Below are 131,737 nucleotides of genomic sequence, written 5' to 3' on the forward strand. Positions count from 1 at the left end.
AAATATCATTGTGGTCCATTGTCAGGTGACCAATGGATTTTTAGCTCAGGTCTACCTCACAATGGGTCCAGTAGGTTTCTGATGCTGGACTATACCCCAGGAGGCCAAGGGAGACCTCAACCCAATCCATGTTCTTGTCACAGAACAAAAAGGAATATGAGAGCTTAACAGAAAGATTTAGCAATGCACAGTAAATTTATTAAAGTAACTAGAGGTCCAGTGCACGAAATTCATGCACGGGGGGTGGAGAGGGTCCCTCAGCCCATCCTGTACCCAGGACCCCTCTGGGGATGTCCGACTGACAGTTTAGACCCAATCTGATCCCTGTGATCAGGCCTAAACTGACAGTCAGACATCCCTCTCACAATCTGGGACTGCTGGCTCCTAACAGCTCACCTGCTTGCCTGCCTGATTGCCCCTAACCACTCTGCCTGCCTGCCTGATCATCCTTAACCACTCTACCTGCCTGCCTGGTGCCCCTAACCACTCGCCTGCCTGCCTGTTTGTCCCTAACCCCTCTGCCTGCTTGCCTGATCGCCCCTAACCACCTCTGCCTCAGTCCCTGCTGCGGTGGCTTCATCCAGAAGGACGTCCGGAATGATGTCCAGAAAGTTGTTCAGCTGTTCGGTCTAATTAGCATATTATGCTTTTATTATTATAGATAGTATATACTCAAGAAGTGAGAGCAGGCAACCTCAGAACGAGATGCACCAATGGGATCTGGGTAGAAGGTTTTCATTAAACATGGGGGTGTGGGATAGGATGGTCCTCAGCTTCTGATGCTGGTGGGGTGACTATCGATGAGGCTTGTCCTTGTCCAGGACTCCTTTCCAGAGAGTCTTTCCTTCTCTCTCTTTATTTCTTTCTCTTTCTCTTTCTCTTTCTCTTTCTCTTTCTCTTTCTCTTTCTCTTTCTCTTTCTCTTTCTTTCTTTCTTTCTTTCTTCCTTCCTTTCTTCCTTCCTTCCTTCCTTCCTTCCTTCCTTCCTTCCTTCCTTCCTTCCTCCCTTTCTCTCTCTCTCTTTCTCTCTCTCTCTCTCTCTCTCTCTCTCTCTCTCTCTCTCTCTTTCTCTCTCTCTCTTTCTTTCTTTCTTTCTTATTCCTCTCAATTACAGGAAATGGGAGAGGAAAGGGAGGAAAGCAGGTGGTCAGGGAAGGTCACATTTCATTGATCCAGCCAAGAGAGAAAGGGGCAGGGGTAGAGCTTGAGGCCTTTGTTCCCTATTCTAACTTTCTTGCCTCATCTCAACTCATCTTGTGGTTATTTCCCAAGTTCCAGAATGCATAATTGGAATATACATACTCAGCAGCTGACAGAATCCCTACATTAGTTCCTCAACTTGTGGAGTTATTATAGTGGGAAAGGCCATATGAAAGCCACTAGGCTTGCTTCTAGTAAACCAGAAGAAATACCACATTGATCCTTGGCCTCAGCTGTACTCTGGCAAGTATTGAAGTATCGATGCCAAGCTCCCCCTCCCTAAGATTTCGATGCAGTTGGTCTGGGATAAAGCCCCAGCATAAATAACTTCACAAAATTACTCAAGTACCTCTTAATGTGCAGTCAGAATTGAGAACCCCTGGATCAGTTTATACTGCAGTCATTTGACTATGGCTAAAACATTAAAAAATCCTCCAGAATGTAGGCTCGAACTGCAGGAAGGCTTTTCGATCAATGATCAAATTCACAATGAGTTAATTAGTGGAAAACTTAAAGATATGGAACAAGGGATCAAATTGTTCCTGGGGGTTCTTCACTCTGATGCTCCGCTATCATTATACAAATAATTTCCATATATTTTCTTTGACTGCGGATTAATTGACTCTGTCTTGTGCTATTTTTAAGGCTGATTAGCTGGGCCTATCATTGTCCTGAAGGAGGAGCCCTAGTTAGTAGTTTCCACCCCAGGCCACTTCACAGGCCACTGATTAGCCATCCATGGTGCTCAGGGAGGGTGGTGAGATCATGTGTCACCAAGCATGCCTACAGAAGCCCTCTGAAGGAAGTTATGGGCACGTGGGGCCTTATAGTAGGCAAGAGTCTTGGGTGGCCTATTACCATGCAGGGTATCCCCATCAGCAGGAGCTCATTAAACAGCTGAAATATCAATATTCAACCTTTCTGGGTTGTTTGTGTAGCTACTACTCAAAGTCCCCACTAGAGGGCAGGAAACTTTAAGATGATAGATTTGTTTTACATAAATAAACCCATTAATTATAATCATATTTTGAATAATAAATTATTATAGATAACTTTTTTTCATTTTTAAATATATTTTTATTACAGATATCTCTCATTTCTCCCCCTCCTTCCCTCCCCTCCACCCAGCCCCCACCCCACCCCCAGGTCTTCACTTACCCTATTGCCTGTGTCCATGGGCTATGCATATGCCATACTAGAGGCCCAGTGCATGAATTCATGCACCTTGAAAGGAATTGTGGGCCGTGAGGCTGCAGTGGGCACAGGGACAGCTCTTCGCCCATCCTCTGTGCCCCCACCTGACCCCTCCCACCTCGGCCCCCAGTCCCTTGTCTGCCGGCAGCCCCACTCCCACCGCTGCTGCTCCCACGCACAGACAGCACTGGCCCCGCTCGCACCTGCTAGGCCAGCAGTTAGTTGGACATCCCTCAAGGGGTCCTGGACTGCAAGAGGGTGCAAGCTGGGCTGAGGACTGCCCCCCCCCAGTGCAGAAATTTTGTACACCGGGCCTCTAGTAAGTATATAAATTCTTTGGTTTATCTCTTCTTATCCCCCCAACCCCACATTGAGGTATGTCAGTTTGTTCCATGCCCCCCTGCTTCAGATCTTATTTTGTTGGTCAATTCATTTTGTTCATTAGATTCCACAAATAAATGAGATCATGGATATTTGTCTTTCTCAGTTTGGCTTATTTCACTTAGCATAATAAGGTGCATCCATGCTTCCCCAAAGGGTAAGAGATCCCTCTTTTTTACAGTTGCATAGTATTGCATAGTGTAAATGTCCCACAGCTTTTATATATATTCATGTACTGATGGGCACTTGGGCTGTTTCCAAATCTTAGCTATTGCAAATAGCACTGCTATGAACATAAGGGTGCATATATTCTTTCTGATTGATGTTTTGGAGTTTTTAGTATACATTCCCAGAAATGGGATCACTGGGTCAAATGGAAGCTCCATTTTTAAATTTTGAGGAAACTCCACACTATTTCCATAGTGGCTGCACCAATCTGCATTCCCACCAGCAGTGAATTAGGGTTCTCATTTCTCCATATCCTCGCCAGCACTGGTTGTTCGTTGAATTTTTATGATAGCCATTCTGACAGGTGTGAGATGGTTTAAATTTGTATTTCTCTGATGATTGTTTATTTTCTCTTTAGTTTGCCCTAGGAGATGTATCCATAAACGTATTGCTACATGATATTTTACTGCCTATGTTCTCCTCTAAGATTTTTATGGTTTCATGCCTTACATTTGAGTCTTTTATCCATCTTGAGTTTATTCTTGTATATGGTGTAAGTTGGTGGTCTGGTTTCATCTTTTTGCATGGACTGTCCAGTTTTCCCAGCACCATTGGTTGAAAAGTCTATCTTTACTCCATTGTATATTTTTGCCTCCTTTGTCAAATATTAATTGACTGTAATAGCATTGGTAAATTTCTAGGGTCTCTGTTATGATTAAATGGCCTATAATATAGACTCTATATGCCTGTTCTTGTGCCAGTACCAGACTGTTTGGGTTATAATGGCTTTGTAGTATAGTTTGATATCTGGTATTGTGATCCCTCCTACTTTGTTCTTCTTTCTCAAGATTGTTGCAGCTATTCAGGGTCTTATATGGTTCCATATAAGTTTTTGGAAATATTTGTTCTAGCTCTGTGAAGTTATGCTGTTGGTATTTTAATAGGGATTGCATTGAATCTGTAGATTGCTTTGGGTATTATAGACATTGTAATGATGTTAATTCTTCCAATCCATGAACGTGATATATGCTTCCATTTGTTTGTATCTTCCTCTTTTCATTTTTTCAATGTCCTATGGTTTTCCAAGTGCAGGTCTTTTACCTCCTTAGTTAAGTTTAACTAAAATAAGATAACTCAGGAGCATGGGGAGGTGGAGAAGCCCTCAGGGGGCATTGGGGCTGGCAGCCGCTGCTCACACCCGCTGACAGCATCAAGCGATCACGGCTGGAGCCAGGCACCAGCAGTGGGTGGGAACGCTAGGCTGGACCGCGGCACGCAGGAGCAAAGAATTTTCAGTAACCACCAGAGGCTTACCCCAATGACAGCGACTGGCGCCCCGCCTTGATCTGGCGCCCGCTCACCTGCTCCACCATCCCGCCATGGCTGATGCCCACCATGTTCCATGTGCGCCCCCTGGTGGTCAGTACACGTCATAGCAACCGGTTGTTTGGTTGTTCAGTTGTTCCACCATTCAGTCTATTTGCATATTAGCCTTTTATTATATCCTACCTAATAAAGAGGGAATATGCTAATTGACCCTCACACTGTCACAAAGATGGCAGCACCCACAGCCAATAAGGAGGGAATATGCTAATTGACAGTCCTGACCTCAAAGATGGTGGCACCCAGTCCCCTCAGCCCCGCTGGGGCGACAGGTGTGCAGCAAGGTTGGGCCCACCCTCAGGCAGGCCTGGCCGCTCTGCGCACCTGCTTCCAGAGTCCCCCAGTCCCCTCAACCCCCCAGCCACCCAGGGCTGGCCCGAGGCACAGGCAAGCCTCGGATGCCAGCTGCCCAGCCTCCCAGGGCCTCCGGAGGCTCAGGTAACCAGGGCCAGCCAAGGCTTGTGCTGCCGGCAGTGGCAGCAGCAGAGGTGTGATGGAGGCGTCGCCTTCCCCTGATCGCCAGGTCGCCTCCCGCCCCTGAGGGCTCTCGGACTGTGAGAGGGGGCAGGCCAGGCTGAGGGACCCCCGCCTCCAGTGCATGAGTTTTCATGCACCAGGCCTCTAGTAGGATAATAAAACCCTAATGTGCAAATCGACCAAACTGCGGAATGACTGGTTGCTATTCACACTTTACTGAGAGTTTTTATCGAAAAAGAGTGCTGGATTTTGTTGAATGCTTTTTCGGTATCTATTGATATGATCGTGTGATTTTTATCCTTCATTTTGTTTATCACATTTATTGATTTGTGAATACTGTACCATTCTTGCATCCCTGGAATACATCCCACATGGTCATGGCATATGAACTTTTTAATATATTGCTGGATCTGATTTGCTAATATTTTGTTGAGAATTTTAGCATCTGCGTTCATCAGAGATAATGGCCTGTAATTTTCTTTCTCTGTAGTGCCTTTATCTGGTTTTGGAATTAGGATAATGCTGGCTTCATAAAAAGAGCTTAGAAGGATCCTTTCTCTTGAATTTTTTGAAATAGTTTGAGGAGGTTTTAGTCCTTCTTTGAATGTTTGGTAAAGTTCACCTGTAAATCCATCCAGTCCAGGACTTCTGTTTGCTAGAAGTTTTTAAATTATGCTTCAGTTTCATGAGTTGTTATTGGCCTACTCAGGTTTTCTGATTCTTCCTGATTGAGTTCTGGAAGATTGTATGTTTTGAGGAATTTGTCCATTTCACCCAGGTTGTCCTGTTTGTTCATAGTGTTTGCTTAAAATCCTTTGTATTTCTGTGGTGTCCATTATTATATCACTTCTTTCATTTCTAATTTTATTTACTTGGGTCCGCTCTCTTTGTTTCTGATGAATCTGGCTAGGGGTTCACCAGTCTTGTTTATTTTTTCAAAGAATAGCTCTTGGAATTATTGATATTTTGTACTGGTTTGTTTTTTTGTTTTTTTTAGTCTCTATGTCATTTATTTCCACTCTGATCTTTATTATTTCCTTCCTTCTACTTTCTCTGGGCTTTTCTTACTGTTCTCTTTTTAATTCATTTAGTTATAGGGTTAGATAGTTTATTAGCCCTTTTTCTTGTGTCTTGAGGTAGGCCTGTAGTGCTATGAACTTCCCTCTCAGGGAAGCTTTCGCTGTGTCCCAGAGGTTTGGGGTGGTTGTGTGTTCATTTTCATTTGTTTCTAAGAAGTTTTTAACTTCTTGCTTGATCTCATTGGTAACCCATTCATTGTTTAATAACATGCTATCTAGCCTCCATGTATTTGAGTGTTTTTGAGGTTTTTTTTTTATTGTACTTGATTTCTAACTTCATGTCATTGTGATCTGAGAAGATGCTTGTTATTATATCAATCTTCTTTTTTAAAAAAAAACAACATTTTTTTTAATATATTTTATTGATTTTTTACAGAGAGGAAGAGAGAGGGATAGAGAGTTAGAAACATCGATGAGAGAGAAACATCGATCAGCTGCCTCTTGCACACCCCCTACTGGGGATGTGCCCGCAACTCAGGCACATGCCCTTGACCGGAATCGAACCTGGGACCCTTGAGTCCGCAGGCCAACGCTCTATCCACTGAGCCAAACCGGTTTCGGCTATATCAATCTTCTTGAATTTGTATAAACTTGTTTTGTGCCCTGACATGTGGTCTATCTTTGAGATTGTTCCATGTGAACTTGAGAATATAGATAACTTTTATTTAACATTTTCTAAAGGCCAGGAACTCCCCTAAATACTTTCTATTATTTAATTTATTAATTAATTCTCTTCACCTACTTCATATCACAAATTGTAATTATGCAATTGTTAGTTAATTTGTTTTTCATTTCTGTCCCATCATTGGACTGGAAGTTACATAAAGATAGCATCTGTTCAATTTATTATTCTATACTGAGTAGTGATTTTGGATCATTGTAGTAACTGAATAATGACTACAATGTTATTTTCAAATAATAAAGTTATTTTCAAGTAAATAAATATGAGTGAATTGAAACTTAATCTCAAAACCAAAATAGAGCTGTTAAAACACGTTATGTTTTGTTATTAGCATAATTGTTTTAAAATGTGTGATATCTGTTTTTAGGTATTTGAAATTAATTATTGAGTATTGTCTCAGAGTGTTTTTGAGTGTTTTCAATAGCTTCTATATGTTTTATTTTGGGGGAAAATATTCTTTTGTAGAGAGTAATGGGTATTGTCAAAGCTAAAATCGGTGAGATCTCCCTTTAGAAGAACTTGTACCAATAACTAATGTTGGTTAAAGTTATTGTAATTATTTTGGAGGAAAAGAAATACCACATTCCTGAAGGCATTGCAGAGGTAAGTGCCAACATCAAGAACATGAAAGCTCAAGACTCAATGGGGTCAAATATATGGTGACAGAAAATGATTTGACTTTGTTGGTGGGCACACAATGCAATATGAAGATCATATATCACAGAAATGTACACTTGAAACCTATATAATCTTATTAACCAATGTCACCTCAATAAATTTAATAAAAAGAAAGAAGGAACATGAAGAGTGGAGGGGTGAAGATTCCCTCCACATCCCTATTTAACTCTCCTATGTGGCCTGTGATGAAGTCAGGTGGGCCTTGAAGAATAACAGTGGATTATTGTGGGCTTATCCAGGTGGTGGCTCTGACTGCAGCCTCTATACCAGGTTTGTTGTCATTGCTTGAGCAAACTAACCCATCCCCTGGTACCTCATATGCAGCTACTGATAATGGCAAGTGCCATTTACTCCATCCCTGTCAATAAGACCCACCAGAAGCAGTTTGCTTTCAGCCGGCAAGCCCAGAATACACCTTCACTGTTCTAGCTCCAGCTTAAAGCCCTATATCATCATTTAATTTGGAGGGACCTTGATTACTTTTTCCTTCCACAAGATATCACACTGCTCCATCACATTGATGACGTTATGCTATTTGGAGCTAGGGAGCAAGAAGTAGCAACTACTCTACACTTATTGGTGAGATATTTGTGTGTCACTGAATGAAAAATAAATCTGACAAAAATTTAGGGACCTTCTACTTTCTAGAAGTTCAGTGATATGGGAAATATATATATTCCTAAAAAATGTATACACACACTTTGAATAGTTATAAAGGCAGTGTTTATTAAACTACATTTCCTTTTCAAAATTGAGCTATCAGTTGTTAAAGTATGTATACATTTTTGGAGGACACCCTGTATATATCCCTTCTATGTTGAGAATAAATTGTTGCATCTGTCCTTTCCTACAACCAAAAAAAAAAAAAAAAGATGTACAATGTATAGTGGGCCTGTGGCCCATTTACCAAGTGACCAGAAAAGTTGCTGGCTTTGAGTGAAGCCCAGAACAAGAGAAGGCTGTTCCACTACCTGGGCCAGTAGAGTAGATCCAAGAGTGCTTGAAGTGCCAGTTGCAGATAGAGATGCTGATTTTAAAGGAAATAAATACTTGAAATGATTCATCACTGAATAAAATATTTTCTGTAAGCTTTGATAGATAACTTTATCAGATTAAAGAAGATCCCTAGATTGAATGGACATTCAATGTCATCAAATGTTTTTCTGCATCCATTTAGATAATCATGTCTCTTCCTTTAATCTGTTAATGCAGTGAATTAAATTACATTCATAAATCTTCTAAGTCATTCGTCTGCTAAAGTGCATTTCTGGGACAAACCAGGCTTGATCATAATGTTTTTATGTAATTCATTTTGCAAATGTTTTACTATAATTTTTGGATCTATGCTTCTTAGTTTGGCTATAAATTTTATTTCTTATTCTAGGTATGTATTTAGCCTCATAAAATGCATTGCTAAATGTATTCTTTTTTCTATTCTGAAGTTTTTTTGTGAAAAAAAAAATTGTTCTGCTACAACACATACTTCTGTATTGTGGATTAATTCCATCTTATGTGGGAGATTTCATGGTTTTTGTAAGATTTTCACCACCACCTTAAAATTTTACACTCCATATAAAAGGGTCTTAAAGCAGATGAACCCAGACAGCTGAGAGCAGTACAACTGGAGAAAATAGGACATTCATGACACCCCTTCAACTCTCACAATATCTCTCTTAGCTCTTACACAGGACACTCCTGTGTGGTCTTCATAACTCAGTGGCATCAATCCTTCATCACAGTCTCTTTTTCCAAGGTACTTTCACCTTTATCAATAGGTGACGTTATCTCTCTCTCTCTCTTTCTTTCTCTTGGGTGTGTATTTATGTATCTAATGATTTACCACACCTTTTTAATTATGCCATTATTTTTTAATAGGAAGTGGTTTTTATTAGTGTTCTGGTACCAAACATGCTATGGTTTGAGTGGTCTGTTCAAATACTATTCTTCCCATAATGCTAGTTATTTTGTTGTTGTTGTTAATCCTCACCCAAGGACATTTCCATTGATTATTAGAAAGAGTAAAAGGAGGGGGAGAGACACACAGAGAGAAACATCAATGTGAGAGAGACTCATTGATTGGTTGCTTTCTGCACCGACGAGGGCTGGGCACCAAGCCTGTAACCAAGGTTTGTGCCCTTGACTGGAATTGAACCTGGGATCCTTCAGTCCTCCAGCCGATGCTTTAACCACTGAGCCAAAATGACTAGAGCTACCCCAGGTAATTTTTGTTGGCGTTTTTACTCAACACAAAAATTTTCAGGGATAAATATACAGTAGTCCAGCAGAAGCACCTGTATTCATTCATTGATTAATTTGTGCCACTTCTCTGTACATAAAGTCTTCAATTGCTGACCCCTCTGCCTGGTAAATATCAACATTACTTTATCACACTTTTCAGTCATGTCTCTGTCCAAATATCACCTACCACATAGGTCTTCTGTATATCCAACTGGTATCCATGTGCAAAAGTATGAATTTGGACCCCTCCACACATAATATACAAAAATTAACTTAACATGGATCAAAGACCTAAATGTGAAAGCTAAAACTTTTAGAATTTGACAATAAAACCTAGATATAAATGTTCATGATCTCAGATTTGGTAATAGATTCTTAGAAATGACACCAAAAATACAAGAAATAACAGGAAATACATAATTTTCATTTTATCAAAATTGAAAAACCTTTGTGCAACCATGGACATTTTTAAAAGAGTAAAAGACAATATACTAAATGATACAAAATATTTGCAAATTATATATATAATAAGAACATAGTATCCAGAATATGTAAAGAGCTCTTACAATTCAACCATAGACAAAAGCCCAATTTACAAAGTTTCAAAGTACTTGAATAGTCATTTCTTTAAAGAAGATATACAAATGGGAAAAAGCACTTGAAAAAAGATGCTCAACATCACTAGTTATTAGGGAAATTCAAATGAAAACCACACTAAGATACCACTTTACACACAATAGGAAGGAGATAATTTTTTTTTTAAATGGGAAGTAAGTGTTGGTGAGGATGTGGAGAAATTGGAACTCTTGTGCATTGCTGGTAGGAGTGTAAAATGGTTCAAATATTGTAGAAAAGTTTTACAGTTAAAAAGTTAAATATAGAATTATCATGTGATCTAACAAATCTACTCCTAGGTATAGACCCAAGAAAATGGAAAGCATATTGTATTAGTCAGGGTTCTCAGAAAAACAGAACCGAGAGAGAGAGAGGAAGAGAGAGAGAGAGAGAGAGAGAGAGAGAGAGAGAGAGAGAGAGAGAGGAAGGAGGAGGAGGAGGAAGAAGAGGAAGAGGAAGAAGAAGGAGGAGAAGAAGAAGAAACAGAGAGAGATTTTAATGAATTGGCTCATACAATTATGGAGACTGGCAAGTCTAAAATCTGCAAGGTGGGCCAGCAGGCTGGATATCCAAGGAGAGTAGATGTTGCAGTTTAAGTGTGAAGGTCGTTTGCTGACAGAATTCTCTCTTTCTCAGATAAGATGAGTCTTTTGTTCTATTCAGTTGAGTGAATAAGGCTCACCCACATTATGGAGGACAATTTGTTTTATTCAATTTGAATATTAATCTTATTCAAAAACACCTTCACAGTAACATCCAGAATAATGTTAAACAAATATCTGGCACCATGGTATAGACAAGTATCTTCATATGTACCTTCTTAAATCATACTTAATCTCCAAATAAAGAAAATAACAAGGTCATACGTCACCTAACACGATACAACTATCCTGCATACAATTTAAAATGTGTTTACCTCTTCGCCAGAAGAGGTAAAGTCCTTCTGTGACGTTGACCCTTCTCTTTGATTTCAACTTAAATACAATGATGTAAAGTAAAAATACTTAAATACTCTAAAGTCAATACATCTTCTATTGCATGATCAGGGTATAAAAGATAAAAGAAAATAACAATATAAACAAACATGCTCATAACAAAGAAATAAAATCATGATCATTTCAGTCCTCATTTCTGTAACTGGTCACATGGGCATAGCATAGCTGATATTTATAAACACCTCCTCCCACACCCATTCTGTATTCCCTCTGTCTTCAGCAAGCACCTCACCTGATCATGGTTCTTAACCTGGTGGTAGGACCCAAAACTTCATTCTTAAAGGGTCTGGGTTATGAGTAGTTCTTTCTGGGTTATGTTGATGTAGTTTCTCTTTGAATTTAGTAAGAAGGCATTCCTAGTGTTGGGAACCACCACCCCTGTATAGTTCCAAAATATTTTATTCATCCCAAAAGGAAACACTTTACCCATAAAGCAGTTATTTCCCATTACATTTCTTCCCAGCCCTCGGTAACTACAAATCTATTGTCTGTCTCTATGGATTTACCTGTTTTGGAAATTTCATATAATTAGAATTATACATATGTCACCTTTTATGTCTAGTTTTTTACTCAGAATAATGTTTTTGAAGTTTATCCAATACTAACATGTGTTAGTATTTCATCCCTTTTACAACTAAATAATATTCCACTGGATGTATATACCAAAATTTTTAATTCAGTTATTCATTAATGGATATATGTTTTTTTTTCTAACTTTTGTCTATTGTGAATAGTGCTGCTGTGAACATTTGTGTATAAGTATTTTGTTTGAGTGCCTGTTTTCTATATTCTTGGGTATATGTCTGTGAGTGGAAGTGCTGGATTATATGATAATTCTATATTTATTATAGTTTACAGTGTACAAGACTCTAACCTCCTTGGCTAAATTTATTTCTAGGTATTTTATTCTTTTGGATATCATTGTAAAAGGTGTGGTTTTTTTAATTGATTGATTTTAGAGATAGAAGAAGAGGGAGAGATAGTTGTTGTTCCATTTATTTATGCATTCATTGGTTGATTCTTGTATGTGCCCTGACCAGGGATTGAACCCACAACCGTGGCATATCTAGATAATGCTCTACCAACTGAGCTACCTGGCCAGGGCTACTCAGAATTGTTTTTTAATTCTTTTTTTAGATTGTTCATTGTTAGTGTTTAGAAACACAACTGGGTTTTTTTGTGTATTGATTTTTATCTTGAATATTTGATAAATTAACCTGTTAGCTCTACTAGCTTTTTTTGTACATTCTTTAAGATTTATTATGTAGGATCATGTCTTCTGTGAATAGAGATGGTTTTACTTTTTTCTTTCCAATTTGCATGTCTAGTTCTTTTTGTTGCCTAATTGCTCTGGCTAGAACTTCCAGTACAATTTCCAATAGCAGTTGTAAACACAGGCGTACATATATTACTTCTGATTTTATCGGGAGAAATTTCATTTTTCACCATTGAGTATGATATTAGGTGAAATTTTAGTTTCTTTGAGTAAATACCCAGAAGTGGGATTGCTGGGTCATAAGGTAGTTTTATTTATAATTTTTTGAGGAACCTCCATACTGTTTTCCATATTGGCTGCACCAGTTTGCAGTCCCACCAACAGTACACAGGGGTTTCCCTTTCTCCACATCTTCACCAGCATTGTTTGTTGACTTATTTATTTTGTTTGTTTGTTTTGGCTTTTTGTTTGTTTGTTTGTTGATTTATTAATAGCCATTCTGACAGGTGGCAGGTGATATTTCATTGTGGTTTTAATTTGCATTTCTCTGATTAGTGCTATTGAGCATCTTTTCATATATCTATTGGCCATTTACATGTCCTCATTAGAGAAACATCTAGTCAAGTCCTCTGCCCATTTTAATTAGATTGTTTATTTTTTTTTGGTGTGAAGTTGTAAGAGTTTCTTATGTATTTTGAATATTTATCCCTTGTCTGATGCATCATTGATGAATATCTTCTTCCATTGAGAAGATATCTTTTCATTTTGTTGATAGTTTTCTTTACTGTGCAAAACCTTCTTAGTTTGTTTATTTTTTGTTTCCCTTGCCCAAAGAGACAAGTCCAAAAAAATACTACTACAAACAATGTCAGAGAGTTTACTGTATATAGTTTTCCCTAGAGCTTTATGGTTTCAGGTTTTACATAAAGCTGGATTGTACAAAAACATGATGTATCAGATTAACTGATTTGCAGATATTGAACTAGACATGCAAATTGGAAAGAAAAAAGTAAAACTATCTCTATTCATAGAAGACATGATCCTATATAATAAATCTTAAAGAATGTACAAATTTAATCCATTTTGTGTTTACTCTTGTGTACAGTGTAAGAAAATAGTCCCTAAGTCGGAATTCTGATAAACAGGACAGGCAGCCTTCCACACCCTTCCTTTTTCTCAGAATATCCTCCTTACAACTTTCCAACCAAGTCTTTTGTGCTCCCCAACAAACTGTGTAATAAAAATCATGTGACTGTTAAATTGGGGGCTAGTCTAAAAATATATATTTAACATCCTGCTCTGGGATTAGAACTGTGGAAAGCAAACAGCAGGCACCAGCCCTGGGCTTCTAACTGAATTGAATCTTGGCCATTGAAATAGCTAGAGCTGAAATCATGGGCTCAGCAGTAAAGGTCATTGAGGGTTTGTTTGTTTTTACCTCAGGTTGTCTGAGCAGTCCCATGCCCCTGGTGCTGTGTGGCCTTGGAGGAGTGGCCACACCTCTCTGGCTCAGTTGTCTCATCTGCATGATCATTTGCTACTGCGTGAGGCTGAATCAATTGTGATAAATTTCCTCCCATCCTCAATCCTGTATTTTGGCCACTGTGCCACCCACTTTCCATCCTCCCTCCACCTCCTTGGCCACCCCTTCCAGCTGCCTCTCTTTGTTCAAACTCCTGGCTGAGACGATGGGATGCCTGGGGCTCCATCCTCACCCTCTGTCCACACCCTCTGTCCAGGTGAGCTTATTCATCCCAAGACTTTAAATCCCACACACTCACTGCTGCTAATTCCGCTTTCTCTCCCACTCTGGCCTCTTCCCTCAGTTCCAGACCCATAACTCCAACCACAGGCTTAACATAGCCCTTCAAATCTCAAATAGGATTCTAGGCTTCCCTGCGTCCACAATAAAACTCTTGGTGTCTGCTCTCCATGGTTCTGGTCCCTGTCCAGGTCCTGGTCCCCACCTTCTCAGGGATGCTGCCCCTTCTCCCAGGTGCTGAACTATGGTGCCTTCTTCTCCCTCACCTCATAGCTACTTCTTCTCATGCCGGGAGCCCACCTACTTCTCTTCCTTTCATCTCCAGCACACTGGTCAGACCCTCTCAACCTCTTCTTGCACCATTGTGAAGGATTCTGCCCCTGCTTGCTCCATCTTCACTCAGGAGCCCCAGGGATGCTCTGATCCTGTGAGTTGGGAACGTGCTTCGTGGCCCTGTCTGAAAAGTCCTGAGCAGGGAAGAGCTATAAAGGACTGTGCGAGCCCAGCTGCCGACCCATACACCTCAAACACCAGGCTTGTACAGTTAAATGCCCCATCCTTCCCAACTTTTAAAATATGTAAAGCCACACTTGATCTGGGCCTCCAGGGAGAGGTGCCAGGACAGCTCTGGAAACAGATACTGTATGTGTTGGGGGAAGAGAGAAGGGTGACATGGCTTTTGCTTGCTCCCACTGCCAGCTTTGACCAAATCCCTGTGGCCGCCCTAATCCACACTGTCTAATGGAGCCCGAGCCAGCTCAGGCCCCGCAGGACGAGCCTGCTAATCTCTGGGGCTGAGAGCTCACCACCTGTCTCCAGGATGCTTTGCCCTCTTGGCCTCAGAGAGCCAAATCTGAGACCCCAGACAGGGCTGATGGTATAAGTATCTTTTGACCAAGCCCCCTCACCTTTGGCCCTCAATGACGAGATGGGGAAACGCAAGTTCACATGGTGCGAGTCGCGGCTCCCAGAGCCAGGAAGGCTTTATACGTGACAGAACAACTCCCTACGGCTCCCTTATCAGCTGCAAAAGGTGGAGTGTGAGCGGCAGGGCAAGCTGGCCTGTCCCCTTCTTCCATCGGAGGCTTGCAGGCTGGTGGCTTCACACTAATCTGGGTGCAAATCCTGCTGCTGATTCACCTCAGCCGTGTGACCTTGCGCAGGTCACTTAATTTTTTCAGGTCTCTATTTTCTCATCTGCAAAATGGGGCTGATGGTAAAAGTCTCTTCTTTGCAAGGTTGTTGAGGCTATGTTAAGCCGAGTCCCTGCTAATATTAAAGGTTGGCTTGGACCCAGCCGGTGTGGCTCAGTGCTTGAGCGTCAACCCATGAACCAGATTCCAGGTCAGGGCACATGTCTGGGTTGTGGGCTCCACCCCTGGTAGGGGGTGTGCAGGTAGCAGCCACTCAGTGATTCTCTCTCATCATTGATGTTTCTATATCTCTCTCTCCCTCTCCCTTCCTCTCTGTGAAATCAATAAAAACATACTTTAAAAATATTAAAGGTTGGCTTGCTCATGGTTCCTTCCTTCCCAGCCCTGTTCTCCCTCTCTCTGTGCAGGTCCGCTCAGCTCACAGCCTGCGCTCCTTTCTTCTACTCCTGGATTTACTGCAGGGTTTTGCAAGGAGAAAGTTGGGGAGTACCTTAGGCAGCTGGAGTCAAAAGACTGGTGGCCAGGAAAGAAAGGGAGAAAGAGATAGAAAAAGGATAAGAGACAGAGAGAGACAAAGAAAGAGAGAAAGAAAAATTGGCACGGAGAGACAGGAAGGGAAAAGAGAAGGGGAGAGGCAGCAAGGTGGAGACAGAAATAGAGAAGCAAAGAGACCAAGAGACAGAGGACAGAGTGTGTGTGTCAGACACAGCCTGAGAGAAAGACAGCCAGAGAGAGTCAGGTACACAACACACATCCAAAGACAGGAAAGAAACAGGCCCAGGGAGTAGGAGAGGGAGGGAAAGAAGATGGGAGAGGTCCAGTTCTTCACGCATCCCTGCTCAGGACCAGTCTCAGCCCTCAGAGCAGCCTCTCATCCCTTCCCCACAATCCTTAAATCCTCTCTCTCTCTCTCTCTCTCTCTCTCTCTCTCTCTCTCTCTCTCTCTCTCTCTCTCTCTCTCTCTCTCTCCCCCTCCACATCTGTCACAGCTGCGTCCTGATCCGGCAGAGACTGGCACAGGTGAGTATGAGTGGCCCAGGACTATCGGGAAAGGGAAGGGTTTGCACGCTGGAGATAATGGTCCAGCAGGGGGCCCGTGTGATCAGGTTCAGAGGGTGTTGAGAGCAGCGGGGCCGGAGGGGGGTGGGGGTGGGAGAAGGAGGGGGGAGGCTGGGACAGTGCCGAGTTGATATCCCACCTCTTCTCTGATAGGCTCGGCCAAGTTTTATTGCGCACCTCCCTCTCCCTAGCTCCCGGGGCTCCCTTATCCCCAGTTGTCCCCGGCCAGGCAGGCACTCGGAGCATTCTTCGATTCTGTTCTCCCGGTCCGTCCGGGCTCCTCCCGCAGCCGGGGAGCCGATGGCCGGGCCCCGGAGCCTCCTGGAACCGCCGCTGCCGGCGCTGCTGCCGCCGATCCTGGCGCTGGCGCTGGCGCAGGCGGGCGCGGCGGCGGCGGCGGGCTCGGTGCGCCTGGCGGGCGGCCTCACGCTGGGCGGCCTGTTCCCGGTGCACGCGCGGGGTGCGGCGGGCAGGGCGTGCGGGCCGCTGAAGAAGGAGCAGGGCATTCACCGGCTGGAGGCCATGCTGTACGCGCTGGACCGCATCAACGCGGACCCGGAGCTGCTGCCGGGCGTGCGTCTGGGGGCGCGGCTGCTCGACACTTGCTCCCGGGACACGTACGCCCTGGAGCAGGCCCTGAGCTTCCTGCAGGCGCTGATCCGCGGCCGCGGCGACGGCGAGGAGGCGGCCGTGCGCTGCCCCGGCGGCGTCCCCCCGCTGCGCGCCGCGCCCCCCGAGCGCGTGGTGGCGGTCGTGGGAGCCTCGGCCAGCTCCGTCTCCATCATGGTCGCCAACGTGCTGCGTCTGTTTGCGGTGAGGGCCGCTGGCCGCGCTCGGCGTCCGGCCCCTCCGCCCAGTCCTCTCCCTTGGGGTGGCTGAGGTGTAGTCTCCTGGCAGGAGTCACTCCAACTCACCAGGACAAACAAGGGCTTCAAAGGAAGCCTCTGGGTCCAGCCGGACACCGCCTGAGCCAGGTCCCCGCCACTTCAGCCTCCCTTGTCTGCTCTGGCGCCCTCCAGCGGCCGCCGCCCGCACACAGCCCGCTGTGGGAATAAGGAAACCAGCCCCCTTAGCTGACAGCACGGTGCCCTGGACTTTATTTTTTTTTTTATTGTTATTTTTTTTAATATATTTTATTGATTTTTTACAGAGAGGAAGAGAGAGGGATAGAGAGTTAGAAACATCGATGAGAGAGAAACATCGATCAGCTGCCTCCTGCACACTCCCTACTGGGGATGTGCCCGCAACCAAGGTACATGCCCTTGACCGGAATCGAACCTGGGACCCTTGAGTCCGCAGGCCGACGCTCTATCCACTGAGCCAAACCGGTTTCGGCGCGCCCTGGACTTTAGACCCCACTTGGCCGCTTGTGTCCTAGTTTGGGGCACACGCTGCACACCCGTGCAAGGAGGTCCTGACCCTGGACCCCGGTGGAGACAAGGAGCAAGTTTTCCCCGGAATTAGGGCCCTCCTAACGGTGGGGCAAGCCGCACAAGTTCCTGGCTGCCCCGGGGGTGGGTAGGTCTGGAAGGACCTGTACCTCGATCCTCTTTTCTTTTTTCTTTTTTTTAATAATAGGCAAGGATTATATGTTTTGGGGAGAAATGTAAAGCCGTATTTTATTTTGTTTATTGAAATATATTTTATTGACTTTTTTACAGAGAGGAAGGGAGAGGGGTAGTTAGAAACATCGATGAGAGAGAAACATCGATCAGCTGCCTCCTGCACAGCCCCTACTGGGGATGTGCCCGCAACCAAGGTACATGCCCTTGACCGGAATCGAACCTGGAACCCTCCAGTCCACAGGCCGACGCTCTATCCACTGAGCCAACCCAGCCAGGGCTCGATCCTCTTTTCTGATCATCATTTAAATTCAATTTCAAAATGCCTGCCTCTAAAGGTCTCTTAAGGGGCCTCTGAAAGAAGCGCCAGAGGAGTCTCCTTTCGTCTGCAGTGCCCTGCCCTGCCCTCATCTCCTGCTAACTGCCTTCTGTGGAAGGCAGCACCTTCCTTGCAATCTGAGGGGCAGGGACTGGGGGAGCCATAGGGATCAGGGATTGGGGGGCCTTTGCATGAGAGTGGGTGATTTTCCGTACATTCACTTGGGTGGGGCTTCTGGGACAGTTTTACTGGGGTTCCATGAGGGGGTTATCTCTGACCTTTTGTCTTTCTGAGAAGGGAGGCTTTACTCCCATCTGGCTAGGCAGGGGACCTGTTTCTTGAGTTTCTCTGATTCTCCATGGCACTAGGGAGGTTTTCTCGGGGCCCCTTCCATCATCGGCACCCACTTAATCCCTCCCACCCCAGTTTCTGCTGGATGGCAGTGTTGGTGCAGAGCATGCAGATGCACTTTCTACTTGGCACCAAGAGAGGTTGTGTGGCTGCCGAGTGTGTGTGTGTGTGTGTGTGTGTGTGTGTGTGTGTGTGTGTGTGTTGGGGGGAGGGTGTCTTTGTCTCACCAGTTCATGTCTGTTCACATTTGTGGGCTCTGTCTCCTTCCCTGCCTGCAGCTCTGGTTTCTGTCTTTCCCCTTCTAGGTCAGGTGCAGCATCTCAAACTCAAGGGCCTTCAGGGTCCGAGTGAGGACTGTGGCTGAATGAGCAGGAGGTCCCTGTGAGTCCAGGGCCCAATGCTGCCAGCTCAGCCCAGAACTGAGGAGGCGCTGAAACCCCAGATTTTAGACATTAGCCCCAAATCAAATGTCCCTCAGCAGCTCTCTGGTCTGTTTTGACCTCCCCTTTGTGTGAAGTAGGAAAACTTGTCTCCTCTGGGACTGACAAGGATGTCCTTCCCCAGGGCAGACACAGCCTGTGCCTAGAGGCAAGACTGGCTGCAGGCTGGGCTTGGGCGCCCACCGCTCCTTTGCTCAGACACACCCTGCACAACTGGATGTGGTGGCCCTGCCCACTCCTCACACCTCCCCTGTTTCATCTGACCTATTCACAAGATGCAGGTCTTTCCCCACACCTTCTGCCACTCCCAGTGGTTCTCAGCTCCCTACCCCAAACCTTCTGTGCCCCCACCTGCATCCTGAGTCCCCATTGCCCTCCCTTCCTGGGGTCACTGAACCTCTATCCACAGCCTGGGTGTCCTTTCCCCCTCCAGATTCCCCAGATCAGCTATGCCTCCACGGCCCCTGAGCTCAGCGACTCCACACGCTACGACTTCTTCTCCCGTGTGGTGCCCCCTGATTCCTACCAGGCCCAGGCCATGGTGGACATCGTGCGGGCATTCGGATGGAACTATGTATCCACGCTGGCCTCCGAGGGCAACTATGGCGAGAGCGGGGTTGAGGCCTTTGTACAGATCTCCCGAGAGGCGGGTGAGTTGGGACAGGGGGGTCAGAGGCACCAAGGAACCTACAGAGGGGAGAACCAGGGGCTGTGAAATAGGGGCACTGGGGCCATGGTGGGGAGCCTGGATGTGTCTTCCATCAGCGCCCCTTTCCTTTGGAGGACTCAGTCCTGCCTCGTGGCCTGGCAGGTGGGGCCCAGGCTAGGCTTCACCCCTGCAGACCCCTGGCCCAGACTCCTGAGTGATCACACTACACAGTCGTGCTCTCTGGCAGCCCCAGTGGGTGGTGGGATGGATGAACGCTGACTTTGGCATCCTGGACACTCAGGGGGAGTCTGTATTGCCCAGTCCATCAAGATTCCCAGAGAACCAAAGCCAGGAGAATTCAACAAGGTTATCAGACGACTCATGGAGACGCCCAACGCTCGGGGCATCATCATCTTTGCCAACGAGGATGACATCAGGTGGGATGGATGGAACCGCAGTCACTGTTCTTTGGATGCCCTCCTTGAAGGCCCTGCCTTGTCTTCTCACTCATCCCCACATGCACATCCTCCCTTCCTCCCTTTCCTTCCTTCTTGCACCCCCCATCCTTTCCACCACCACCACCACCACACACACACACACACACACACACACACACACACACACACTTTTCCTGCTGCATTCTCTGCCTGGTCTGCTCTAAGTGGGGATGCTCTAAGACTAGCCAAGAAAACACACAAGAATACATGCCTGTTTTTATAATTCATAGTGGGGAGACCTGTGGGCAGATCTAAGTGCAGAAAATGAGCAAAAGCGACGGAGCCCTGGGGCAGAGCCAGCAGGAGGCTCTGTAAGAGAAGGGAGGCCCTGCTTCCAGTGTGAAGTGGGTCATAGTGCATGGAGCAAGAGGGCAAGCCCGGACCAGGGATGGCTGGAGCCCTGACCACCTCAGAAGCCCAGGGCAAGTGTTCTAAACACCCTATACTCCGTTTTCCCTGGCCAATGACGGTCTGATGAATGATGTGGAATGGGATAGATGGAGAGAGAAGAATGAGAATTGACTAGAGGTAAGTTAAAGGGAGATCTCTGGACTTTATTCACCCTCAGCCCTGTTTGTACCAGGAGGGTCCTCGAGGCAGCACGCCAGGCCAACCTGACGGGCCATTTCCTGTGGGTTGGCTCAGACAGCTGGGGGGCCAAGATCTCACCCGTCCTGAACCTGGAGGACGTGGCCGTGGGGGCTATCACCATCCTGCCCAAAAGAGCTTCCATTGATGGTGAGTGTAAGGATGACCTCCTCCACTGGGTCCCCTGCCCCCACCCCTCCTTTCCCACCATCCCTCTTGGGGCACTTCTTTACCCCACTGGTAAAATTATACTGTGATCCAGGTCCCTTCTAAGATTCCCCAGTTCAATGATTCTGAGATTCTCTCAGTACATCCCTCCGAGCAGTGTTTGAATGAACTGGCAAATGAGGAAAAGCACACCCACCATATAGGGTAAAAAAATTGTTTTTTAGTTTGTATTTTTTGTGTTGTTTTATTTTTTAATTCAACACCTGTCTTCTTCATTCTATTGAAAGGCATTATGATTTTAGGGTGAGGGTGGGAGGGAGAGAAACCAAGGAGATGGGACTTACTGTCCTGTTGCTCAAAGTAATGAGGCCGCCCCTCCCTTTTCCCTTCCCACTACCCCATCTGTGAATATCTGGAAGAATCCAGCAGGGATGCCCACTTTACAACAGTATTGCTCCTTTTCCCAAAGGCTGAATGAACGGCAGATAACTTGATGAGGGACTTCAGGGCTATTTGTAAAGTGTGGACCCTCATAACACTGAGGGGTATACACCTCTTGGTGGTATACACCCACCCTCACATCCTTCCCCCAGGCCCCTTTCAGAATGCATTCAGTTGCAAGTGGCAAACTAGACTGAGAATAGTCTCCGCAATGAAAGCATTTCATCACAAGACTTCAGGTTTGGGGCAGTGAGTCGATGACGTTCTCAAAGCCCTGAGCTCTGTCCTCCCTTCTGTTTCACCACCCTCTGTGGTTGCTGAGTCTTCACGCTTGTGGCATCATATTTACAAAGTGGCTGCTGACGCTCCCCCCACTACATGTTCACAGCAGCATCCTAACCAGGAAAGAATGTGCAGCATAGAAGTATTTCATGTAGTGAGGCTCAGGTTTACATCGGGATGCAAATTTTACCCAGGAGTCCCCAGATGTCTTTGAACTCACCGGCCAGAAGTTGGTTCAATGGCCATTCCTAGCTGCAAAGTGAGCAGTTGGTGCAGGGACACAGGAGGACTGTGGCTGGCTATGGTTACCACCCTTCTCCCGCTCCCTCTCAGGGTTTGACCAGTACTTCATGACACGCTCCCTGGAGAACAACCGCCGGAACATCTGGTTTGCAGAGTTCTGGGAAGAGAATTTTAACTGCAGACTGACCGGCTCAGGTACCCAGTCAGACAAATCCACCCGCAAATGCACAGGTGAGAGCTGCAAAGGGTGGCGAGAAAGGTGATGGGAAAGGTGGGAGGCCAGTTTAGGTGCCTGGGGGGCCAGGCGCATTCCCTCTGGGCATCCCTAGGACAGGTGAGGAACGCATCGGCCGGGACTCTACCTACGAACAGGAGGGGAAGGTGCAGTTTGTGATCGACGCAGTGTACGCCATTGCCCATGCCCTACACAGCATGCACCAGGCGCTCTGTCCTGGGCATACAGGCCTGTGCCCAGCAATGGAGCCCACCGACGGGCGGACACTGCTGCAGTATATCCGGGCAGTCCGCTTCAATGGTGAGTGGATGCCAGAACGCCTACGTGAGAGAGGCGAAGTCCCCTGAGATGGATTTCTCCCTGGGACCCGGATGTGTGGGGAGCAAAGGGATGGGAGAGGCAGCATGGTTTAGGGAGCACCTGCAGCTGGGAGCTGGGGACTTGAGCCAAGTTCTGAGGACCACTTTTTAACACTCCTCCTTTCTCAGGCTTCAGCACCCCTTCTCCCCACTTGAAAAGTGCAGGTGTTGGGGAATTTCTCTGTGACTCCTTCTGCCTGAAACCCTCAGCAGGTCACACACAACTCTCCCCTCCACTGCACAGAGCTTGAAGGCATCTGGTCGCTCAGGGCACAGGGCATACAGTGAAGAGGCACTGCCTATGACACGGACATGCTGCTCACTGTGAGTCTCGAGCTTCCAAACGCTGCCCCAATTAGCTCCTGCTCCGCCCGAGCACCGGGCACCAGTCTGATGTGCCCCCTTGTACCAGCAGAGGGCCTGGCACATGGTGGGGGCTCTGAAAAGGCCCAATGGACTTGGCTGTGCCTATGGTTTGTGGGGAGAGATACAATTCTTGTACAACAACTGTCCTTTAGAAAATTAAAACTCTATTCGTCCACCAAATATGGAGCGCCTTCTCTTTGCCACGCTCTCTGCTAAATAGCACAGCTGAATTTCACTCCAGACCAACTTTACAAGCTGACAGAACAAGCTTCTAAAAAAAATAAAGCTGACCAAACTAGTACTAATTTCATGTCAACACTCAGACCTTTATTCAAGTCTGAACTCATCCTTTCACCTGAGCAGTTAGGATTTCCATTTTCTTTTATAATTCTGGTAACATACATATAGCTTCGTATCGTATATTTACCATCTTAACCACTTTTAAGTGTACAGTGTAGTCATGTACATTGTTATGCAACCAATCTCCAAAACTCTTTTCATTTTGCACAACTGAAACTGTTATCCCATTAAACAACTTCCCAGTCCCCCCTCCCATGGCAACCACCATTCTACTTTCTGTCTCTATTCATTTGACTGTTCTAAATACCTCGTACGGGTGGGATCATGCAGGATTTGTCTTTTTGTGACTGGCTTATTTCACTTAGCACAATGTCCTCAAGGTTCATTCATGTTGTAAATGTGTCTGAATGTCCTTCCTTTTTTAAGGCTGACTAATACTCCATTGTATGGATAAACACTTTTCGTTTATCCATTCAACCCCCAATGACACGTGGTCGCATCCACCTTTGGGCTGTTGTGAATAATGCTGCTATGAACATGAGTGTTCAAGGATCTCCTCGAGTTCCTGTGTTTAGCTCCTTTGTGTTTATGCCTAGAAGTGGAATTGCTGGGTCATGTGGTAATTCTACCATACTGTTTGAGATCCACCATACCGTTTTCCACCTGACTGCACAAGCTTCCTACCAGCAACGCATAAGGTTCCAGCTTCTCTGTGTGCTGGCTGCTCCTTGGTATTTTCTGAGGTTTGGGCAGGAGGTGGTATCTCACTGTGGTTTTGATTGGCATTTCCCTGCTGTCGAGCTTCTTTGCGTGTCCTTGTTGAGCTCTTCCTTTATCCTGGCCGGGCCTTGGGCCTCTCCAGGAGGCTGGCTGGGATGGGCTGGAGACCCACTGAGGATGCCAGGCTCTCCCTCCAGGCAGCGCGGGAACCCCAGTGATGTTCAATGAGAACGGGGATGCGCCCGGGAGATACGACATCTTCCAGTACCAGGCGTCCAACGGCAGTGCGGGCAGTGGCGGCTACCAGACGGTGGGCCAGTGGGCGGAGACGCTCAGGCTGGACGTGAGTGGCCTGCGAGCTCGGGGCGTGGGAGGCGGGCCCGCCGGCCCTGGCGGCGGAGGGCCACGGGCCTGTGTCCCACGTTGCAGGTGGGCGCCCTGCAGTGGTCAGGGGACCCCTGGGAAGTGCCGGCCTCTCAGTGCAGCCTCCCCTGTCGGCCTGGGGAGCGGAAGAAGATGGTGAAGGGCGTGCCCTGCTGTTGGCACTGCGAGGCCTGCGACGGGTACCATTTCCAGGCGGACGAGTTCACCTGCGAGGTCTGCCCCGGGCACCTGCGGCCCCTGCGCAACCGCACGGGCTGCCGCCCCACGCCCGTGGTGCGCCTCACCTGGGCCTCGCCCTGGGCCGCCCCGCCGCTCCTCCTGGCCGTGCTGGGCATCACGGCCACCACCGCGGTGGTGGCCACCTTCGTGCGGCACAACGACACGCCCATCGTCCGCGCCTCCGGCCGCGAGCTCAGCTACGTGCTGCTCACCGGCATCTTCCTCGTCTACGCCATCACCTTCCTCATGGTGGCCGAGCCGGGGGCGGCCGTCTGCGCGGCTCGGAGGCTCTTCCTCGGCCTGGGCACCACCCTCAGCTACTCGGCCCTGTTCACCAAGACCAACCGCATCTACCGCATCTTCGAGCGGGGGAAGCGCTCCGTCACGCCCCCGCCCTTCATCAGCCCCACCTCGCAGCTGGTCATCACCTTCGGCCTCACCTCCGTGCAGGTGGGTCCCCGGGCTCCGGAGGGGGAGGCGCTGACCGCTACTCAGAGACTCCCTCTTCCGTTTTGGAAAAACATGTAGCCCTGGGAGAGAGGGCCCTGCCGTTCTCCTGTGAGGAGAACTCGGTTAAGAGCAGCCATTCCTCCACTTCCTGGAAGGAAAATGGGTCCCCATATAAACATAAAGCAGAGAAAAATCTGATACATTTTCCTCAAGCAACGAATCTGTTTCCATCAGGGGAGTTACTGCTGCCCAGACCCTGGGGAGAGGCTCGGGCCCCAGGAATGGAACTAGCTAGGGAGTGGAGCACCCTGTTCCGTAAATGGCCAGATTTCATGATGTATGAGCAGCAAAAGCTGAGTTCCTTTGGGTCTTTCCACAGCTTTGGAATTGATCCTGTGGTTGGGAAAGCGCTGGGTGGTTTCCGTGCAAAGGGTACTAAGAGGAAGGTGTGTGTGACCTTGTGTGACACTGTCGAGCCAGCCCAGTTCTCAGGGCCCGGTGGACAGCATGCTCTCCATTCCAAGCGAGCCCTTCTCCCTACCCAGCCGTGCATGTACCATGTTCATTCCTACCCACAGGCCTCGGTCCATGCAGTTCACAGCTGGAGGATGCTTCCTGCACATGCAGGGCGTGAGCCTCCTCTACCAGGGAGGGCCAACATCTCAGTGCCCAGCTCATCCTGAAAAGGCATCTCACTGCCTCTCTGCCTGCAAACCCCATGACACACCGCACCCCAGACAGAGATGCTCAGAATACATTCAGTGCCCCCAGCTCACCCAGGGGCTCCCCACATGATGCCCTCATTTCCAGAAACCCTGGACCCTTTCAAAGAGGCACACTTTCAACTTTACTAGGTTATATACCAAAACGACGGCTGTCCAATGGTATCTCACTGCTGTTTCAGTTTGCCTCACTTCATTGCTAGTACAATGGCCTCTGCAGTGTCCTCTTCTGCCGCACGCCTCTTCCTATGCTTTGATCATTTTCTGTTATTTGGTAGGAGTTAGTTACACGTGCTGGGTCCTAATTCTTAATCAATTACAGGCGATGCAAAGTCGGTGAGCTGCATTTTGCTTGCTACTCCCGCGTATCACAGGCCTTGAGTGTTAGTTACTCATAGGAAACGTTTGTCCCCCACCTGGAGTTTTGCTCTAAGAAAAGCCTCCAAGCCGCCTTTTGAACCGTGGGTGCCATGACATTTTATTAGTCGCTTGTTCATGAAGCTGCTGCCTTTGGGAGAATCACAAAAAGGTGTTCCTTCTGGTTGTACAAATTATTATAAAACATCCCCTCCTCCAGGATCACACAGTCCTGCTCCAGGTGCACAGACCTACCTCACGTCCCCATACCCTCCCCCTAAATCAGACGCACTTGTGCAGGGAATGAGTGTATGGGCAGTCCTTTCAGGGTCCTGACTCGATGCAGGTGTTTTCTTTCCTGCACCCCAGCTGCCCTTACCTCAAAGTCATGTCTCCTGTCATTGAGGACATTGAGGCTCCATCTCCTCATTGTTAGGACCTGTGTCTGACTCCGATAACCTCCCAGCTGCCCAGCATCAGCTCCTGACATCCTTACAATTCTCCATTAAGGGCATCTTCAATTTAGGCTGCATTGTGCATTCACACGTTATTTCACTACATCCTGTTCAGCAGTTCTCTGCATCTGGAGGAGGAAGGGGGTCCTCAGGAACTAGGTTTGCCATGCTGCTATATAGGAACAAGCTAGTGTTGCACATTTACAGAGTGAAGGGGATACTGCCTACTGGATGGTGGTGAGGAGAGAACATCTCTGCTGGGCCTGGCCCTTAACCAGTATGCAGTGACATAAGTGGTACATACACCGTCCCCCTCTCCAAGCTGGCATCGTGTTCTTAAAACAGATTATGATGATTCCCATTCTATAGATAGAGAAGACACTTAGGATCAAAATTCCATAGATTCTGTCTGCAGTTACTGCATCTTACAGGGCTCAGTAAATGACATTGGTAATGGCTGGAATACAGGGAGAGGATGTCCGGGAGCCCCTTACCCAACCAGCCCTGACACTGTTAGCACATACCTCCACTGCAGCCCCTTCTCTCTACGGGGCCATGTCACAGGCCTGAGTATTCCCCTCCTGGAAGGCCTTCTTCTCTTCATAGTGGTTCTCTCAGACCCAAGCATCCCCCCCCCCCCCCAGTAGGTCAGCAGCCTCCAGGGGACCCTAACCTGCCAGAGACCTCAGTCGGTGGCCAGTCTTAGTGTGTCCCTGATATGATGTTGTCTCCTGTAGGTGGTGGGAGTGATGGCATGGCTAGGGGCCCAGCCCCCACACAGTGTGATCGACTATGAGGAGCAGCGGACGGTGGACCCAGAGCAAGCCAGAGGGGTGCTCAAGTGCGACATGTCAGATCTGTCTCTCATCGGCTGCCTGGGCTACAGCCTCCTACTCATGGTCACATGCACAGTGTATGCCATCAAGGCCCGTGGTGTGCCTGAGACCTTCAACGAGGCCAAGCCCATTGGCTTCACCATGTACACCACCTGCATCATCTGGCTGGCTTTTGTGCCTATCTTCTTTGGCACTGCCCAGTCAGCTGAAAAGGTAATTTGGGGTCTCCTATTGGTTTCACTACCTCATTGGTTTCCTGCCTTCTGCCACAGAAGGAAGGGCTCAATTGTCCCAAGAGCTGGGTTACACATATGAATGCTTGCTTGGTTGGTTGATTTATTCCTGTACTTTAATACTTGTTCATTTGCTTATCTTTCCAGTTGCCTTCTGCTTGTTCATCCAGCCATTCATTCATCCACACTTCTAACCGTTGATTAACCTTTCATTCAATTATATACTTTCTATCTACTGATCCATTGATCTATTGATCCATTTGTTTGATCATTATTCACTCATCTATTCATTTGTAGAGTAGAACATTTGTTTATTCGTCTGTATGTTTGCTCACTTTTACCTTTATTCAATCTCAGTTTGTTCATTCATTTGTACATTTGAAAACATGTCCATTCATTCATTAATGTCTTCTAGACCTTTTTAGGCACATGGACCATTTCCCCAGGTGTCACTCTCTGTGAATAAAACTGTCTTCCCTCAGACACTGGTCCACATAGTGCCATGTCACTCACCCTCCATCCTGCCTATACTGGAGCCACATTGTGACTATCCCTTCATGCCATGGGGCCTTTGCTTATGCAGTTGTCCTTTTCTAAGTGCTCATTCCACGGCTATGTGGAGGTGGGGGGTAAGAGAAAACAGGGCTGCGTCCCACCTGGTCCCTTTTTCCATGGCTCAGATCTACATTCAAACCACCACACTGACTGTGTCCCTGAGCATGAGCGCATCGGTGTCCCTCGGCATGCTCTATGTACCCAAAACCTACGTCATCTTGTTCCACCCGGAGCAGAACGTCCAGAAGCGGAAGCGGAGCCTCAAAGCAACCTCCACAGTGACAGCCCCATCCAAGGGTGAGGACACAGAGGCCCCCAAGTAGTGAGAGGCCTTCTTTTCTTTCTCTTGCTTCACAGTGGGAACTGTGAGGAGTCCAGGCATGCAGAGAATCAGAGAAGAGGTCCACGGAGGCCATGCCTAGCAGGACCTATCTTGAGGCTGGCCTCCAGAAAGACCTGCCCACATGCCCATTTTATCCCTTTTTTTTTCTGTGCATGTTGGCATATTTCCTCACTGCAGACTAGACTTTCTACCCATGGTGGGAAATGGCCATGGTAAGGCTTCTATTTCTAGAGAGGGATTCAACTTACACTCTCTGGTTTGAAGTTGAGAGATCACAATGACTTCCTGGGCTTGGCCATTGTGAGTGATATTTCCACTCCTTCTTCAACCACTAGAACAAAGAAACTGGGCCCTGTGTGAGAATGTGCAGGCCCCAGAGTGAAATACTGGGCTGGAGTTGGGGAGGAACAGTTTCCACAAAAGCAGATCTGTGGATCTGTATATAAGACTGAGCAACCTGGGCTTGGCACAGAGGGATGGAGCCTTGGGTGAGATCCCTGTGAGAGAGGATGGGCCTGCAGGGACAGGGGGGGTGAGCAGAGGGACCAGGTGCACCCCACAAAGTTACTTGTGTGAGGGCATTTTCCTTGGAATCTTGTCCCCTGGGATCTGAGGGGTGTCACACTCAGAGTACAGTTTTTTTCCTTTCCCATCTGTACTTCCTTAAATGACCTCTAATAGATGCACTTGTGTGGTGTGAGAATAAACTAACAAGCGTGGCATTTGCCCTCCTCTGATGCCTGTGAGGGATTGTTTTCAGGAGTTCCAGGGTGGGACCAGTGACAAAAAGAGTTGTGTACATGGTGAAGATTAATTCCACGTGGTTAATGTAGGATGAATATAAAATGCTTCTTTTCCAACACTACCGGGAAGTCCCCTTTGAAAAGCAAGCATAGGCATGGGGAGGAAGATGCTTGCACTACAGATGCATGGGTGTTTATTTCTCAGTAATTTTTTCTAGGAAAAGCTTGGTTTAAGTGATGGAATTTTATTTCCTTGGGGTAGAATTTAAATTTAAAACTGACTCTTTTTGTTAGTGTGAATTCTCTAGTATCTAATGTCTGGAAATGATTTGAAGATCAACCACACTTCATACAACATAGAGACTATTTCCTATACAGACTCTCTGGTGCGTATAAGTTTTGACTAGGTGTTTCTGCATTCTTTAAATTAATAGGGTGTATCCTCAGAGTAACATACAGAACGTACAGATTCTCCTTCCTCACACATGTTCCATTCCCAGGGTTTGTTTCTCTGCATTGTTAATTATGAAGTTTTATATATTACTGAATGCTTTCCCAAATTCATTATTTCATAGGGCTTCTTCCCTGTGTGGGTTTTCTTTTGTATGATGAATTGTGTTTTCTTGCTAAAGGTTTTTCCATAGTAGTGCTTTTATAGGTATTTTTCTCCTACATGACCTTGTAGAGCGTTAATGAGCTCTGATCTCCAAATGAAGGTCTTCCTGCATGTACTGTTTTCTTGGTGTTTCTCCCAGTCTGAATTCTCTAGTGTGCTATAAGTCTTGGCTTCTAGTTGAACATTTTTCCACATTTGTTACATTTTTGTGGTTGTCCCCATTCTGAACTCTATAACTCAAAACTTCAGATGGTTTTAGTAAAAGCTTTTCCACATTTGAAGGAATTCTCCCTATATGACCTATGATGTGAAATTTCTGGCATAGAGTCCTGGCTTCCTGCTGAAAACTTCCACACACTCCCGACATTCGTTACTACCTGTCTCTGACATGAATTCCCTGGTGCACCGTGAGTTCTGTCTTCTTTATGCAACCTTCTCACATTAATCCACTGTCTATGATTCCACAGCGTGAGCCATTCTGTGTGCAGTGGACATCCTCTATTCCTAAAGGCATTATCATATTTAGTACACGTATGTGGTCCCTTTCTGAATTATCCAATGTATTCAACGCCTTGACTTCTGGAAAAGGGCTTTCCCACATTCCATGTCTACATAAGTTCTCTCCCTTTGATCATTTCTTTGATGCTCAGTGGAGTTCACAATTCCCTGAAGGTTTTCCCCTATTCACATTGTCTGGTGTCCAATCAATCAATTAGAACTCCTAAGTAAAGTTTTTTTCAAATTTGTAGAATTTATAAGCATTCTACCTGCATAGTTTCTTTTATGTTGAATAAAAGCTAAGCTCTACTTGTAGGCTCTCTCACATTCATTGCCTTCTAATGATTTCTTCCCCGTATGAATTATATGTTCCAGTGGAAATAGGATCTGGGTTGAAGACTTTTCCACACTATAATCACAGTATTTCTCTCCAATTATGAGTACTTTAAGAGAGAATAAGATTCCATTTTATCACCCATTTGTAAGGCAATGTTTTTGTGACTTCTATCAGAGGGACTTTTTAATGCTAATTATATTATTATGCCTTTTCATTAGTGTGAATCTTTGATGTTTATTACATTTATTACATTCTGTGTTCTTTAGAAATTTCCCCAAAATTTGTTACACTCATTGCCTCTTACTTTATTCAATGATTCTTCTTAAATAAATGTAAATTTCCCCAAAAGTTTGACTTGGGATTTCTGTTGCTTTTTTAAAATATAGTTTTCAATTTGCAAGACTCCTTCTAAAGTGGAATAAATGCACAATTGTAAGCAAATCTTTCCACCAATGTTTTATAGAATGAAATTTCATCAGGAATATTCTGTTATAGTGACACCTTTGTTTCCAAATATGAAAAATTTCCAAGTGTAACTATTTCTCATCTCTTGGGCTTTGAGAGGGAAACTCTGCTTCAGTATAGACAGACAGAGCAGAGTACTGACAGGGATGACAAATAGGGTGGGCGTTTCAGAGATGACCTTTCAACCTGTGGCATAAAGGGAAGGAACCAAAATGGAATAAAGCTCTGAAATGGAAGAGAGTGAGTGGGCCGACTGGATAGAAAAGGAAGACAAGGGTACAGAGAGACAGATTTGTCAAGGGACTGGATCTGGACATTTTAAGCTTCATTGCTTCATTTATGGACCACTATGGCAGAATACCAACTGGTTATTCTGTTTCCTGTATCTTTCCCCTCTCATCCTACACACCAATATCAAAATCATCATTGCAGGGTGCCAGCTCCCCACATTTAGAGGAACATTGCTATGGGCCCTGCCCTGTCCCAGCACCTGCATCTGGCTGTGATTTATTCTCATATTTACCTGCAAACTCAGAAACAAATAGCAGGAAGGGTACATCCGTCTAGAGTATTATGGCCTCACATGCTGTTGCCTGGTATAATCTGGCAAATTAAGTATCATTAGGTTATTTTACCAGAGCTATTGAATATCAAACTGCCTCACAATGTCAATTCCTGAATTCTTTTTCCCATTCTGATTTGCAGACAGGGAAATGTTCCAGGATCCAGAGATTTTGTCTTGCCCCTGCCACTGTATACTTGTGTCATTCAGTTTTCACATTATGAAATTGTACAATGCTGAGGTTAAGACTTCTTAAGATCAATTCCAGCTCTGCCACTTGCTATATGGGTGACCTTGGGCAAGATAATTAGCCTCTCTTATAGTTACTGACAGCCAGAGTCTCCTTAATGATCCCCACAGAGATGCCCAAATCATTGATGCCATTTACCTACAACTGATCCTCCCAGTCCTACCAATCACTGCCACGCAGACCCATTCATTCAGCTAAACTCTCAGCTTATCAATCCCAAGACACCATCTCAGACCCATGGGCTCCCTATTTACTGACTCTCCTCCCCATGGACTCCTCATTCATTGTTCCAACAAGTATCATTGGAAGTTTCCTCTGTGCTGAGTACCTGGGATACATCAATCTACACAACAGACAAGAATTGTTTCCTTCACGGGACTTACATCCTAGTGGTGGGTACAAACAATCTATACTAATAAAAGCCTAGGTGGTCCTCACGCCCTCGCGTGCAACGTCATCACAAGATGGTCGCCACAAGATGGCCACTACAGATGGCTGCCACAAGATGGCCACCACAAAGATGGCCACCACAAGATGGCCGTGCACACAGCGGAGGCAGGGCCCGGCGGCTGCTCCACGCAGTGAGGCCTGGGGGTCCAGTGGCTCTGCGCGGTGCAGAGGAGGCCGGTCCTGGCATCTCCACCGCCTCATGTGGAGGAGGCAGGTCCCAGCAGGGGAGGCAGGTCACAGCAGGGAAGGGCAGTTGTGGGCGATCAGGCTGGCAGGAGAGGATAGTTGGGGATGACCAGGCCTGCAGGGGAGGGCAGTTGGGTGCAACCAGGCCTTCAGGGGAGGGCAGTTAGGGCAACCAGGCCTGCAAGGGAGGTCAGCTGGGGGCAACCAGGCCTGCAGGGGAGGGCAGTTGGGGGCGACCAGGCCTGCAGGGGAGGGCAGTTGGGTGTGACCAGTCTGGCAGGGGAGGGCAGTTAAGGGCAACCAGGCCACCAGGGGAGGGCAGTTGGGGGAGATCAGGCCAGCAGGGGTGGGCAGTTGGGAGCAATCGGGCCGATAGGGGAGCAGTTAGGCATCAATCAGGCTGGCAGGGGAGTGGTTAGGGGGCGATCAGGCTGGCAGGCAGAAGCAGTTAGGGGCAATCAGGCAGGCAGGCATGTGAGCAGTTAGGAGCCAGCAGTCCCGGATTGTGAGAGGGATGTCCAACTGCCTGTAGGATTGGGCCTAAACCAGCAGTCAGACATCCCCCAAGGGGTCCCAGATTGGAAAGGGTACAGGCAGGGCTGAGGGACACCTCCCCCCATGCACAAATTTTGTGCACAAGGCCTCTAGTCCTATATAATAAAAGCCTAATATGCTAAATGTCTGGTCGTCCAGTTGGCCATTCAACCAATCAAAGTGTAATATGCTAGTGATATGTTAAGGCCGCCCAACTGCTCACTATGACATGCACTGACCACCATGGGGCAGACACTCAATGCAGGAGCTGTCCCCTGGTGGTTAGTGCACTTCCACAGGGGGAGCGTTGCTCAGCCAGAAGCCGAGCTAACAGCTGGCGAGTGCAGCGGTGGTGGTGGGAGCCTCTCCCTCCTCCTCAGCAGTGCTAAGGATGTCCGACTTCCGGCTAAGTGCAGAGGACATAGAACCATCCTAAACCATCAGTCAGACATCCCCCAAGGACTCCCAGATTGCAAGAGGGTGCAAGCCAGGCTGAGGGACCTCCCCTCCTCGCCCCCCCCCCCAGTGCACGAATTTTGTGCACTGGGCCTCTAGTAAATAATATAAAACACAAAAATACATTACATGATATGTTAGAAGAGGACAAGTGCTGTGGAAAAAGAAAATATTAGAGTTGAATAAGGAGAAAGGGGAAGGTCAGAGGGTATGGGCTGCAATTTTAAATAGAGGGGTTCAGTGTAGGTGTATCACTGACAAGGTGGCATTTGGAGAAGGTGGGGAGTGAGCCATGGGGTTATCTGAGGGAAGAGGGCCCAGCAGATGGAGCAGCCAATGCAGAGGCCCTAGAACAGGGGCATTCCTGGTATATTTGAGGACCCACTAATGAGGCTTTTGTGGTTGGAGTAGGGTGAGGGAAAGAAACCATGTGAGAAAGAGAGACAAGGTGTAACAGTCAAGGTTCTCCACAGAAACAGCACCAGCAGGACATTGGTTTCTCTGGAGACTCCCAATCATAGATAGATAGATGATAGATAGATAGATAGATAGATAGATAGATAGATAGATAGATCTTCTATTAGATATTATCCTATATAATAAAAGGGTAATACACAAATTGACCCTAATGGTGTAACAACCAGAATGACTGCTGGACTAGTCACTATGAGGCGCACTGACCACCTCTCAGTCCCTTCCCCCAGCCGGCAGGCTACCATCACCCAATGGAGAACGAGAAACCAGGAGTGGATGGCAGTGGACATGGGTGGCTCCAGGGCAAGGCCCCCACCCCGCCGGTCACCCCACACACAGAGGGCGACCTGCAGCGTGGGCAGGGGTGGGGCCACCAAGCGAGCAGGAACAGCCAAACTCTCGGTCCCTCCCCCTCGCGGGCAGGCTCTGATTGCCCAATGGCGAACAGGGAACCGGAGATGGGTAGCGGGGAGGGGGGTCCGGGTGCAGGACCGGCTGTCGGCAGCCAGGGAAGATGGCCCTGATCACAGGCCAGGCCTGGGGACCGTACCCACACATGAATTCGTGCACCAGGCCTCTAGTACATATATAATATATATACAGGGTGTCCCAAAAAATGTATACACCCTTTACAGCTGATAGCTCAATTAATGTTTCTTTCTTTTCAGATTTAACCCATTGGAATTAATAATTATTCAAACTATGTATACATTTTTGGAACACCCTGTATATAATATATTAAACAAAGGCAGACAGAAGATGATAGATAATCTATATAATATCTACCTGTCCTATACCCAACAGGGGAGATCATATAGATAGATATAGATATGACAAAGATATAGATATATTTAAGAGATATATTTTTAAAAATTGGCTCCCATGATAGTCTGAGCTGGCAAGTCTAGAATCTCTAAGGCATGTGGCAGGCTGGAAGCTCAGGTAAGAGTTGATGCTATAGTCTTGAGGCAGAATTACTTCTCTTTTAGGAGACCTGAATTTTTGCTCCTGAGGCCTTGGATGGGGCCCACCCACATCATTGAGGATAATTACTTCTCTTTACTTGAAGTCAACTGATTTTACTGTTAACCATATCTAAAAATACCTTTACAGCAACACATTGGTTAGTGGTTGATTGAATAACTAGAGACTACAGTTTGGCTAAGAAAATACAAGAAACTATGACATAAAATAGCAGGGGTATATCATATGGAGCCCCACAGACCATTATTCTAAATGAGATAAGGAGACATTGGAGTGTTACACTGGAGGACTTTAATAGAACAGTGAGATGGTCTGACAAGTTTAAAAATACCACTCTGGTAACTGTATTGTGAAAATAAATAAAGGAAACCTCATTTAAAATGAAGGAGGGGGGCAGCTGGTGTTACTCAGTGGTTGAGTGCCAACCTATGAACCAGGAGGTCATGGTTCAATTCCCAGTCAGGGCACATGCCCAGGTTGTAGGCTTCATCTCCAGTGGGGGTTGGGGGCATGCAGGAGACAGCCAATCAATGATTCTCTCTCATCATTGATGTTTCTATCTCTCCCTCTCCCTTCCTCTCTAAAATCAATAAAAATATTTAAAAAAAAAAAAAAAAGAAAGAAAATGAAGGAGGGAATGCATACACTATCACTCAGACACCAAACAGGAGGATGCTTACTTTACATACCCCAGAAGAACGTATGTAAACTTCCCTTTGCCCAGCAACAGCCCAGCCAATAAGAGGCCGTTACCACACTGAACTCTTCAAAATGACCCCTCCCAGCTTCCTCCTTGCCTCTCTTCTGTTCTTGCCTATGGTCCATCATAATTTGCTTGTTCCAAATTGCAATTCCTCTGCTATTCCTGAATAAATGCATATTGTGGGTAAAATAAATAGTTCCTTTATTTATTACAGTCAACAATACCTTAGAAATATCTTTTGTGCATGTGTTTGTTTGTTTTCAGTGTTTTACGTGCAGGATAACGTGGTGGACACATTCATTCATTGAAATAATATTGCTCTTAATCATAGATGCTCCAGCATTCTCAGAAACACCTTTTGAGGTTGCCTTATGTTTTGGGAAGGGAATAAAAAGGAAGAGAGGTGAGTGAAAACTCTGACATCTGCGGTGACCAGTTCTCTAAGACCCAAGGCTTAGTGCTTAAGGACTTGGTTTCCAGAAACAGAAATCCCTTTTCTTACTCCAAGTCACAGATTCATCACCTAGAAAGTGAGTACATCTAGCTGATAGGTAATCATCCACCCCTACAAACCTGGGGTTTTTGTATAAATTTCAAGGCATAAAGTAGGTAAAGTGCACAGTACCTGGCTGATAGTAAGTGCTCACAATATTACCTATGATGTGAACATATCTAGTATGCTATGATGATTGGAATAAAAACCACTAGAAAGAGTAAGAAAAGATTAACATGACTTCCCAAGGAATAACTGCTATCATCAAAACTAGCTAGTTATTAATGTTAATTAACAGGAAGAAAGCAATGGGAAGGCCAGACATTATAAGCATGTTCATCTAGACCAGTGGTTGGCAAACTCATTAGTCAACAGAGCCAAATATCAACAGTACAACGATTGAAATTTCTTTTGAGAGCCAAATTTTTTTTAACTTAAACTTCTTCTAACGCCACTTTTTCAAAATAGACTCGCCCAGGCCGTGGTATTTTGTGGAAGAGCCACACTCAAGGGGCCAAAGAGCCGCAGTTTGCCAACCACGGGTCTAGGTAGCTACACCAGGAAGCTGCAACTTGACACTCCCCAGGGAACCACTGGTCCATTCCCTGCAAATCTCTGGGGTAAGAGGTCCAACAAAGAGGGAGATGGATGCATGTGCCGTGAAGTTGGGGTGATGTAAGGACGGTGCTTGCTGGTCAGTTGAACCTGGGAAAAAGATAATTGGCTAGAGGGAGTGGTGCTGTTGCAAGTTCGCAAAACCCTGAAGGATTCACTGGATAAGCTCCTAATTAAAATCCGCATTGAATTTCTCTCTCTTGTTCCTCTTGGCTCTTTTGCTCCTGTTTCTCGCTTGCTCTGCGACCCCTGTGCTAGCCTGCCATGTGGCTTTAAACCGCCGCACGGCCCATGGTCATGCAGACCCCACACACAATGGACTGCAGCTGGGAACACATGCTAAGCTAGCTGGACTGGACTGTGCTTTGGTGAGGAGTGGCAACTCTGGCAGTGGCTTTAATCCTGCCTCTGCTGAAGAAAACACTGGAGTTTTTCATGGCGGGATGGAGATGGGGCCTTGGAGGGCAAGTCCCTTAATGTTACCTCATCAATAAAGCTTTCAATGATAACCGATCCCCCGATGGGGGCCTCAGGAAATGATTGTTCCAGCGGCAACCCAAGAAGCCCACTTCCACCAGTAACAGGTGGGGACACAGAGGACATCCCAGCAATAACAGATTGCAACTCAGCTGGGACTTCAATGGGAGAAGAAACGGCTCTGGAAAGCTGGAAAGCATCCCTTCACGTAATCTCTGGAGCTGCAGCACTCAGATGGAGAAACAGCAGAAGGAAATCCTGGCCTGGATTATGGTGAGAAACGGAACCTGAATATGGAGGAAGGCAACATCTTAGGGAGATGCCACTGTCAAAGTCAGGCAAACTCAGGTGGACAGGGAGAACCTAGGTGCAAAATCAACCAGCTGGAGATGAGTTAAGACCTAACAAGAGAGAAGGATTAAAGGAATTTAAAAGGGGAAACTTGAATTTTTTTTTCTCCTTGAGAGCAGGCAGTTTCAGTGGCTGTTCAAGGGAGTCCATAGACACTGAAGAATGTAACGAAGTCTAGATGCTATTCCTCTACTGAAATGGTTCCCCAGGCCGAATGCAATTTGGACTTCCAATGGGTTTGCCCACTTGACAACTCCGAAGTACAGGAGGAGAGTACTGTAAGAGGTGGACCGAGGTCCATTTCTCTGGCTCATAGCTTAGCTACAGTCTAGGTGAGGGGGTGGGGAGATTGGCTCACTTATAAGTCCAGCACTTCCTCTGCCACATGCATATATTCGTCACCTGGAAATGGCATGGTCGTGGGTGTGCTGGGAAGTCTTCTGAACTATGTGAGGCCAGGGGTAGTGGGGGGTGGGCTGGATGTACTGAGGCCTGCACCTCACCAGCCCAGACTCAGGAACACTGAAGGGTGGGTCCCAGTGGTCCCCACCTTTGTCCATCGGTGTCTATGTGACCAGTCAGCAAGGCTAGGAATGTGAAGTACAGAATGAACTGTTCCTAGGAATCTCGAATGTGTAGGGAGTAACCTGGCTGAGGGTAGGGTAATGTCCCTCTCAATAATTGCTGAAATCTTGTCTAACACTTTGCAAATCAGTTGGTAGAGAAGGTAACTGGGGAACTCTACCTCAAAGTTCTTGAAAATGCATTCCTAGGGGTGAGCCAAAAAGTGATGCTTGGGTAGGTCAGACTGCCCAGGCAGAGAGCCATACTACTTAGGATTCAAAAAGTACAGAAGAGGCAGCAGGGCAAATGCTGCCCCCCTTAGTTGAGGTCACACAATAAGGTGTCAATCATATGGCAGAATAGAATAAAGCCACAGCTAAAGGCCCAGTCAAACAGCATTTCCATAAATACATTCAGTTGGCCAGGCATATCTAATAGACCATTTATTAAAAAAAATGTTTGCCGCCCCAAACAGGAAAGAGTGAATAGGCATTTTTCAGAGGTCTAATTTCAGCCAGACCCAAGCATGACAGGAGCTGGGTTCAGGGAAAGCAGACTGCAATATCAAGTGGAGAGCCTTCTGACGGCACTGGTTCTGGTGGAAGAAGAGCAGCTGGATCTGTCACTGGGTTGAATGAGGCTCTTAAGTGGCAGCTGGTCTTGGCCCCAGCTGAACTGCAGGCACATACTGAGTGGCGGTAGCTCTCATTAAAAACAAACAAAAAGCAAATTCAGCTTAGAAAAATGTTTCTCCATGATTCAAAGGGGGGGGGGGTGTGAGAGTTAGGACCAGGAAAGCCATATGGGTAATGAAGGCAAATATCTGTGGTGGTGAGCAGTTTCTCTAGTTTATTGTGGAATTGGGCGTCACCAGCCATGTGAGGCTGTAGGAAAACATGCCTTGGGCACGGATAGTCCCAAATAACCTTCTGAAATGCTGCTTTACCTGCAGCTTAATAGGAAGATGAGTCACTGTTTACCTAATAGGAGATGCCTACAATTGGCCTTTATGAAATGAAAACTGTATTTTGAGAACTTGAGCTTTAAGGCTGCAGGAATCTTCAATTCTGTTTAACCTAGAGTCCAGATTCCACCATGACACACAATACTCTCTAACTTAGAGCTGAGTAGTAGCATTCATATGGATCAGCAGGCTGCCCAACTTGATGGGGAACACTTCTACAGACCAGAAACTGCCACCTTCTTCCCAGAACAATAGTTTCCTTGCTCTTCTGCCTTTATGATGTAGAGTGCTCCAACTTGCAGTGGTGTGGGCTCCTCATTCTTTGTGGTGGGGAAGGGACAGTGCCACCAGAAGCTGTGTGTGTGAAGACACACAGATGTTATTTTATCTCTGTGATTTCTACTGGCAGCATTGAAGGATTAACGATGAATGATCTGTACCTGCAGGATTAGAGTCTCACTCAAACATTTGGGTATAGACACTGCTCCTGCCAGAGAATGTCATGGTGCCATTGACCACTTTTTGAGCAATGTATTACTCAACATGTTGCTCACCGCTGTCAGAATTGGGCAGCCTTTAGGTAGTGGAATACCCAGAAGAGGAGAGGAAGTGGCCACTTTCAAATGCAAAAGCAAAAAAAATAAAGCTCTCTGCTTTTCCTGTGAACAGACTCTATCCCTTCAGAAAAATGTACAACGGCAGGGCAAGGACCAGGATGCAGTTCAATATTCTGGTTGTAACAAACTCTAATGCAGGGGCCACTGAGGACTGTTCAGCTGAAGGAAAGAGAGTGGGTCAGAGTCTTTTGAGAATTGGCTGTGGGGCTCCAACTTCTCATGCAGGTTGCACATCAGGAAATGACAAGTCACAGAAGTGGAGGTAAACTAAAATACCACCAGGTGGTTGGGATTGTCACACCTGAGGTTAAGCATGCCCCTGCCTGCTGTGCGTAGAGTAACTGCAGTACAAACAATTGGAGAATGTTTACAAAGACTAAGCCCATACTTTAGGTATCACCCCAGGGTCAGAGTCAAACTGAAGCCCAGAGAAACTGGGTAACTCAAGAATCTTTATTAATCTCTGAAATCCCAGGCAGAAGTTCTAAGTTCTGAAAGCTGAATTTGGGTGCAATATCCAGAATCATGGACTGTGTGCGAGGTTAGATCACTATACTCCCCAAGAACAAATGGGTTGGTAATAAGTGGCATGATGTTACCAGTTAGGGGTTGCTAAATCAAAAGAGAGACACGCCATTCAAATGAACTGTCCAGGAAAGAGAAGACAGGTAGACAGTGGACACACAGACCAGGGAGATCAGACAAAAGATGGTTTGAAGCAGGAGGTGGGGAGCACAGTTTAAGTAAGTCCTGGGCTGATGCATGAGTAGTAAATACACTTTCTTTACTCTAGGGGTCTCTTATATAAGAGAATCAAATAGAATGCTAGCAGACCATTTTCTTACCTTTTTGTTCCTTGCTTTTTAAACTTAATTTTTACAATTTTATAATTTCTTTTAATAATGAAAATGTAAATTTGATCAACAAATTTCTATGTTGTTAATTAAGCTCCATTTTGCTTCTAATACTTGGTGATTCAGACTAATTACACAGTACTGCTATTCCGTTGAGGCAGTTCTTGAACCATGAGGAGTGTTTAACATTCTAAAACTATCAAAACCCACAATACTGTAAAGCTTGACTCTCAGTAAATAAAATGACTATCTTAATATAAGCTTTCATGGTTATTCTCAAGAATGGATTCTCTTAAATTAAATTATTCATATACTCAGTCTCAAAGCCCTTCCTTATAAACTGCGATCATATCACTTTTCTCCAAAATGATGTTTCTGATGCTGAATGAGGTTTGCAGTCTGGTTGAAGGCTTTCCCACATTTATTACATTTATAAGGTTTCTCTCCTGTGTGAATCCTCTGATGTTGAGTAAGGTGTGTGCTTCGGATAAAGGCTTTCCCACAGATTTTACATTTGTAAGGTTTTTCCCTAGTATGAATTCTCTTATGTTGAGTAAGGGCTGAATGGTCACTGAAGGCTTTCTCACATATATTACATGTATATGGTTTTTCCCCGGTATGAATTCTCTGATGTTGAGCGAGGGCTGATTGGTCCCTAAAGGCTTTCTCACACAAACCACATCTGTAAGGTTTTTCTCCAGTATGAATTTTCCGATGTCGAGCAAAGGATGAATTATCTCTGAAAGCTTTCCCACATTCGTTACACTTATAAGGTTTCTCTCCAGTATGAATTCTCTGATGTTCAGTAAGGGAAGAGTTCACCCTGAAGGCCTTTCCACATTCATTACATTCAAAGGGCTTCTCTCCAGTGTGAATTCTCTGATGCTGAAGAAAACTTGTACTCTGGTTAAAGGCTTTCCCACATTCATTACATTTATAGGGTTTCTCTCCACTATGAATATTCTGATGTTTGGTAAGATGTGCCCTGCACACAAAGGCTTTGTCACATAGATTACATTTAAAAGGTTTCTCTCCTGTATGTATTCTATGATGGTGGGCTAGGTGTATATTTCGGATAAAAGCTTTTCCACATAAGTTGCATTCAAAAGGTTTCTCTCCAGTGTGGATTTTCTGATGATAAGTAAGTGAGGAGCTCACTGAGAAGGCCTTGCCACATTCCTTACATTCATATGGTTTCTCACCAGTGTGAATTCTTTGGTGATGGATAAGGTGTGTACTCTGGTGAAAGGCTTTCCCACATTCTCTACATTTATACCGTTTCTCTTTAATAAGAGTTTTTGGATTTGAATTAAGTTTTTCAGTATGAATTTTCTGATGTTTATTAAGAGTTGAACTCTTAGTGAAAACTTTCCCACACTCACTACACTCAAAGGCTTTTTTGCTAGATTGAAATCCCTGACTTTGAACAAAAGATGAGCTCATAATGCAGCGTTTCCCAGATCCATCACATTCCTGGTCACTACCCATAGATGAGATTTTCTGGTGAGTGAGTACCATTTTCTGCAACTTTATCTCCTGGGCTCCATGCTGCCATTCCAATAGGCTATCATATTTCCAGTGACTATTGCTAGTGAATCTTTCCTTTATCATCCACTGATCCAATTCTTCTTCAGGAATATCTGCCTTGAGAGTAGATTTCTTATTCACAGGGATAGTCATCCAGTCTGAAAGACATCAAAAATAAAAATGTTTGTGTTATCCTAGTGAAACGTCTAGTTGGGGTAAGATGATGAGTCTGTTTATAATGCTAATAAAAAAGGTTGCAGTTTTGAAGATTTCCTGAAGAAAGGAAAGAGGAGGAGAGGTGAACAGAGGACAAAGCAGAAAGGGGTTGATTTAATGTATAATGCATTAAGCACGAGACCTTGGGAGCTTGAGTTCAGAAGTCAGGCCTGGGTTGGGACCTTGAGTATAACAGTATTTTATTTGTGATTACAGAGAAGTTACCAGACTTTCTGAGCCACAGAAAAACCTGTACAGGCCACACTATGCCAACAGATAAGAATAAAGATACCTTGTTTATTTTAGTGATATGGTTTTTAAATTAATCCAGATGTAACCTTAAGACACCATTGAGCCCTGACCGGTTTGGCTCAGTGGATAGAGCATCGGCCTGCGGACTGAAAGGTCCCAGGTTCGATTCCGGTCAAGGGCACGTACCTTGGTTGTGGGCACATCCCCAGTGGGAGGTGTGCAGGAGGCAGCTGGTCAATGTTTCTCTCTCATCGATGTTTCTAGCTCTCTATCCCTCTCCCTTCCTCTCTGTAAAAAAATCAATATATATTTTAAGAAACCATTGAAACTAGAGGCAACATTAAGCAGAAAAAAATCAACTCCAGAGTAACTACTAAAAACAATATTTTACTGTTTTATACACTCATTTTAGCATTCAGATGGATAATAAAAAGGCTATGATTAAGGCTGTGTGAAGAACCTCCTACTACTGGTGAGGAAGCAATGTCTTCAAACTTATATGAATAATGTAACATCTATATGAAAACCAGGAACAAACCTGCAAATCTGCCAGAATATACCAACTACATCTCTAAACGCAAGGCCCTGAATCTAGGGAAGAGGGAATACTAATCTGCTACAGGGATAGGAGCCATGGTCCCATGAATTATCTGACAAAGTAATTCCTCTCTCCAAATACAAACTTCACAATTAACAACTGTCTCACTTGCTTTCATTCATGGGTTCCTTGGTATTTATAAGTAGAGTTCTGAATGGCATATTAATTTTGCATATGTATTTGTGAATATCTGCCTTTCATGTTAAGTTTATTTAAAACTCTCTGCTAAGATATGCAATAATAAGGACTAGCTACTAAACACACATGATGCAGATTACTGGGAAGTGCTATCAAGAACAAGCTTCCCTCATTACTTTTTCCCCCACTCAATCCAGAAAATCTAAAAAGAGCTATAATAAAAATAAATAAATAAATAAATAAACAAACAAACAAACTCTTTGAAACTTATCTGAAAAAGAAAGTTAAATAGATGCACTTTATGGCTAAAAATCCGGTGAGCTCAGAATAATGTATCCTTGCTCAAAACAATGAATGGTCAAAGTTAAACACCAATATTGCCAAATTTCAAAATCTTTTTTTTTAATATATTTTTATTGATTTCAGAAAGGAAGAGGAGAAGGAGAGAGAGATAGAAACATCAATGATGAGAGGGAATCATTGACTGGCTGCCTCCTGCACGCCCCCTACTGGGGATCAAGCCCGCAACCCAGGCATGTATCCTTGACTGGGAATCAAACCTGGGACCTTTCAGTCCGCAGGCCAATGCTCTATCCACTGAGCCAAACCAGCTAGGGTCAAATTTCAAAATCTTAAGGACTGACTTTCACCTCCAGATCTGATAGAGTAACCTGGGACAGATCAATACTCCTTAGAAAACTACTGGAAAATCTGAAGTGAAAATGAAAGGCATAATATGTCACTTGAGGCCAACTTGATAGTCTAATTTTGGGGAGAGAAGGGAAATACAGAGATGTAATCCCAAAACTTAGTGGTTTTTAATCTCACCAAATGTATTGAATTCTTATGCTTCTCAGGGCAAAAGACTAAAGTTAAACAGAAATTCAGAATTTTCTATAGTCTTATAGTATACTGTGAAGCCAAAAATTGGAGTTCAGGAACTTCAAAGGAATGGAGGAAAGGCATAGTTAACATGTGAGGCTCTCAATTGGGACTCAAACATTTGCATTGTAGGGATACCAGAAGGAAAAAAAGGAATGGAACATTTATTTAAAGAAACAATAGCTGAAGACTTTCCCAACGTGGGAAAGGAAATGTATATCCAGGAAGCACAAAGTTCCAAACAAGATGAACTCAAAAAGACCCACACCAAGGCATACTATAATTACAATTGCAAAAGTTAAAGATAAAGAGACAATCTTGAAGAAAGCAAAAGGAAAGTATCAAGTGACACACAAAGGAAACATCATAAGGTTGTCAACTGATTTATCAGCAGCAACTTTACAGGCCAGAAGAAGTGGCAGGACATCTTTAAATGCTGAAAGAAAGGAACCTACAAACTAGTATACTATATCCAGCAAGATTATCATTCAGAATTGAAGGACAGATAAAGAGTTTCCCGAACAAGCAAAAACTAAAGAAGTTCATCACCATGAAACCAGCTTTATAGGAAATGTTAAAGGGTCTCCTTTAAGCAGAAAAGGAAAGGCCATAACCAGAAATAAGAAAATAAGAGAAAGGACAGAAATCTCACAGTAAAGCCAAATATTTAATAAATACAGTGAATCAGATATTTATGAGACTATTGTTCTAACTCCTAAGCTACAGAGCCTTAGCTGTGAGTCAGATATTTAAAAAGCTACTATGAGAGTCAAAAGAAAAAAAGTATCAAACTCAACTCAAACCACAATAAGTAATTAGGCGATACACCATACCAAAAAAAAAAAAAAAAAATTATACATGGCATCAATAACATAAAGCAAGGAGAAGGCAGTTAAACTATAATTCTCATAGAATATATTTGAACTTAAATGCCTATCAGTTTAGAACAGACTGCTATAGATATAGAATGATATACATAAACCTCATGGTAGCCACAAACCAAAAAACTACAAAAGATATACAAAGAATAAAGAGAAAAAAGCCCACTAAACAAAACCAGCAAGAGAAAAGGAAAGGAACAGGAAAATAATAAAAACAACCAAAACAATGAACAAAATGACAATAAGTACATATTTCTCAATAATTTCTTTAAATGTAAGTGAATTAACTGCTCCAATAAAAAGATATAGGGTAAGCCCTGGTTGGTTTGGCTCAGTGAGTAGAGCTTCAGCCTGTGAACTGAAGAGTCGCAAGTTCGATTCCCAGTCAAGGGTGCATATCTCAGTTGCAGGATCGATCCCCAGCCCTGGTGGGGTACCTGTGGGAGGCAACCAATCGATGTGTCTCTCTCATGTCAATGTTTCTCTCTCTTTCTCTTTCTCCCTCCAAACTCCCCTCCACTCTCTCTAAAAATACCAATGGAAAAAATATCCTTGGGTAAGGATTTTTTTAAAAAGACAAAGAGAGGCATTAAAAAAAACAAACTCATCTATATGCTGTGTACAAGAGATTCACTTAAGATCAAAAGACACCCAGCCAGTGTTGCTCCGTGGTTGAGCATCGACCTATGAACCAGGAAGTCACCGTTTGCTTCCCAGTCAGGGCACATGCCCGGGTTGTGGACTCAATCCCCAGTGGGGGACATGCAGGAAGCAGCCAATCCATGATTCTCTCTCATCATTGATGGCTCTATCTCTTTTTCCCTCTCCCTTCCTCTCTGAAATCAATAAAAATATTTTTTAAAAAGATCAAAAGACACACAGAGAATGAAAGTGAAAGGATGGAAAAAGACATTCCATGCAAATAGAAATAAAATAAAAGTTGGTTTAGCAAGACTCATATCAAACAAAACAGACTTTAAAACACAAATTTTTTAAAAAGACAAAGAAGGATATGACATAATTATAAAGGGGTCAATCCAAGAAGAGGCTGTAACAATCATAAGCACCTATGTACCCAACATAGGAGTACTGAAGTATAAAAAGCAATTATTAATGAATATAAAAGGAGAAAACCACAGTAGTATAATAAAAATAGGGGATTTTTTTCTTTTAAAAAATATTTAACAAGTAATACTTTTTTTTAAGTAATACTTTTTTTTATTTAAATTCTTTATTGTTTAAAGTATTACTTAAATCTCCTTTTTCCCCCATTGACCTCTCCCCAGCCACCCACATACCCCAGCACAAGTCCTCACCCCTCCTCCCCGAGTCTGTGTCCATTGGTTAGACTCATATGCATGCATACAAGTCCTTTGTTTGATCTCTTACCCCCTCACAGGTTGGACAGTCTGTTCGATGCTTTTATGACTCTGGTTCTGTTTTTGTTCATCAGTTTATATTGTTCATTATATTCCACAAATGAGTGAGATCATGTGGTATTTATCTTTCTCTGACTGACTTATTTCGCTTAGCATAATGCTCTCCAGGTCCATCCATGCTATCGCAAATGGTAAGAATTCCTTCTTTTTTACAGCAGTGTAGTATTCCATTGTGTAGATGTACCATAGTTTTTTAATCCACTCATCTGTTGATGGCCACTTGGGCTGTTTCCAAATCTTAGCTATTGTAAATTGTGCTGCTATGAACCTAGGGGTGCATATATCCTTTCTGATTGATATTTCTGTTTTCTTGGGATATAGTCCTAGAAGTGGGATTACTGGGTCAAATGGGAGTACCATTTTTAATTTTTTGAGGAAATGCCATACTATTTTCCACAGTGGCTGCACTAGTCTGCATTCCCACCAGCAGTGTAAGAGGGTTTCTTTTTCTCCACATCCTCTCCAGCACTACTTATTTTATTTTTTTATTAATCCTCACCCAATGATATTTTTCCATTGATTTTTTTAGAGAGAGTGGAAGGGAGAGGGCTAGACAGAGGGAGAGAAACATCGATGTGAGAGACACATCAGTTGGTTGCCTCCCACACACACCCCAACCAGAGTCAGGGATCGAGCCTGCAACCAATCGAGCCTTCAGTCCACAGGCGCTCTACCCACTGAATCAAACTGACTAGGGCAAAAGTAGGATATTTTAACATGCTACTCACATCAATGGGTAGATCAATCATCTAGACAGAAAATTAATAAGGAAATAATGGCCTTAAATGTCACGTTAGATCAGATTCACCTAACATAGAATATTCCAGAGTATTTCATCCAAAAACTGCAAAATACATATTGTTTTCAAGTATACATAGAACATTCTCCAGAAGAGATCACATATCACAAAACAAGCTTCAATAAATTCAAGAAGATTGAAATCATATCAAGCATCTTTTCTGACCACAGTAGCATGAAAACTAGAAATCAACAACTACAGGGGGGGGGGAAAGAAAAAAACAAAACAAAACAGCCAAAACCGGTTTGGCTCAGTGGATAGAGCGTCAGCCTGCGGACTAAAGGGTCCCAGGTTCGAATCCGGTTGGGGGCACGTACCTTGGTTGTGGGCACATCCCCAGTAGGAGGTGTGCAAGAGGCAGCTGATTGATGTTTCTCTCTCATCGATGTTTCTGACTCTCTATCCCTCTCCCTTCCTCTCTGTAAAAAATCAATAAAATATATATATTTTTTTAAAAACAGAAAAAAACCACAAACATGTGGAGATTAAACAATATGCCACTCAACAACCAATGGATCAAAAAGGAAATCAAACTGTAAATCAAAACCTATCTTGAAACAAATGAAAATACAACTATTTGAAATATATGGGAGGCAGCAAAAGTACTTTAAAGAGGGAAGTTCATAGCTATACAGGCCTACCTTAAGAAACAGGAAAAATCCCAAGTAAACAATCTACCTGTACACCTAAAGGAACTAAAAAAAGAACAAACAAAATCCAAAGAAAACAAAAGGAAGGAAGTAGTTAAGATCAGAATGGAAATAAAAATAGAAATAAAACAATAGAAAAGATCAATAAAACTAAGAACTGGTTCTTTGAAAAAATAAAGTAGAAAAACCTTTAGCCAAACTCATCAAGGACCAAAAAAGATCCCAAATAAATAAAATCATAAATGAAAAAGAAGTTACAACTGACACCACAGAAATACAAAAATTATTAAAGAATATTATGAAGGGGTCAATCCAAGAAGAGGATATAACAATCATAAGTATCTATGCATCCAACATAGGAGTACTGAACTATACAAAGCAATTACATGTCAATAAATTCGGCAACCTGGAAGAAATGTTATGGTAAATTTCTATAAGTATCTAACCTTCCAAGACTGAGCCAGACAGAAATACATATCTAAACAGACTTATTACTAGCAATGAAAGTGAAATGGTAATCAAAAAATTCCCAACAAATAGAAGTCCAGAGCCAGACAGCTTCACAGTTGAATTCTACATAACTTTCAAAGATGAAATAATACCTACTCAAACTATTTCAAAAAATCAAATAGGAAAAAATGCTTCTAAACTCATTCTATGAATCCAGCATTTCCAAGATACCAAAATCAGACAATGACAATACAAAAAAAATAGGAAATTAAAGGCCAATATCCTTAAGGAACATAGATGCAAAAATTCTCAACAGAATATTAGCAAACTGGATTCAACAATATATTAAAAGGATTATGTACCACAACCAAATGGGTTTCATCCCAGAGATGCAAGAATGGTTCAACATCCATAAATCAATCAATGTGATACATCACATTAACAAAATAAAGGATAAAAACCATATGGACATCTGAATAGATGCAGAAAAGCCTTTGACAAAATTCAACATCCATTTATGATTAAAAACTCTTTAAAAAGTGGATATAAAAGGAACTTAAACCAAAATGATAAAGGCTACATATGACAAACCCATATGACAAACACTCAATTGTGAAAAGCCAAAAGTTTTTCCTCTAAGATCAGGAACAAGACAAGGATCTCCACTTTCATCACTATTATTCAGTATAGTAATGGAACTCCTAACCACAGCAATAAGATGAGAAAAAGAAATAAAAGGCATCCAAATTGAGAAATAAGAAGTAAAACTGTCATTTATTTGCAGATGACATGATACTATATATAGAAATCCCTAATGATTCTGTCAAAAGACTATTAGAACTAATAAATGGATTCAGTAAAGTTGCAGGATTTGTTGCATTTCTATATATCAATAACAAATTATCAGAAGGAGAACTTAAGAAAACAATCCCATTTATAGTTGCATCAAAATGTATAAATACCTAGGAATAAATTTAACCAAGAAAGTAAAAGAAATATACTCTGAAAACTATAAGAAATTGAAGAGGATACAAATCACTGGAAGGATATACCTTGCTCATAAATTGGAAATATTAATATTGTTAATATTAATTAATACATTCCTTTGAACATATGCCGAAGCAATTTCTTCACTGATACTGCTCCCATGGCAATGGAAACTAAAGAGAAAATAAACAAATGGGACTACATCAAAATAAAAAGCTTTTGCACAGCAAAGGAAACCATCAACAAAACAACAAGAAAGCCCACTGCATGGGAGAACATATTTGCCAATATCATCACCGATAAGGGTTTAATCTCCAGCATTTACAGGGAACTCATACAACTTAACAAAAGGAAGATAACCCAATCAAAAGATGGGCAACGGACCTAAATAGATACTTTTTGAAAGAGGACATACAGAAGGCCAAGAGACATATGAAAAACCTGCTCACAGTCACTAATCATCCGAGAGATGCAAATCAAAACAACAATGCGGTACCATCTCACACCTGTCAGAATGGCTATCATCAACAAATCAACAAATGACAAGTGCTGGCAAAGATGCAGAGAAAAAGGAACCCTTGTGCACTGCTGGTGGGAATGCAGACTGGTGCAGTCACTGTGGAAAACAGTATGGAGTTTCCTCAAAAAGTTAAAAATGGAACTCCCATTTGACCCAGTGATCCCACTTCTAGGAATATATCCAAGAAATCAGAAACACGAATCAGAAAGGATATATGCACCACTATGTTCATAGCAGCACAATTCACCATAGCTAAGATTTGGAAACAGCCCAAGTGCCCATCAGCAGATGAGTGGATTAAAAAGCTGTGGTACAGGAGAACCAAGATGGCGGCAAAGTTAAACAAATGAACTGCGCCGCGCACAGCAATTTCAAAAATACAACTAGAGGACAGAGCGTCTGCCACCCAGAACCACAGGAGAGCTGGCTGAATGGTGGATTTACAACTAAGAGGGAAGAGGAAAGAGCAAACGCGGAGGGGCTGAGGTGCGGTGGCGCGTGGGTTGGGCTGATGGCGGGGGAAGGGACGCGTGGCTTTTTTTTCCAACCCCAAGGGAGATAAGCTCCCCATCACTCTGAAATCCAGTTTCTGGGGACGCGCGGGAGACCCAGAAACCTACGGGGAGAAGCTGGACTCTCAGCCATCGTGTCGGAAAGTGAGAGTGACTTTCTTGCAGAGGTGTGCCCAGCAATCAGTGTTTACTGTGCTGGAGCACGGGACGTGGGGACTTGGAAACGCGGAAAGGCAGAAAAAGCAGACTTGCAGCCATTGCGGTTTGCCATGCCCTAGCCTAGTGACGCTCTGAGACCCCGCCCCGCCCTGAGACCCGACCCGCCCTGAGACCAGCCCCGCACATTCTACAAACCCTCCCAGGCTCCAAACAGCAGCTTTTGCATATAAATGGCCTGCCCTGTGGCAGCTTAACCAAATAAACTGTAGTTCCAGTCAGACTGCTCCAAAACCACTCAAGCAGGAGGAGAAAACTGCAGTTTTTGCTGTAACTCCTGCTGAGTGGCCTCAGACAGTAGCTGACCTGCACCCCATTGGAGATCCAGAACGAGGGCATCTAGTGGTCGGTGTGAGACGACACCAGATTTCAACCACTCGCATAAGGGACACATTCAAGAGGTAGACTCAGTGAGCGCCAAAGCCCGACTGGAACAAGTCCCGGCCCATAAACGTGTCTCCTGCACAGCAATTCTTCCTTTATAGACACAGTGGGTCCTCACAGCCAATTGGCCTGGAGGAAAATTCCTCCCAGTGACACCAGCAACAAACAAGACTTAACTACACAAAGGAGGACCAAGATGGAGGCATAGGGCGGACGCCTGATTGTTGCCTACCACAACAATTTTGAAACTACAACGGGAAAACAGAGCAGACACCATCCAGAACCACCGGAGGGCTGGCTGAGCAGATGCTCTACAACTAGAATAAAAGAGAGGGGTACGCGGGATGATGCTGATGCCGGTGAGCCAAAGATCACACTTTAAGAACTACGGCTCTGGCGACACAATGGCGGCCTGGAACGTGCTCGGCGCAGTCCCCCCGGTGGTCTCCGGCTGAGGGCACGGCTCCACTCGCTGCCGAGCACGAACAGACGAGCCCCTGGGAGACATGGGGTGGGAGACCCCGTGCTTGCTGACCTCCGAGTCCTTCGAGAATCTCAGCGCCCCGGAAACGGCCAGGTGCGCACGCCCGGCGACCGGCCACCACTGCAGACCCGAGCACCGACGCAGCGACCCCGGACCAGCCCACCACCGCGCACCGGGCGCACCGGAGCTTCACCGAGCCCGCTGCCCAGCGAGTTCCACGGCAGCTGCCCCGGAGCTTTGAGAAAATGGCCGGAGGAATTGCTGAGAAGGAATTGACCGATGAGAGTTGGGATCCGGAAGACGAGGCTCCGCTGGGTCCTGGATCCAGGAGCACTCGCCCGGCAACTAGTCGCCGCTGCAGACCCGAGTGCCGCCGCAAAGACCTCGGACCAGCCCGCCGCCGCGCACCGAGCGCACCGGAGCTTCGCCGAGCCCGCCGCCCAACGAATTCCGCGGCAGCCGCCCCGGAGCTTTGAGAAAATGGCCGAAGGAATTGCTGAGAGGGAATTGACCGACAGGAATTGGGATCAAGAAGACGAAGCCCCGCTGGGTCCCAGGTCCGGGTGAGGCCGCGCACCCCTGGGTCCGGGTGAGGCCACGCGCCCCAGGTCCGGGTGAGGCCACGCGCCTCTGAGTCCGGGTGAAGCCGTGCCCCTGGGTCCGGGCGAGACCAAACCAGAGGGAGTCGGACCTGCATTACCACCATTTGTCCACCATCCAGAGCTGAAAAGTCAGTGCCGACATGTACACATAAGGAACTGGTGGACATTGAAATTGGGTCTCAAAAGAACTGTTGGTCCAGAAAGAAACTCACTACAGACTGATTCATTTGCCTGTCAGCATAACTATTATTGCTCGTCTCACATTCGGTTCTTATAAGTATATTTCTAGTAACACATGATCTCACTCATCTAGGGGAAATGATGAACAACATAGACTGATGAAGAAGAACAGACCCAGAAACAAGGAGGCATCGATCGGACTGTCGGGCCTCAGAGGGAGGGTAGAGGAAGGTGGGGGTAGGGGGGAGAGATCAACCAAAGGACTTGTGTGCATGCATACGAGCCTAACCAATGGTTAAGGACAATAGGGGGGTGGGGGCATCCGTGGGGAGGGGTGTGGGATGGGAATGGGGGGATGAGGACAAATATGTGACACCTTAATCAATAAAGAAATTTTTAAAAAAAATGGACCTCTCCTGCTAATCTTGGACCTGATATTAAATAAGTTTAAGGGCCTCTATTTCTTCATCCGTTAAATGGGATAAATTATACCTCAACAGGGCTGCTATAATGAGTCAGTGGGATAAATAAAGAGAACACCCAGTGTAGTATCTTGCATTTTGTGAATGTATACTATGTATTTATTAAAAATAATAAAATGAGTCAGGATGGTAGGCCCTCAAAAAAAAAAAAGCTGTGGTACATCTACACAATGGAATACTACGCTGCTATAAAGAAGGAATTCTTACCATTTGCAGCAGCATGGATGGATCTGGATAGCATTATGTTAAGTGAAATAAGCCAGGCAATGAAAGAAAAATACCACATGATCTCACTCATTTATGGAAAATAATGAACAACATAAACTGATGAACAAAAACAGATCCAGAGACAGAGAAACATCGATCAGAACGTCAAACCTAAGGGAAGGTAGGGGAGGGTGGGGATAAGGGGGAGAGATCAACCAAAGGACTTGTATGCATGCATATAAGCCTAACCAATGGACACAGACAACAGGGGAGTAAGGGCTTGAATGAGGGGCGGGGGGGGGGGGGGGGGATTAATGGGGGAATAAGGACACATGTAATACCTTAATTAATAAAGAAATTAAAAATAAATAAAAATCAATGGAAAAAATAAATTAAAAAAGCATTCCTTTGAGAATAAAAATATTTGCACTGTCTTTGAATTCTAAGTTCTCTAATAACATCAAGTCTAATGCCAAACTATTTCCAACCAAATACCTAGAAATCTGACAGTGGTAAAGATTAAATAGACTTTAACCATACCATTGCACACACACACACACACACACACACACACACACACACACACACAATTTAGAGAAAAACCCATCAGCTAAAATATAAATATGCTGTTCTTTTTTTTAAAAAAAAAAAGTATAAACTGTCAACATGAATCTGGAAGAATAGATGTATAAGATAATATCTAAAAAGTTCACTTAAATTTTATTGAATATTTAGAGGCATTTTTAAAAATGTACTATTAAAACCCATAGGGATAAGTAAGTTCAACTTCTGGTCATGGTGGATGACGAGTCACACGAAAGGCAAAGGGCAGGCATTTTAGATGGAAAGGCCTCACCAAACACTCAACCAAAGGCTCACGGATGCCCCGTGGATAAAAACAGAACCACACCAGGGTAGATCGCTTGGAAACTTCAGAACACTGGTGTAAAGCAGGAATTCCTACAAGGTTTCGAAGAAGAAGAAAAGTCACAACTGATGAAGATTTAGATTGATTCTGTATTTCACAAGAGCAGACTGTGATCCAGAAAACAATGGAGCAATGTCTTCAAAATTCTGAAGATTTCCAGCACTGAATTCTATGTATTCAAACTACCCAGAGAGTATTAGGGCAGAAAATAGACATTTCCAGACATGATAGGCTATAAAAAAATAAACTCTTTCTTAGGAAGCTATTGGAAGATGTATGCCACCAAAGAAGGGAGCAAACGAAGCAGGAGGATGACAGGGGACATGCAGCCAGGAGTGAGGGCCTTCACAGGAAGACGAGAGCTAGGCACCAGTCACTCTAGAATGGAGCAGGTCACACGTTCCAAAAGAAGCTTTTCCAGGAAAATGAAGCTGTCACATTGTCTGATGAATCTGAAAGTCTTGCTTGAGACAAGATTCAGACAACTAGAGAAGGTCTGAGATTAAATTAAATTAAATGGAGCTATGAACCAATGAATGCTGGGAATAAGATTGTCAAGCAAAAGTTGTCATAATTCACTACATGGATCAGTTTTGTGAATAGTTCTTAAGTATGTAAACACTGATTACTATTCAGATCAGTTTTGTGAATAGTTCTTAAGGATGAAACACTGATTACTATTCAGATCAAAAGGATTCTACAGCTCTACTGGGAACACAGGAATGAAAAGGCAGTAAGATGACTACTTGGGGCAGCGAGTTTCATCCTCACTTTTTATAGAAAGAATTCAATAAACAATGTCTAGCCCTAGCTGGTTTGGCTCAGTGGATAGAGCATTGGCCTGTGGACTGAAGGGTCCCAGGTTCCATTCCAGTCAAGGGCACATGCCCGGGGTTGTGGACACGATCCCCAATAGGGGGCATGCAGGAAGCAGCCAATCAATGATTCTCTCATCATTGATGTTTCTAGCTCTCTCTCCCTCTCCCTTTCTCTCTGAAATCAATAAAAATATTTTTTAAATAAATAAATAATGTCTAAAACTGAAAAGTTAAGAGGCAGCAATACAAACATGTTACTTGGAGACATGAAAACAAATAGATCAAATAATCAACTAAAAGAAGAGAAAGTGGAAGAGAGGGGACAAGGGGCCACTGTTTTTCATAATAAACATTGTAGTTTCATTAAACTAAATGTATGTACTCAATCCTGGCCAGGAAGCTCAGGTGGTTAGAGCATTGTCCTGATGCACCAAGATTGTGGGTTCAATCCCCGTCAGGGCACATACAAGAATCAACCAATGCATGCATAAATAAGTGGAACAACAAATCAATGTTTCTCTCTCTTCTCTCTCTCTCTCTCTCTCTCTCTCTCTCTCTCTCTCTCTCTCTCTAAAAGTAAATAAATAAATTTTAAATGAATGTATTACTTCGAGAAAATTTAAGTCTACAAATAAAAAATAACAGAATAAACTCCAAAATGTCAAAGGAAAGAAATAATAAAAAGCAAAAATTAATGAACTGGGAACCAAGATGGCAGTGTAGGTAAACATCAGTATCACCGCCTCCCACAACCACATCAAAATTACAACTAAAATACAGAACAACCATCATTCAAACCGCCTGGAATCTGGCTGAATGGAAGTCCTACAACCAGAGAAGTAAAGAAGAAAGCACATTGAAACTCGTAGGAGGAGCGGAGACATGGATCGGGCTAGTCTGACACCCACGTGTGGTGTTTTTTTCAATCGGGCGGGATATCTAGGCAGCAGAGGCCTCCCTTGAAAAACAAGAGGTCCCAGTCTCATATCACTCCAGGGTTCGAGAACTGGGAAGAGAAGTCCCCATAACTTTGGGGATTGTGGTTAAGTGACACAGAGACTGCTGGAGACCCAGCAGTTCCTTTTAAAGGGCTGGTGTGGGAACTTACATGGTCTTGCTTCCTCTGAGCTCTGTTGCCAGGCAGCAGCTTTGGGGTACCCAGGGACATACTAGGAGGAACCAGATTGTCTGGCATCAGGGCAGGAACTCTAGGGCAGCTTTCTGCCAGACAGGGGTGCTCACAAGGGGTCAATGTTCCTGTGCTGGAACCTCCCCCATCCCAGAGCTGACTGGCAGCCATATCTGAGTTTTCATCAGCATGAACCACACTGTTTGCTCTGCCTTGGTGATTCCCTGAGACTCTGCCCCATTCAATTTGCAGCCCAAACCAAGCTATTTGCAACGGCTTTTCCATATGAATGCCCTGTCCCCACTCAGGCATCAGAATTTTCTAAAATCTCTCAAACAAGCAGCAGCTGGTGTCAGTGTGCCCAATACCTATCAATAAGAGGCCCAAGACCTGGCACTAGCACCAGCCCGACTTGTTTCACAGCTGGGCATCACCTGGGGACTTCCAAGCCCAATACAAATACCAGCCATCTGCAGATCTCTTTGTAGCTCCTGCTTGGTGGCCCCAGGCAGTGACTGACTTTGCATCTCCCAGAAGACTCCAAGCCAATGCACCTTGTGGACAGCTTCAGACCATACCAGGTTACAACTCTACACATCCACAAGCAACACACTCAAGGACCAGACTCAGTGACCACCAAAGCCCCACTGAAGCAAGTCCTGCTCCATAGGGGTGTGTCCTGCATAGCAGCTCTTCCACTTCAGTTGCAGCTGGTCCTCTCAGCCAATTGGTCTGGAGGTCAATTCTTCCCAGTGACACCAATAGCAATGAAGGCTCAAGTACAACAAGACTGTGCACACAGCACACACAGGGGTGCACCTAGAAGGCCCAGCTCAGGTGACTGGGGAGGCTGAGCCACTGGGTCCTACAGGACACCTACTACACAAGGCCACTCTACTAAGTCCGGGAGACATAACAGTTCTACCTAATACATAGAAACAAACACAGGGAAGCAGCCAAAATGCGGAGACAAAGAAACATGTCACAAATGAAAGAAATGGAAGTAAGCAAACTACTGGATATAGAGTTCAAAACAATGGTTATAAAGTTGCTCAAGAACCTTAATGAGCTTCAAGGGAGTTAATGAGAGCTTCAAGGGACCTAGTGAGACGAGAACCTTAGTGAGAATTTCAAAGACATGAAAAAGGACCAATCAGAAATTAAGCCTACAATAACTGAAATACAGAATAATTTACTGGGATTCAACAGTAGAGTATAGGATTCTGAGAATCAAATCAACACCTTGGAATATGGAGAAGCAAAAATCACCCAATCAGAATAGCAAAAAGAAAAATGAATAAAAAAATATGAAGATAGTGTAAGGAGCCTCTGGGACAACTTCAAGTGTACCAATATTCACATTATGAGGGTACCAGAAAGAGAAGAGAGAGAGCAAGATATTGAAAACCTATTTGAAGAAATCATGACAGAAAACTCACCCTATCTGGTGAAAGAAATAGACTTACAAGTCCAGGAAGTACAAAGAGTTCCAAACAAGAGGAACCCAAAAAGACCCACACCAAGACACATCATAATTCAAATGCCAAGAGTTAAAGACAAAGAGAGAATCTTAAAAGCAGCAAGAGAAAAGCAGTTAGTTACCTATAAGGGAGCACTCATACAACTGTCAGATGATTTCTCAACAGAAACTTTGAAGGTCAGAAGGGAGTGGCAAGAAATATTCAAGGTGATGAATAGCAAGGACCTACAACCAAGATTCCTCTACCCAGAAAAGTTAGCATTTAGAATTCAAGGTCAGATAAAGAGCTTCATGGACAAGAAAAAGCTAAAGGAGTTCATCACCATCAAACCAGTATTACATAAAATGTTGAAGGGTATTCTTTAAGAAGAGGAAGAAAAAGAAGGGGAAAAAGATTAAATATATGAACAATAAAATGGCAATGAATACATATCTATCAACAATTAAATCTAAAAAATAGAATTAGAGGCATAGAAACATGGAACAGACTGACGAATCTCAGAAGGTGGGTGGAAGGAGTGGGAAGAGATTAACCAAAGATCTTATATGCATATATGTATTACCTATGGACACAGACAATAGTGTGGTGAAGGCCTGTGGTGGGGCTGGAACCAAGTGAAGGGAGTATTGGGGGAGAGAATGGGGACATCTGTAATGCTCTCTACAATAAAGATTTAAATTTAAAAAACAAAAATTAATGAACTAGATCAATATAAAATAGAAAGGATTAGTTAAGTCAAACATTTATTCATTAAAAAGTCTACTGAAAAAGCAAATCTCAGACAAAATTATACAGAAAAAAGGCGAAAGTAAATATTAGAAATTTATGCTTTCATTCAACAACTACATACTGGGACCTGGTGTCCTGGGGACACAAGATCAAACAAGACCAAATCCCTCCCTCACGGATCCGAGTGCAAAAAGGATTATTTAAACAGGACACAGAAAAAGAAAAAGATCATAAAGCTAAAGATTGATCTGTTCTAGTTCATTAATTAAGAATTTGTGAGTAAATAAAGAGAAAAGGTAAGTTATAGACTGAAATACATATTAACTAATAAAGTAATAGATTCCTGAATATATACAAAACTCCCAGAAATTAGTAAAAAAAAATAATAATAATAATAGAAAATTGGGGCAAAGAACATAAATATGTAAGTTATAGGAAACAAATAATCAACATATAAAAAGATATTCAACTTCACCAGCAAACAAGGAAATGCAATTTATTACCACAATGAGATATGGAATGGAACTAGGAGAATTTTTTAAAAGTATGAAAGTCCCAAATTTTGGCAAGAATGTAAAGTATCAGGAACTTACATCAACTATTAGTATAATATGGAACTCTGGGAAAATCTAGTACAGTAGAAGCAGCATATGCTCTTATAACCAGTATTTGTACCTGAACACAAGAAAACCCCAGGGAGTATGTGCAAGCATATTCAGGACAGCCCCATTAAAAACAACAAAAAGCAATGATAAGATATGTACACATATAATACCTTAATAAAAAAAATGAAAAAATAAAATAATAAAAACAACAAAAAGTCTTGAAACAACATCCAGGTCTATCAACAAGAGAAAGGATAAATTAATGGTTAGTCATTGAAGGAATATCAAAGTGCAATTTAAAAAGACCTAGAGCTACACATCATAAGGATTTTAAAATGGAAGTTGTGGAAAGGTATCTATAGTATAACACATATATATCAAGCTTACAGCAACAACATTGGTCAAAACTACGGATAAATGTGGTAAAACCATGAAGAGCAGCACAGAGTTGCTTGGGAAGAATTCAAGCTAGTGGCTCTCTAGTATGAAAGGAGGAAGGTATGAAGAGGGGGTGCACACTGGGCTTCACATATGCCCCCATGTTCTGTTTTCTTAAGCTGGACAGTGAGGTATGGGTGTTATTTCTTAGTTCTTCAAAATGTTCAAAAAATATTACATATCCTCTTTTGCACCTAGTATATACAGTATTCAAAATATATTTATTTTAAGGTAAACAAAGCAAATGATAATGTTAAGTGTAGAAATAAAATTACTTGTCAGAGCCCTGGCTGGTGTGGCTCAGTTGGTTGGGCATTGTCCTATGCAATGAAAGGTTGCCGGTTCAATTCTGTCAGGGCACAAGCCCGGTTTTCAGGCTCAGTCCCCAGTAGGAGGCATGCAGGAAGCAGCCCAATCAATATTTCACTCTCACATCAATGTCTCTCTCTCTCCCTCTCCCTTCCTCTCTCTCTAAAAATAAATATAAGTATATAAATTTTAAAATTACTTGTCAGAGAAATAAGAGCTGGCTCTCTTAAAAAAATTCCCAACAAATTTAAGAGAAAAAATACGCAAGTAAAATTGGAAATTAGAAAGATGACATAATATAAAAATGTTAAAATTATAGATACATACCATACATAATTGTAAATGAATACATTTTATAGCTCAAAAAAGATTAATTTAAAGCTAAAAGGTAAGATGTACAGTTCATATAACAAAAAGAAACTTAAACCAATTAATAAATAAGAAATGTAAAAAGTTATTAGTGAACTACTCAAATTAAGGGATCAAGAAGTTTTCTGAGTAAACAATTTCTGTGTAACTAAAGCTATTTTGGAGAAGGGGGGAAATGACACAGTTTGTGGGTCAGATGAGTTTCATGCTGGCTTCACCCTAATCCTGACTTGCCATGTCATACTAATGTTAAATCCATCCAAATTAATTAACCATGCTGAGATTCCGTTTTCTGTAAACTGGGGTTAATCATACTTGCCTCACAGGCTGTCATTATCTAACATAAATCCCCAGAAGCTACCCAGTAATGGTGCCCTGCCACAGGGACTCATTCAGCTTTCTCCTCCTTCTAACTCCAATAGCTCATGGCTCAGAGAAGAGAAAAATTAAGAAGGAAAGCTATCTATCAGAAGGACTTTTTCTTGTTCTGATTACAAATAAGTGTCTATTCTAAACCAAAGTAATTGGTACAACAATGGAAAAGGCCTAGACCCAGTCACTTAAAAATTAGAGATAAGCCGAAACCGGTTTGGCTCAGTGGATAGAGCGTCGGCCTGCAGACTGAAGGGTCCCGGGTTTGATTCCGGTCAAGGGCACGTACCCTGGTTGCGAGCACATCCCCAGTGAGGGGTGTGCAGGAGGCAGCTGATCGATGTTTCTCTCTCATCGATGTTTCTAACTCTCTATCCCTCTCTCTTCCTCTCTGTAAAAAATCAATAAAATATATTTTTTTTAAAATTAGAGATAACATCTATTACCATTGTTCTATATGATTTTTGAAGTCCTAGCTAGTTATTAAGAAACTAGAGGCCTGATGCGTGAAATTCGTGCAAGAGGCTTGGCCCTCGCAGCTGGGGTGGCTGCCTCGGCCCTTGCAGCCCCAGCTTATCCGGAAGGACATCTGGAAGGTTGTTCAGCTGTCCAGTCTATTAGCATATTATGCTTTTATTATTATAGATGAAACAGCAATAAGAAAAAACTAAAACTAAAAATGAATCCAATGAATATTTTACGAATAAGAGAGAGTAACCAGAAGGGGATAAATACATTTGGAAATGACTATCATTTCTTCATAGTAGCAATTTCCAGTTAAAACAGCAAAAGAGAAGGTGGTACTCTTCAAAAATAAAAATATAACCCTATCAGAAATGGGGGAAACAACTATAAATCTTTATTGGGAAATATAAAATAAGACTTCTCTCCATGTCTGACTGGCTAATCACTAATTATCCTTCATGAGTAGGCTCAAAGTTTAGGGTGTCCAGGCAATGCACAAATAAGAGGTGCTGGATCCGAGGGCTGTGAAAGGCATCTGGGAAGAAATTAATCACACCCACCAGGCTTTTCAACTCATTCTCACACGTGACTATAGAGTCCTTTATCGGCATCCAAGTCCTTCTTCATGTTCATGTTCCCCGGACACCAGTGCAATAAAGAGCTAGTGTTAGTGACAAGGAAATGGAAGAATGCATTCATGATACCAGAGTGGTAGGACAATGAATGAATTTGTTTAATCCCCCCCCCCCCCTTGTTTGTAATAACACTGCCTGTTTAATACAGAATGAAATATTAAGGTGCCTTAGTTTGTTTGTAATAAAACATACAAATTCAGAATGCTATTGGGGTAAAAAATGTTTTTGATAACTGTTTTAGAGTTCATACATTTAAATTCCATAACAAATTGTGTCCTAGACATTGCAGGTATATAGTTATTTAATGTAAGATATAAATTCCTGCCTTCTTCACTGGACTACTGTGAAACATCAGTAAGGTTTTTAAATATATATATATATATATATATATATATATATATATATATATATATATTTTATAGCCTGCAAGTGTGACAGTAAAAGTGAAATGTTGTAATGTGGTAATGGATAAGGCAATAAGCTCTCTAGAACAGCAGTCGCCAACCTTTCGGACCTCATGGACCACCAGTGGTCCACGGACCACCGGTTGGTGACCGCTGCTCTAGAACATTCAGGGGTAGAAGAGGCACCCCTGCTCCTGTTCTTAAGCTACCAAATCCAATGGGCTCCTCAAGACAAGTAACAACCACTAAACTATCATGTTCTCTGTATCCCTGAGCAACAAGTCTATGCCACTCACCCAGATGCCAAGCATTTGGATGCTGGATGTGAGTGATACAGCAGAGTATAATTTAATAAGTGCGCTGCTGCAGAAGGTGGAAAGTAACTGAATGCTGGCTGAATACATGTACATGTGTCTGGACAAACAGGAAAGCAGTTGAAGAAATGTGCAATGTTTAGCTAGAAGAGGGGCCTCAGGATGAGTATGGTTACTGGCCTATAACTATGAAGAAGCCGCCCTACTGTGTGTGACCCAGCGTGGCTCCTCCTCACTGGAGAAGTAGGAACAGAGACTGCACTGTCAAGTGTTGAACGGGACAATGGAACCTAGCGGGGGAGCTGCCCAGATTACATGTGAGGTCTTTTCCAAACCAGAGATGATTAATCTATGCCAGATAGGGAGAGAAGAAAAATCCCAGAGAGCAGGATTTAGGGAGGCACAAATTGCCAAAAGAAAGGAGTGACATATGCATGCAGAGACAAAGGTGACAATAAAGTATTGAGGTGGACAGAAGGGAGATGCTCATTTCTAGGTCCACAAGCCTGTCGCATTTGCTGAGTTTCTCTCCATGCCTCCCACACGCAGGGTCTTACCCAGACAGAAGCCTCGGGAGGCGTCTTCTGGTGTCCATTCTTCCCCTTTTCCAAGCTGGGCAAACAGATCTGGTTTGGGTCCTAAGAGCCCTGTTTTTAAGGGGGGAAAAAAATGGACCACATCTGTTCATGCTACAGAAAAAAATCATTGCAAGGAAGAGATCTGGTCCTCAGATCTTCCTGGAAAAGATGATTGATGGGAAGGTCCAAGATAGAGATGAGTTCCCAGAGGACAAAAAGATGGCTCAGGTCTGATACACAACCTATGCCCATGTCCTTCTCTCTGCCAAAGGGAGGGAGGATTCAACCCCCACTCACTCTACGCTCCAAAAGATTCCTGTGTCTGGGACATCAAGGTAGGCAGGTCACAGACTTAAAAATAACATCTTCAATCAGCCCATGCCAGCTATGTGCTACCAGTTTAAGGTCCCAAGAGATGTCCACGTGTGAAGGTAAGCCTTCAGAGGCTCCCCACTTACCCAGTGAGACCAGGTGGCTGTAGTTCTCCAGCATCACATCCCTGTACAAGGCCCTCTGAGCAGGGCTCAGCTGTGCCCACTCATCCTGGGTGAAGAGCACGGCCACATCCTTGAAGGTCACTGATTCCTGGAACAACAAGCCCATCCCTGTTGACTGGCGGCTACCCCTTCACATGGCAAACAAACTAAGGCAGGGTGTAAACACAAGGTAACTGCACAACACCAACAATGAATTTGAGAAAAGGGTCATGGAAGAGAAATACCACAGTAGACTGGCACCATGGACCAGATGCACAGAAAAAGTGGTGCATCAGATGGGTGCTCAAGGACAAGTCAGAAACTGGGAGCTGCTCATCCCTTTCAATGATTTCTACCACAGATTCCTGCCCTAGACAGGCTTACATGTGAAGGAGTTAGAACAATTTTACCAAACTCATTGGAACTTATACACTCAAATGAATGCTATCTCCCTCATAGTGCAGTCCATATCCTTATTCTCTAGAGCAGTGGTTCTCAACCTTCCTAATGCCGCGACCCTTTAATACAGTTCCTCATGTTGTGGTGACCCCCAACCATAAAATTATTTTCGTTGCTACTTCATAACTGTAATTTTGCTACTGTTATGAATCATAATGTAAATATCTGTGTTTTCCGATGGTCTTAGGCAACCCTGCTAGCGGTTCTCAACCTGTGGGTCGAGACCCACAGGTGAGAACCACTGCTGTAGAGCCACAACATGAGGAACTGTATTAAAGGGTCGCGGCATTAGAAAGGTTGAGAACCACTGCTCTAGAGGTTGGCTCTGCTCAAAGCCTTTTAGTAAATTATTGAAATTGAAAGCATAATCTTTTTTAAAATTAAAAAAAAATTATGATTATAGTTCACATACAATATTACATAGTAATTAGACATTTATATAACTTATGAAGTGATTCCCCCCATAAGTCTAGTACTTACCTGGCACCATACGTAGTTATTACAATATTACTGACTATATTCCTTGTGCTGTATACTTTACATCCCTGTGACTATTCTGTAACTTTCGATTTGTACTTCTTAATCCCCTCACCTTTTTCATCCAGCTCCCCAAACCCCTCCCATCGGACAACCATCAGTTTGTTCTTTCTATAAGTCTGTTTCTGTTTTGTTTATTTTGTTCTTTAAATTCCACATGTAAGTAGAACCATATGGCATTTGTCTTTCTCTGACTGACTTATTTCACAGAGCATAATACCCTCTAGGTCCATCCATGTTGTCACAAATGGTAAGATTTCACTGTTTTTCATGGCTGAGTAATATCACATTCATATATGTACCACTTTTTAAAATTATTTCATTGGTATGCAGTATTTCTCTGAAGTAAAAAGCTGTACATCTATGACTATTTTTAAAAAAAACAGGGTCCAGTAAATCTCACCACCTCAAGAAAGTGTTCCAATCTCTCCTCTCAACTCCTGTCGTAGGCACTGCCTTTATCACTTTAGATCCCTAATCTTACTTGCTAGTAGAAAGAGTGCAGGTTTCTATTTTGGACCAACCTGGATTCCAGTTCCAGTTGTCACTTTTGTGACCTTTAACAAGTTCTTTTTTTTTTTTTTAATTCTCTAATTTTAGTACATAAAGTTGGATGTATGTTTGTGTGGTAAAACTTAATAATTATACCATTTGGATTCATAGCCTTATTTATTTTTTCACTACTTGAGCTTTATGGGATAAAAAGAGAAAATTAAATATTCTAACTACTATATTTTCTACATTAAGCCCTTTGTATATCTTCTGCCATTTTGCACTTTTATTTTTTATTTTTTAAATATATTTTCATCGATTTCAGAGAGAAAGGGAGAGGGAGAAAGAGATAGAAACATCAATGATAAGAGAGAAGCACAGATCCGCTGCCTCCTGCACACCCCCAATGGGGATCGAGCTCACAACCTGGGCATGTGCCCTTGACCAGAATCGAACCCAGGACCCTTCAGTCCGCAGGCCAACACTCTATCCTCTGAGCCAAACCGGCCAGGGCCCTTTAACAAGTTCTTTAGCTTGGATGACACCCACTAGGATGATCCTGACATGGTGGGGGAGGGAGAATGTAGTGACTGCATCAGTCCTCTGAATGAGACTGGATTGGGAGAAAAAGCTCTGGTCAGGGAAAAGAAACATGCCCACACGCTCCAAACCTCTACATTCAAACCTAAGGCAATTCCGAGCGTGGACGAGTGCTCCACAACAACCCCCACTCACCTGGACCATGTTTGGCAGGTGCCTGACAGCCATTGCTTCTTCTCTAATGAGCTCTTTTAGGAACAAGCAGAGTAGGACTCCTCAGGCAGAAACTTCTACACACCTGTTATGGGGAGAAAGCACACAGCAGTCCAGAGTGAGGCTGTGAACATTCACATCCTGGGAGTCCTCCAATACCCCCAGCCCTGAATTCTTAGTCATTTGCTCCCAATTCTCTCTCCTCCTGAGAGCATTTCTGCTGGTCCCCACAGTAAAAGAATCACTCACCATTCTCCCCCCCCCACCTACACACACACACTTCCCCTAGCATCCCCCTTCCATATCGTAAATACATTGACTTCTCTTGGCAGAAAGCACTCTCCAGCCCCAGCTCTCACGCTTTCTACCCGCTCCCAGGCCTTTGCCCTTACGTTACTCTGAGAAGTCTCTCTATAGAAGCCTTTCCTCGCTGGACAGCTGCCTAATTCTGGGAGTGGAGTGAGGAAGTGCAGGAGGAGAGTCGACTTCTTTCTCCTCCAAAAGGAAGCAAAGAAGGGTAGATTCCCGCCCCCACTCCACCCCCACCCCTCTGCGCTTCACTGTCGAGGCTCTCAAGCCAAGCCCTTCTCTGACCTCAGGCCTGTCCTCTTCCGGGGCCCAGTTTGGGTCACCTGGCGTGAAAGGTAGATAAGCAGGTATTTGGGGGAGGTGGGGGGGGGGGAGGCAGGAAGAGGGAGAGGGTTAGGAATCTTCACCCAACCCTCCCGCCCTCTGCTCCGCGGCCCTCTCGGAGGGCTCCACACAGTGTCACAACCCCATCCGGAGCACCATCTACCCCTGGGCGTAAACGGGCTTCCCGGTGTCGGATCGGCTCTCAGATGCACGCCAGAAGCCCTGCCCGCTTCCTCCTGAGGGCACTCGCAGATTCGAGCCCGAAATCCAAGAAACCAAACCTGGTCGTCCCTTTTCTCTTTGGAATCAAACCTTAGCCATACATCCCGGGAAGTTTGCGGCATCACAGCAGCGTCCTCCAGAACGGAGCATGACCCGGACCTACTGAGCTTTCATCTCCGTTCTTCTCCCCGGGCGCAGCCACCCACGGCCACTCCCGCTCTCCCGCCGAGGCTCTGACTACGGCGCCTGGTTACCCACGGGTGGCCGAGGAGACCCCGCCAGCGGCGAGAGAGCTCCATCGCCCCATCGCCGCCGCAGAACAAAGAGCTGGAGTTTGCAGCCCGGGTCTGAACTGCGCTTGCGCATTTTCCTGAGAACCGCAGGGACGAATCTCCACAAATTCCAAGGCTGCGCCGTTCTGCTCCCCAGGCCACTTCCCATCTGGCAAATCCACCGCCGCGCGAGGAAGAAAATATTGCTCTCGCGAGCAGACAGCCCCCTACTTCCTACCCACCCCTCACCCGCGCCAGGTCCAGAGACTTTCTACACTGAAACTACATTTCCCAGGGGCCTCGGCGGGCCGTCGCCGGTCCAGCTTGCAAATAACTCCCCGCGTGCTAACTGGGAGTTGCGGCTTTGATTCCGCTCTGGTCAGACTGGGACTCGGTCTCTGCCTTGAAACACGCCCAAGCTAGAGACTAGCGAGAATCTGGGATAAGGCAGGTCAGGCTGGTGGAGCGGCGCCGGGTCCGCTGAGGAGTGCGGCTCAGAGAAGGTACCGGAGGAGGGAGGAGGACACAAGCCGAAAGGCGTGTGCCAGACCAAAGACCGCGCCAAGGACGTGAAGGCAATGAGACTGTGCATCCGCCCGGGGACGCCACCGACACTGACCGTGTGGCCGGCTGTCGGGCCTGGAGTGGTTCGGCGAGAAACGGGATGCGGAGGCGGGAGGACCAGGGCAGGAGGATGGCAGATGAGTGAGGAGGCTGCCGAGGAGGTTCGGTACCTGGGCGGTGGCTTCGGGCGCTGTGCCTGGGAAGCGGAGAGCAGGTGGAATAAATCGCTCTTGGCGGTTTATCAGGATTTTCAGGAAGATGAGAGGGTTTCAATTTTGTAGGTGGTGAAAAATTCAAGTATGTGACCTGAGGTTTGTCAGGGAACTAACCCGTTGGCTACCTCTTAGGCAGCAGTGTCAGTGACTTTTATGTGACACTACAGCATTGTTCGGGGTTTTACTGAAGGTTTCTGTAGATACCTACTTGGAGCACTTATGTGTGAGGCATTGTTTTGGGCTGAAATCCCTGCATTTACTCAGGTGTAATTCTCTTCGGGGAGGAAGTCAATAAAACAAAACCTCAGATACTGATGACGGTGGAGCAGGGTTAAGTTTCAGAGTGTGACAGAGGTTCGGGACTATTTTAAGTAGCGTTTTCGGACGTTCTCTGAGAAAATATCGAGCAGACAGTGGAATACAGTGAGAGAGGAAATCATGTGACTCTCTGGGGGGAAACCCTCTAAGTCGGAGGAAACAGGAATGCTGTCCAGAAAAGGGTACCTGGTGAGTTTGAGGCTTAGAAGCCCAGTATGTCTGGAGAGAGCCTGGTGAACAAGGGAGAGGGGGAGATGAATTCACAAGGTCACTAGAATCCTTGAAGACCATTGCAAGGACTTAATGTGTGTGTGATGGGAAACCCTTACAGGTGTTTGAGCAAAATAGTGACATGGCTGACCATACTTGGACAGAATCACTGGTCAGTTGTGTGCAGAACATGCTATGGTGGGCTAGAAGGAATACAGGGAAACCAGTTAGTAGGCTATTACAGCAGGCTGGAGGCGGGTCTGACTCCCAGTTTTATAACTTTTTTTTTTACAAGGTATGTTTTGAGAGCATAGTCATCCTATATACTAAAAGCCCAATATGCTAAGTGTCTGGTAATCTGGTCAGCCATTCAACCAATCAAAGCATAATATGCTAATGATATGCTAAGGCTGCTCAACGGCTCTTATGACGTGCACTGACCACCAGGGGGCAGATGTTCCTACCAGTAGTTTAGCTTGCTGATGGGATCTGAGCAAGACCGGCAGGACACACCCTGGAGTCCTCCCGCAGTCCCTCCCTGGCTGGCTAACTCCCGCATGCCTCCCTGGCGCCGAACGTGCACTGGTAGGACCCCTCGGCCTGGCCTGCACCCTCTCACAATCCAGGACCCCTCGGGGATGTCGGCGAGCTGGTTTCAGCCCGATCCCACAGGCCAGGCCAAGGGACCCCCCGTGCATGAATTCAGGCACTGGGCCTCTAGTTCTAAGATAATTAAGGTTTCTGGACGCCATGCTATGGAGTTTGGATATTATTGTTATTAGTTATTTGGATATTACATGAGGGTGATAACATTTGTTGGGTACTAACTACACGTTGGACACTTTTATAAGCACTTTATATTAGTTACCTAATGCAATCTAAAGCTATGAGGTTTGCACTATTAACAAATGAAAAAAGGGAGGCACCAAGGTTAAGTGCCTTGCACAAGGCCTCATGTCTAATGTATGGAACCAGGAGTCCTGCACCTATTGATAGAGAAAAGGTACAAAGTCCTCATTACTTGTTGCCCAAGATGGCTGAGAACTGACATACAGAGTCTAAGACTTCCAAAACTCCTGAAAAAGTAGTGAAACCTCCATTTATCTGGGTCATGTGTCCTGGCCCTCCCTCCATGCTTTAATATTTTATTGATTTTGAGTTACCGCATCCATCTTAGGCTTCAATAACTTCATTCTTCCTCTTCCCCTTATCCTGTGCCTTCCTTTTGAGTCTTTATCGTGCTGCTGTCTTTATCACTTTCTTCTATTTTCTACCCATTTCTTCACTGCCTTTCCTCCCATCTACTTGTATTCTTTTTTTAAACATATTTTTATTAATTTTTTACAGAGAGGAAGGGAGAGGGATACAGAGTTAGAAACATCGATGAGAGAGAAACATCGATTCAGCTGCCTCCTGCATACTCCCTACTGGGGATGTGCCCGCAACCAAGGTACAAGCCCTTGACCGGAATTGAACCTGGGACCCTTCAGTCCGCAGGCCAACACTCTATCCACTGAGCCAAACCGGTTAGGGCTCTCGTATTCTTCAGATGAAATGAGGTATAAGAAAAACAGGTGAACGGAAAGGAGGAAATTGGATGAAATGGAGAGAAATTTAAAATCTCAGTTTCTGAGGATACAGCTTAATTCAGTGTTCCATTCCTCCTTCATCTTTGATGTTCGAACTCCATGAATTAAAACTGCCCAAAGTCCAAACACTGAGAATCCACAGGGAACCTCTTCCATTGTCACCCACAAACATCTGCACCCATCACTGATTACCACCTCTTCCAGTGGAAAGTGTCCTTCTTCCCAGTGAAGAAGATTCCTATATCCTTTACCTGTGCTCCAAATCTTATTTTCCCACTTTGAGCTGCACATCCCCCTCCTTTCTGCACCTTTAGAGTCTCCAAATCTCTTTTATTATTTTTAAAAATATGAAATTGATTTCAGAGAGGAAGAGAAAGATAGAAACATCAATGATGACAGAGAATCATTGATCGGCTGCCACCTGCACACCCCCTACTGGGGATTGAGCCTGCAACCAGGCATGTGCCCCAATCGGGAAATAAACCCTGACCTTCTAGTTCATAAGTCAATGCTCAACCACTGAGCCACACCAGCTGGACTCCACACCTCTTTTAGGTGATAAACATGCTTAATTCTTCTACCTTAAGTCATGCAAACACATTCTCAGCAGATTGTTGGCTAAGTCAACACCTTATCAAACCACCTTTTCTTTGCCTACCCACTATAGAGGCTCCAAGAGGAAATGCTTCTTTTCTCAGTATTCTTTGCTACTAGTCTCCCTGTAACACAGCTGTGGTCAAGGAGATGTAAGCAGTAGTCTACTGAGGGGCGTCTGGGGAAACCTTTTCTAATAAAAGGCAGCGATGTTGCTAGTGCTACACACTCCATTTCTTCTTGCATTGAATGCAGATATTTTACCTGAAGCTGTGGCAGCCATGTGCCCATGATGGAAAAGCCATGAAACTCAAGGCATTGAATTATTTTGTCTCTGAACAATCCCACTGACCTCCAGATTTATTATATGAGGAAATAAGTCCCTACTTGCTCATAAGCCATTGTTAACTGGGCTTTCTATTGATGTAGCCAAAAGCTCTTCTGATAGAGGTTCTTTCAACCCCAATCTCCCTCTAGTTATCTTTCTAAACTCTCCTTTCCCAGTCAAGCTACTAAGTCTTTTTCAACCTTTAACTCACTCTTTAACCTACTAAAATTTACATAGTTTATCAACAACCAAACTAAGGGCAATATTTATATTTTTATCTTACTTTAACCCTTTGTAGCATTTGAAAATATTAACTATTCCTATCCCTACACTAAAATTCTCCTTTTACTTCTGTTCCACAATGTTCTCCTGATTTTTTCTGTTTTTTGTGTTTCTCTTAACTGTTGTTTCCAAGGTATGTTCCAAGACCTCCACTGGATGCCTAAAACAATTAAGTTGTACTGAACCCTATACACACACACACACACAATGTTTTTCCCCATAAATACATACTTAAGATAAAGTTGAATTTACAAATTAGGCACAGTAAAAGATTAACAGTAACTAATGAGAACAATTTTAACAAGATACTGTAATAAGTTATGTGAATGTGGCCTCTCAAAATATCTCATTGTACTGTACTTACCCTTCTTGTGATGATGTGACATGATGTAGTGGCTATGTGATGAGATCACAATGAAGTGAGGTGACATGGGAATTCAGCAAGCAACTCAGAATGGTGTGCAATTTAAAACATGAATTGTGGGGGTTCTTTTGGAATTTTCCATTTAATATTTCTGGATTCAAGGTTGACTGTGGATAACAAACTGTGAAAAGCAAAACCATGAATTGGGGTTTGGGGAACTATTATACTCCCAGAGAACCCTCTAATCAATGCCCGACTACTTAGTGTATAGTCTATTATGAATCTTCACTTGGATATCCACATACTCATCAAAATGCTCCCAGACTGAACTCATCATTGCCCACAAAATTGGTCAACTTTATATTTTTAGTTATGGCATCCCTATACATCCAAATAAGAAATTCAAGCACTCACATTTAATCAGTTACCACATTATCTAGATTCTGTCTCATTTTTGCTTGAATTCTTCCTCTCCCATCTCATTGTCACTTTCTCAGTTTAAACCTTGGAAAACAAGACTATATCATTTTTATTTTTATTTTCTAATCACATCTAACACATGTTTATAGCACTTATTAAATGTGTGTGAAATAAATAAAATTGTCTTTACTATAAAATCTCCATGATTGTTTTGCATATGCTTGAATTACAAAGGTTTTATTAATGTCAGATTTTTATTTCTATTAGTGTTCAGCCTATCTTCCTTTCTACTCGATTGTCAATATGATACAAAGATATGTATTTGAGTCCTAGGAAAAGACTATGTTATATTATTTCCTAAGTAATTAGCTTATTTAACAACAATTTAATGACTGTTAATTGAGGACTTAAAAAACAGTATACTATTGCATTAAGATTTGTACAATTATTCTATCACCTGTTTGCAACCAGCCGATGTTTAAGGGAGAAAATAATGCAAGGAGAAGGGGGTAGGCATGGGAAAATAAAAGGATTTGGTAGAGATAGAGAATTTTAACTTACAACATCCAGGGAAACCAGACTGTAAAATAGTAGCATCTAATAACATACATAACGTGGTAAAAGATTAAGGATGTCCCAATATTCATTATATCTACAGGTTTGTTGTTTTATAGAGCTTAAAGGGATCCTAGAGATCTTCTAAATCCAAAATCCCTCATTTACCAAATATGGGCACTGTGACTTGGTGAAAGTAGGTGACTTGTCCAAGTTAGTGACAGATCAGAGTACATACCAGGTCTTTGGGCTGTCCAGTTAAGCACTCTCACATATTCTCTACAATGTGAAATCTCTGACATCCAAAGGAAAATCTGCAGTATGATACAACAGAACTTATCTTCGGCATGAATCCTCGTTGTTTAGAATATCAGCTACTTAAGCCTTCAGATACAAAGTTTTTCTTTCTAATTCAATCAAGATTTTCCACTTTTATATGGTTCCTCTGCAGTGGTCTGTATCATCTGACATGGTATAATATACCTCACCTGAAAGATTCCTAGAATCATTACATTTATTGGTTCCTACATGATATGATATATCTGATTATCACTGACGAGTTCATCAAAAGGGGCCCAGTGAAAACTTGCCTCATGTATGAGTTCTCTGATGCCGTGTAAGGTTTGTACTCCGACTGAAGGCTTTCCCACATTCACTACACTGATAGGGTTTCTCTCCTGTATGAGTTCTCTGATGCACTACAAGGGATGAATTCTTAATGAAGGCTTTACCACACTGATCACATTCATAGGGTTTCTCACCAGTATGAATTCTTTGATGCTCAATAAGGTATGCACTCTGGCTGAAGGCCTTTCCACATTCATTGCACTCATAAGGTTTCTCTCCAGTGTGAATAACCCGATGTACAGTAAGGGATGATCGTCCAGTAAAATGCTTCCCACATACGATACACTCATAAGGCTTCTCTCCAGTATGAATCCTCCGATGTTGAGTAAGAGATGAATTCTTACTGAAAGCTTTTCCACACTGATTACATTCAAAAGGTTTTACTCCAGAATGAAGTCTCTGATGTTCTATAAGGTATGTACTTTGGCTAAAGGATTTCCCACATTTGTTACATTTGTAGGGTTTTTCTCCAGTGTGATTTCGTTGATGCAGGGTAAGAGTTGAGCTCTTACTGAAGGCTTTTCCACATTCACTACACTCATAGGGTTTCTCTCCAGTATGACTTCTCTGGTGTACAATAAGGTGCATACTTTGACTGAAAGACTTCCCACATTCATTACATTCATAGGGCTTTTCTCCTGTATGAGTTCTTTGATGTACTGTGAGATTCATACTTTGGGTAAATGCTTTCCCACATTCATTACATTTGTAGGGTTTCTCACCAGTATGAATCCTTTCATGTTGAATAAGGGATGAATTCTTTCGGAAAGCTTTTCCACACTCTTTACACTGATAGGGTTTTTCTCCAGTATGAGTTCTTTGATGAACAGTAAGGTTCATGCTTTGACTGAAGGTTTTGCCACATTCATTACATTTGTAGGGTTTCTCTCCAGTATGAATTCTTTGATGTACAGTAAGAGAGGAACGTTCAGTGAAGTGCTTCCCACATACATTGCATTTATAGGGCTTCTCCCCAGTATGAATCCTCTGGTGCTTAAGAAGGGATGAGCTCTGGCTGAAGGCTTTCCTGCATTCATTACATTCATAGATTTTCTTCCCTACAAACATTCTTTGAATCTTAATTAATTCAGAACTTTGTTTATCTTTTCCATGTGAATTCTGATAACAGGGCCTTTTTCCCATAGGAGTACTTTGTTGTATATCAATGACTGAACCCTGATTGGAACATCTTTCAAATTCATTACCTCTACATACTCTCCTCTCAGTGAGGGTTTCCTTATGGGTAACTGCCACTTGACCCAGATGTCTATCCTGGTTTTTCTGTTGCCCCTCTAACCAATTATCAGATTCCCATGTTTCCCTTAAAGAAGAATGCCAGAGACCTTCCTTTTCCATTATTACCCAATAGGATAAATCTTCAGTAATGATGGGCTCTGGAGTTGACTCTTTGGTTTCAAGTCTTGCCTCCCAGTCTGTAAAAAATAAAAAAATTCAAATGCACATTGGTTTCTGTGTTGGGAGACTGAAAACTACATAAAGTGGGAATGAGAATAAAACTGAGAATACATGGCACATTTGGAGAGCTTTTAAAGATGTCCCTACAATTAGGAAGAGAATTGGAAAGAAAGAAAAAAAAGAAAAGAAGAAAAAAAAAAAAAAAACAGCGAACCGGTCCACAAATAAGAGAACTAGAAACAGGGTAAGCAGAGAAAAGAGCGAGCCTATGTAGAAGGGATAGACATTAAAGTCACTGACCATTAGACAAGGCTAAATAATGAAGATGGAACGAAAGGAAAATATACAGAAGACCTAGGATTGCAAGAGAAAGACCAGAAAGCCCTGCCATGTTGTACCACTGTTCTTACAAGCCATTTCTTCCTACCTATAATTCTAATACTAAATCTTCAAAAAGATCACAGAGTGACACAATGAAGACTGTCAACCCTGGAATGAGACAACCAGGTTCAATACTTACCATCTTAACTAGTTACTTGTTTCTCCAGGTCTGAGTTTTCACAGCTATAAAGTGAGGATAAAAATAATCTGATAAGGATAATGTATATAACCTAACCTTTGAAAACATACTTGTCTGGAACATATTTGAAATTCAAACTCTTAAGGGAGGATAACACAATCTAAAAGCTTCCCCTCCCCACACACAAATTTCAAGCAGGCTGTAATTTTCTCACAAAGGTTAACAGAGTCCTAAAGGGCCCTACACTTTCCTAAATACCCATTCCTTAAAGATGAGAACTGGAGGGGGGGGAGGAGACAAGCAAGAAAGAATCTGCTGAACTGCTTCAGAAGGGGCTGAAAGAAGGACCACTCAGGCTTTATTTTCTGATCCCATGTCTTATTCCAGACAAAATGGCCTAGTGGCAATGAGAGGCAGAGGACAGGAAACTATAATCTGAGAATCTGTCAGCTTGATCAGAGTCAACAGAGCAGAGATAAATACTGAAGCAACAGACATAGTTTGGCATGTGAGCAGGAGGCTTTACTGTGAAGCAAGGGTTATGCATTAACTTGACTTCCTCCTTACAACCTGACCTGCTTACATATAAGATAAAAAGTGGAAATCCTAGTGGAATCCACCTCCAAAACACACCACCAAGTAACCACAGAGAGGACCTATCCAATCAAGTATGAAAATAACAGGCAACACATGAATTAGAGATGGCCACTTGCCCCACCTCACTGTCATATCCAGCTACCCAACTAAAATTCTTTGAGAACATTTAAAGTGCCACCCAGGCACAACATAAAGGTCAAAAGGGGGTTTCATCCTTTTAGACAAAGTCCAGATAGAACTACCTCCATTCAAAGATAAATGATACACAGAAAATACCAAGTTTGGAAACTATGTAGAGGGTTAAGAAATAAATTTTTAAAATAATGTAAACAATGAGAAGAAAAAAGCATAAAAATCAAAAGGGAGAACAAATATTGGAAGAATAATTACATGCTTCCAGCCATCCCAAAGACATCATAAAGAAAGTTGTTTTTTTAAAGTTGCATACTGGGGAAAGATATCTATAACAATAACTCAAAAAGAACTAGAACCTAGACTTGGAAAACAATATCTATGGAACACTAAACACACTAGAAAAACTGGCAAGACTTGAATAGGCACATAAGAAGTGGATACCTGAATGAATGGTTTAGCAATTCCACTATCAGGTACACACACCTAGGTAAAAATTTAACTTACAAAGGTATACCATTCATAATTTTAAAAGTAGCAGTGCACAACAGAAAAAAAAAAGGGAAGCAACACAAGTATCAATAATAGAATAACTAAATTGTCAAATACATATACAATGGAATAATTGACAACAGTGAATGTTTGTGTCTCCCCAAAATTCCTATGTTGAAGCTAAATTCCAATGGTATTATATTAGGTGGGATTTTTGGGAGGTCACAGGTCATGAGGGCAGAGGGGTGATGGGAGTAGTGCCCTCATAAGAAGAGATGGAAGAGCTTGTTTCCTGTCTCTCCACTCTCTAGCATGTGAGGACACAGCAGGAAGGAGTTGTCTCTGAACCAGGATGAGGGCCCTCACCAACAACCCAACCACACTGGCATTCTGATCTCAGACTTACAGCCTCTGGAACAGTAAGAAATAGTTATTTGACTTTTAAGCTACCTGTATAATACTCTGTTATAGCAGCCTGAATTAAAACTAGTTAAAATTAATAAACTATAGCTATACATATCAATATGAATGAATAAATAATTTAAACAAAGTCACAGAAAAAATATATAGCAAGAGTCTACTTAAAGTTTAAAAACAGATTAAAACTAAATATGCTGTTTATAGGTTCATTTATGGATGGCAATACTTAAAGAAAAGGGAAGAGAATTATCACAAAAGTGAGAATAGTGATTAAGTCCCAGAGAGAGGTTAAGAGTGTGTGAATGAGGAGCACACAAATTATGGTGAGGATACCAGTAATTTCCTGTTTCTGACTCTAGGTTTTAGTGCCTAGGTGTTTGCTTTATTATTCATTAATCTTTATCATTATTACCTATAAAAAAGATGCAGTATGGCATAATGGCTAAGACAACAACTCTGGAGCCATACTACCTGGCTCAAATTTGAGCTCCACCATAGTTAGCTGTGTGACCTTGGGCAGGTTACGTAACATTCTTTTTCTCACCTGTTAAATGGTCCCTATCTCTCACAGTGTTAATGTAAGAACAAAAGTTAGTTAATATTTATAGTATTTATATTAGCAGAGTATGTCAGTTTTGTTAATATATATTTTACATATTCTTCTGTATATATAACATTTCAAAAAAATAAGAACAAAATACTATTTTAGAAAATACTAAATGAAAGTTTTAAAATCATTATGTATTGCAGAAAACTTAACAGTCAGATTCATTTTATCTCTGTGGAATTTGGATACTTAATTTAAAAGTATTCCTGGCCCTGGCCATTGGGGCTCAGTTGGTTGGACATTGTCCTTTGACCAAAGAGTTGCCAGTTCGATTCCTGGTCAGGGCACATGCCCGGGTTGCAGGAAGCAGCTGATCGATGTTTCTCTCACATCGATGTTTCTCTCTCTAAAAACCAATTAAATAAATAAATAAATACTTATAATTATTTATTTATTCTGAAGACTTGCTCCCTAAAAAAAAATCGATTACCTACAAATTTAAAGTACTGGCTGATGTGACTCAAGAATTCAATTTGGCCAGTACTCTATACATTTATAAAGAAACACATTCTTAAATATGACAGATTCAGTAATTAAAGTACTTCTAAAGCATTCCTGAAATATTACATGAAATATGCAATTTACACAAAGGATTTTTCCAGGAATTCCAGAAAGTTCACTCTTAGGAATCTATTAATATCATACGAGGTCATGGAAAAAGGACACATGATCAGCAGATCGATGCTTCAAAAAAGTATTCGATAATATCCAACATCCAATCCTGATTCAACACCAAAAACCTTAGCACTGTCAAACATAAAAATAAAACACTTTAAGAATTCACATTAATAAAAGAATAAAGAAAAGGGTGTTTATTATTACCACTACTATTTAATATTGTTCCAAAAGTATGACTAATAAAATTAGACAACTGAGAAGGGAGGGAACTTTATTTTTCTGATTACATGACTATCTGGAAAACAAAACTGTTAGGGTGGCTTTATGAAGAATCAGTGAAATATTGTGGGCTTGGAACTTAAGTACTAAGGGTAAAAAACTAACTTCCAAGACTGGGCAGCATTTGTTGCTATTTTGCTATTTTATTAAGTAAAAACTCTGTAATGCACATAACACTATGCTTGGCCATGATAAGGATTCAATGACTGTTAACTATTAATATTACCATTATTTCATGTTACACAATATATACCTCTTTCTTCCTTTCCTTTTTCCTAAACAGGACTTTCAAGTGGCCCATACTCCCTTACTGTATTAAAATGCCGAGTTAACGAATAGGATTTTTATATTCTTTTGGTACTTGTCAGGTCATGACAGGAGTCCCCAGGACTGTGGGGTCTGGGAAAGCACAGGTCTTTCGGTATTTATGGCTGGGACGGCCATAGTAGAGGCTGAGAGCCTACAAAGTATTGAAGTGAGTATGGGGCTTGAGCAGCAGTGCCCACGCTTCCTAGGGCAAGCTTATTTCTTTTCCCTTTTTATATTTCCTCGATCCTGTGTAGTATTTCAGCTACTCTTCCCACTCAACCAGACAATTTCAATACTCACGTGATTGAACTTCTGGCTTACAGTCTTGCTACCCTACAATGCAGTCTCCATGAAGCAGCCAAACTGCTCCTCTGAATATGGCCAATCATTCATTTAATAAATGTACATTGAGCCAGTCACTGTTCCAAGTGCTAAGGCTATAACAATGAATAAAATACATTTCTGCCCTTAGGGAACTTATATTTTAGTGAGAGGAAGGGCAGTCAACATAATAAACAAGTATAATATTTAGTATTTAAGTGGTATGCCTTATGGATAAAATAAAACCCATAAAATGGAAACCCTATATAATAAAAGCGTAGTATGCAAATTGTCCCCTTGACCAGAGTTCTTAGTTCTTCCGGGAGTTCGACCAGGCGGTGGGGGCAGGGCCAGCTGGGGGAAGGGAGGAAGGCGCTGGCTGGTGGCTGCAGCAGGCGGCCAAGATAAGGGAGGGAGGCCCCGGCCGGCAGCCAGCAGCCGCTAGGGACCCTACCAGTGCATGAATTTCATGCACTGGGCTTCTAGTCCTATGTAATAAAAGCCTGATGTGCTAAGTGTCCATTTGTTCAACAGGGAGCAGATGCTCTGACCAGTAGGTTAGCTTGCTGCTGGGGTCCGGCCAATCAGGACTGGGCAAGACAGGCCGAACACACCCTGGAGACCTCCTATGGTCCCTCCCCGGCCCCAATCATGCACTGGTGGGGTCCCTCGGCCTGGACTGTGGGGATCGGGCCAAAACCAGCTCTCTGACATCCCCCGAGGGGTCCCGGATTGCATGAGGGCATAGGCCAGGCCGAGGGACCCCACCGGTGCACAAATCCATGCACCAGGCCTCTAGTAGGGAATATGAGGGAAAAGATTTGTAATTTTAAATAGCATCTTCAAGAAAGGTTTCACTGAAAAAGTGACTGAAGTGAAGGCTTTGGGGAGTGCCCTTGCTGGTTTGGCTCAGTGGATAGAGCATCAGCCTGCAGACTGAAGATTCCTGGGTTCGATTCTGGTCAAGGGCACATACCCAGGTTGTGGGCCCCATCCCCAGTAGGGGACGTGCAGAAGGCAGCCAATCAATGATTCTCTCTTATCATTTATGTTTCTATCTCTCTCTCTCCCTCTCCCTTCCTCTCTGAAATAATAAATAAATAAATAAATAAATAAATAAATAAATAAATAAATAAAAACTTATTAAAAGAAAAAAAACTTTGGCGACTAAGGGGGAGGATTAACAGGCCTACTGGAGGGATAGCACCCCAGACTGAAGGAAGTGCCCACGCTGATGCCCTGAGGCAAGGCTGGACTGCCTGTGTAAGGATGACCAAACTTTTGGATACTCCTATATTTATTATAGTCTTTTACATCAGTTTTCCTACTAATGGAAGCAAAGACATGTGTCTGTACCAAACATTACTGAGGCTCATATTAGCATGAAGTTAGTAGATATAAATAGGGACTCTGAAACAGTATATAAATTCTGTGTGGGGGGGTATATACATATATTTACACACAAAAACACATATATACACAGGTAGTCACCCAGTACATCTCTGAGAATGATATAAAATCATGTATGAAACACAAACAATAGATTTTTCAGGTTTAACGTTATCTCCTGAGAGCTTTAAATGTTATATAATTTCTAACTGTACCTTATTTTTAAGCATAATCTTTGGTAATATATTTCTAATATTTTACACATGTTCTTAATTTGTTTCCTTCAAAACTGACAACTGATTAAAGGCTAAAAATTCGCTGCTTTCCATGCTAATCTTTGTTTCAACAAGTTTATTAGTGATAATACTGTCTCCAGACACAGCACTTCTAAATTTACGTTTTTTACTCAGCTTCGATAAAATAGTAAAACCTAACAAAGCATTCAACAATTGTACACATAAAACCTTTAGCATAGAAACAGAAAACAATCATTAAGAAGATATTAGACCAGGCCCGGCCAGTGTGACTCAGTGGTTGAGCGTCAACCTATGAACCAGGAGGTCACAGTTCAATTCCCAGTCAGGGCACATGCCCAGGTTGTAGACTCAATCCCCGGGGGAGAAGGGTGGAAATGGGGGGTATGCAGAAGGCAGCCAATCAATTATTAACTCTCATCTCTCTCTCCCTCGCCCTTCCTTTCTCTGAAATAAATAAAAATATATTTTTTAAAAAAGAATATTAGGCCAGGATACAGAAGTTTTATTTTCACTAAATATACTAGGAAACAAGAAGTCACAGCAAGGCAAGGCAAGGCAAGAAAATAATGATTATTTTTTTAGAATTAGCGTTAAACTCCAAGACAAAAACAAACAAAACAAAAAACCTGTGTTTAAATTCTGGCATGTCATTTCACCTCTCTGAGTTTATTCTCCCACTATGAAAGGGGCTAACGATACCTACCCCATGGGATTGTTATGATGAGCACATCAGATGATGGCCAGGGAAGAGCCAAGCTCAGCACTCAAGCGATGCTTTCTTGTCTTAATTTTGGTCAGGACAATAAGACTAATGGTAGCTTACTGGCAGCAACATTGAAAAAAACCTGCAGAGAAGATCTGGAGTTTGCACATCATCATAGTTCCTAGGCTCCATGGTCTCCCTCCACTTTTAGTTTCTCCTTTCTAAAAGATATCTCTGCTCTTGTAAATTCATTCAATTCTCTTCCTTGGTAAAAACCAAATCGAGGCACTCCATCTCTGAGTTCTTTCAGTTCTTGCCCTTTCTTCTTTTTCCTCAAAGTTAACCTTGTTGAAATGACAGTCTATATTTAAGTCTTTAATTGTTTACATTCCAACCCACAGTACGTTTTCCTCACCAGAAATGCTCTTCCCTGGGTCACAGGCCACTTTTACCTTCTTGGCACTATTGCACTCACCCTCTACTTTTCTCTCTTCCTTTAGCTCTCCCTAAATTCTCTCCTCCTTCTTTGACCACTCTTTGTCCCCTTTGCTAGAGTATCTTTGGATCCCAGTCAAACATTATTGTTCTTTAGGATTTCATCCTTGCTGCTTTACCCTTATTCTTCATTCTTCCTGATAATTAATAAGACAAATTGATATGAATGTCACACATATGACTCTCCAAATCTGTCTTTTCACCTGATTTCTAAAAATTCTACTTGATATCATTCAATATTCAACTCAACAAACATATATTAAATACCTCCTCTGGCAGGCATTGTGCTAGGCAGAGATTATAAAGAAAACTAAGCCCTAGCTGGTTTGGCTCAGTGGATGGAGCGTCGACCTGCGGACTCAAGGGTCCCAGGTTTGATTCCAGTCAAGGGCACAAGCCCAGGTTGCAGGCTCGATCCCTAGTGGGGGGCGTGCAGGAGGCAGCCAATAAATGATTCTCTTTCATCATTGATGTTTCTATCTCTCCCTCTCCCTTCCTCTCTGAAATCAATAAAAATATATTTTAAAAAAAGAAAACTAAGTTCAATCATGACAATTCAGTGAGCCTACATACTAGTGGCTAGACAGACATTCAAAGAGACAAGGAAAACGTGTGAAATGCTGTCATAAACAAGAATCTTTTTTTTTAACCTACAGCACCTGGTAACAAGTGAAGAATTTTTAGAATCCAGCCCAATGGAGAAGTCTGAAGATAGGTAAAGAAATGAGAGAGGACAACAAAGTATCAAGAATACATGTGTTTGCCTCTGCTGCCTCCAGAAAGCCCACCAGAATGACAGTGGGGTAATGACAAAGACCTATATAAACCCACTAGAATAATCTAGGGAACGGGAGAAAATGCTACACATGCATCTTACCTTATAATAGAGAAACATGCAAATTGACCGCACCTCCGCTATGCCCATGATTGGGCCAGCGGAGGCTGAGGGCGGGACTCCGGGTGGCCTGTCGACCGTTGATAAAATCAAGATGGCGGTGCCCAGTGGCCGCGCCCGAGCCGCTGCTCCCCTGGGGTGCCTGGGGTGATCGGCACCCCGGGGGGCGTGGCCGCTCCCGTGACCGCTCCCTGGGGGTGCCTGGGGTGATAGGCACCCCTGGGGGCGTGACCACGCCCGTGCAGCTGCTCCCCGGGGGTGCCTAGGGTGATCGGCACCCCGGGGGGGCGTGGCCGCGCCCGTGCCCGCTCCCCGGGGGTGCCTGGGGTGATCGGCACCCCGGGGGGGCGTGGCCGCGCTCCTGCTGCCGCTCCCCGGGGGTGCCTGGGGCGATCGGCACCCCGGGGGGGGCGTGGCCGCGCCCGTGCTGCCATTCCCCGGGGGTGCCTGGGGTGATAGGCACCCGGGGGGGCGTGGCCACGCCCGTGCAGCTGCTCCCCAGGGGTGCCTGGGGTGATCGGCACCCCGGGGGGCGTGACCACGCCCGTGCAGCTGCTGCCCGGGGGTGCCTGGGGTGATCGGCACCTCGGGGGGCGTGGCCACGCCCGTGCTGCCGCTCCCCGGGGGTGCCTGGGGCGATTGGCACCGCGGGGGGGCGTGGCCACGCCCGTGCCCGCTCCCGGGGGGTGCCTGGGGTGATAGGCACCCGGGGGGGGCGTGGTCACGCCCGTGTAGCTGCTCCACGGGGGTGCCTGGGGTGATCGGCACCCCGGGGGGCGTGGCATGGGGGCGTGGCCGCTCCCCGGGGGTGCCTGGGGCGATGGGCACCCCGGGGGGGGCGTGGCATGGGGGCGTGGCCGCTCCCCGGGGGTGCCTGGGGCGATCGGCACCCCGGGGGGGCCGTGGCATGGGGGCGTGGCCGCTCCCCGGGGGTGCCTGGGGCGATCGGCACCCCGGGGGGGCCGTGGCATGGGGGCGTGGCCGCTCCCCGGGGGTGCCTGGGGGCGATGGGCACCCCGGGGGGGCGTGGCCGCGCCCGTGCCTGCTCCCCAGGGGTTCCTGGGGTGATAGGCACCCCGGGGGGCGTGGCATGGGGGCGTGGCCGCTCCCCGGGGGTGCCTGGGGCGATCGGCACCCCGGGGGGGGCGTGGCCGCGCCCGTGCCGCTGCTCCCCGGGGGTGCCTGGGGCGATCGGCACCCCGGGGGGGGCGTGGCCGTGCCCGTGCCCGCTCCCCGGGGGTGCCTGGGGTGATCGGCACCCCGGGGGGCGTGGCCGCGCCCCTGCTGCCGCTCCCCGGGGGTGCCTGGGCGATCGGCACCCCGGGGGGGCGTGGCCGCGCCCGTGCCGCTGCTCCCCAGGGGTGCCTGGGGCCATCGGCACCCTGGGGGGGGGCGTGGCCGCGCCCGTGCCCGCTCCCTGGGGGTGCCTGGGGTGATCGGCACCCCGGAGGGCGTGGCCGCGCCCATGCTGCCGCTCCCCGGGGGTGCCTGGGGCAATCGGCACCCTGGGGGGCGTGGCACGGGGGCGTGGCCGCTCCCCAGGGGTGCCTGGGGCGATGGGCACCCCCGGGGGGCGTGGCATAGGGGCGTGGCCGCTCCCCAGGGGTGCCTGGGGCGATCGGCAGCCCGGGGGGGCGTGGCCACGCCCCTGCCATTGCTCCCCGGGGGTGCCTGGGGCGATCGGCACCCCCTGGGGGCATGGCAAGGGGGCGTGGCCGCTCCCCGGGCGTGCCTGGGGCGATCGGCACCCCAGGGGGCGTGGCATGGAGCGTGGCCGCTCCCTGGGGGTGCCTGGGGCGATCCGTGTGAGAGGGATGTCCAACTGCAGGTTTAGGCCCGATTCCACAGGGATCGGGCCTAAACCTGCAGTTGGACATCCCCCGAGGGGTCCCATATTAGAGAGGGTGCAAGCTGGGCTGAGGGACACCCTCCCCAGTGCACGAATTTCGTGCACCGGGCCTCTAGTACCAAATATAAAATAAAATAAAAATAACAAATATCCTCATACAGACAAGAGAAGTTAAGGCATGCATTAAAATAGTTATTAAAAAGGAAGGAACATGCAGAGAATGAGAAGGCTCACAGAAATTTTAAAAACAAAAATGACAGTAGAAACAATTTTTTCACACAACTGAAAGATAAAGTTTAAGAAAATCTTCACATCTCCTTGCACTCTTCCCTTCAAACAACACCATGCCAGCACCTCCTGTCCCGGGCCCAGAGTGTCCCCAGTGTGGCCCATCATGGTTAGTAGCTACTCAACAGTCACCTCAGAGGAAAGGCCTTCCCTGAGTGCCCCTGTGAAAGTCCACTGTTAACTCTTCTAGTTCCTGATGCCACTATTTATCCACACAGCGCTATGACACTGTGATACTCATTCCCTCCCTCCTTCCTTCCTCTTCAGTCCCTTCTCCCTCCCTGTCTCCTTTCTTTAGTAATTTATTGTCCCCCTCACTAGACTGACGCTCCATGGGGAAACTGCCTGTTTTGGTTATTGCTGTATCTGCAGTGCTAGGAACAGAGCCTGGTGCTCCAAAAACATCTGTTGAACAGAGAGGTTATTTACATAAGAATAAATACAAATAGCAAGGGTAATCAAATCCACACAAATTTGCAATTAAAGCCATTAAGAGATCATTTCATACCTAATAAATTAGTATTCAAAACATAAAATATCCAAGTTGTGCAGTATGTAGCAAGAGCCATAAAATGTGTGTATCCTTTGACCCAGTGATTCTTCTAGAACCCCATATTTTCAAAAGCTTACTGAAGCCATGACTGGTTTGGCTCAGTGGATAGAGCATCGGCCTACAGACTGAAGGATCCTGGGTTCGATTCCGGTAAAGGGCACGTGCCTGGGTTGTGTGCTTGATCCCCAGTAAGGGGCATGCAGGAGGCAGCTGATCAATGATTCTCTCTCATCATTGATGTTTCTCTTCCTCTCCCTTCCTCTCTAAAATCAATAAAAATATTAAAAATATATATTTTTTTAAAAAGCTTACTGAAAACCAGCAACGATGTTCATCAAATCATTCTTTCAGATCAAAATGTTCTTTCACTAATTTATTTTATTGCATTATATATTCACTAGAGGCCTGGTGAACGAAAATCGTGCACTGTGGGGGAGGGGGTCCCTCAGCCTGGCCTGTGCCCTCTCGCAGTCCGGGACCCCTTGGGGGATTGTCTGCCTGCTGGCTTAGGCCCAATCCCCCTGAGGATGGGGCCTAAGCCAGCAGTCAGACATCCCTCTCACAGTCCAGGAGCCCTCGGGGGATGTCGCCTGCTGGTTTTCTTCTGGCTACTTTTAAGATGTTCTCTGACTTTTTTTTTTTTTTTGGTAGTTTCCCTCTAATGTATTAATTTTCTTTCTCCTCACAGTCCTCGCAGTCCAGGATTCCTCGGGGGATGTCTGACTGCCGGCTTAGGCACAATCCTGCTCCTTAGCAGCAGGATCCTTACTGCTCGGCTCGCTGCTCCTTAGCAACAGCCGTGAGCCTGGCCTATGGCTGAGCGGCGCTCCCCCTGTGAGAGCGCACTGACCACCAGGGGGCAGCTCCTCTGGTAAGCGTGTGCCCCCTGGTGGTCAGTGCGCATTGTAGCGACCGACTGTTCCGATCATTCCACTGTAAGGGTCGCTTAGGCTAGTGGTCGGCAAACTCATTAGTCAACAGAGCCAAATATCAACAGTACAACGATTGAAATTTCTTTTGAGAAACAAATTTTTTAAACTTAAACTTTTCTAACGCCATTTCTTCAAAATAGACTCGCCCAGGCCGTGGTATTTTGTGGAAGAGCCACACTCAAGGGGCCAAAGAGCCGCATGTGGCTCATGAGCCGCAGTTTGCCGACCATGGGCTTAGGCTATTATATATGTAGATAGCTATAAACTAGAGATCAAAAATTACTTGCCTATTTCACAATTTTTTTAAAGTATAAAAAGAAGTGTATGAGCCCTAACCAGTTTGGCTCAGTGGATAGAGCATCAGCCTGTGGACTGAAGGGTCCCAGGTTCGATTCCGGTCAAAGGCATGTACCTTGGTTGTGGGGAGTGTGCAGGAGGCAGCTGATCGATGTTTCTCTCTCATCGATGTTCCTCTCTCATCGATGTTTCTAACTCTCTATCCCTCTCCCTTCCTCTCTGTAAAAATCAATAAAATACATTTTAGAAAAAAAAAAAAAAAGAAGTGTATGAGCAACACTTTCACACTGAACAGAGAAATATCCTATATATAATAAAAGCCTAATATGCAAATTGTCCCCTCAGGTGATTGTTCAACCGGAAGTTCAACCGGGAGACCAGGAGTTCAACCACTCACTATGACATGCGCTGACCACCAGGGGGCAGCATGGAACATGGCAGGCATCGGCAGTGGAGGTGCTGCTGGCCCCAATAAGCCCTGACGAGAGCGGGACTGAAGCAGGATGGTGGAGCAGGTGAGTGGGCGGCGCCAGGCCAAGGTGGGTGCGAGCGGGGCCCAGGTGTTTCCCAGGGCCCAGTGGTCAGCTGGGACCTCCCCTTCCATGCCAGACGCTCATGCTTCGATTGCCAGCCAGGCCTAGGGACCGCACCCATGCACGATTTTCATGCATCAGGCCTCTAGTAAAGGTATAAAACATATTTGCAGAGAAAAGTTGCTAATAATATCTAAAAAAGAAATTTCAATTGTGACGTGGATTAGAAACCAGATAATAAAGGTTAAAAAGCATTGTTTTCAGAGGAGAATGGGACTGAATAGGCAGTCGATGCAGATTACAAACTTAGAAATGAGAAAGGACCTATAGAAAATGTAAGGTTACTAGTAACACAGCTGAAGTCATTTCCATCTGTTTTTAAATGAAGACTATAAAATAACGCAAAGGAAGAGAAATGTTACCTTTTAAAAAGCTGACAAATGTTTAAGGGAATAAAGGAAAGGAAGCTGTAGATATAGGTTATGGCTAAAAAGAAAGACCAATGTCAGAGAGTAAAGAGAATAAGGAGAGAGAAAAGCATGGGTTCAAAGTATAGATGAAGAAGAGGAAACAATCGCTAACGTTTACTGCATTTTCTGTACATCCCAGACAACACAGCAACTCATTTACTCTACGCAGTGTGTCACCAAGGCGAGGACATGCGACTCTGGAGAGGAGGAGAGGCATCAATGAGGGGAGACATCTGAGAGAACATACATCAAAGGTGCATGTTCCCAAGAGACCCAGTGATTTCTGAAGTGACTTCTTGCCCAGGTGGCACACTCATTTAACAAGTCCTGACACTTTACCTGCAGAGATATACCCTGGAAGTTCTTTTGGCATCAGGCTCAGTCCTTCTCGTTTCAGCTAAGAAGTCACATTTGGTTTGGAAAGCTGATTCCCTGCTCAGAGGAAAGACATTAAACTTGGGTACTGAACTAAGGATAAAAGCTACTTCCAGCACAAGTCCTTTTCCCTTCCCCTTCAGGGCTTCTTAAACAAAAAGACACGGGGCTTCTGTAGTTTCCCATCTCCCAATTCTCTGCAGAAAAGACCTTTCACGTGGAAAGACAGGACACCAAGCAATTACCCTAAAACAATGCCATAAAATATCCAGGATTTTAAGTCCAAATTCATGAATTCCAGAGGTTGTACAAGATGTCAATAGGTGGGGAAAGGTGAGTTACAAGGGGAAGTCCTTACCCAGTGAGACCAAGTTCCTGTAGTTCTCTAGCATCATCCCACACAACTTCCTTGGAGCAAAATCTAGATGGATCCATTCTTCCCACATGAAATCCAGACACAGCCTAGAGTGTCACTGATTCCTGAAACTATAAATTCCTGCTCCACAAAGATTACGCCAATAAAACCCTCTGAGGCAAGTGGAAAAACAAGCAACTTTAGAAGGGACAGGATAAAGAGACCTTTGTGAGAAAAAATGTGTCATTCCCCCAAAAGAAACTAAGCATCTACAACATTATTATGACATAATCAGAAATAAATATAATACAGAACTTCTCTGGCATATAAGGACAAGGAGCAGAGCACAAGGCGGCAATAGGGACAGTAATGAAGTCTACTCTGGATTACCACTGTTCTGATCGCCTCCTATCCACCCCACTGGTGAAGGAGAGATTCCCATCCCAAATAGCACAAGATGACCCAACACACCGTACCTGGCCCCGGGCAGAGGACACTCCTCACAGCCTGGGGGGGGGAGGACACTACAAGCCACGCAGTTGCACTCGGGAACTGGGAACTAGCAGGAGCTGCGGGAGGCAGACTGTGCAATGACAAGAGGGTGGGGTGATCTTTGGTTTATTTGAACAATTCCGTGGATTGGTAGGGAGGTGAAACCCATTGGGTTGAGACCTGGGAAGGGTGTAACCGATGGGGCTGACAAGGGAATTAGCTGGGCAGGGAGCCTTTCCAGCTGGATGGGGGCATATTCGGCAAGAGCAGGGAACTCATGGCAGGTCTCTGCAGCCCTGTGAGGCTCCAAGTTGCCAAGGCAGCACACGGAATTACAGGCCTTGCAATCCAGGTGGAAATCCATTATGGGAGACAAGCAAGTGCAAACGACAAATCTAAACTGTGAGAACCAATAAAACATCCAGCTTGACCTGATTGGCATTTCAGATGCACAAGCCTATTTCAGCCTTTTCTGTAGCCCTTAGTCTAGGAAATAAAACACTGTAAGCATTCAGTATCTGTTTACCAAGTGTGGTGGTTAATTTTACGTCAACTTGATGAGGCTAAGGTGTGCCCAGATAACTGGGAAAGTAGTATCTGTGGTGTTTCGGTGAGGGAGCTCGAATTTGAATGGGTAGACTGAGTAAAGAAGATCAGCCCTCACCAGTGAGGGTGGGCATCATCCAGTATGCTGAGAGCCGGAATAGAACAAAAAGGCAGGGAAGGGTGAATTTGCTCTTTGCTTGAGTGGAGACAGCCATCTTCTCCTGCCTCAGACAGCAGTGTTCCTAGTTTGTGAGACTTCCGGCTTGGACCAGGACTTAGCATTGGTCCCCAGGTCTCCGGCCTCCAGGTTTGGAGTGGAACTTCAGTACTGGCTTTCCTGAACCTGAAGATGGCAGCTCATGGGAACGTTTCAGCCTCCATCACTGCATGAGCCAGCTCCCCGTATCTCTTTCTACATATTCACATATATCTTTTTGGTTCTGTTTCTCTGGAGAATCCTGACATAAGGAGGAAACACTAACTGAATCATCATTTTGTAGATGAGGAATCTGATCAAAAGGTTAAATAACCTCTCCAAGATCACACAGCTGGGACTTAAAACCAAGGCTACTCAACTCCCAGTGTTGTGAGATGAGAACGCCAAGAAAAGAACGCTAGCACCCCCAGGAGAAAGAGAGTGAGAGCAAGACAGAAAGGAAGATGGATGGAGATTCAGGATTGTCAGTTGGGGAAAGAGAGTTTCAAGGAGAAGGGAGTGCTCAACACTCTCAGAAGCTGGAGTGGGTCAAACAGAATGATGATTGAAAGGGGAGCTGCTGATTCGAAAATTAGGTAATTCCAGCAGAATGGTGAAGGCAGGAGTCACCTTGCAGTCGACAAAAGAATAAATGGAAGAAATCAGAAGCAACCACGTGAAGTTAAACTTTTTGTAGAAAAGTAGATTAATAGGACTGTATAGAAAGTAAGGAATAGGTAATGTAAATAAAGTAATAGGAAAGGTTTTCATTTAAGGACAGAGAATGTAATATGTAAATAGACAAAAGGGATAAATTTATCAGGGAGAAGGACTAAAGAGACAAGACATAGGATGAAACCAATTCCAAGAAATTTGTGCATTTCCCATTCTACTTGCTATGAACTTCAGAAAAGGCGCCAGTACTGAGGCACAAAGTTCATTATCTTTCTTTCTATCTCATTATTTTTTCTAATATTTATTTAAACAACATATCAAAATAACAAAACAAAAAAATGTTAGAAATCACTCACAAATATTATCAGGTAAAGGCAGCTACTAGGATATAAATACATTATATTTCCACTTTATGGAAGGTGAGAAGGAGACAAGAAAAGTCATCAGTTCAACAAATGTAAAGAAAGGAGAAGGTGACGTGAATAAAATAAAATGGAATAAGCATTGCTAAGATTGTCACCTAAAATGGTTTTGGAGGCCTAGACACGGCTCATGGATAAATCTTGGAACTACTGCTAAGTTGCTGACCTGTTGCTGCACTCAGCTGAAGGGTGAACAACAAACATCCGGGACGCATGCTTCACCTTGAAAGGAACCCAGCCATTGACAGGAGGGGCCTGACAATGCCACTGACCTCGCCAACACTCCTCATCTACTCAAAGGCTTTAATGAGAGCAACTCTGCTGGTTCTGCCCTTTACAGACCCTGCCTTCCCTTGTTCCCTTTGAAGCCCAGTTTATGTTGCTGCCTGAATCTGTGCCCTGGGTTGCAATCCCTCCTTTGCTCAAATAAACACTGTATTCTTTATTATAGCCTAAACCTATCGCTAACAAAAGGAAACCAGAAAGCATAAAAACCATAAACATTAAATAACCAGAAAAAAACCTGATACATAAATGGGTTGACTTTCTCTATTAAAAGTCAAAAACTATAAAATTGGTTGAAAATCCAATTACATGGCACATATAAGAGATAGATCTAAAACACAAACAAGAAGTTAAAATAAAAGCGGGGAGGGAGGGAGACAAGAGCTGGCAGGCAATTGCAAATAAAAAGTATGCAGGGAGAACACAGAAATATCACATAAGGTATAATATATGTGGAAACAAAATAGGAACCCCTAGTTTGTGAGAGAAGATACGGCATTCTCTTTCCAAAAATTAATCCACTTTTTTCAATAAATTGACTTGTCAGCTGAATATATTGGGCAAAATTAAAAACCCAAATTCAGACCAAATGAACTGTATGGTCTTCCCCACCTCCCTAGTCTCTCATCCCCTATTGCAGAGCCCTCAGTGTGCCCCAAAGCTTGTCTCTTATCATGAAATGTCCTGTGGATTCCTGTGCTGGCCATGGGCTCAGGAAGCACTGATCTAGTTAAGCACAGAAAGGCATTTTAAAAGGTTAAAGTAAAACAGTATCGTTCGCAAAATATATATATTGTTAATCCTTTATTGTTCATAAAATGTATTTCTTGTTAATCCATGAAGACGTGTTTTTGTTTCCTTTTTCTCTTTTTCCACTTAGTCTGGGTCCTTTTCTCCCAGCATGAAGCACAGGATGCTCATGGTGTCGGAAAAAAGCAACTTCATGGACTTATGTCATTCATGTAACCTAAAAACACAGGCCTTCTGATATTGTTATTCTTTGAAAATAATGTGCAAGTGAAATAAATAGGGATACGTTAAATGATGCAAGTGTGATTTATAGAGAAGATAGGATCGTGATGACGTTTGAGGCACCACAACAGCAAAATGTCTTCAGATAGAATTCTTAGCAATCTTTTTTCTTTCTACAAAATCCCAATCATGGTTAAATCACAATCACAATAGCAACAAAAAAATGAAACATGGCAAAATACACTTAATAGGAATATGCAAGATCCTCATGATCCAAGTCAACAGAAGCCATAATGAAAGATCTGAATAACCTGAAGGGTAATTTTTTTACTCAATAGGAAAAATAAACATTGTAAATATGGTAGTCTTCCTCAAATTAATATAGATTTAATGAAATGCAAATCAAAATTGCATATTTTTCTTTTTAACTGTTACCTTTCGAACTTGATAAAGTTAATAAACCTTGATAGTTAAAATTCAACTATAAGGATAAGTGTATAAGAACAGTACAGTAACCAAAATTTTGAAAAGAAAAATTAGGGGGATTTGCTTTGTGAAATAACAAAATAAATTCTAAATAAATAGGATGTCTGTGGCACTACAGCAGAAACGGTGGTGCCATTCCGGCTCTGTCTGGCTAGCCAGTCTCCATCCTTCCATGTCACAGTTGACCATACCAACCTGCTGTGTGGCCAGCACACCTTAGCAATGGCTTCAGTAATATGTCTTCTTCATTGCTGCCTCCCCTTTCCAGAAGATAAGATCTAGAAGAAAGGGACTTTGCCTGGCTCATTCACCGTTATCTTCCCAGCATTCGAAACACGGCTTAGCATATGATGGGCAGGTGCTAAATATCTGTTTAATGAATGGATGGATGATAATGAACTTATACCTGAATAGGTTATCTATATATATAAAAACCTAAGCGACCATTACAACTGACTGACCAAACGACCAGTTGACCGGTCACTATGACATGCACTGACTGCCAGGGAGCAGACACTTAATGCAGGAGCTGCCCCCTGGTGGTCAGTGCACTCCCACAGCTAACCTCCCACGGTCCCTCCTCCCCGCCAGCATGCCCCCAACCTCCCACAGTCCCTCCCCCCGGACTGGGCGAGACGGCCCCAATGGCCCCAATCACCGGCCAGGCCGAGGGACCCCACCCCTACACAAATTCGTGCACCGGGCCTCTAATTTTATATAAATTATACCTGCCTCACCTCACTATGTTAAATGAAGTTAGAGTGCAACCCCACATAATGTAGAGTAAGTAAATTCCAGATAGCTAGGATTTAAAATTAAAATGATAAAACAAATAGAAAAAGTAGAAATATATTTGTAAGTAATCTTAGGGTGCAGAAAGCTTTTCACAGCATGATTCCAAAGCCAAACAAAGAAAAAGGAAAGTTAACTGAAAAAAACTTCAAAACTTACTTGTAACAGAAGATGTTATAAACAAATTTAAAAGAAAATGACAGGGAACAGTATTGGCAACTTATGGCAAAGGATTAATATTCACATTACAGGAAAGGCTTTTTTTACATATAAACAACCCAATATTAAAATTGGCAAAAGATGTGAGAGGTATTTAAAAAGGTTAGAAAAATTTATATCCATAGTTATTTTTGAGGGTTTGAGACTTGGGAGTATACATTATAGCTTCAGAATTATTATTATTACTAGAGGCCCGGTGCACGAAATTCGTGCACAGAGGGGGGTTGTCCCTCAGCCCAGCCTGTATCCTCGCCAATATGGGACCCCACATGGGACCTCTCACAATCCAGGACTGCTGGCTCCCAACTGCTTGCCTGCCTGCCTTCCTGATTGCCCCTAACCGCTTCTGCCTGCCAGCCTGATCACCCCCTAACCACTCTGCTGCCAGCCTGTTTGCCCCCAACTTCCCTCCTCTGCCGGCCTGGTCATCCCTAACTGCCCTCTCCTGCAGGGTTGATAACCTCCAACTTCCCTCCCTTGCAGGCCTGGTCCTTCTCAACTGCCCTCCCTTGCAGGCCGGGTGCCTCCCAACTGCCCTCTCCTGCTGGCCATCTTGTGGTGGCCATCTTGTGTCCACATGGGGGCAGGATCTTTGACCTCATGGGGGCAGCTATATTGTGTGTTGCAGTGATGATCAATCTGCATATTACTCTTTTATTAGATAGGATAGAGGCCTGGTACAGGGGTGGGGGCCAGCTGGTTTGCCCTGAAGGGTGTCCCGGATCAGGTGGGGGTTCTCTTAGGGTGTGGGGCGGCCTGAGCGAGGGGCCTGTGGTGGTTTGCAGGCCGGCCACGCCCCCTGGCAACCCAAGCGGAGGCCCTAGTATCGGAATTTATTTTCCTTCTACAATTGAAACTTTGTAGCCTGGAGCGGAGCCAACCCTGGGGCTCCCTCGAAGGCTGGCAGCCATTTGTGTTGGGGTTATAATTGAAACTTTGTTGCCTTAAGCGGGTGGGCCCGGCCAGGGTGTGCGGAAAGCTTTGCTTCCCCTGTTGCTTGTGGCAACCCTGGCCTGCTCTCTCAAGCTCCATTCTGCCTCCATTTCTGTTTGAATTTGTTTACCTTCTATAATTGAAACTTTGTAGCTTGAGTGGAGGCTTAGGCCTGGCAAGGGCAGGCGGAAAGCTTGGCTTCCTCTGTTACCTAGGAAACCTTGCTCTCTGTGGCTGTAGCCATCTTGGTTTGGGTTAATTTGCATGCTCGCTCTGATTGGATGGTGGGCGTGGTTTGTGGGTGTGTTGGAGGTATGGTCAATTTGCATATTTGTCTATTATTAGGTAGGATTTTTTGCTTCAGAAATTTTTTTACAATTATATGTCCAATATTTATATTCAGAAAAAGAAGATATAACTTATAGGCAAATATAAGTCATACTTGGCAACTCAGAGTCACATCACTGGCTGATAAATAGGAGGAAAGATGAAGAAAAGAAAATAGCTCTAATGCTGCACCAATGCATCCCAAATCAATCACTGTATTCTTCAAAAGTGTCAAGGTCACCAAAGACAAAGACTTGAGGAACTGTTCCAGATCAAGGAAGACTAAGGAGACAGGACAGCTAAGTTTCAGTTGTGATCTGGATTAGATCCTGGCCAGATAAAGGACATCTGTGGCAAAATATGAGTAAGATTTGTAGATCAGATAACAGTACTATATCATTCTAAGTTTCATCCTTTTGATCTTTGTATTTTGGTTAAGTAAAACCAATGGATGCCTGGGATGGGGAACGTGGACTGGAAGTGGGTAAGAACACCTGGAGTGATGAAAATGTTCTACAGCTTCACTGGAGTAGTGCATATATTTGACAAAACTCAATTAATTATAATTCGAAATAGGTTATTTTATATAAATTATACCTGAAAAGAACGTTGGCTTAAAAACATAATAAACACTATTTTAAATAAAACCAATCAAGGCTAGTGACCACCAAACCACAACCTTCATCAACCAAAATCTTCTGAATGCTCCTTCTTTAAACCTTCCCTTCTAAAACTCCCTTCCTCTAATAACTGCGTTATGCTGACTTTTAGAACTAAGCTTGATAATATCAAGGTGAGAAAGTAGTACAAACAGAAATCATAACAGTTATCCTTGTCTTCATGAAGTCTTCTTAAAACTGGTTCCTTTGGGTCCTGGCGGGTGTGGCTGAGTTGGTTAGAGCATCATCCAGTACACCAGAAGGTGGTGGGCTCCAGGCAATCAACAGATGTTTCTCCTTCCCTACCTCTCTCTAAAATCAATTTTAAAAAAAACTAGCTCCTTTGCTAAATAAATAAGTGACACATTTAAGAGAAGCCTAATGCATGATCTAATGAATGAGGAAAACACCGCAAGTCCTTCAGGACTACAGACAAAGTTACCTAAGTCTAACCTTAAAAAAGAAAAATATAAAACAAAACTTAGGTGCTTCCTGAGCCAAGTCCCCTAGATGTCTTTTTTTTTTTTAATATATTTTATTGATTTTTTACAGAGAGGAAGGGAGAGGGATAGAGAGTTAGAAACATCAATGAGAGAGAAACATTGATCAGCTGCCTCCTGCACACCTTCCACTGGGGATGTGCCCACAACCAAGGTACATGCCCTTGACCGGAACTGAACCGGGGACCTTTCAGTCCGCAGGCCAACATTCTATTCACTGAGCCAAACCGGTTAGCCCCACCCCCCCACCCCGCCCCCGATGTCTTATATCCTTTTCCAGAGAAGCAAAAACTCCACGTTCTAGTCAAAACTAGCAGCTTCCATTTTATTTTATTTTATTTTATTTTTAAACCTCACTAGAGGAGTGATGATATTTTTTCCATTGATTTTTTTCAGAGAGAGTGGAAGGGAGGGGGGAGAAGGGAGAGAAAGAGAAACACTGATGTGAGAGAGACACACTGATTGGTTGCCTCCCACATGCTCCCCAACTAAGGACAGGGATGGAAACTACAACCCAGGTATGTGCTCTTGACTGGGAATTGAACCCACAACCCTCCAGTGAGCAGGCTGATGCTCTAACCACTGAGCAATGCTTGCCAGGGCACAGCTTCCATTTTAAATGGAATTGCAATCAGTACAGAAAAAGCCAAGGCTCCTCATTCACTGTTTCTGTCCCATGATTTCCTCTAGCTGATGGACACTGCTTCTTCCTAGAAAAATTCTTATGCCAACTCCCTTATCAAAACTTCTGTGACTCCTCCTCCACCCCCATGCCTACCACCTCACCAACACACAAACTCCTCGCTCCTGGCACTTGACCCCAAACTTTGCAACTGACTCCTCACTACCACTCAATGCTACCTTCTGCTCTACCTCTAAACTCTACTAGTAAATACCTAGCACTTGGCTGGAATGGTGCAGAGCGTGCCTACACTTACCTAGTACCTTCAACATCTCAGGAACCATGTTGGGCACTTCTTTTTTACATTACTTCATTTGAACTTTCAACAAACCTATGAAATAGGTATTATTCAATGGAATAAGCCATGTGAAACTGTTACCAAAGTCAAGTATGTGGCAAACGCTTGGTTAATGCTGTTATTTCTATCATGACCGTGAGGAACTGATGCTTCAGGGAAATCAAGTCACCTACCCAAGTCAACACAGCTATGAAATGGTCAAGTCAGGACTTAAACTTGGGACAGTCTGACTCCATTACAGCAAATCCTCTCCCATTATCCCTATCCAACCCTCCTTCTCCTGACTGCCACACTGATATTCTCCTTCTCCAGGTCTTGGAACACTGACAATCTGGGCACCTAACCATACTCATTCTTATCATCAAATTCATGTACAATCACAGTGACTGTATCTTGTAGAGATGTGACTGTTTATGTTCCCTGAGAGTCCGTAGCCCTGTAAGCACTAGGACCATCTCTCATATAATGTTTGTTCCTTTTCTGACCCTTGAACAGCACCAAGAGCTCAATAGGCCAGCTGAATGAGGAAGTGACAGCTGAGAACAGAGCTGAGGGAAACTGAAGGTAGCTTTCTGCAAAATATCCAACATTCAGAGATCTCAGCAGCCCTGTCCTCTGCAGTGAAACCCATGTACAGTATAGGAATAAGGGGTAAAGGAGAGGTTTGAGATTGAAAAGCCTCACCTGTGCTCCCAATGGTAGAGGATCAGCATCCACTGCCTTCTCCTTCCTTCCCGTGGGGTCCTTCCTAGGAGATGGGTGGGGAGAGGAGGCAGAGCTGATAGCAGGAAAAGAAGCCATGAGAAAGGAGACTTCCACAACAACAAAAAATAAAATACCTATAGATAAAGCAAATACAACGTGTACACACGATTTACATAATTTACTGTTTATTTTGCTAAGCTTATTTGACTTATATAGGAAGATGAACAGTGAGAGACATACCATATTCCTGGATAGGATGTCACAATAATTTGTCACTTCTTTTAAATTAATTTATAAAGTTAACACATTCCCAATCAAATTACACCAAACTAATAATATTTTAAAGCTAATTATGAAAAATATTTTTTTAAGTTAACTGTGTTGTATAGCAACAGCCAGGATATTTCTGAAAGAGAATGGTGATGAGCAAAACCTTGCCCACCAGGTACTATGAAGCTATGATAATCTATATACGTAGATGAAAAGCCAGCAACCATAATGCCGTAATGACCATAACGACCTGTCGCTATGACGCCCACTGTGGCCAGCGAACGGCCACTGTGGCCAGCGAACGGGCCAGATCAGGGGGTGGGGCCAGCCGGCCAACCTCGCGGCCCCTCCCCCCTGACAGCCCGCCCCTGATCGGACTATCCCACCCTGATCAAGAGTGGGCCACCAGCCCTAACCGGTTTGGCTCAGTGGATAGAGTGTCAGCCTGCGGACTGAAGGGTCCCAGGTTCGATTCCGGTCAAGGGCATGTACCTTGGTTGCGGGCACATCCCCAGTAGGGGGCGTGCAGGAGGCAGCTGATCGATGTTTCTCTCTCATCGATGTTTCTAACTCTCTGTCCCTCTCCCTTCCCCTCTGTAAAAAATCAATAAAATATATTAAAAAAAAAAAAGATTGGGCCACCAACCAAACGCCCCCTCCCTTCCCCCCAGCCAGACCCGCCCCCAATCAGCCCACCCCACCACAATAGACCCATAGCCCCTTCCCTGGCCAGCCCGCCCCTGATCACACCTCCCCACCCCAATAGGGGGCAGGGCTGGCCAGCCAACCTCCTGCAGCCCCTCCCCCTAGCCATCCCACCCCTGATTGCACCCCCCCACCTCAACTGGGGGTGGGGCTGGCCGGCCAACCTCTTGCAGCCCCTCCCCCTGGCGGACCACACCCCCAATGGGCCCTCACCACCCTGATAGGCCTGCAGCCCCTTTCCCCCCCCCCCCCCCCCGCCAGCCCTGCCCCTGATCACCCTCCACACCCCAATAGGGGGCAGGACTGGCCAGCCAACCTCCTGAAGCCCCTCCCCCTGGCTGCCCCACCCCTGATCACCCTCCACACCCCAATAGGGGGCGGGGTCAGCCAGCCACCTCCCCAGCCCCTCCCCCCGGCCAACCCTGACCCCTATGGGCCCCCACCACCCTGATCAGCCCGCAGCCCCTTCCCCCAGCCAACCCTGCCCCTAATTGCCCCCCCACCCCAACAGGGGGCGGGGCCAGCCAGCCAACCTCCTGCAGCCCCTCCCCCCACCTGGCCCACCCCAGATCAGCCCCCCCCACCCGGATCAGGGGCAGGGCCGGCCAGCCAACCACCCATGGCTCCTCCCCCAGGCTGCTGGCCCCCCATCAGCACCGCCACCCCAATCAGGGGCAGGGCCCGCCAGCCAATTACCCATGGCCCCTTCCCCCAGTTGCCTGGACCTGATCGGCCTGATCAGGGCGGGCCGGCTGGCCAACCTCCCACCATCTCCTCTTCCTAACAGGCCCAGTCCGATCCGGCCGGACCCCACCTGTGCACGAATTTGGGCCTCTAGTCTATATATATAACCCTAATATGCAAATAGACCGAACGGCAAAACAACCAAACAACCGAACAACCGGTCGCTATGATGGGCACTGACCACCAGGGGGCACGCACAGAACATGGCTGGCATTGGCAGCAGGTGGCAGAGCCGGAACATGGCAGGCATAGGCTGCTGTAGGATGGTGGAGCAGGTGAGCGGGGGCGCCAGACCAAGGCAGGGCTCCGGTCGCTGTCATCAGGGCAAGCCTCTGGTGGTTACTGAAAATTCTTTGCTCCCGTGTGCCACGGTCCCGCCCGGTGCTCACACCTGCTGCCGGCACTGGCCCTGCTTGCACCTGTTGCCGGTGCCAGAGCTGGAGCCTGGAGCCAGCCTTGATCACTCAGCACTGTCAGTGGGTGCGAGCGGTGGCTGACTGCCCCAATCACCCCTCAGGATTTCTTCACCTCCCCCTGCTCCTGAGGGGCGATCGGGGCCAGCAGCTGCCTCTCGCACCCACTGCCAGCACCGGCTCCACTCACATCCGCAGCCGACGCCAGAGCCACTGCTTGCACCCACTGCCAGCGCCCAGCGCTGGCCCCAATTGCTCAGCGCCATCAGCGTATGGGAGCAGCAGCAGCAGCGGGAGCAGGGCTGCCAGCAGACAGGGACCAGGGGCCACGACGGGGGCTGGGCAGGGGCGCAGAGGATGGGCCGAGACCAGCCCCTGTGCCCACCACAGCCTCACGGCCCACAGTTCTTTAGTAGAACATAATGTTACTGAATGTCAGAATCACTCATTCACCAGACATATTGTTGACCAGGCACCATTCCTGTGTCTGTGTATGTGTGGAAGGGGAGAGGGGTGAATACAGTGGCAAACAAAATGGAAAATCTCTCTGCTCTCCTGGATGTTATAATCTAACTAGAGGCCCAGTGCATGAAATTCATGCAAGGGGGGGAGGGGGTCCCCTCAGCCCAACCTGCACCCTCTCCAGTCCGGGACCCCTCGGAGGATGTGCAACTGCCAGTTTAGGCCTGATCCCAGGGATCACAACTCGGGACTGCTGGCTCCTAACTGCTCACCTGCCTGCCTGCCTGATTGCCCCAACTGCCACCCTCTGCCGGCCTGGTCACCCCCAGCCAGCTTGGTTGCTCCTCACTGCCCCCCTGCCCGCCTGGTGACCCCCAACTGCCCTCCCTGCTGGCCTGGTCAACCCAGGCAGCCTGCTGTTCAGTCGTTTGATCATCCCTCACTAACCCCCCTGCTGGCCTGGTTGCCACACGCAGCCTGCTGTTCGGTCATTACTGTGATGGTATCCTAGACAATTTGCATATCCCTCTATTATTAGTATAGATAGGGGAAAAGAGTCAATGGAATAAAAAATCCTGCCAACACAAACAGTTCAGAAAAAAAATTATATGTAAGAATTCAGGATAAGAAAAAAGTGAAATTCAGGTCAGTGAACAAAGGATGGATTATTCAATAACTTGGAATACGGGCTTAATGTTTGGAAAAGAATAAAAATTTACACATAAAATGCAACTAAAGAACTACAAGAAAATGCAGGTGAGCATTTTTGTGATGATAAAGGACTAGGAGGCCTAATGTTGCCAAAGGCCCAAATATGAAGGGAAGGTTTTCTTGTCTGACCACATGAAAATATGACATTTGTGCATAGTAAGGAAACACCTGTGCATCAGATAGAAAATTTTAAGACAAAAAGAAAATTGCATAAAATAGTCATTAATATTCAAAATGCAAATTTAAACAACCCTATCATTTGCACCTCTCAGAAAGTTAGAGAATAGTTAAGTAATACCCAGGTTTGGGGTGGATCATTCTGGCTCAATTACATTGCAAATTTTTAAGACTGCTACTTTTCTGGAAAAATTAAGACAGGAGGTAATAAAAACTCCAGCCAGTGTGCCTCAGTGGTTGAACGGAGACCCTTGAACCAGGAGGTCACGGTTTGATTCCGGGTCAGGGCACATGACCTGGCTGCAGGCTCCATCCCCAGTGTGGGGCATGCAGGAGGCAGCTGATCAATGATTCTCGCTCATCATTGATGTTTCCATCTCTCTCTCCCTCTCCCTTCATTTCTAAAATCAATTGAAATATATATCAATACAGATCCTATCTAATAAAGAGGGAATATGCTAATTGACCATCACTCCGTCACAAAGATGGCTGCACCCACAGCTGAGGCCAAGTTCCCATAAGGAGCCTTAAAGAGCAATCAGCAGGGACCTGAGGCTACGCCCTCCCCACCCCTGTGGGGCTTGACAGGGGAATTCAGGCCACGCCCCCCACCTGTCAGGACTTGTCAGGGGACCTCAGACTGTGCCCCCCACCCAGCAGGGCTTGACAGGGGACCTCAGGCCGTGCCCCCCGCCCCAGTGCCAGGCCAGAGGCCCTGAGGCCATGCGCCCCACCTGGCGGGGCTTGACGGAGGACCTCAAGGCACACCTCCCATCCCGGTCTGGGCTGGGGGACCTCAGGCCATGCCCCCCGTCCTGGCGCCGGGCCAGGGGACCTGAGGCTATGCCCCCTGGCCGGCAGGGCTTGACAAGGGTGGGACTGGCCGGGTCTGGATCTAGCCCAATGGGGGGGGGGGGCAGGGGGGAACGCGCGGCCAGGTCTGGATCTCACGCGATTTTAAGGTGCATGTGGGTGGGCAGGGACTTGACTCTGGATCCCGTGGTGAGCCCCAGGCTCTGACAGGAGGAAGGTTTTCATATACATTTTACTAATTTTCTTTCATCTCTGACACTTCTATTATAGAGAAAGGGCAAATAGCAATATTAAATTATTTCCTCTAATTAATCCCCTTTTAATGTACACGAATTTCATGCACCGGGTCACTAGTATATATTATAAAGCCCCAGAAATTTCACTTTAAGGGATTTATAGGATGAGACAAGAATGCAAAGATATATGTAGCCAGGTGGCCCGTGTTGTTTATAATCCTGAAACAAAACAAAACCTAATAACAGAAAGGCCTAAAGAAAGGATTAAGTATGGCACAGACATACTTTCCCTCCCACTCATTAAAATGACAGCTTAGCTATTTTTTAAAAAATTGCTATAAGTAATGCTTTCAATATTAACTTCTTTTAAAATGTATTCTCCATGTTGATTGAGTGGTACTTACATGGACAAAAAAATATAAAAACCATGGAGCTTAAGATTTGTACATTTTAAATCCCATACCAAATGTATTTCACAACTCATGGAGAAAAGGATATTAATAGCCATAGCTTTAAGAACAAAGAGTTTCGATGTTCAAACACATATATACGTCGACATGCAGATTTTGACAGTTTGCAAATAATTTTTCCCTTTCGCTCCTCTGAGTTTTCTGGTTGTGAACATTTTTTTTCTTTGTAAGATTTTTTTTTTTAAATGCTTAAATGAAAAAGAAAGAGAAAAGGATTCTCTGAGGTAAAGAGCCTGCACAGGGTTGACCGCCCATTCTTAGGAAGAAATGGGTCCAAGAGAGACCACGCCGCACGCCTCGAATCGGAACTCAGTGGGCGCGCACCGAGGTGCGGTTTACACAAAGGGCAAATGCTGGAGCCTGGAGCCCCCGCAAGAGGGCCAGCATCCCCCCAACTGCCGAGCGGGTCCCGGGGGAAGCCCGCGGCGGGAGGAACGCCGCCAGGGACCCGCACTGGCCCTCGGACCGTGGCCGCCGTGCCACGCCCGCCCTCGCCGCTCCTGAGACAGGTGGGGAAGGACCGCGTGCGGGGACCCTCGGCTGGGTGCCCCCCACCCCCAGCCCGGCCCGGCTCCCGGGGCGAGATGGGGCGCACCTGGAACAAGCGGCCCGGCGCTGCGCAAGGGCCCGCAAGAAGCGGCCCCAGCCCATCCGCGCCGACCTCGCTTCGCGCGACGTCCAGGGCTCGTCCCATCCGGGCCTCCGCCCAGCGCCCGCCGCCCGGCCAGACTCAGCGCGTCCAGCCGCTGCCCCGCACTCACCCTCACCCAGCTCGAGTGGGAGCTGCCTAAGCCGAACACCGTCCCGCCCGCCGCCGCCTCCCCGGGACGCCGAACTACATTTCCCACAAGGCAGCTGGGCAGCGGCGCGGCATCGGAGTGCGCCAAGCGCAGGCCCGAGGGTGGGGGCGGAAGGGAAGGGGCGGTGCCAGCCGACGGAGGGACTGACGGGCAGCGTTGGTTCCCACGAAGGGGTGGCGGCTCGCCTAGCCTGGAGAGGTCTGTACCGAGATCTTACCCTGACTACCCTAAAGCAGCCCTTCGTTGGAGTCTGAGGGTTCCTGATCCTTGGGGAGGGAGAAGGAGACAGCCTCGGCTAAGCCTCACTTTCCTCCTCTGCAGCAAAGGGAGCCCGGAAGAGCCTCTTGCAGGGTTGTCAGAAGAAGGAGAAGAGGTAGTAACGTCTGGAGTAATAGTGGGCACTCCATGAATGGTGGTGGCTGTGCCCACTCCCCTAGCCTGCTCTAAGGGCTTCAGAATTATCACTGAATAGAATGCAGACAAAATCTCCCATTCAATATGTGGCCAGAGTTAGTTTCAGCTAATTCTGCTGCTGGAACTTGGAGAAGTACATGACTTTGGGGCAGATCAGTATGATAGAGTGTCATACTTGGTTTTCTAAAAATAACCTCTCCTGTTTCTATTGCTGTGACAAAGACTCTGCCCTTGACCAAACTTCAGGCAGGTTCCTCGGAGCCCTCTTTTCTACTCTTCCTGGCTCCTGGGCCCTGTCCTCGGCCCGTGGAGCGCAGTTTTAGCAAGAATCCTGCTAAATGAGCCTAGGGAGAATCCCCATTCTTATTATCTGATCCAATTCCTAATCCCCTACTCTTGATGTCTAATTCCTTAGCCTGCCTTTATTTAGCAAAAAATCCCCCCAAACTTGGTACTTTTGTTAGTTTTCCATCCAGTGACCCTCTTAATCTGCTCGTTTGCTATAAATCCCCGTCTGTCTTTGTTGTTTTGGGAGTTGAGTTTGATTTTACTGAAGCTTCTCTCCCCTGTTGGCAATAGTACTGAATAAAATATGTTTCCTCGTCTCTATTTCTCTTGGAGAACTGTCTGAACTATTTCAAAATATTGAAAAACATGAAACTGTTCACAATTCGTTTAATCAATCTTAGGTAACCCAGATAATACCAAATAAACTACATAAAAAAATCTATCACTGCACTACAGAAAATACCTTGAACCAAACAATTTTTCCAGGATTACAAGGGCATTCTTACAATCGAAGTTATATAACTATATAATTACATAATAACTATAATGAGTTGTTTTGGTAGAGAAATGGTCCTTGATAAGACTCACAACAAGTAGGAAGAAAGTAGGGAAAGGGGAGAAGGAAACAAATTCACAAACAAAAAACCCAACAACCCAGAAACAAAACAATTCAGACAAATAAAAAGTACATAATAAAATGTTAGCAATAAATCAAAGTCTATCAGTAATCACTACATATACACATGGACTGAACTTTCCAAATAAAAGAAAAATACTGTCCAACTAAATTTCTTAATCTGGCTATGTGCTAAAACATAAGGATATACAAATCTTGAAAGTAGAAAGTTGGATATATTTCTGATATTAACCACAGAAAAGTTATTATAGTGATATTTAGATTTTAAAAAGTTAAGACAAAAAGTATTGTTAGATATGAAGAAGATAATTTAAAAATGCGGCACTCTCTCTCCAGCATGTTTGCGCCTTTCCTCCCCCTTTCTTCCCTAAAAGCTTTCTTTCTCCTAAACTTTTTCTTTTTCTTTGGCCTCTGTAACTTGTTTCCTAAGCCCATGCAACCCAGCTGGCTCACTTCTACCTCTGTGACTTTTTAAAAATATATATACATATATATATATATATATATATATATATATATATATATATATATATATATATATTGATTGATTGATTTCAGGGAGGAAGGGAGAGGGAGAGAGAATAGAAACATCAATGATGAGAGAGAATCATTGTTCGGTTGCCTCCTGCATGCCCCCTACTGGGGGTCCAGCCCACAACCCAACCTAGGCATGTGCCGACAGGAATCGAACCATGCATGGGTCAATGCTCAAACAGTGAGCCATACCAGCTGGGCTTCTCTGTGACTTTCTAAATAAACTTTTGCTTGAGTTTGGGGGCAGGGGGGTGTGACCTCATGCTAGCCTATAAAGTGGTCTCAATACATTTCAAAGAAGTGGTATCATACAGACCATATTCTTTAGCAACAGCACAGTTAGACTTTTTTTAAAAGGCCAGAAACTTTTTTTTTTTAATTTAGGTCAAAGGAATATTTAGAGATTGGGATGGTCATATTAACAGATTCTCTCCTTCACCAAACTCTAGGCAGGCTCCTCTGAGCAATTTTTCTTTCTTTTTTCTAATCAATTAAACAAACTTTTATTGAAGCTTAAATTATGGTACAGAGATACATTTCACATTATTTAAGTCCAACACCACCATGAAGAGAGAAATTATGGCACCAAAAGTGTATCCTCCTCTATCATAATATAATAGGACTAGAGGCCCAGTGCACAAAATTCGTGCACGGAAGGGGGGACATCCCCTCAGCCCTGCCTGCACCCTCCCCAATCCAGGACCCCTCGGTGGATGTCTGACTCACAATCCTGGACTGCTAGCTCCTAATCGCTCACCTGCCTGCCAGCCTGGTCACCCCTTACTGCCCCCCCTGCCAGCCTGGTTGCCCCAACGCCCCCCCCCCCCCCGCTGGCCTAGTCGCCCCTCACTGCCCCCCCTGCCAGCCTAATCATCCCCAACTTCCCCCCCTGCTGGCCTGGTTGCCCCCAACTGCACCACCCCCCACCAGCCTGGTTGCCTCTTCCTGCCGCCCTGCCAGCCTGGTTGCCCCCAACTGGCCCCCTCTGCCTGCCTGGTCGCCCTTAACTGCCCCCCCACACTGGCTGGTTGCCCCCAACTGCCCCCCTGCTGGCCTGGTCGCCCATCACGGCCCCCCCACTGGCCTGGTTGCCCCATGCAGCCTGCTGTTCAGTCGTTTGGACGTCCCTCACTAACCCCCCTCCCAGCCTTGTCACCTCATGCAGCCTGCTGTTCGGTCGTTACTGTGAGGGTGTCCTGACCAATTTGCATATTACCCTTTTATTAGTATAGATCCGTGGTCAGCAAGCTGCGGCTCGCGAGCCACATGTGGCTCTTTGGCCCCTTGAGTGTGGCTCTTCCACAAAATACCATGGCCTGGGCAAGTCTATTTTGAAGAAGTGGCATTAGAAGAAGTTTAAGTTTAAAATTTTTGGCTCTCAAAAGAAATTTCAATCTTTGTATAGTTGATATTTGGCTCTGTTGACTAGTGAGTTTGCCAACCACTGGTATAGATTAATTTAAATTACTATTTAATCTACAGTTTTCATTTTTCTAGATTTGTTTCATACAAATTTGTGTAGTTTTTCAACATTAGATAGAAATCTTAAATGTATTAGAAAAAAATTAGACCTCAAACCAACACATATCGTCAAATCTACTGGGATACTGTTCAAGAAAATCCACTTTGAGACTTGATCCTCAAAACAACACCAAAACAGTAGATACTGTGTACTAATTACAAAATCAAGCTGGTCCATTGATTGAGAGCTTCTTCAATGAAACTTTGAATCAAGAATGTGCTTAAAAGACAAAAGTGATCCAACCACTTGATTTCAAACCCAGTAGAGTTTATGTTTAGAAACATTTTTTAAAAAAGTGTTTCATTTACAAATATAGGAGGAATGAAAACATCACTGCATCAAGCCACAAAGAATCAAAAAAAAATTTTTAATATATATATTTTATTGATTTTTTACAGAGAGGAAGGGAGAGGGAGAGTCAGAAACATCGATGAGAGAGAAACATCGATCAGCTGCCTCCTGCGCACCCCCCATTGGGGATGCGCCCGCAACCAAGGTACATGCCCTTAACCGGAATCGAACCCGGGACCCTTCTGTCCGCAGGCCGACGCTCTATCCACTGAGCCACACCGGTCAGGGCCAAAAAAAATTTTTTGAGGACAAGAATACAAAACTTAGTCAACTGCTGTTTTCTAGTATGCTTAAATCTCATAGTATTTGCAAATATAGCTAAAAATGGCAACTTTTGACAGCCTTTATTGTTGTGGGGTCGAACCCTGGAGTCAAAAATAAGACCACCGGAGGCTGCTGATTGATTAAAAAAGCAGGCAAGGATTTATTGAACTGGCCAGGACGGCCGCGAGGGCACCACACGCAGGTGGCCACCCTCACGACCGCGCCGTCCCAGGTGTAGGCAGTCCTTTTAAAGGTCCAAACCACAAAAATTTTCCTTTGTTCTAAATTCTAAATTCTAAAGTCGGGGAACAGCCTGCAGGGGGGTTCCCAGCCCCTGCTGGACATTATTGGAATGTGGCCCTATCTTGGGAAAGCAGGTTTTTACAGAAGCAGACCCAAGCGAAGTCAGTCATCTCTAAAGGTTATCTACAGTTTCTACTCCTGGAGCTACTGAGTCAGTGGGAATCAATCTCCTGTAGTCCTGGTCCACAGGCACAGGAAAATTACCTCTGTGAGTCTCCAGGTCTCAGTCTGGAAGCTGAGGTAACCACCCTATTGTCCAAGCAAGCAAGTGTGTACAGAAGCCAGAATACCAGGGTTAAAATTCAAACAGCAGTTTTTACCTAAGTATGATTGCTACCATACTTCAATTTCTAATCATTTCCCACTGGCCAATTGGAGTTGTGTATGTTTTGTTTTAAGGACAGCATTCTGCTTCACTGTGTATGTCTGAATAACCTGAACAGTTCTCATTCTGGTTATTCACAGGATCCTCTGAAATCATGGTGAAAGAAACACCACCAGTAAGAGGAACATATAAAGTCAGAACACTACATCACAAAGTCACAGAACTTCAAGCACAAGATGGCAAAGAGATTGATGCCACTCTGAAATAAAGTTTATGGTATATTATTAATGCCAAATAGTGGAAATGGCTCCTAAAATAAAAATTAAGGTGCATGGTTTTATTTGACTTACTGAAACCAGTACGACCTTTATCTGAAATAAATTGCTAATAAATTTAGTGATAAAATTTTTTTATACTACTGCTTAGCAAGTTAGTAAAGACATGGTCCTCATGATCAGCTAATCTTATTTACTGGAAAGCACAGAATGGCATACAGTTCCCATATAGTTCTGCCAGTATATTCTAATATTAATCTGCGTGTCTTCCTTGCTAATCAACACAAGAAGTTTGTTTTTGTCACAATCTTCTAAAAAAGCCAATGCCAATAAAAAAAAAGGAGCCAAACTCCCTTGACCTTAAAATAAAATTAAAGCCTAGGGTCCACCCTCCTGCCCCATCTGGGGTGTAAGATTGGCATAAATGCACAGTGTAACAGTGCTGCTTTATTGGGGTGAAGTTGGGAGGGGAGACACAATGGTGAGGAGCAAAATCAATGAAAGGTCTACATGCTCAGGAAGTAATTATGTTAAAATAGTTGTATACAAAATGGTTAACTGCAATCACTTTCTTAAGAGACTCAACCCCTGGAAGAAAAAATTTAATTGTCATTGGAAAAAAAAAAAAAACACCTGTAGGAAGTAGAAATCGGTTTCAGTAACATTAGTAGAGAATACATTCTAGAAATTGGAGGTAAGCCCTAGCTGGTTTGGCTCACTGGATAGAGCATCGGCCTGCGGACCAAAGGGTCCTGGGTTCAATTCCAGCCAAGGGCACGGACCTGGATTACAGGCTCCTCTATGGCCTGGGCCCTGGTCAGGGCTCCTGCAGGAGGCGACCAATCAATGTGTTTCTCTCACATGGATGTTTCTCTCTGTCTTTCCCTCTCTTCCACTCTCCCTAAAAATCAATGGAAAAATATCTTCGGGTGATGATTAACCAAAAATAAATAAATACATACATACATACATACATACATAAACGTTACACTTTCATAAAAAAAAATTGGAGGTAACTGGATGTAACATCCTGGCAGCAATTTAATAGAACAGGCCCAGATGGTTAGGCTGAAGCCAACTCCTAATGAGGAAGAAAGCCTTTTCTGTGGGGAACTTTGGAGAAATATTACACTGTGCATAACCAAATTGAATTGTTGTCACTAGCGTTGTAAAGTTTTATATAGTAAATGTTTTTTTTTCTACATCCACTTCAATTTCACAGCAAGAGTGGCACAGGATACCTAGACACAGAAGAGAGCAAGATGTCTAACTCCTTCATATAATAATGCATACAATTCAAAATGATTACACTATCATTACGTCTAGGGCTTTCTGTAACTACAAGGTAGTGGTTATGGTAAGCATGGTCCCTGGTATCAATATCTAAAAAGGAGCCACCACCTTCTTTTGTGACAAGTGCTGGCAAGGATGTGGAGAAAAGGGACCCCTAGTACACTGCTGGTGGGAATGAAGACTGGTGCCGCCACTATTGAAATAATTTTTGGAGTTTCCTCAAAAAAATGAAATATGGAACTGCCATTAGACTAAGGTGACCAGATTTTAACATTGGTAAAGCAGGACACCATTGACCGGGGGCGGGAGGGGGAGGGTTCTTTTTTTTTTTTTTAAATATATTTTATTGATTTTTTACAGAGAGGAAGAGAGAGAGATAGAGAGTTAGAAACATCGATGAGAGAGAAACATCGATCAGCTGCCTCTTGCACACCCCCTACTGGGGATGTGCCCGCAACCAAGGTACATGCCCTTGACCGAAATCGAACCTGGAACCCTTGAGTCCGCAGGCCGACGCTCTATCCACTGAGCCAAACTGGTTTCGGCCTGGGGGGGGCGGGGGCGGTTCTTGATTAAAAATTTGGTCTAGCCCTAACCGGTTTGGCTCAGTGGATAGAGCATCGGCCTGCGGGCTGAAAGGTCCCAGGTTCGATTCCGGTCAAGGGCATGTACCTTGGTTGCGGGCACATCCCCGGTGGGGGGTGTGCAGGAGGCAGCTGATCGATGTTTCTCTCTCATCGATGTTTCTAACTCTCTATCCCTCTCCCTTCCTCTCTGTAAAAAATCAATAAAATATATTTTTAAAAAAAAATTTGGTCTATATTGTAATCGCTTTTGGTTTTTTTAATAAAAGGAAATTCACTTCTTCGATCATTGTTTAATTTGCATCCTCTTTTCTTACTCATTATGTTAAAAATCTAAAAAACATAATTTAAAATTATATTATAAATTATTATATACATACTAGAGGCCCAGTGCACAAAATTTGTGCAAGAGTAGGCCTTCCTTCCCCTGGCTGCTGGCACTGGCTTCCCTCACAGTCCTGGCTTCGTCTGGAAGGACGTCTGGTCTAATTAGCATATTACCCTTTTATTATTATAGATTGCTTAAAAACACAGTAAGTAGGTACATAATTACATGAACATATTTTATTGTTAGTTTATAAATTAAATTAATTTGATTGTTATAAAGTATATTTTAAAAATTATTTTAATCCTATATTTCTTTCTAAATAATAACAATACTAACTTGTATTATTTTTCCTCTGAATTTGCCGTAACATAAGTCGTAAGTGTCACTTTCAAGGCCAGCGCTAGACCTTTTGCCACCACTATAAAATATAAATAATACAAGTACTGTCTGCTAAATTCAAGAAAATTTATGTATTTATGAAATAAATAAATAAATTACTTACCTAAATTATCTGAATAGCTGATTTGTAATGACATCACTTGTTTAACTAGCTTACTAGCACACAGTACGATGTGTACCGTCTGAGAGACAGTTACAAAATGTTTTCGTCGTTGCCAATCCCAAAAGATGCCATTGTTCATTAAGTCCAAACAATGGTGGTCGAATTCTAACAACTGATCAACAATGCAAACTTTGATAAGCAGTTCTCGATAATCAGTTCTCAACAATTATTTGTTACTAGAGGCCCGGTGCACGAAATTCGTGCACGGTGGGGGCTTGTCCCTCAGTCCAGCCTGTACCCTCTCCAATATGGGACCCCTCCAGGGATGTCGGGCCTAAACGGGCAGTCGGACATCCCTCTCACAATCCAGGACTGCTGGCTCCCAACTGCTTGCCTGCCTGCCTTCCTGATTGCCCCTAACCACTCTGCTGCCAGCCTGTTTGCCCCCAACTTCCCTCCTCTGCCGGCCTGGTCACCCCTAACTGCCCTCTCCTGCAGGGTTGATCACCTCCAACTGCCCTCCCTTGCAGGCCTGATCCTTCTCAACTGCCCTCCCTTGCAGGCCGGGTGCCTCCCAACTGCCCTCTCCTGCTGGCCATCTTGTGGTGGCCATCTTGTGTCCACATGGGGGCAGGATCTTTGAACACATGGGGGCAGCTATATTGTGTGTTGCAATGATGATCAATCTGCATATTACTCTTTTATTAGATAGGATAGAGGCCTGGTACAGGGGTGGAGGCCAGCTGGTTTGCCCTGAAGGGTGTCCCTGATCAGGTGGGGGTTCCCTTGGGGCGTGGGGCGGCCTGAGCGAGGGGCCTGTGGTGGTTTGCAGGCCGGCCACGCCCCCTGGCAACCCAAGCAGAGGCCCTGGTATCTGGAATTTATTTTCCGTCTACAATTGAAACTTTGCAGCCTGGAGCAGAGCCAAGCCTGGGGCTCCCTCCGAGGCCCGCAGCCATTTGTGTTGGGGTTATAATTGAAACTTTGTTGCCTTAAGCAGGTGGGCCCCGCCAGGGTGTGCGGAAAGCTTTGCTTCCCCTGTTGCCGGTGGCAATCCTGGCCTGCTCTCTCGAGCTCCATTCTGCCGCCATTTGTTTGAATTTGTTTACCTTCTATAATTGAAACTTTGTAGCTTGAGTGGAGGCTTAGGCCTGGCAAGGACAGGCAGAAAGCTTGGCTTCCTCTGTTACCTAGGAAACCTTGCTCTCTGTGGCTGTAGCCATCTTGGTTTGGGTTAATTTGCATGCTCGCTCTGATTGGATGGTGGGCGTGGCTTGTGGGTGTGTCGGTGGTATGGTCAATTTGCATATTTGTCTATTATTAGGTAGGATTATTAAAGTTTAACATTATAAAATTAACAAAAATAATATAAAACTCATATCCTGGCTAAATAGCCACATGGCCGCCAAAAACCATATATTCCCTTCCCGTTCTCCCGCCGTTCTCTAGCTTGTCGTGCATTCTTTCCAAAAATCGGGACTTTTTTAAAACGCCGCGGGACGCGGGACAAATTGTTAAAAATCGGGACTGTCCCGCCAAAAGCGGGATGTCTGGTCACCTTACATTAGACCCAGTGATCCCACTTCTAGGAATATATCCTAAGAAACCCAAAACACCAGCCAGAAAGAATGTATGCACCCCTATGTTCATAGCAGCACAATTTACAATTGATAAGATCTGGAAACAGCTCAAGTGCCCATCCGTAGATGAGTGAATAAAAAAGCTGTGGTACATTTATACCATGGAATACTATGCAGCAATAAAAAAAAAAGAATCTTTTGCCCTTTAAGACAGCATGGAGGGACCTGGAAAGTATCATGATAAGTGAAATAAGTCAGTCAGAGAAAGACAAGTATCACATGATCACACTCGTATGTGAAATCTAAGTAATAAAATAAACTGATGAACGGAGTGGGTCCAGAGACATGGAAGCATGGAACAGAGTGCAGAATCTTGGAGAGAAGGCAGGGGAGGATGGGTTGATGGGAGGTAATCAACCGAAGACCTTGTATGCATATATGCATAGCCCATGGACACAAACAATAGGGTGCTGAAGGCCAGCGGGGGGCGGGGGGGTGGAGGAGGCGGTGCGGGGGCTGGCTGGAGGAGGTCAATGGGGGGGGAGGGGACATGTGTAAAGAAAAAACAAAACAAAAAAATTTTTAATGGGTGTTGGATTTTGTCTAATGTTCTTTCTGTGTTTATTGATATGATCATGTGATTTTTGTCTTTTAATTTGTTTATGTGATGTATCACATTTATTGATTTATGAATATTGTACCAGCCTTGCATCCCCGAAATAAATCCCACTTGGTCATGGTGTATGATCTTTTTAACATATTGCTGGATTCAATTTGCTAATATTTTTGTTGAGGATTTTAGCATTTATGTTCATCAGGGATATTTGGCCTGTAATTCTCTTTCTTTGTAGTGTCTTTATCTGGTTTTGGAATTAGGATCATGCTAGCCTCATAAAAAGAACTTGGAAGTGTTCCTTCCTCTTGGATTTTTGGGGGAAGTTGAAGGGGAGGACAAGGCAGTTGTTTTTTGTTTGTTTTTACTCCCTTAACAAAGAAGCCAGCCATCTCAAGGCATTTCTCATTAAAGTAAAAAGGAAACTTGAGAATTAATCTATCCCAAGATATTCAACAGGGGAATTTTGTACCTATATTCAGGAGGGTATATAACCTTGAACCCCCATCCACTTGCTCCTCAGATTAGCTGATAACTATCTATACTCCAAGCCGGATGAAATGAAACAGATCCACTTGCCTTCCTTCTTTAATAAATTGCTTGCTTTAGTAAGTTGGCATTATCACAGCACAATCAGAGTCTATCGTTTAAATTCATTTGTTCAAGAAGACAAGAACCGGGAGGGAATAGCCCTCTCCCTCTGACTCAGTTGGCTGTCCAATGACACCTTTTCTAGGGTCTCTGGGCTGCCGGTAACAAAGCCATCCTATTGGTTACTTTAGGTCTTTGAGTTTGTAAGGCTGCCATGCAGGCCTCCCCTGAGCTTGTCAAGTTTAGTATGTGGCCACACTATCTTGCACCCAAGTTACTGCTGTTGTTCCAGAACTTCAGGAGGAGGTCAGGGAGAAGAGAGTACAAGGAAATGATTAGTCACTCTTAAATGTCCCAATCTGGGCCCCAGTCACTGAGCCACTGCTGAGAACTCAGCAACTTTCCCCTTGAGCCCCCCTTTCTGCCTGCCTGCTCCTTCCCCCTTCCCCTCCCCCTTTCTCCCCCCCCCCCCCCCCCCACACCCTCTGCTGCAGCCTTCTGCCAGCCGTTTCTACCAAGGAAAAGGAATCATGTCATATGTCTGCTATCCAGAAGCTCCACTCTTTCAACCCCTTTGCTGATGCAAGTAAGGGCGATACACCCAAGTTACTGATTTTGTTCCAGAACTTCCAGCTAGCCCTGAGGATTATATTCATACAAGAATTCAACAGAGAAATCGCAGGAAGACCCTTACTATTGTCCAAGGGCTCACTGATGATTACAATCAAAAGGCATTTAAGAAGTAAATTGCCTTCAATGGTACTGTAATTGAGCATATAGAATATGAAGCAGTAATTCAGCTACAGGGTGACCAGCGTAAGAACATATGCCTGTTCCTCGTAGAGATTGGACTGGCTAAGGACACCAGCTGAAGGTTCCTGGGTTTTAAGTAATTTTGGCTCACTGAAGCTTAAGTGAGGATTTCCTTGCAATGAGTAGAATTTCCCTTCTGTCCCTTGTCAAAAGTTTAAAAACTCACACCTTGTATAATGTAACCATTTGGGGTCTGCTTTTAACTTGGACTAGTGTAACTCCTTCATGCAATAAGCTAAAAAGAGCCATAAAAATAGATGATAGATAGGTAGATAGATAGATAGATAGATAGATAGATAGATAGATAGATAGATGATAGATAATAGATCGATAGATAGATGATAGATAGATAGATAGATAGATAGATAGATAGATAGATAGATAGATAGATAGATGATAGATAGATAGATGAGATAGATAGATAGATAGATAGATAGATAGATAGATAGATAGATAGATAGATAGATGAGATAGATAGATAGATAGATAGATAGATAGATAGATAGATAGATAGATAGATAGATAGATAAATAGATGTCCCAGTCTGGAAATGACATGGTTCATCCAATCTCTGCCCATCCATTCATCAGGCATGGTTCTAGCCCACCATTCAGAATGAATCACATAAACACAACCTGAATTTACTTCAGCTCCCCTGGATACTGAAGACAGGATTTCAATGCAAGCAGTATCATCCTCAGACAACACCAGGAGGGAAGTGGGAAAGTGACACAGGGAAGACAAGGACGCCATTAGGCATTACTGAGCAGGTGGCTGCTAAAGGCATCTGGGGCAATCATGTGGAACAGGCCTCAGAGTTTTCTAGGTCAAGAGCAGAGAGTGTTGGGTTCTTGTCCCCTAACTCACATCTGTCATTGAGATGTATCCCATTCAGCACAACAATAATAACACAATATGGTGAGCAGAATAATGTCCCTTTAAAGATGCCCATGTCCTAATCCCCAGAACCTGTGGATGTGTTAGCTACATGGAAAAATTAGAGTGAAGGTTGCAGATAGAAATAGGGTTCCTAATCCACTGACCTTAAAATAGTAAGGTCATATGAAATTATCGAGTGGCCCCAATGTAATAGCAAGGGTCCTTTAAATGTGGAAGAGGAGGCAAAGGGTCAGTATTGAGCAGTACAAAGAAAGAAAGATCCATGTCGCTGTTGGCTTCAAAGGTGGAGGAAGGGGCCACCAGCCAAGTAGTGCAGGCCACCTCTAGGAGCTGAAAAAGGCAAGAAAACGAATTGTCCCCCGAACCTCCAGAAAGAAACACAGCCTTGTCAACACCTTGATTTCAGCATTATGAGACTCATTTTGGGTCTGACTTCCAGAAGTATAAGATAATAAATTTGAATTATCTTATGTCAGTAAGTTTGTGGTGATTTGTTGAAAATCAATTGAAAACGAATGCACATACCTGAAATAATGTTTTTTTCAAAATGCATATGAAGAAAATCATAAAATTTTGCTGAAGGATATTTTAAAGGTACCTGAATAAATAACTGGTTCGTGAATGAATAAGTAAATAGACAGACAGACAATATACATACACATGTATATTCCCAACCAAAATTACAAACTGACTCAGAACTGTATCTAGGCAATAAAATGCACAGTAGTAGAAAGAAACATCGAGAGAAGACAATGCCGTGGTGTAAATCAACCCTATTATAGAACTGTAGTAACTAAAACATTGGCAAAGGACACAGTAAGTTCAATGGCAGGCATAATGCAGTGTGTGACTTTATTAAGAGGATATCATGGGGGCTGAGTCGGGGCACTAAGCCTTTGGAGGGAGAAAGGATTCTCAGAATCTCAAGATCTCAAAGACTTCAGTTCAGGAGGAATAAAAACAGAAGTGGGTGGGACCAGAGACGAGCTAGCAGAGGGCATGGCCAAACGGCCTGATCCTGGAGACTGAACAGGGGGCAGGGGTGAGAGTGGGGGACAGTGGCCCTCAGAGGCCTGGGCACAGAGCTGAGGGCTTCTCGCAGATCCAGAAGAGTTCTCCATTACAATTGTTATCATTCCAACCATTACCGGACAGTTCCACACAGTCCTCTTCTCCTTGATTGTTAGGTTCCCCCTTTTTCCAGAAGCTGTGAACACCATCAAAGCTATGAGTTCCCTCCTCCACCCAGAGCCAACTCCCCAACCCGCCCTCGGACCAGCTGGTCCATGGCCTTTGGTAGCAAATTTCTAAGGACCAGCTAGAGAGGATGGTGAATTCAGAGACAGGGTTTTCATAATGTGGGTTCAAATACACCACCTCCCTCAATCAGTGCTAGCAAAATAAAAATACGGATTCCTCGGCCCATACGTAGACTTAGAGAATCAAACCCCCTATGCCACCACAGTGGACTCGGGACTCTGCATCTCAGCCTACTTTCTCGGGTGATACTTTCCAACCCCGGAGTCTGAGCAACCCTGGCTTTAGGTGCAGGTCTCTTCCCTCCCCTCTCCCTCCCAGGCCGTTGTCGCCGGCAAGTCACCTGATATTTAAGGGGGTGTTGTCCACCCACTTCCAGGACCCTTCATTGTGTTCGTCACTGAGGCCGATCCAGGTGCTTTTATCCTTTCTGATATCCCAAGATTTCAGGAATTTCTGGGGGTGGGGGAGGGATGGGGTATCAGGAGGAAGATTGGTGAAGGCCACCCATCCCATGTCTGCCCACATTCTCATGGTCCCCTGCCTCCCACGGAAGTCTTTCTGTGTCCTAGACTGCATCCCCTACTTAAGTTGTATGTGTTCACATGTGCATTAATGCTGTGAATGTGTGGAAATGTATTAACTTATGTTTCAATTCACTTATGTGTCAAGAGAGAAATTACTCTGAGTTTCCTTTCTTTACATACATGGGTTCCTCTTACATGACCTTCCCAAGTCCATCATGGTTTCTCCTCCAGGAAGCCTTCCCTGACTGCATCGCCCCCAAACCTCCATCTCTCAGAGGGCAGAGGAGGATGGCAGAGGCTTTTTGCTGACCAGTCGCCTGGCCCAGCCCCAGACAGGAACCGTGCCTGGCATACCTGCTCCTCAGCATTGTTAATGACCACCAGCTGGGCCCTCATGTCCTCACAGGCAGAGACAGAAGCTTTCCAGGTGCTCTGAATCTTGGAGAAGATATAGCAGCTTCCCTGGAAGAAGTCCCAATTCCAGGGGCAGTGACGGCACAGGCCAGCTGGGGAGCAGGGACAAGGTTGGAACAGCTGGGGAGACAGGCGGCTAGGTTCCCAGGCCCCCCAACACAGGCATCAGATATGGGAAATCCAGGGCCAGGCCCCTTTGTTCAGCTATCAGCTCAGTCTCCAGGAAACCCACGAGAAAGATCCCATTCTGCCCTGCCATTTTCAGAATGGCAGCCATGGGAGGTGAGCCTCAGCCCCACCTATAACCCCACAATTCCCTCCTGACCTTGATGTCTGAACCTTACTCAGGGTGGCATTCATCCTGGTCAGCTGATGGACGATCTCCTCCAGGTCTGATTGCAAAACAGCCACTGGAAGAAGAAGGTGCTTCAGTTATTAAGCACCTACTGTGTGCTTGGTGCAGAGAGGGCCCCATGATTTCTGCATCTCATGGTACCCGCAACAGCCCATTATACAAACAAGAAACGTGAGCCTTCGGCAGTGACTTGCCCGACATCCTGGCCCCCAGGACCTCACACAGGGGTCCTGTCTCCTCCCCCACTCCTGCCTGCCCTCCACCCCACAGCAGTGGCTCGTCCAAGGTCACGCAGCTCAGAGTCCTTCCCATTCCAGAGCCCAGCTTCCAGCCCCTCACCCGGGCCGTGGCTCTCCTGATCGTCCATCTCTCTTGGCAGGGATTGTTGGATCCTGGAGACTACAACAGAGCAGAGAATTCCCCTTAACTGAGTGTGACAGTATGTCTGATCCTGTGCCACCTTTGGCTTCAAGATCTGAGAACCTAACCCTCACCCCACAAACCCGCCTGGAGGAACATGAGCTGCATTTCACAGATAAGGAAAAAGGCTCAGAGAGAGGTAGTGACCAGCCCACTGTCACACAGGAGATGACAGAGAGTCCAAATATCCCAGCCCTAGTGGTTTTGAGGGCTGTGGAAAAGGGCAAAGACCAACCCAGAGGGAAAACCCCCAGGGGCTCAGGACTCCCAGCCCCTAGCCCCGAACTCACCTTGAATCAGGGTGATCAGCATGAGCATGAAGAGGCCCAAAGAGATGAGGATCAGTATCAGATGCAGAGGGGCCCGGGTTAGACACTCTGTTACAGAATGGGCAGAGCTGGGAGCTAGGGACAGACCCTGCCTCAACCCACCCATGCTGGAGGTGCCTCCCAGCTGCCCCCGTCCCCGGGTGCTTGCTCCTGAACCACCCATCCCAGTACCTGGCAAACTTCTTGAGCTCCTCGACAGCCCAGGGTCTTTCTCAGATGATCTCTGGCCTTGAAATATCTCCCTCTCCTCTGAACAGGACAGAATGTATTCATCTGAGCTTCAAAGCCCTCATGGAGACCAGACCCGCTCCCCTCCTTGCAGGCTGGAGGCCAGACCTGGACTCCCCCAGGACCCTGGAGCCCTGCCCTCCCCACCATTACCCCATAATGGGGGCTCAGCCTCATCAAGGCCACCTGGTTCCTTGGGGACACAAATCTCTGCCATCTTCTTCTCCTCTCTGTTCTGTCCAGCTCCTCCCTGGACTACGGTTTTTATAACCTCATGTATTGTCCTCGGCAGCCCTCCAGGGGCTATTCCTCCCAAACTCAGGAAGAAGAATGAGGAACTATGTGGGGACACCCACTTCCTCTCAGAAAATTGGGGTAGAGATGAAATGCCTGACACAGCTATGAGAGAAGTCATTTAGGGTGGGGCAGAAGCTTGAGGTCAATGCTAGTGTCAGGAGGCACTGCTCCAACCCCCACGTAATCCTGGAAACTTCGGTCCCACCTTATCAGAGCCTCAGTTTCCTCAGCTGTAAAATGGGACAATTACCCTGCTTCATACTGTAATGTGGAGTCTAATACAGTGCACTAGTAATGGTTATGAATTTCCTATCTCAATGATAAATACTCAGTAGTAATGGCACTTAGCACACACACACTCCAGAACCCTGTGCTGTGCATTCTACCTTGCTGCAGCAAATAAGAAACCACAGGTGTGCTCCCCGTGGTCTTTGGCTGAAAAGGGTAGTTATTATCCTGCTTTAGAGCTGAGGACAGAAACAGAGAGAGCAGAAACTGCCTGAGGTCACACAGCCTGTAAGTGATGGGCTGGGAGTTAGACCCAGGCCGGTGGACCTCTGAGTCCCTGCTTAACGACTGCACGAAGCAGGTACCCTTTCCCCTTTGTAATTACTATTTTGTAGAGGGTTACTTTGAAACTATGTGAATCAAGTTTTGAATTTATTTGTGTATGGACTCCTGATTTCCTATCTGATTCAGTCAGTTTTATGTTACTATCTTTAATTTTTTAAATATATTTTTATTATTGATTTCAGAGAGGAAGGGAGAGGGAGATAGAAACATCAATGATGAGAGAGAATCATTGATAGGCTGCCTCCTGCACGCCCCACACTGGGGATCGAGCCCACATCCCGGGCATGTGCCCTGACCGGGAACTGAACCATGACCTCCAGGTTCATAGCGTGATGATGCTCAACCATTGAGTCACGTCAGCAGGGCACTCTTTAATTTTAATCTAAAGTGAATTTCTTTGTCCAATAGTGGGGTAAAGGTGTAATGGCTACTATAAGGAGAATTTCTCTTCAGACCAAAGAACAAAGCAGGCAACTCCATAGAAATAACAATTTATTATAGGGTTATTTACTTACGGGAAGATTGGGCTAGAGCAGAGCAGACAGCCCAGCAGTCTGTGCAAATTATTCTTTACTACCAGACCCCTGTCACAGTGCCTTTTATGGTATAACTCAGGTACTGATGATTGACAAGACAAAGGGACAGAGAATGCAGTAGTGCCATACCTCCTGATGGTCTTGTGATAGGTGATTTCTTAAATCAGTACTATCACCAGTTTGCTACTTATCTCAGTTGTCATGCCATTGTGGCCATTACTAACAAAATTTTATGGCTACATTTTAAAGAACACATATAATCATCAACTAGAAGGCTGTGATATGCTTGCTAAGGATAGTGAGGTTGGTCACAGCATGAAACTTAAAAAATGAAATGAAATCTGGACACAGAGATGGAGTTGATTTTGTTCATATCTAAATCTATATACTCTATAGACAGCATATAATTAGGTCATTTTTATCCATTCTGTCAATCTCTACCTTTGAATTGGAGAGTTTAATCCATTTCTATTTAATGTTATTACTGATAAGGAAAGGTTTATATCTGCCATTTTGCTATTTGGCTTTTATATCCCCTACTAGAGGCCTGGTGCATGAAATTCATGCATGGGTAGGGTACATTGTGTAAATGTACCACAGGTTTTTTTATCCACTCATCTACTGATGGGCAATAGGGCTGTTTCCAGATCTTAGCTATTGTAAATAATGCTGCTAGGAACATAGGGGTGCATATATTCTTTCTAATTGGTGTTTTGGGATTTTTAGGATATATTCCTAGAAGTGGGATTACTAGATCAAACAGCAGTTCCATATTTAATTTTTTGAGGAATATCCATACTGTTTTCCATAGTGGCTGCACCAGTCTGCATTCTCACCAGCAGTGTACTAGGATTCCCTTTTCCCCATATCTTCAACAACATTTGTTTTTTGTTGATTTATTGATAGTAGCCATTCTGGCAGGTGTGAGGTGATACCTTATTGTGGGTTTTGACTTGCATCTTTCTGATGATTAGTGATGTTGAGCATTTTTTCATATGTCTATTGGCCATCTCTATGTCCTCTTTGGAGAAGCATCTATTCAAGCCCTTTGCCCATTTTTTAAATTGAGTTGTTTGTCTCTCTGGTATTGAGTTGTATGAGTTTTTTTATAGTTTTGCAACTTACATTTGTCTTTAATCCATTTTGCATTTATTCTTGTGTATGGTGTAAGTTGGTGGTCTAATTTCATTTATTTTTTTTTTTTGCATGTACCTGTCCAATTTTCCCAACACCATATATTGGAGAAACTATCTTTATTCCATTGTTTGCTCTTGCCTCCTTTGTCAAATATTGACCATAGTGGCAGGGGTCAATTTCTGGGGTCTTTTTTCTGTGCCAGCTGCTCCGGGCCTCTGGTCAGCAGAAAGGTGGCTCCAGCCAGAGCGAAGGCGGTGCCGGCAGCCAGGGGAAGGAAGGCCCATTCTTGCATGAATCTTCGTGCATCAGGTTTCTAGTTTTACCTAATAATAGACAAACATGTAAATTGACCGTACTTCCGCTATGCCACCAGCCAATCAGGAGTGATATGCAAATTAACCCAACAAAGTTGGCGGTTAATTTGCCTACACAGGCACTGAGTGACAGGGGTGGGATGCAGGCATTCTGCCCCACCTCCGGTCTCTCAGGACCTCTGGGAGGTGGAGCCGGAGTGGAAAGAGGCAAAGAGGTGGCTCCCAAAGCCGAAAGAGGCGGCTCCCGGAGCCAAAAGAGGCGGCTCTGGGGCCTGCGCAGAAAGGAGCTGGGCCAGAGTGGAAAGGCAGTGCCAGCAGCCAGGGAAAGGAAAGCCCATTCTAGCATGAATCTTTGTGCATCGGGCTTCTGGTTTTTTATAAGAGACTAGAGAATCTGTGGATTTTGGTATCCACAGAGGATCATGGAACCAACCCCATGGATATCTAGGTGCAACTTAAGTTTTGGGAAAGTCAAAGTTACCCACAGATTTTGATTATGTAGGTGTCAGCACCCTTAACCTCTGTGTTGTTCAAGGGCCAACTGTTTTTATAAAAAGAGCTGGGACTGGCTGTTCAGAAGGAAGAGACTGAGTCTATTTTCTTCACTGCTATACCCCCAGTGTAAAGAACACTGCCCACCGCATAGTAGGCACTCCAGTTAAATGAATAACTAAAAGAATTATTTTTGTTTGTATGTTCTTGGTGGAGAAGAGGTGACACAACCAGAGTGACTGGTGCTGGTGGAATTGTTAGTGCAAGATCCAACTTGGAAATATGTTACAGGTCTTCTGGAGGAGTTTTATTCCTTAAAGAAGAGGGAAAGAAACAATTTTTATTTGGCATCTGTTTGGTGCTAAGGACCTGTTCTTTCTCATGACAGCCCTGTGAGGTGGTTTTATGCCATAGACTAAATGTTTGTGTCCTCCCAGAATTCCTATGATGAAACCTAACCCCCAATGTAACAGTATTTGGGCGGCGGGGGGGCGGGGGGGCATTCTGGAAGGGACTAGGTTGTGAATGAGATGGCTGTCTATGAACCAGGAAGAGGATTCTCACCACAAATGGAATCTGCCAGTGCCTTGGTCTTGGACTTGCAGCTTCCAGAACTGTAAAAACTAAATGTTAGTTATTTAAGTCACCTAGTTTATGTTATTTTGTTATAGCAGCCTGAACGAATTAAGACAATCTGTGTCCCATTTCACATAGGGGAAACTGAGGCTCAGAGAGTTGAGAAGACCTGCTCCTGGCTACATGGCTTGAGGCAGGGCTAGGGTCCCCAGCCTGATTTGGCATACTCTTCGTGCTCAGCTGAACTTCCTGAGGAGGCAGTGGCTTTTCCATCTCCAGAGGCACATCAGCAAAACTGGAACTTCAATCCCTCAGGAAGGCCAAAGATGATATTCTCTCTTGGGTGTGCTATTCCTACCAAATTCATTATTAACCCTTCTACCTGGTATTCCATACCTTGCAATTAGATCCCAAACTAGCCATCTAGTTTTCCTTCCTAAGGCCCTAGAATCCTGCTGAAAACTTTCAGTTCCTCTAGGGAAGTCACATTCTCTTTCGTTTCCTAATCTTTGCAGGTGCTGATCAATCTAACAGAAATACTCCTTCCTCCACCCCATTTCATCTCTGCTCCAACACTTCATTCTTCAGAATGTAACCCTTACCCTAGAATGTAACCTTCTGGAAGTTCTGGCATGTTTTCCTATATCACCAAGCAATTCTAAAATTCTAGGCCATCACTGACTGGATGTCCTACAAATTTAAGTCAAGTCTGACATTATCAACCTGGATATAGCATCAGAGCTATTTAAAAAATTCAACTGAGCCCTAGCCAGCTTGGCTCAGTGGATAGAGCATTGGCCTGGGGACTGAAGGGTCTCAGGTTTGATTCTGGTCAAGGGCATATGCCTGGGTTGTGGGCTCAATCCCCAGTAGGGGGCGTGCAGGAGGCAGCCGATCAATGATTCTCTCTCATCATTGATGTTTCTATCTCTCTCCCTCTCCCTTCCTCTCTGAAATCAATAAAAAATAAAATAATAAATAAAAAATTCAACTGAGCCCTAGCCAGTTTGGCTCAGTGGATAGAGCATCAACCTGTGACCTGCAGGATGCCAGGTTTGATTCTGGTCCAGGGCATGTAACTTGGTTGCAGGCTCCTCCCTGGACTGGGCCCTGGTCAGGGCACATGCAGGAGGCAACTAATCAATGTGTTTCTTTCACATCGATATTTCTCTCTGTCTTTCCCTCTCCCACTCTCTCTAAAAATCAATGGAAAAATATCCTTGAGAGAGGATTAAAAAAAAAAAAAGTTCCACTGAGTGAATTTTAGTGATCTTACTGGCTTTATTCAATGATTTGTGAATCAAATGGCATCCAATCTAGCAGTTAGAGCTCTGAAGAACTATGCAAGGCAAGAGATTTTAGAGAGAGGGGAACAGAAACAAGGAAGTTGTACAATGCAGAAAAAGCCAGTTGGTTATTGCAAGGTTACTTTCCCTACAGGGGATGGCTAGTGCTGATCAGGCGATTCTTGGTTAAGATTCCATTTCTGAGAGAGATGAAACTGTCATTAACTTAAGTCTCAGTTTGGTGACATAGGGCTTAGCATAAGCAACTCCATTTGGGGTCTGTTGTCTTATTTTTTTAATATATTTATTGATTTTTTACAGAGAGGGAGAGGGATAGAGAGTTAGAAACATCGATGAGAGAGAAACATCCATCAGCTGCCTCCTGCACATTCCCTACTGGGGATGTGCCCGCAACCAAGGTACATGCCCTTGACCGGAATCGAACCTGGGACCCTTCAGTCCGCAGGCCGATGCTCTATCCACTGAGCCAAACCAGTTAGGACTGTTGTCTTGTTTTTAACAGATCCCACAGTTCAAGGGCTCAGTCCCATAAGACTGTCCCCAATTTCAGACACCAGTTGAAAGTCCAGGCCACCCATATTTCTGATGGACTGGTTATAAATCAGGGGTTGTCATGTCACCCTCCTCAGTCCCATAATTTGTTAGAACAACTCATAAAACTCCAGGAAACATTAACGAAACTTATGGTATTGGTTGTTGTTTTTTAATGTTTTTAATTGATTTTTAGATAGAGAGGAAGGGAGAGGGAGAGATAGAAACATCAGTGAGAGAGAAACATCCATCCTGCATGCCCCCTACTGGGGCTCAAGCCCTAAAGCCAGGCATGTGCCCTGACTCAGAATCTAACCAGTGATCTCTTGGTGTGTGGGACGACCAAGTGCAATCCACTTAGCCACACTGGCCGGGCAAATAATTGGTCTTACTTCTTTTGTTTTTTAATGTATTTTTATTGACTTCAGAGAGGAAGGAAGAGAGAGATAGAAACATCAAAGAGAGAGAGAGACTCATTGCTTGACTGCCTCCTCACGCTCCCTAGTGGGGATCGAGTCTGAAACCCCAGCATGTGTCCTGACTGGGAATTGAACCATGATTTCCTGGTTTGTAGGTCAACACTCAACCACTGGACCACACCAGCTGGTTTATTACAAAGGACATGCTAAAGAATACAGATAAACAGCCAGATGAAGAGGTACATAGGATGAGGTCCAGGAGGATCCCAAACACAAGAGCTCTGTGTCTGTGGAACTGGAATGCCTCACCAACCAGCTCATAAGTCATATTTCAAGAATTATTGTAGAGCTTAATCTCCAACCCTGTAATCACTTGACCAACCCAAGACTATAAAGTGGGCCTACTCTGAGTCATCTCATTGGCATAAACTCTGGTGTGATCAAAAGAGACTTCTTATACCAGGCCAGTGTGGCTCAGTGGTTGAATGTCAACCTATGAACCAGGTCACAGTTTGATTCCCAGTCAGGGCACATGTCCAGATTGTGGGCTCAATTCCCAGTGTGGGTCGTGCAGGAGGCAGTCGGTCAGCGATTCTCTCTCATCATCGATGTTTCTATCTTTCTCTCCCTCTCCCTTCCTCTCTGAAATCAATAAAAAAAAATTTTTTTTTTAAAGAAAGAAACCCCATGCTTTACATCTGTCTCCCCCTCTAGACGGTGAGTTCCATGGAGAGACTGAGTTCAACAAATGTCTAGTGAACAAATGAAGTGAGTAAGCAAATGTTAGCTCATTCCACTGCCCAGTTTAACTTTATATACATTATATACAAACACATCTTTTTAAATTTTTTTTATTGATTTGAGATAAAGGGGGGAAAATCAAATTTTTTGTTGTTCCACTTATTTATGCATGCATTGATTGATTCTTGCATGTGTACTGACCAAGGATCAAACCAATTGAGCTACTTGGCCATAGCCCAGACACATCTTTTTTTTTTTTTTTTTACAGAGGGGAAGGGAGAGGGATAGAGAGTTAGAAACATTGATGGGAGAGAAATATCGATCAGCTGCCTCCTGCATACCTCCTACTGGAGATGTGCCCACAACCAAGGTATATGCCCTTGACCAGAATCGAACCTGGGACCCTTCAGTCCGCAGGCCGATGCTCTGTCCACTGAGCCAAACCAGTTAGGGCAAAGATACATCTTTTAATACCACCTCCTCCAGAAAGGCTTCCTCCCCTATCCACTTGGAGCTCTTTTCCAAACTACTTGAGCTGCACAGACTCTGTCACACCCCGTAAACTGTGATTGGCAGCAGGAGTTTTTCCCAAGTCAAACTATTAAGGGCAGAAATAGAATATTGGGGACTAACTATAATTATAAGAAACTAGAGGCCCTTTGCACGAAGAATCGTGCAATAGACCTTCCTTCACCTGGCTACTGGCACCAGTTTTCCTTCCGCCTTCTTTCAAGGTGGGGGCTTGGACCCCAGCAGCGGCGGCAGCATGGGGCGGGAGCTGCCAGGCCCCACGCCGCCATCCATGATTGGGGTGCCGCCACTGCCACCGCCCAGGTCCCTCAGTGATAGGAGGGACCCGGGCGCCACCGCTGCTCTGACCGCGATCGCTGAGGGGCGGGACCGGGCGCTGCCGCCGCTCCCACCACAACTCTCCCTGGCCCCATCGGTCCCCCCTCAGCGGCCGCGGATCCTGCCGTTGAGAGGCCACCAGAGTCCCGCCCCCCAGCCTCCCGCCGGCCCAATCGTGAGCATAGCGGAGTGATGGTTATTTGCATATTACCCTTTTATTAAGTAGGATGTTAATCATGCTCTATTAACCATGATGGTTCTGTTCTGATTAGGGAAAGCACATTCTCACCTGGTTGAGAGTTGTAGGCCATGGAACATGAGAGCTAACATCAGAATACAGTCCATCCTCCTGTCCCAAGAATTGCCTATCATTATGGAGAGACTTACAACCTCATGGCTGAAACAATCTAGTCCCAGAGGTGCCTGCCTTCTGTGACCCCCACCAGCCCACGTGACTTATAACCTTAATGATTATACCTTGCCTACTTTCCATGCCTGTAATTCCTTCTTTCCTGTGTAATCTTTGTCCTTCTACCCAATATAAGCAGCTGGCGTATGGGGAGAGGCAGAGCAGATTTTTGTGGATGAGCAGCTGCTCTCCCATACTGCCGGCATTATTGGAATAAACGCTCATATATCATTCAACCCTGACTCTGCCTAATTGGCTCAAGTGGTGACAGGCAGTCCAAACTCCTCGGTTATCTGGTGACAAGACCCCACTTACCTCCTCAATTCTTAGGCACAGGCCACCTGCTGCTTTAAGGGTATGTCTCCCCTTCTTTGAAATGTGAGCCAGGCTGGGCTGGCCTCTCAGAAACTTGCCCGCAATGGAAGTACAGAGCCTCAGCTAACATCCACAGATCAGAAAGAGACCCCGTGGGGCTGTGGACAGGAATAAAAAAACAGGACGGCAGCAGAGCCAGCCCTTTCACCGTAGCAGCCATCGAGGAGCTGAAGCCATGGCTTTGTGCTACTACCCAATGGCCTTGGGCCTCAACAAGGACCACATGGTGACCAAAAACATGAGCAAGCTGAAGCACAGCAGAGGCACAGCCGCCACGCAGGCGCCTCACCAAACACACCAAGTTGGTGCGGGAAATGATCCGAGAGGTGTGTGTGTGTGTGACTTTGCCCCCCGTGATAGGCACGCTATGGAGCTGCTCAAGGTTAAGGACAAGAGGACCCTGAAATGCTTCAAGTAAAGGGGACACGTGCCCTACCAGCAAAGCTCAGTGGTTGAACATCGACCTATGAACAGGAGATCAAGGTTCGATTCCCAGTCAGGGCATATGCCCTGGTTGTGGGCTCGATCCCCAGTGTGGGGCGTGCAGGAGGCATCCAATCAATGATTCTTTCTCATCATTGATGTTTCTTCTCTCTCTCCCTCTCCCTTTCTCTCTGAAATAAATTTTTAAAGAAAGAAAGAAAGAAGGAAAGAAAGAAAGAAAGAAAGAAAGAAAGAAAGAAAGAAAGAAAGAAAGAAAGAAGGAAAAGGGGACACACATCCATGTCAAGAGGAAGAGAGAGAGGCTGAGCAATGTCCTCGCCAGGAGGACAGCAGCAGCCGAGGACTGAGCCCCATCCTCTCTGTGTGTAATAAAACCTGTTCAGGAAAAAATAAAATAAAATACAGGCAGCCTGTTTGGGTGTCTCGCCAGGCTAGACCGCGCCACCCAGAGGTTTGATGTGGCTTCAACACAGGTTTACAGAACAAATACCAAACTTTCCTACCTCCTTGCCTTAGCACTGGCTAGCGTCTAGCCGCTAGAACCTCTGCCTGGCATGCCACCCTTCCCCCACCTCGCTGACCTTTTTACCTGTTCTTGAGAGTGACGTCACGGTCCTCCAGATTTGCTCATTTTCCTCACCTTGCGCCTTAGCCCCTCCTCGTCACTGCTGCCCTGGAGAGCCCCGGGAGGAGGGGAGGAGACACCTGCCCTGCAGTAGTTGGCTCCTGGGTCAGCTGTTGTTTTCAGCCCCAAAGGCTCCATTCCTGGTGTTGCAGATGAGCTGTGCCCCGCGCGTTGGAACAAGGAGACTTCTAGGAACTTGGTTATGCTTCTCTCCTCTTTGGGGAAAAACCTCCCCAGTCCGCTAGGTGTCACCAAACATCTCGGAAAAGGGCTGTCCTCATTCCTGCCATCACCTCCTCTCTCTTTCCTCCGCTTCCCACCGCTCTCCAAAAATGACCAGTGTCAGAACCTACCTTCCCCCTGAGCAAACCAACAGATCCATTTTTGTCTTGGTCCTACCCTGATAGGATGGCCATTCCCTTCTCCCTGGTTGAGCCCTACCCTCACCTGGACTCTTCCTGCCAGCCAGGCTGCTCCCGCTCCACCTTTCACAGGCTCTTCTGCCTGACAGCTAACATCGTATTTCTTAAAAAAGAAAAACAAAGTCAGAGGACTCACACTTTCCAATTTCAAGAATTAATATATATCGGCAGTAAAATCTTGGACATTTCTTACAGCAATATTTTTTCTGATATATCCCCCTGGTCAAGTGAAACAAAAGAAAACATGAAAAAAAAGGAGACTACATCAAATTAAAAAGTTTTGGCACAACAAAGGAAACCATCAACAAAATGAAGAGACAACCAACCCACTGACTGGGAGAACGTATTTGCCAGTGATACATCTGATAAGGGATTACTATCCACAATTTATAAAGAAGTTATAAAACTCAATACCAAAAAAAAACCAAACAATCCAATTTTTAAAATGGGCAAAGGAACTAAATAGACACTTCTCCAAGAGGACATACAGATGGCCAATAGACAAATGAAAAGATGTTCAGTGTCCCTAATCATCAGAGAGATGCAAATCAAAACCACAATGATATCACCCCACACCTGTCAGAATGACTATTATGAATAAATCAACAAATAACAAGTGTTGTTGAGGACATGGAGAAAGGGGAACTATCTTGGTGAGAATGCAGATTGGTGCAGCCACTGTGGAAAGCAATATGGAATTACCTCAAAAAATTAAAAATGGCCTGGCCAGCGTGGCTCAGTGGTTGAGTATCACCCTATGAACCAGGAGGTCACAGTTTGATTATCAGTCAGGGCACATGCAGGGGCTGTGGGCTTGATCTCCAATAGAGGGTGTGCGGGAAGCAGCTGATCAATGATTCTCTGTCATCATTGATGTTTCTCTCTCTCTCTCTCTCTCTCTCTCTCTCTCTCTCTCTCTCTCTTCCTCTCTGAACTCAGTAAAAATATATTTTTAAAATTATAGCCTAATTTGCTCTCTATGCGACAAGTATGAGGTGCAACTCACATGAATCAATATTTACAACAAATGAATTTTGAGTCCTGAAAGTTTAACCCAGAAAAAATTTTTGATTGTGCTAAAATGTGTTATGGCTGAATACCGAGAGAGAAAAAAGGTATTTCAATAAATTTAAATGTGCAAAACTTGACTCAGAAGAAATGACAATCACACAAAATATCACAGTGATAGAATCAACAGTTGGTAAAAATTGGACAAAGGAGCCTGCTTGATAAATCAAATGTTTACTTCAAAAATCACATGAAAAAAACAACAGTCCTCATAAATATTATTTCAATCAAGTAAAAATGAACTTTGAGAAAAATTGAGAATTCTTTAACTGCACTGAATAGAAAAGTGATCTAGGAATCTAATTGGCTAAGTGCAATTTATGATTCAAAAGTATTTTACAACAAAAAATTGCTGGATTTTTTTTCCATTATGCTTATAAAACTGGAATCAAAGTGTCCCCAGAATTAAACTATCCTTTGTGTGGAAATGGCTGTATAAGAATGAGAGGGTTAAATATCCTGTGCATCTTCCTGGTGTTCGACTTTTCAAAATATATTTTTATTGATTTCAGAGAGAAAGGGAGAGGAAGAGAGAGATAGAAACATCAATGATGAGAGAGAATCATTGATGGGCTGCCTCCTGCACACCCATGGGAGAACACAACCCGGGTAATCCCACCAGAAATCGAACTGTGACCTCCTGGTTCGTAGGTTGACACTCAACAGCTGAGCCACACCGGCCAGGCTGCTGTTTGATTTTATCTCCTAGCCACTAGATGTCCCTATCTCCTAGGCAAGGCCCCAGAACAAACTAGTTATGACCTCTTTCTGGGGGGCCCTTGTACCTCTACAGTTCCCACATCTTGGCTACCAGTCCAGGTTTCTCTGTTCCTCTGAAGTTGTGTATCATACCAGACTGTTCTTTCCTGAGAGACGACCTTTGGGAACATGGGCAAACCCCGAGACTTCAGCCCTCATGATGGCACCTCAGTCTTCCACGCTCAGGGATTGTCTTTCCCTAGTTACTTGGCCCTCACCACATCCTGATGTCACCCTTGCCCTCCTGACTCAACACCCTTGTTCCATCTCCAACCATGTCCATGGGGATCTGTGACCCCCCTCTCCTAGGCCCACCCAGAAATCAGGGGACAATGTCCATAAATTCATTTCAACTTCAAACTCACTAAATCCAAAGTCACCTTGTAACTCTCAGGACTATAGAATGCCCAACACAAAAGCTGACTTTTAAAAGAGGAAGGTAAAGATCTGTTCTTTCAGGGGGAAAAAAAAAAGGAAGGAAGAAGAAGAAGAAGAAAGAAAATGAGGGAGGGAGCTATGGGCTTGTGAGGGAGACAGAATGCATATTTATTTTTACCACCTGAGTTTTTAGAAATAAGTTTTGGGGCTTTTCTTAACAGTTCCAGAATTTTCATAAATACAATGTAGGGCCGAAACCGGTTTGGCTCAGTGGATAGAGCGTCGGCCTGCGGACTCAAGGGTCCCAGGTTCGATTCCGGTCAAGGGCATGTACCTTGGTTGCGGGCACATCCCCAGTTGGGGGTGTGCAAGAGGCAGCTGATCGATGTTTCTCTCTCATCGATGTTTCTAACTCTCTATCTCTTCCTCTCTGTAAAAAATCAATAAAATATATTTAAAAATAAATAAATAAATAAATACAATGAAGGTAGTAAGAGAGAGGGAGACAGGAAAGGCATAAAGAGGCAAAGGAAGAGTAGAGACAGCAACAGAGAAAGTGTAGACAGAAATAAAATGTAGATGGGACGGAGTGTAGAAAGATGGACAGGGACAGGGAGCAAAGGATGTCAGTCATTGCTCCCCAAACCAGACAGAACTTCCTACTATTTAGAAGGTTGAGATCTAGACCTTAGAAGTCCTGGAACAGCCCACTCTGGTCCCAGTCCTCCTGTTTCCAATTACCAGTCCCCATTCTGAATTTATGATGTCACCCTCTTGTGGCAGGGTCATTCCCTACCTCACCCTTGCAAGGCCCATCCCTGCATCTTGGGGTGAAAATGTGTCCTTTTTGCTAAGTCTTGCCTTCTGTCAGTGACTGTCCCTACATCTCCTCCCCAGCTGAGTGATCCCCCCACCACCCCACCCCCGCCCTTCCCTTCCCTGTTAAAGAGTCTTGGGCCCACTGTTCATTTAATCATTCATTCATCAAGCATTTATAAGCAGTTCCCATGTGCCAGGCCCCTGATCAACAATGCTGGTGAGACCTGACTTAGGCCCTACATGTCCCCTAATCGCCCGTCCCCCCAACCCCCCGCAGCCATCAGTCTGGGGAGGGTGGGGGATAGGAGGAGTGTAGCAGTGATAACACAGCCTGGGGGAACATAAGGCAGTGTGAGCCTCAGAGAAGATACTTAACCGGGCCAACATAGACTAGGGCAGGGGACCAGCCTGAATCTTCGGTGTGACCCCACCCCCTACAGCCCCGCCCCCAGCACAGAGTCGGGCTCAAAGAAGATGTGTCCCATCATTT

General features: G+C 44.8%; 3 protein-coding genes, 1 long non-coding RNA gene and 1 pseudogene across 15 annotated transcripts; 2 read left to right on the forward strand and 3 right to left on the reverse strand.

The window, feature by feature from the left end:
• Positions 1 to 16,580: 16,580 nt before the first annotated feature.
• Positions 16,581 to 28,334, forward strand: GRM6 (glutamate metabotropic receptor 6; the record flags this gene model as incomplete). Its single annotated transcript, XM_079771265.1, has 10 exons — positions 16,581 to 17,093; positions 19,386 to 19,602; positions 19,903 to 20,038; positions 20,682 to 20,836; positions 21,911 to 22,051; positions 22,155 to 22,359; positions 24,002 to 24,143; positions 24,230 to 24,853; positions 27,125 to 27,436; positions 28,137 to 28,334. The coding sequence occupies 10 exons, from the start codon at positions 16,581 to 16,583 to the stop codon at positions 28,332 to 28,334; spliced, it is 2,643 nt and encodes an 880-aa protein (XP_079627391.1).
• Positions 28,335 to 38,674: 10,340 nt separating this feature from the next.
• Positions 38,675 to 68,354, reverse strand: ZNF454 (zinc finger protein 454). Of its 6 annotated transcripts, none has more exons than XM_079771278.1 (5): positions 66,991 to 68,354; positions 65,227 to 65,329; positions 62,986 to 63,112; positions 62,507 to 62,596; positions 38,675 to 42,232 (listed from the first exon to the last, which is right to left on the reverse strand). In XM_079771278.1, the coding sequence occupies exons 2-5, from the start codon at positions 65,257 to 65,259 to the stop codon at positions 40,899 to 40,901; spliced, it is 1,584 nt and encodes a 527-aa protein (XP_079627404.1). In that variant the 5' UTR covers positions 65,260 to 65,329; positions 66,991 to 68,354; the 3' UTR covers positions 38,675 to 40,898. The 6 variants fall into 6 exon arrangements, with proteins under 6 accessions (XP_079627404.1, XP_079627403.1, XP_079627401.1 ...); XM_079771277.1 differs by lacking the exon at positions 66,991 to 68,354 and adding an exon at positions 66,354 to 66,962; XM_079771275.1 differs by lacking the exon at positions 66,991 to 68,354 and adding an exon at positions 66,190 to 66,962.
• Positions 68,355 to 69,010: 656 nt separating this feature from the next.
• On the reverse strand, positions 69,011 to 102,575 carry LOC307099725. Of its 5 annotated transcripts, XR_013813545.1 has the most exons (5): positions 96,708 to 97,277; positions 95,982 to 96,056; positions 91,809 to 91,982; positions 74,374 to 74,417; positions 69,011 to 73,870 (listed from the first exon to the last, which is right to left on the reverse strand). It is a non-coding gene; the product is annotated as an uncharacterized lncRNA (long non-coding RNA). The 5 variants fall into 5 exon arrangements; XR_013813546.1 differs by lacking the exons at positions 69,011 to 73,870; positions 74,374 to 74,417 and adding an exon at positions 102,491 to 102,575 and having other exon boundaries at positions 91,139 to 91,982; positions 96,708 to 96,771; XR_013813547.1 differs by lacking the exons at positions 69,011 to 73,870; positions 74,374 to 74,417 and adding an exon at positions 102,491 to 102,554 and having other exon boundaries at positions 91,139 to 91,982; positions 96,708 to 96,801.
• Positions 102,576 to 113,470: 10,895 nt separating this feature from the next.
• LOC307100075 (eukaryotic translation initiation factor 1-like) lies at positions 113,471 to 113,822 on the forward strand (annotated as a pseudogene). Its single transcript has one exon. The product of its transcript is annotated as a eukaryotic translation initiation factor 1-like (transcript).
• A 1,657-nt stretch (positions 113,823 to 115,479) lies between these two features.
• Positions 115,480 to 118,484, reverse strand: LOC307099770 (CD209 antigen-like protein C). 2 transcript variants are annotated; one of them, XM_079771691.1, is made up of 8 exons: positions 118,363 to 118,484; positions 118,120 to 118,197; positions 117,910 to 117,996; positions 117,539 to 117,598; positions 117,189 to 117,254; positions 116,785 to 116,936; positions 116,247 to 116,359; positions 115,480 to 115,853 (listed from the first exon to the last, which is right to left on the reverse strand). In XM_079771691.1, the coding sequence occupies exons 1-8, from the start codon at positions 118,391 to 118,393 to the stop codon at positions 115,712 to 115,714; spliced, it is 729 nt and encodes a 242-aa protein (XP_079627817.1). In that variant the 5' UTR covers positions 118,394 to 118,484; the 3' UTR covers positions 115,480 to 115,711. The 2 variants fall into 2 exon arrangements, with proteins under 2 accessions (XP_079627817.1, XP_079627816.1); XM_079771690.1 differs by having other exon boundaries at positions 118,330 to 118,455.
• Positions 118,485 to 131,737: the final 13,253 nt, after the last annotated feature.

The sequence above is a fragment of the Cnephaeus nilssonii genome (genome assembly GCF_951640355.1).
Source record: "Cnephaeus nilssonii genome assembly, chromosome: 5".
NCBI classification, from domain to species: domain Eukaryota; kingdom Metazoa; phylum Chordata; class Mammalia; order Chiroptera; family Vespertilionidae; genus Cnephaeus; species Cnephaeus nilssonii.

What these genes read in the sequence shown, in the direction of transcription:
- LOC307099770 (XM_079771690.1), bottom strand. Translation starts at nt 118,393, where the DNA reads ATGGCAGAGATTTGTGTCCCCAAGGAACCAGGTGGCCTTGATGAGGCT. An exon ending in GAGCTCAAGAAGTTTGCCAG is followed by an intron (nt 117,997 to 118,119) that starts GTACTGGGATGG and finishes ATTCTGTAACAG; the next exon opens with AGTGTCTAACCCGGGCCCCT. An exon ending in TCAGGAGAGCCACGGCCCGG is followed by an intron (nt 117,255 to 117,538) that starts GTGAGGGGCTGG and finishes TTCTTCTTCCAG; the next exon opens with TGGCTGTTTTGCAATCAGAC.
- ZNF454 (XM_079771278.1), bottom strand. Translation starts at nt 65,259, where the DNA reads ATGGCTGTCAGGCACCTGCCAAACATGGTCCAG. An exon ending in ACCTGCCAAACATGGTCCAG is followed by an intron (nt 63,113 to 65,226) that starts GTGAGTGGGGGT and finishes TTGTTGTTCCAG; the next exon opens with GAATCAGTGACCTTCAAGGA. An exon ending in CTCCCGAGGCTTCTGTCTGG is followed by an intron (nt 42,233 to 62,506) that starts GTAAGACCCTGC and finishes GATGTCTTTCAG; the next exon opens with ACTGGATGACTATCCCTGTG.